The sequence below is a fragment of the Clarias gariepinus genome, chromosome 14 (assembly GCF_024256425.1).
Source record: "Clarias gariepinus isolate MV-2021 ecotype Netherlands chromosome 14, CGAR_prim_01v2, whole genome shotgun sequence".
In the NCBI taxonomy this organism is placed as follows: domain Eukaryota; kingdom Metazoa; phylum Chordata; class Actinopteri; order Siluriformes; family Clariidae; genus Clarias; species Clarias gariepinus.
The window spans coordinates 10,260,745-10,384,608 of NC_071113.1; the positions used below are offsets into that span (position 1 = coordinate 10,260,745).

The 123,864-nt window shown below is 39.9% G+C and overlaps 3 protein-coding genes across 3 annotated transcripts; 2 read left to right on the forward strand and 1 right to left on the reverse strand.

The window, feature by feature from the left end:
* Positions 1-8,838: 8,838 nt before the first annotated feature.
* Positions 8,839-10,829, reverse strand: LOC128541624 (galanin receptor 2a). Its single transcript, XM_053512129.1, has one exon. The coding sequence runs from the start codon at positions 10,483-10,485 to the stop codon at positions 9,196-9,198; it is 1,290 nt and encodes a 429-aa protein (XP_053368104.1). The 5' UTR covers positions 10,486-10,829; the 3' UTR covers positions 8,839-9,195.
* A 13,629-nt stretch (positions 10,830-24,458) lies between these two features.
* Positions 24,459-37,127, forward strand: tubgcp2 (tubulin, gamma complex associated protein 2). Its single transcript, XM_053512288.1, has 18 exons — positions 24,459-24,524; positions 24,653-24,816; positions 27,852-27,980; positions 28,189-28,365; positions 29,961-30,120; positions 30,610-30,817; positions 30,936-31,135; positions 31,690-31,879; positions 32,023-32,168; positions 32,253-32,433; positions 32,918-33,098; positions 33,315-33,484; positions 33,579-33,707; positions 34,478-34,598; positions 34,719-34,862; positions 35,171-35,299; positions 35,419-35,582; positions 35,835-37,127. Exons 2-18 carry the CDS (start codon positions 24,667-24,669, stop codon positions 35,908-35,910), a joined length of 2,655 nt encoding a protein of 884 aa, XP_053368263.1. The 5' UTR covers positions 24,459-24,524; positions 24,653-24,666; the 3' UTR covers positions 35,911-37,127.
* Positions 37,128-37,888: 761 nt separating this feature from the next.
* Positions 37,889-82,048, forward strand: LOC128541275 (myoferlin-like). Its single transcript, XM_053511624.1, has 48 exons — positions 37,889-37,976; positions 39,061-39,116; positions 39,868-39,959; positions 47,370-47,478; positions 47,643-47,736; positions 48,742-48,866; positions 49,052-49,180; positions 49,311-49,373; positions 49,787-49,837; positions 49,923-49,953; positions 50,059-50,174; positions 50,500-50,626; positions 51,845-51,948; positions 52,028-52,096; positions 52,191-52,234; positions 52,569-52,651; positions 54,612-54,736; positions 54,830-54,943; positions 55,033-55,210; positions 65,735-65,859; positions 65,991-66,100; positions 66,189-66,381; positions 66,532-66,687; positions 67,557-67,688; positions 67,797-67,960; positions 68,058-68,166; positions 68,788-68,847; positions 69,743-69,778; positions 69,934-70,092; positions 70,190-70,291; positions 70,462-70,623; positions 70,739-70,904; positions 71,013-71,083; positions 71,572-71,670; positions 72,133-72,261; positions 72,390-72,545; positions 72,668-72,759; positions 72,867-73,037; positions 73,702-73,850; positions 73,946-74,112; positions 74,683-74,771; positions 74,861-74,956; positions 76,464-76,605; positions 78,758-78,857; positions 78,959-79,140; positions 81,456-81,565; positions 81,650-81,797; positions 81,905-82,048. The coding sequence occupies exons 1-48, from the start codon at positions 37,889-37,891 to the stop codon at positions 81,941-81,943; spliced, it is 5,412 nt and encodes a 1,803-aa protein (XP_053367599.1). The 3' UTR covers positions 81,944-82,048.
* Positions 82,049-123,864: the final 41,816 nt, after the last annotated feature.

Sequence of the window (123,864 nt, forward strand, 5' to 3'; positions counted from 1 at the left end):
ACATAGCAGTTGCTTCGGACTAGGGTAAATCTGGACTCGTCAGATAACATGACCTTTTCCCATGGCTCTAATGTTCAATCTTTACGCTCCCTTGAAAAATGATTAATTTTTTTCTGATTAGTAAACAGATAATTTCCAGTGCAACTTCACCAAGTGTTTGAGTGATCTTTATTCATGATCTTTATCAACCACAATGTTTACGGTTCACAACTATCCTTAAAGGTATTAATAATTAGTCAGAGGGTTTTTAATTCAATTCCTTTTACTAAAAATTACAATACCAGTCAAAAGGTTGGACACAACTTTGGATTTTTATCAGAACTATAAAATAACACATATGGTCTTAGATAATTAAATAACAACAACAAAAATAACAGTCAGGTGTTATTTAAAGACAGGATAGTGAGATGTTTCTGAATAGTTTTTGTACAAATCACCAATTACTCATTTAACATGCTCATGCCAGCCCACTATGGGTGGATTTATTGTGGGGCAGTATGGGCTGGGCATGCCCACACTAACTTCTCCCAGGTCCCATATGGGGCAGCACATGCAGGGCCCACAGCTGTTTTGGCATTTGGGGCTGTTTTGAGGGTTTTCTGAGGGCGAGCCTAACCGTCAGCTGTTCTGGAATAGTTCTAGCAGACCCATCCTAATATCAACTGTTCAAAGGAGATTATTGTGTATTTTGGATGCATTCATTATTGTTTTACAATGTAGAAAGAAATAAAAATCAGGAAAGACCACTAAATTAGATACAGTATATATATATATATATATATATATGACTGGTACTGTGTTTTAGTTGTTTTCTTTGCTTTATACAGGCCAATAATTTGACCCTTTTAAAATCAAGACTTTAGTTTTAAACAGCCAGTGTATTTAAAATAGTTATTCTAAAAAAAAAAATTTTTTTTTAAAAACTGAATATAAAGTTTAAAGAAAATCTACGGAAATAATTTTTTCGAGCACACTGCAAATCTACCTTTCTTTAAACCAACCCAATCCTTTGATGAAACTGCATCACAAGTCGCCTTTTTAAAAGGATAAAGACTCGAACGGTTCTCTCCTGGCAGAGATCCAAAACTAATTTCGGACTTTCAGTAAGCTCTTTATCCTGATCGGGGTCATGGTGGATCCTGAGCCTTTTCCAGGAATGCTGGGAGTGAGGCGAGTAAACACCCTGGATAGAACACCTGTCCATCGCAGGGCACCAAACACATACACATTCACAAAGTCATTCACACCAAGGGGCTGCACCTCCTGGAACAGAAACAAAAAAAAACAGAGGAATACGTACAGAGGACATACAAAACTATACACAAGCTCAGATGCACTGCTTAAAATCGAATGTAAATAATTAACTCAGGAAGGGTTTTAAACTATATAGTTGAGAACCGTACCTAAGAATTAGACATGTGCTTAGAATGTCGACCTCTTCTTGGCCTTTTATTGATATAAAATTGAACAAATGCACTCTGGTACCATTGCTCACGGCATGGATTTTGATTTTAATAATTAATTTCTATGCATCAACTTTTGTGACAAGTTTCCCAACTAATTTACTTGGCAAATAGTCTGCTTCTGTCTACTCTCTAAAATACATGACCTTTTTTAGTCCGCTTAAAATCATGACTCTTACTATTCTTTAAATTTTGTGATCCTCGACAGATGTTTACATCTTGCTGGAAAGACTTTATGTATTTGGGTGGGTGAGTGTGTGTGTGTGTGTGTGAGTGTGTGTGTCAACTACAGAAAAATTACAGGAGGAGTTTAAGCTCTCTAGAGATGATGATTTATAGAATAGTCGAGACTGCAGGATTGTGTGCCAGTATGCTGAAAACCAAAAACCTCACACACACACACACACACACACACACACACACACACACACACACACACACACACACACACACACACACACACACACACAGATGATGTGCTATTTAAATATAATTACAATATTACAGAAAGATGATTTACTGAAATTTTTTAGTTCATCTTTTCTTTTTCCTAAACAATTGATCGGTAGTGTTTTCAAGTCAAAAAGTCAAAAATCAGGACATGCTGGACTAAATAGTTTTTTTAATCTTTTTTTTTTTTTTTTTTTAAATGCTTATTGTTGTGATTTATTTCTAAGACGAATACAATTGATTACATAAATATCCATCTATTTTTTACATTCAACTGTTTCAACAGCTTTCACTGAACCACCGAATTCTATCAAAATATATTACATATTTCTTTATGTTAATTAGTAAGTTCTGTCTATTTGAGAACTTTAAAAAGATTTGGCTTGTTGACAAAGTTCTAAGCTTTATAAGGATGCCATTGACTTACAGGGCTTTTGTAAAAGTCACTGGGTATTTTGTTGCATAACCTGCATATGAATAATATATATTCCTCAAAAATTAAATGAATAAAAAATTTAAAATGTTTAAATGACCCAGAACTATCCAAGAGAATAAATTGTAAAAGAAACAACGCTCAAAATTCCTGTTGGTACTCCGGGGCAACTAAACAGTTTTCTAAACCCTCTAGCTGCAAAGATACCCGAACTAGATGTAGATGTTCAGGAAGTGTGGAAGAGACTGCTTTGGAGAAAAATAACATGGTAAAAATAAATTAATGTAAATTATTAGTAATCATGGTTAACTCTAAATACTGTAGATTATTGTCTTGTTCTTGAGTCTGTGAAATATCAGTGTGTATGATATTGATATATTTAGAAGTAATAGGTTTCTGTTGTTTTGTTGACCCTATGTAAAAAACAACTGAAAGCAGCAAACAGAAAGCAATTTGCTTTGCTGATGGAAGCTCATGAGTCAAGATAAGGTGAAGTAACTATGATCACCATGAGATATCCCATATCCCACACATATCCCAACCAGACCACACGAGCCTCCATGCGATGAGATCTTCAATCAGAAGCGGGGCAGGTTCAAAGGGGCAGAGGTGGACTGCAAGTCTTTTCTTAGATTTTCCTTTTAAAATATTATATCCGATTTAGGAAATGAATCATTCTACCAACTTTACTGTAGGTCCGTCTTTAAAATGAGTTCTGAAATTAGAAACTGCCATTCTTTAGTGAAAATATGGAAATATATTCATTTTCATTTCCAGTATATCCTGCATTAATGCACTACTTTTTTAATGCCACTCATAATTATTAATTCTAAAAGGCATTATATTAAAAACTACATATCTTAAATGTCATGTCAAAACCCTATTAAAGCATGACTTTAAATATATAGTCACATAATGGACTTTGTTTTGATGACAAACATGTATACACTAAGAGTAACCATTGCATAATGGCTGGAATTTTATAGCTTGAAATCTTATGAAGTGCAAATCAATTCAATCTCAAGTATTAAAATATTACATATTACTATTGTAACCTGAGGACTCAATATCCTAGAGCTTTAGCATATTTATAATTATTTCTAATGTCGTTGCTAAGCCCTTCACTGAAAGCTTGCTCATTAGCTTGCACCTCAAGCAATCTTTTCTAATTATTTTATAAAAAATATTACATTGATTTAAACTGTGTTTAAACCACACTCATTTTTCTAACCATTGGAAAAATCCTGGTACTTAATGTAGAGGAGGGAATAAATATACAGTGCAGTCTGGAGGCGCTTGGAGAGAGAGATGCAAAATTTAGACTTTTGCATTTTACCAAAATAAAGTGAACAATTTAAAACTACAAAGTAAAATGGCTTTCAGTTCTCCTGCTGTGATAGGCTTTTAGCTTGTCTTCAGTCTTTCAGCAAGTAAAATGCTGTCCAGAGATAAGGGTAGGTAAGTGACTTGGTCAATCTAAAACAACTGCACTTTGTAACTTAAAAAAAACTCATTAGTCGCTATCTTTATGCCATAAAGTGAAATGCACTGGCATACCATGCTGCGTAATTTTGTTCCACAGATAAGGTATGTCAAGAGTGCCTTTATACATACTGTATGGTCAAAAGTTTTCTGTGCTTACTAAACATGGCATATCAGATTTAGTCCCTGTTATAACATCATCTATTCCTTTGGAAAAGCTTTCCACTAGATCTTGGAGCGTGACTTTGGGGATTTCTGCTCAAACAGTCACAAATTTTTTTTTGGTCTGCCCCACCTATACCATCTAACTAAAAACAGGCATGGCATTCCTTTCCATAAATTTTACTAATATTTAAGAGGTAAGGTTTATGTCTGCCGATAAATTTAAATTCAGCTCTAGTAAGTGTAATGGATCACTTTAACCTGGAACAAGTCTAAACTGCATAAGCAACATTAATGGATAGACACACATTATTTTGACGTACTGACATAGGACATGGCATGTAAAGCACATCAGCCAATCAGTCTTGCCAGTTTTCCCCCACTGGAATACTTTTTTCATCTAGGTATGGAGACATGTCTGGTGTAGGTAAGAAAAACAAGAGCTCACTTTAAGCTCTGTAGTGTTGAAATCTGGGATATTCTAAATGATCTTTAAAAGCATTCCTTGACAAGAAAAGAACAAAGCATGCTGTGTACACAGTGTTAAAGACTTAACCAGTACCATACAGTACATGAACAGCTGAAAAAAATCCAATCATTGCAACCAAAAACACAATGTGAAACAAAGATTGTTGCATATTTAACGTCCCTCATCATTAACTGGTTTAGTGATTGCTGCCAAGTAATCCAGTTTTAAATCACCATGGGGCAGGCAGAGTTTCACTTGAGCTCCAGGCCTATTTTTTCGCTAAATTCTTTTTAGCGTACTTTCAAACTCAAAAAATCTCAACTCAGTTTAAGTTTGTGTCTGTGTTTAAAAGAGAGAGATAGAGAAAGACAGATAGGAGAAAAAGAAAGCGAGAGCGTGCTTGCAAGCTCTGCCATGCTTATGCTGCTTAGTCTAAAATTCACACAGGACTGAGCCTCTTTCCGAGTGAGCAGTTATGATCCGAGATTTAAAGTTTCAAGACTAGTTAAACTCTATACCATACATACTTAATTACTTACACATTCTCTCTCTCTCTCTCTCTCTCTGTCTAGCTTATTGTTATATAGGAAAGTACAGTAGAAGCACAAAGAAACACATTCAAGTTACCAAAAAGTTATGTTTTTTTTTTTAAAGGTGTAGGAGTGGGGGGTGTAAGGTGACCTGTTGCCTCAAATTTGCATTACTAAATCTTATTGTTCTCCCCTTTATTTTGCAAAAGAGTGAACTATGACAGCTTTCGACTTTCTGTTTATCTACAGTACATCCTATAACTGTGCTTTGTTTAACAGTTATTCAGGACTTCCAGTAAAGAAGGGAGTGTAAATCATGAAATTGATAATACAAACACTTGCATTTAGGGTTATAGATAATTACTAAAAAAGTTTTCTTTAAATGAACTTATTACAATTATTTTCCTCTGGCTCAGATCTATCCAGAAGCAGGGCTGCAGTGAAGGCTAAATTTACATAAATGGCGTTTACACATCTTTTAAATTTCTGAAACTTGTATTTATCCATCTCTGAATAGTGTTAATGCAAATTTATTGGCTTGGACAATACACTTTCGCACAGGGCGTTCAGGGGCGTTCATTTAAAGCTACCGACACTAAAATGATGCATTTAAAAATGACTAGATAAATAAAGAGAAGTAAAATCAGATCAGAATTCATGATCTGACCTATATTTCAGCATGTTTTGGAGACCTCCAAGACTTACAGTATATTAACCATAAATGGACTATAATTAGTGAGCTTTAAAGTAGAATTGCAAATAAAAAAAATCTGAACATAATTTAATACATTTCTAACACATTTCATTTACATTCTATAGACAAATTGTCAGAGATCAAGGTATAGCATTCAGTAGTATGAATAAAAAATGGTATGTGTTTTTCTATTTTCTTTTCCTTTTTGGAGAGAAATTCTGTTGTTCTGTTGTATTTTGTGAATAATGCATACCCATAACTTTTATTCAGTTACATATGTCATAATTCCTTTACCATTTGCTCATCAGTCTAATCTTTCCATCTCTTTTATGGAAAGGTATCTCCTGCCCATAGATCACGTTTGACAGTGACAGAGAACAGAGACAGACAGAGAATCAACAGTGTGTCTCCATGTGACTCTGGTACCCTTTTACCTTTTAATTTCACCTCGTAATTTTCTCATGATCTGTAATTTTCCATGGCATATTGGAGGCAGGCACACTTTCTGAATTGCAGGATTGACAGAGATGGAAGGGAGAGAAAAGTGCTGCTGATGTACAACAGTGGACGATTTATTTGTACTGAGGGACTCACATTTCTGCCACAGAGGAATTGGCGGGCAGCAGCATTAAACCACAGATCACGACTGACGTGTCTTCAGCAGCACCGTTAATCCTTGTCTTTGCCACCATCTCCTCTGCCAGCTGGCGTCAGGTTTTCTGACCATTTCACTCCATTTTTGCCAGCGACACTTATGCCAACTTCATGTTAACTGTCTACAGTACAGTGTGGTCAAAGCCATTTATTTTCTGAATTTTGGAAAAAAGATTTATTTTTCTGCAACAAAAGTGTTTAATGTTCGTGTTAATTTGACCAATAAGAGTTATAATAAGAGTAAATCTTATTGACCAATGTGATCAATGCAATCGATACGATCAAATAAACTATAAGGCAACTATAACCATTAAGCGAATTTTAATGAACAGTAGTCAGAACTGAGGCTCTATAACAGTGCTTTAACATTTAGAATCATTGTATAATTATTTTTTTTTTATTAATTAGCCATTTATCATAAAAATAAATGTTTTAAATGGCCACAAAGATCACTCACAAACAAACATTAATAATGCATGTGCTAATTACCGAACTTTCTAATCATTATTTATATTTATTATTGCTGTGGGTCATGGGTTGTTAATATAAAATAATGTTAGATTAAGAATCCTTGAAGCAAAAAAATAATTACCACCTCAGAAGGTGAAATACACCTTAATATGTACAGTTAGGTATTTGGATACCATAAGTATTTGGACAGCGCCACACGTTTCATAATTTTGCCTCTATACACAGTGAACTGGAAATTAAACAATCGAAATGTGATTGACATGTAGAATTTCAACCTTAATGGTTGCAAGATCTTCCTCATTTCTGCCCAGGCCAATGGGGTAGCTCAGTGGTTAAGGCATTGGACTACGGTTCGGAAGATCCCAGGTTCAAACCCCACAACCACCAAGTTGCCACTGCTGGGCCCTTGAGCAAGGCCCTCAACTGCTCGTATGTGTAATGAGATTAAAAAAATGTAAGTCGCTCTGGATAAGAGCGTCTGCTAAATGTAAATGCAATTACTTTTGTAGCTGCGAAAACATAGGGACTGGAAATGGCTGCAATTCTTAAATGGTTAATGCCATTATTAAACTCACTGATGTAAAAGCTGAAAGTCTACACTTCAGTGACCACTTAATTGCTTCATTTAAAATCCATTGTGGTGAGGTACAAACATATAGACAGTCAAGAACAATTCACTAAGAGAAGAAAAACGCCATAGCTGCTGTGGTAAAGTAGATATGAACCATATGACAGCGAAGACAGGAAGTCAGTGGCTTTTCATCTTAATAGAATAAAAAAGACAGCATCCTTAATGCTGTATGTTTTAAAATGTATTCGTATAAGGCATTCAGTTTTATTGGTTTCATTCTTTCTTTTGTTCATTTTATAATTTAAGCAATGTGTCCCTGAAATAATTAGAAGCCGCTTGACTTATACAAAGCATTTCACTTTACTGTACATGTTTACCTCTGCATCTACTGCTCAGAATAAAGCTAAAAGCAATTGTTTATGTTGGGTTTTTCTGTTTTTTTCTCTGTGAATAACTCATAATTGGAACAATCATAGAGAGCTTTGTGCACTACAATTATCTTGTTCTTTCTAATGGATTTTAACGAACATGGATAATGGATAATCACCAGCAGCCAGTATGAATTTAGATCAATACAGCTTAAATAACCTTTTTGGCAGCTGTATTCAAGCTAAAATAATTGCCGACTGAAAAGCTGCTTGTTACAGACAGAATATACTAGCCAGGAGCAATTTACAGCCATTTACCGTTGGTACACAGTTACATGTGTCTCACTACTCCATATCTAACATATATACATTTTAAAAAAATTTATACACTTCAGGAAAAGAAAAATAGTATGATGTATATTATATTAATATAATATGAATAATATTATATTGTTATCATAATATTATCATACAGTATATATCAATATACAGTATAACGTATAGCAATAAATTTAGTATTAAAACATTTATACAAATTTTTCTTTTCCTAAAGTTAGTATAATTTTTTCGCCTGACTCTGTATATATATGGGACGGGAATCACCAGCGATCACCCGATATGATACATCAGTGGCAATTTGATTTGTATTGCAATTCGGTCAGTATTATGATTTTATAAATATCCCAATTCAATATAAAAAAATCATATTTTTTTACAATTCTAAACAAATTATTAGCTTCTACCGCACAGGACACTCTGCCAATGTGTGAATAGTTTACCGCATACAGTATGCCTGTAGGAGCATAGAGTAACAAAACCTCAAATGCAAACTTTTTTGGAAATTTGTATTTAATATAATTAATATACACAGATTTTTTTTTTCTTACTTCTTTCTCTATTCCGCTGTTCTTTTTACGTGGTACCATGTTTTCAGTATTTACTGTCCTGTATGTTGTATTATTTGCACTTGAGTCACACTGTTGTTAATTTGCACTTTATTTATAGCAGTTCTGTGTGCCATTGTGTTGCAACAAGCTCCAACATTTTATTCGAATGTAAACAAGTTTTCAAGACAATAAAATCCACTTGACTTGATATGACCTCTTTACAAATGACCATGTGCATCAAAATATAACGTGATATGTTTTATATTAAGTCAAATGAACAGTAATGAGCTAGAGCTTCTACTGGCATTTTTAATAGCTTTTTAAAAAAAGGGTTCATCAAAAAATTACAACAGTCTATTTTTTCTGGAATTACGGTTTGTTAGAGCACTTGTTTGTACATTGCAGAAAAAAAAACACTGCAGTAACAGTTGAATAAATAATTCTGTGCAGCCGTATGCATACCTCAATGTTTTAGTGTTTATATACAGTAAATACAGTGCTGTTTAAGAGAAATTAATACTGTCATTGTTAATTGAGTACTGAAGACTGTGCATGTATCCATCAACCAAATCCAGTCTCACACACACTTATACCAGACATGCTTTTGCTTCTGTTTAATCTGGTACTGAAAATGTAGCAGCCTGTCCATCTCTGCTTTCCAGTGCTGTATTTTGTGGATGAGGCACAGGACTGAAGTTTGAATCCAGAGTCCATGGAGGATGACTGTCTCAGAGACACATTAAAAACTGAGGCCATCTTCTCTCTGTAACTCTTCCTAAACCTTTTTGCAGACCTGTACAGATCTCCCACAAAGCAGTAGCAAAGAGGATTGAGCGCTGAGTTAGTGAGGCCAAGCCACTGCGCAAAAGGTCGGCTCTGCAGCACCCAGCTGTGCTCAACGTGCCCAGAAACTTCTCTGTCCAGCATACCTGGCATATTGAAGTCAATCCAGATATCCAGTACATACAGGGGAAGCCAGGAGAGCGTAAAAAGCACCACCAGGGCTAGTACCATCTTGGCTATTTTTTTGCGTGACTTCAGCCGGACTTCTGACCGGATTGAGCTTGACAGGTCAGCTTTGCTAAATTGGTCATCTGCTCTCCAAAGCTTCCAGGTAGTGAGACAACATATGATGAGGTTGAAGAGGACCGGAAAGCAATAAAGGGTGCAGAAAAGTAAAAAATTGTAGCCCAAGCGCAGTCGTGCTTTAGACCAGGCCTCAACACACACGGTTAACACGTGTGAGCCGTCCATCGTCAAGGAAAGCATCTTGGTTTCATTCATGAAGACCAACGGAACACACAGGCCGGAGGACACGGTCCACACCATGGCTATCATCGCACCAATCTTCCTACCAGTAAAGAAAGATCGTGCACGTAGTGGGCTGTGAACATTGTAGTACCGGTTCAAGCTTATGACAGCCAGGCTCATGACACTCGCTGACACAGACACAGCCTGGACGAACGGCACGGCACGACACAACAAGTCCCCAAACACCCAAGCATTGTACACCTGGTGACCCAAGTTGACAGGCATGCACACACACACCACCATCATGTCACACACAGCCAAGTTTATCAGCAGCTTTCTGGTAGTGGAAGCACCAGCTAGTCTGTTCCTTCTTCGACCCAGGACCAAAAGTACCATGATGTTCCCCACAAATCCTGTCAGAAAGGAAACCAAATACATGACCATCAGCGCAATTGTGACAGGTTCGTGTCCTGCAAAAAGAAAGTCTGCAGCAAAGGGCACTGAATCATGAGGAATACTCCCATTGTGATCCTGTCCCAGGAAGGAAAAGTTAGTCGGGAGAAGGTGTCCAAATTTGGCATAAATGCTTGAAAAATTCATGTCTGTTTTTGGTCTAATCTGGTCATCGTCTTCTTAAGAGAAATTGTCCGAGAAAAAATCCAAGCTCGAAAAAAAAGAAGAAAAAAAGCCACAAAACATGCAGCAGATCAAATACAAAGAGATATATCCTTACATTACAATTAAGAACACACGATCATAACGTACCGTACACACGGAGCTCGAGCTGCGCCAACGGACAGAGCGCGCGCATTAATAAAATATATATATAAATATATAAGCGCACGGCGCCTCGCGCCTTTACTGATAAGACTCGCAAAGTTGATCAGTCCACACGTCCAATCTCCGCCTCCAAAGGGTTCAGACCCGAGGGAGAAGCAGGTGAGTGCACGCTGTCCTCAAACACCGCCGTCACGTAGGTGAGAAAAGTTGTCACGCACGCGGACCGCAGGCGTGCGCACGCGCTGACTAACCCCTCTGGCATCGTGTGGGCTGCACATCTGCGCGCGTGAAACCTCACGGTGATGTAATTCTCTGAAGTTCGTCTAAAACGAAATCCTGCATTCTTCACGCTTAAATATAATGTCCTTTAACGTTTTAGTGCCACGTGACCACACTCAGAATAAAGTTAGTTTATGAATGCTGGTGTCCTGTCGTCTTTTTTGGGGCATTTTTTATCATCATATTTTCAGAAGATAGAAAGATAGAAACATACACTGATCAGCCATAAAATTATGACCACCAGTAGGTCTCCCACTTTGCAACCAAAACAGCTATGCACTGTGTGTTCTGACACCATTCCAGCATTAACCTTTTCTTTAATTTGAGCTACAGTAGCTTGTCTATAGCTCTTCTACAATGGCCAGCCTTCGCCTGCAATGAGCATAAGTAAGCCTTGGCCACCAAGTGACCGTCTGACCAGCTGATAAAAATGGGCAATCATAAAGATTTGAGTCACTTTGACAAGTGCCAAGTTGTGATGGCTAGAGGACTGGATCAGAGCAAGTCCAAAACTGCAGGTCTTGTGGGACTGTCCTAGTCTGCAGTGGTGAGAACTTACTAAAAGTGATTCAAGGAATAAAACTGGTGAACTGGCCAATGTCATGTCATGGGTGGCCAAGGCTTATTGATGAGGAGCAAAGGCTGGCCTGTGCAGTCCGATCCAATAGAAGCATTAGTGTAGATCAAATTGAGGAAAGGGTTAATGCTGATTGTGAAAGAAAGATGTTAGAACACACAGTCTATCATTGTTATGGCGGCAAAGCAGTGGACCAACTTAATATTAAGCAGGTGGTCATAATGCTATGAATGATATGTATTTTATGTATATATGTATTTTGATAGTGTAAATTGGCTGAACAATTCCAGAATAATAAAATGATTGTAGATCATTCATGTCTGCTTTTGTCTAATCTGGTCATTGTCTTTTTAAGAAAAATCATCCAAGATAATATCCAAGCTCTAAAAAAAAAAAAAAAAAACATGCAGAAGATCAAATACAAAGAGATATTAACACCACACGTGGCAAGGAACACCCTGGTCAATTTAGGAACGCCAGTTAGCCTAATCTACAGATCTTTGGACTGTGGGAGAAAACCGGAGTCCCCTGGGAAACTCATCAAGCATAGTGTAAGGAGAACCCGCAAATTCCATGCAAACAGACCGAAGGTGGGAGTCGAACCTCGACGCAGTGAACACAAGCGACAGTGCTAATCACTAAACCAATGTGCAGAGCATCTCTAAAAAGGCAGATTTTGTATTTCAGAAAGTATGTAGTGGTTACTACTTATCAAAAATGTTCTAAAGAAGGAGAACCAGTGAACTGGCACAGAAAAGCCACTGTAGCATAAGTTGCTAAAAAAAAGAAAAGAAAAGAAAAAAGAACACTTGCTTTGATAGAAAGGTGTCAGAACACACAGTGCATATCACCTCACTATAGAACTTGTTAAAGCGCCCTTGCTGACCCGTGTCCTGGCCAAAAGTGTCTATTAGAACTGGTGACATGGTCTAGTGAATCATGTTTTCTTCTAGATTGCGTAGACAGCAGGGTGTGTGTCTGTCACTTAATTGGGAAACAATAACACCAGGATGCACTACGGGAAAAGAAAAATCAGTGATGATATTTGAAATGTTCTGATGAGAAACTTAAGGTCCTGGCATTCATGAGGAGGTTACTATGACACAAACCATCCGCCACACCACACTTTCATGGAAACATTATTCTCTATAATATAATTTATTGCTTATTAAGTGTGTATGCACAAAAACACTTTAGGTAGGTAATACAATTTGTTTGAACCATTTTGAAATAAAATTATTATGCTAGCCTATATAAGGTGAGGATGACAGTGACATAACAAAGTAATGTATTTGCAGTAATATGTGCATATCTGGGCAGAAAACCTGATTTTGAAAACCCCAACAGTCCAGCATAGAAATTTATCTTCCACCAACTGCATATAACCACTTATTTCCAGAAACACTGGACAGTTTCCACGCCACAGATGTTTATTTTCATCTTAAAGCAAGCTAAGCTGTCTCACTGTGGTATCTCATTTAGAATGGACTTTGTGCTTATATATGTATTTATATAGTATATTCTGTGTTTTCACCCTTTCTAGCCTCTTATCACTGAAACTGAAAAGTCTTTTTTTCAAGTTTGTAAAGGCACAAAGCACAAAATTATAATAAGAAGATTATGTCAAACAGTTGCCTGGGTCTGAGACATAAAAAGATAAGGCACTCAGGATGAAGACCGTCTGCTCAGGTCCTTTACAGAGAATTAAGAGAGCACAGAGCACCTGGTGTTTTTGACCCTTCAAACTTTAAAAGCCAACAGACTTGCTAGATAAAAGACACTTTAATTTGAATGAATTAAAAAGATCTGATACTGAACTTTAGCACTGTCGCCTTGCACCTCCAGGGTCCGGGTTCGGTTCCCGGCCAGGCTTGAATCCCGTCTCTGTGTGCATAGAGTTTGCATTGTTCTCTCCGTGCTTGCTGGGTTTCCTCCGGGTACTCCGGTTTTCTCCCACAGTCCAAAGACCTGCAGATTAGGCTAACTGGCGTTCCAAAATTGCCTGTAGTGTGTAAATTTGTGGGTTTATGTGTGTGTGCCATGCAATTGATTGGCACCCTGTCCAGGATGTACCCCGCCTCGTGCCCTAAGCCTCCTGGGATAGGCTCCAGGCCCCCTGCGACCCTGATAACAGAATAAAGCGGTATAGACGATGATTGAGTGAATGATACTGAACTTGCATGAAACAGGGTTGCATGAAATCTGGGTGCTTATCCCAGGAAACTTTGGACACAAGGCGGAGTACACCCTGGACAGGGTGCCAGTCCACCACAGAGCACAAATACACACACCCCATTGGTAATTTTTGGGCAACACTAGTAACCTTACCTTGTGTAGTATGCCCTTGGGGGGAACCTGACATACAACAACCAAGAGAACATGCAAACTCCAGGCACACAGACCAGAGACAGGAATTGAACCGTCGACCCTGGACGTGCGAGGCCACAGTGCTAACCCACAGTGCTAACCACTTACACTGCACTTACCAGCTTTGTTAAACCAACTAAACTTTCTAAGCATTTTCCCAGAAGTGCATTTATATTTCTGCAGTCTGAATATGTATATGAAGACATTCTAGCGACTCCTTCTCTTAATACTGATTTATGATTTTATGAAGACTGGAGATGAATTCAAACTTCATGTGCACTAAATTAATCTAGTCTAAAAGCAAAGTACATTTTATTTATCATTTAATTCTGTGAAATGAGGCAGAAAATTTAATTTAATGCACCAGGCACTCAAAGGAAAAAACAATTAGCATCTATCCAGTCCCACTGAACTCAGGATTTAGTGATATCCTTTTTAAAAAAAGAAGCAAAAGTGCATATTTTCAATGAATAACTTATTCGCTGAATACTTTTTTTTCGAATAAGTTTAAACAGTCTATTGGCTCTTGAAAACTGTTCAGCTTTCCCCATAATGATGGATGATAGGTTTTATATGTGAGTGACAACTTTTTTTTAAAGAGAAAAATCAATTTATTGTATATTCATTTTAAAATATTTCATATGTGACAGTAATATTTCCATTGGCTATTTTAATATACATATAAGGGATATCATTGCCCAAAATATATTTGGGGTATTTTGTATGAATTGTAACACATTGTTGTGTGTTTATGCAGAGTAATATAATTTACAATAATATATTTTTTTCATTTTCTTGAAGGGTGCAAATAACTCTGTAAAATAGCTTTTGAATACATTTCCAACTCGTTATCTATGTTTAAGTAAACTCTCTCTTATATAGATAATTCTCTCTTTTGTCCTACAGAGATCAAAATATTTATACAGCGTCTATCGGGAATGAAGATGGATCAGGAGCTATAAAGCACTTTCTTTTCTAAAGTGCGTCCGGAAAAGAAATCCTCAAGAAGGAAATTCCTTTAAGGGTAGAACTTAGGTTAACACAATAATACTTCAGTTATACGTTGTTCTAAATATTATTTTCACATAGGAAGTTTTAACATCTTGTGAACCTTTTTGCTGAACTAAAAGAAAAAAACCACTCTGTACAATTTACTGGACATGTATCCACATTGTTTCTCAGACTGATGACATTTTTGTTACTGATTCATGCATGTTTGAAGAGATCCAGCTGTTTAGCTTCTCATTCTCCAAATTTAGGCTTGTCACTGCTGTTGTACATGTAAGACTAGTCTTTTGTATGTTTAGTTAAATGGACACAGAAGTATACACTTAGAAATGAAGGACTGTGGTTGTACCATTGAGACAGTGTACATTTAAACTGACTATGACTTAGGTTTCAAAAAATGTGTCTTTTTTTTTTATAGTTTCTACTTTTTTTTAAGTTCTCACTTTTGCAATGAAAATTAAATCACTTGCTCCAGAGAACTAATCCGTGTGAATATTTTTAAATGACTCATTAGCATGGCCTTGAAAAAATCATTTGGTACTTACTTATTGTCCCATTAATTAAATACAGGCTGAAATTTCGCCACAGAAGACCATCCAATCCACACACAACTTAACACAAGTTTTATGCGGGTGCCCTTCCTGACTTAACCCTCCCATTTTATCGGGGCAGAGGTTCCTTGATGGATGAATGGATGTACAGTATATATATAGTATATGCCGAAATATTGGAGCAGCTTAAGTAGTGGCAGCGAGTTGATGCACATGCATCATGCATCATTCAAATTCATTAACAGGCCAGTAAGATTACAACACTGCTGATGTATTACCTGTTTATTGAGGCTCCAAACACGCCCCCCCAAAAAAGTCACAAATGTTTATTTATAACAACATACTCTGTACTAACATATAAACAAATGTTTTGGTTAATTTGCTGATTTTGTTAATTTCTCTTATATATATATATTCTTTTCCTAAAATTATCTAATATTACCGTGTTAAATCTCCCCTTGGATTTGATATTAATGACCTACAGTAAGTCTCACACACTCTCTCTCTTTATCTCTCCCCTCCCTTACCTTAAGCTAACATTTCCTGGTTCTTCTCCGAACACACATCTATACAGCTTCCACTCTTTGTTCTTTAGGATTTCACCAAACATGTTAAAATGGTTTATGTTCTTCGTAGTAAGAGATGTACATGACACCAGGCGTTTGGGCCAACATATAACAACTCTGTCTTTTGCTGTTACTAAATAGAGACTCCTTTTGCGCAGCACTGCGGACAGACACCCTCATCTATGAAACTTAAAAAATTTACAGAAACAATGATTGGATGTCGTGTTCATTTGTACTTCCTGTTTGTGTAGCAACTAATATAATCCAGTTCATTACAACCCATACCCCCCCGCCAACCCCATCCAACCATCCTGGAGCACTTGCAATGTAGCAAATGTTTTTTTGTGTGTCATTTCTCTTTTTGGATATGCATTGGCTTTACTATGTGTTTTATTTACATTTTTTTTTGTAATTGAGGCAATATCCTTTTTGCATGTGCATTGATTTTACTTTTTGCGTATACTTTGTTCTGGAGTGCATTTAATTTTTTTATATAGACTTTGTCTCTAGGGGCCAACACAGAATTGAGACTAAACAGCTGTATGACCATAAGAAAAACTATGGTGTTAGTTAGGCTAGGGAGCATAAAGATTGGACATTGGAGCAATAGAAATAGGTCATGTGGTCTGATTCAGTTTAGACTGACCCAATTCCAGAGTGGTAGGCGCACCAGGGTAAAAAAGGGAGCACATGAAGCAATGCACTCAACATGCATAGTACCCACTGTACAGGCCTTTGTAATCTGGGGTTGCTTTAGTTGGTCAGGTCTAGGTGCAGGAACGTTATGTGGCCATAAAATGAAGTCACCTGATGACCTGAATGTACTGAACAAGCAGGGTATCACATCTACTGAGTTTGTCTTTCCTGATGGCACAGGCATATTCCAAGATTTGTTTTAAGATCTGAGGAATTATTTTCACACATGAATTGGCCACCATTTGCACACCGTAACCAGGCAGTGTAATTGATAAACAAAAAAGGAGGCTCATTGCTACTATGGCAAAATGAAAAGGATGAAGAAGTCTTCAGAAAACCTTGAAATGTACTGTACAGTATGTTATATTGTACAAACATCAGCTAGTTTAAAGCATCTTCTTTCTCCGGAGGCTTTGCAGACAATAATGCAGGTTTTACTACATCCCTCCTCTTTATACTGTATATCTCTGAGGAGCCCCTGGCCTACACATTTTTGTGTTTTCCTGCTCTGCCAAACCTTTTTCTACTGAGAAAAGATTTGTAATTGGCTGATTAGGTAAATCAAGTGTGCTGGGAGCAGAGTAAACACTACAATGTTCAGGGAAAGGGGTCCTCCAGGATCAGGGTTGGGAGTATACTATGGTTCGGACATGTACACATAAAATACTCCATAGTATGACCCTAATTGCTACTGAACTTAGAAACTAATGATGAATGTAAGAGCTGCTTCATTATTGTTCTACACATGAAAAAAATGAAAGATATTTGGTGCATACATAAATCTTAGAGATGAAAACAATATAGATCAAACATAATTCATCAAAAAAAGTCGCTCCCTGAAATTTTGTTTTTGAACATAATTTCTTACAGTTCATCATGTTCCAGGAAAATACCTCACACCAGCCTTTGTAATTGTAACAGGAAGTGTATGAGGAAGGAAGCATTAAATAACCTAGTACGAACAGGTTCAAGATCTATGAAAGCAAAACATTGCACACCATCTGTTATGTAAAAATGTTCACAAAAATATTACATTTACAAGAATAAATGCTTTCAAAGTGTATGATATTAGGCTTTGGTTTGCCACAGTAGAAAGCATAAAAATTGGGGTTAGGAGCAATGAAAAAAGATGAATGCAATTTATACCGCATCACAGTTGAATGTTCAAATATACTGTACATGCTTAAAAGATGTTTATATAAATGTGTTTGTCTTAATATTTTATTGCTTACATTTCAATGTCTTATTCACAGGCACTTATACAGTGGATGAACCACATAAGCCTAATCATAAACAAAATAGCTGTGATTGTATTTACTCTGTAAACATTTGTTTACTATTCATGAAAGCAGTCTGGTGTGTCGCCACTTTTAGATACTCGCAATGCTTTGAAAGTTTCCCAACTCAGAAAAATCTTCCAGTTAGAGCAGTTTAAGCTTTTATTTAAAACGACAAGTTATTTTTTTAGAGAGGAAAATGGGTCATCAAAAAAGTCAACAAATTGTGGTGTCCCGGCACCAACAAGATGGTGATCTCATCACTAAGACCATTTCCATGGAGCCAAGCCACATCATTCATCATTAATACTGGCACACACCATGTGAGAGCACAACAGGAAAGAGTTTTGAGTGGCACATCACAAAAAAATTTCCACTCCTTAAATGAAGATTAGCCTGAATGCTTAATTTAGGATTTATTTTTTTTTTTTTCAAAATGAGCCAAAGTGCTAGTAGATTAAAGGCAAAAAGGATAGGTTTAATAAGTTTTAAAGAAAATGAAAATATCTTTTTACCAGGATAAATTTATATTATCTGTATATAACAAAACTATAAAGCGACTTCAGATAGAACCCATTCTTTATTACTAAATGATAATTTTTTTTTTTCTGTTAAAGAACCTCACATTCTAAATGCCATGTACTTACTAATTATGCCCACAAGCACTATTTACGCTGCAACCTTCAGGGGCGTTTTCTATTTCAAATACATTAATAGCAGTGGGTACTGTATGTACAAGTGTGAGAGAGAACCGGACCACACAGAGGAAACACAGCGATAAGATCTGACCTTACAACCCTAAAGGTCTGAGGCATCAATGCAAAACTTTTATCCATTATACTACCCTCAATTAATTCACTGATTAATTTATTTATTCTTAGTTTTATTGCTTTATTTATTCATATAAATCAGAGTCTTGGAGTGACATACTCAGATCCTGCCCAAGCCCACATTAATACTTCTATGAGAACCCTAAGGGCTGTAATATAAAACTATGAAGTTCGAAATGTATTTAATATATTCTATTGATTAACAGCAATAACCATCTCTGAAAAAAGTTTAAAAGAAAATGAAATGACCATTCTACCAGCAAGAAAGACACATATGAGATGAAATAAAATTAATTTATCATTAAATTATTTAGGGGGTTTATCAGTGGAATGATTGTTGGAAGAATATTATGAAGAATATATTAATTGTATATTAATTGTTGGAATGATTGATGGAAGAATATTATGGTACCATAACATGCATACATGTGGTTATACCAGTGGTTATCATCACTATCTTCTATCCTATCTTCTATCCTGGTGACCCAAGTTCAAATCTTGACAATATGTCACAAGTATCTATGACAATGTTTTTACAATTCTAGTGATAAATTAATTAGTTGTGTGGTTTACAAATGTCAAATTCCACAAAATTCAATGCTCTTTTTTGTACTTTAAGTAGCAGTCTCAAAGACGTAACATGATGTAGTAAAATGGTGGAAGCTAATTAGTGAAACTTGAAACTACGTGTAGAACCAGAACAAGATAAAATAATACATTTCAGTAACTAAAGGTTCCATAAACACCTGCACCGGGTGAATCATCCTACTTCAGCTTTCATCACTTTTTCAATGATTAAGGAAGATCATACATCTGGGAGCAGCATGACCATTATTGATAAAACAGGGAACTTAATCTAATTGGCACTTAGGTGTACATTTTGCAGACACAACTTTATATAACTAAATTATAAACCGACTTCAGATTCTTCGTCTTTATTATTATAGGGGTTATTATAATGTGATACTTAGTATGGAACTTAGTATGGCCTAAAAGGCCCTCTAGTGGCCATGGCCCCTGGGAAACTACACGTATGAACCAGTAAACAATACAGTTTGCAATAGTTAATTGTAACAAAAAGGAAAAAGTTATAATTTATTTCTAATCTGGGTAAAAATAAATATACTATCTCTTATCTACTTCTCTCTGTCTCACTCCCATTGGGATTGTACGTAATTTATTTATTCAAACTTTGTGTAAAGCACACATACAGAAATATAGCTGGTTAATCCCATGAATAAAGTGTTAATTCATTCTGATCAGCTTATTTATTAAAATGATATAAATTTGGCCATATCTAGAGTATGTGTAACAGTTTCAAAAGCAAAATGTAAACAATACACAGATATTTACAAAAAAAAAAAAAAAGAAGCACTTGGAGTTGTGTTAATTTACAGTAATTTACCAACCGAGCTGTGGGTTTAAATATGATGGACCACCTACTGTATATATTTACTCAAAGAAGCCTCATACAGTATGTGCATTACATCTGATTGTAAAATATTTTTTTGGCCATATACACACAGGCATAGTGTCCTTCCGATTTCCTCCCTAATGATCCTGCAACAAAGAACAAACACCCACACAGTTTTATTCAGTTTAGAATAATTTAATTAACAACAAAAAATATTTATTACAAAGTGATTAATTCTGAAGTTAACTAAAACCTATAACTTCCTGAAAAACCAGAGTAAATGCTTCTAATGCGACTAATTTATTTGGCCAAGTTGTGTGCCAAGAGTGTTGATATTTAATATTTTTAATAAATTCAAATAGAAATAAAAAATTCAAATCAAATTCAAATTCAATGATTCCAATATTAGTATGTTATAAATATAGCAATTATAGTCTCACTCTACTTACATTTAAACCATTAAATTGCTACTTTGGTTTGTCACTCTGCGTGATGATCTGTGAGGAATATTTCTTTCGACAGAGAAAAATAAACACTGTAGGTCCATATATTTTTTTATATTAAAAAATGAATGGACCTAGAGTACTTTGTCTGGAATGTTTTTCATATAGACCTTTTATTAGTAGAACTGTTATATGAAAAATAATATCAGACTGCGACCTTAGAATACCTACTAAAAAGCTTGTTACTAGCATGGACTATAAAATATGTACAGTTCAAACCACAAACTGTGACAATTATTTAATGCAGGTACAATTTTTTGTGGAGTATAAGTCAAGTCAGACCAGGATTTTTTATTTAATTTCTTATAAGTGAATGCATAAAACCAATTGACATTTACAGAAGAAATCAAGCATATATCATAGAATGTGTGTGCAACTGATTTCAGTGCACCACAAGGAGTCTATTCCCTATAGAAGTATATTCCCCCTTCGGATCTGATCTCATAAGGACCCTTTCTGGAATCTATTCGACAGAATGGCATGGAGAGCATTATTCTTTGTATCTGATTACAGGGAGAACAGAACTCATCTTCTTGTATTGTACTTTTAGACAATTTCTGTTAGAGTCTGTGTAGATGATCTCTTTAGAGGGGTCACATGGGATCTGGATTGAGTCAGTGACATGACACTTCATTCTTTTCCTGATGACTGTGAGTTATTAATTTGGGAATGAAGTGTTCTCTGGTAGCAGCTGGAAAGAGATATTATAATGTATTCTATTCACAGCGTGGCGTTGACAAGCTTCACATTCAGAGAACCAACAAAGCTTATAATCACTCAAAAAACTTCACACCTGTTTTTTGTGAATTTCCCCAGTGGCACATGAAATGTAAGAAGAATGGTCTGTATTAATTTTTAGGATTTCAACCATCATCATTTCGATTAATTAGTGTCTCTAAAACACACACTGGATTCCAGTTATTTCAAGGTCAGATAACCCGATGTTAAAATGCCTTGAGATCTGATATTATTTATGACTGATGAAGCATGATTAGAATTGCAAGTTTATATCTCACAGTAAGCGTAGTAGCATACCAAGTACAAGCTCAAAGAACAGTATTTAATTACACCACATTCAACTAATCACCAATAACACCTTACTCTGGTACACCTCTGGTAATAATCAGATTTCTGTGAGTCTGCTGTCAGGCCTCTAAGAAGTATACAACTGAATTGTCATTGTATACCGCCAGGTTGAAATTTTAGACAAAAAATAAATGTGAAGTTTAAAGGTGCACTAGGTAAAATATGTCCAGTTTGTGTCTAAAGTTTAAATAGGTGGTGTTCACACTGTCCTGAGTCCCAGAAGCTTCAGTGGTTTAGCTAGAAACGGAAGTTAGCAGTAACAAGGATAGTCACGCATATTATAGCATTATAGCATAAATAAACAACATGATGCTGATCATGACTTCTTAAATGGTTAAGTTTTACTTTGCTGCCCTTTTTTTATTATTTTTATTATTCTTTTAAGGATAAGTCCTTATGACAATTTAGCTCTAGTATTAGGACTATTAGCATTATGGCATTATTAGCATTACCACTATAAATCATTCAGCTGCCTAAAATCAGGTTATAACATTAAAATATGCTAAGCCTGGCACATACTTATTTAAAAAGAAATGTGTTATTGCATAATTCTAATATTGTATTTACCAATACTATATATAAGTTGTTCTTTTTGTTACAATTAAGTAATATTTGGATTTATAGATTTGAACTAGAAGGCCTTTGGTGATCTTTTATTTCAATTAGACCATTTCCTGTCACACAACATGATACAACATGAGCCAATGAAGAATGTCATAGAAGTGAAATTTGGAAATTTTATTGGTGTGTGCAACTAAATTGATAATTAATGAATGGACAGTTATGTCCTAATTGGTTTTAACTAGACATAGATAAATGGATGAAAAATTACCCCATATTCTGTATATGTCCATAAACACACATGAAGTAGGCTGAAAAGTGATGTTAGAAGTAAAGAGAGAATGGAATTTCTAATATAGTTAATTTCCATTATGCATCTAAATAAAAATTAACTTCAAACTAAAATGAGCTGAAAAAAAAAATCCAACTTGCTTTCACTGCTGGCCATTGAACTGTTGTGTAAAGTCTTGGACATGGACAATTTGGTCAATCCAGTTTGTGAGGTGAATGGACAATTTGGGAATGCCAATCAACCAAATCTGCATGTCTTTGGAATGTTGCAGGCAACCGGAGTACCTGGAGGAAATCCACCAAACACCAGGAGAACATGCAAACTCCACTCACACAAACTGAAATCTGGAGGTGCAAAGTGACAGTGCTAACAACTTTGCCACCGTGCCGCCCATCAGTTTAGTTTGGAAAGACTTAACAAAACATACTTGGGGTGATCTGCACAAACTTCAGCTCTTCAGGACAGGTCAGCACAGAAACACAGACGTTTCAAATGATAAAGTAATCCTCTGTGAGCATGAATCAGCTCAGCTGCTGTTGTTTTCATGTACTTCTGGTAGATAAATTACCATCCCAAATATATCATCACCAATTTGTAGGCTTTAACCGAATATGTGTCAAACCGATAAAGAACAGAGAATCATTAATCTTAATGCAAGTCATTGCTGCTAATAATTTAATCATGCTTCTTTTTCTCTGTTGTTTAGTTTTGAGAAGGAAATGTAATTAATTCACTGTCATTTATAAAGAAGATTATATATAGATAACAGAAAATACATTGGTGGCTCAGTGGTAGGTTTTTCACCTGCCATGTGGAAGCCACTGGCTGCAGTGTCAGTCCCAAGCCTGGATAAAATGGTAGGGTTATGTCAGGAAGGGCATCCTGTGCAAAGTTGTTGTGTGAATCAAATGGATTGCTGTGGTGACTCCTTGACGGGAGCCACTAAAAGACTAACAACAATAACACTGTCCCCTTGCACTCCAGGGCCCAGGTTTAATTCCCACTTCAGAGTCTGTGTGCATGGAGTTTGCTCTCCCTGTGCTTGGTGTGTTTCCTCCGGGTACTCTGGTTAATTGGCGTTCCCAAATTGCCCATATTGTGTAAATGAATGTGTGTATATGTGTTTCCATAGATTGGCACCCCATCTTGGGTGTACACCACCTTGTGCCCTAAGTCTCCTTGGATAGGCTCCCAGACGATGACTGATGTGAGATGAGATGATGGGTTTTAGATTTTCTGGTTATGTAGTGTAATATTTTATTTCATTATGGCTTTTTTTCCAAATGCAATATATAAAATAAAGGATTAAAGCTTAAAACTGTCATTTTCATTTCCTCAAAATATGTTTCATTTTAATTTCTCATCAGAAAAAATATTTTTGCATTCAAATGACTTTTATTTTGTAACACCGGTTGTTTTTGGCGGGTCCAAAAAAAAACAGTTTGTTTTTTACTTTACATAAGAGAGAAATGTGCTAAAAATATTTTTAACTAGTGTTTTAAGGGTAACTTCAGGGAGCTTCTGAAATTAGCTGTAACTTTTGCTAAAAATGACTGAATATTATTAGTAGTGTTGGTGGTTGGCAGCCATTAAACGTTGCCGGGTTACGGTTCATTCCAAACGCATACATCATCGACACGTAGGGCACTAGTTAGGGTGTAGACGCTGGGCTTGCGAAGTGCACATACGTAGGGAGCAGCAAGCTGTTCACATGCAGCCTTCAGTAACGTTCGAACTAGCTAGCGGGGCAATACTGGGACGATAATATTACCTTTGTAGGCTACTGTAGCTTGCTAATGTAAATATATTAATAATTTAAATTTATTTTTTGGGGAAAATTTTTTCGGGTTTGGTGAGTTATTTTAACCTGTAGTTAAGGTTTAGTGATGATTAATGTGTTTGTTAGACTATCTAGAGACTTAGAGCAATAGATATGATGGTAAATGATAAAATTGTGTATGTTTATGTCACTGCATGAAGGATAAGCTGAAGCCATGAGCGAGTTCAGGATACACCACGATGTGAACGAGTTGCTCAGTCTCCTTCATGTCAGAGGAGGCGATGGAGCCGAGGTTTACATCGACTTACTGCAGAAGAACAGGACTTCCTATGTTACCACCACAGTGTCGGCACACAGTTCTAAGGTAGGCACTATGCATCAATTCACACTTCAAAGAACCTCATGTCAAAAATGCAACTTGAACTGCTTGCATGATCAGTTATTATTTTTTTCACTAAGCTTTACCCTGATCAGAGTCTAAATGGATCCTGGGAACACTGGGTGCCAAGTGGGAATAAACTCATTATGGGTCTTTAGGCTATCTCAGGGCACCATGTAACACAAAATCTTTTACATTACATTTTTGAGTAAATTAGATAAATTTGGGTAATTAAACCAAGTCTCCTATGGATGTTTTTGGGATGTTAGTGTAAGCTAGAGAACCTGGAGTCAACACACACAAACACACACAGGTTGCCAAAACTTGGTTATGGTGCTAAAAAGTGTCTCACCTATGTGTTATGTCATAACTTCTTTGAATTCAAATCTTTTAACAATCTTAATTTTGCTGACACACTGGATCCACCTCAGTTTGCAAACCGCCCGAACCACTCTATGGATGATGCCATCTCTCATCACTCATCTCACATCACTCACTTACCTGGACACTCGCAAGGGGAATTATGTTAAAATGCTTTGTCGACTATAGCTCAGCATTTAATACCATAATTCCCTTCACACTCACCAGCAAGCTTTGCACCTGGCACTCAGCTCATCTCTGTGTGGGTGGATCTCTAACTTCCTAACTGGCAGACCACAGGCAGTAAGGATGGGCAGATATGTTTTAGCCTTACCCACTCTCAGCACTGGAGCCCCCCAGGGTTGTGGTCTGAGCCCCCTGCTGTACTCTTTGTACACCTATGACTGTGTAGCTACTACTAACTCCACCAACATCATTAAGTTTGCTGACGACACTGTTGTGGTGGGCCTAATCTCTGACAACGACGAGACGGTCTACCTGGAGGAGGTTGGAAATCTGGAGAACTGGTGCCAGAGGAACAATCTCCTCCTGAACGTCAGGAAGACAAACGAGTTGATGGTGGACTTTAGTACTAAGCAGGAAAGGAACTACCAGACCCCCGCCATCAACAAGAGCCCAGTAGAGAGAGTAGACAGCTTCCGATACCTCAGTGTTCACATCACGCAGGACCTGTCATGGTCCTGTCACATCAACACCGTGGTGAAAAAGGCCCAGCAGCATTTCTACTACCTTAAACTTTAGACTGCCCTCAAATGTGCTTAGTAACTTCTACTCCTGCACCATAGAGAGCATCCTGACGGCAAACATCTCAGACTGGTTCGGGAACAGCACCATGCAGGACAGGCGACCCCTACAGAGGGTGGTTTGATCAGCTGAACACATCATCTGCACCAAGCTCCCTGACCTTCAATCGATTGTGCTGGACCACAGCCAGGAAGATAGTGAAGGACCTCAGCCACCCCAACAATGGACTGTTCTCTCTGTTTAGGTCAGGAAAGCGCTCCTGCTCCCTGAAGGCCAACACTGAGAGACTGAGAAGGAGCTTTTTCCCGCAGGCTATACGAGCTTTCAAACACAACAGCACATAGGACTTAACACTTACATGCTTGCACATTTTGCACATTTCAAGACTGCAAACTTTTACTTTTTACTAGGACACACAAACGTATGGAACATTTGCACATTTTTGCACACTGGGAATTTAAACTGCAATCTTGCACATTATCTTGCTAAAAACTCAACAGGGTTCTACACTGCACTACATTACATTTCTATTCTGTTTTATTTTACTATATATATATATCTTTTTTTATTATATATCCTTTAATTTCTTTATATTTCTATCTTATTCTACTATTATTTTTATTCTTATTGCTTGTATATTATGTAAATTGTGTAAATTATGTAAAAAAAAAAAAATTTTTTTAATCTCTTATTCGCACTTAATCTTTCTTTTGAACCTTCTTTTGTAATATAGAGGTCAACAGCAGTCATATAAGCATTTCACTTCATATCATCATACTATATCATATCATGACTGTATGTGACATTAAAATTTTAATAATTGTTGTTCAGATGAAATTTGGCCAATTTCCTGTAGATTTTACATGAAAAAACATAAACCTGAAAATAGTGTATTATTTTAAAATGCTAATTTTTTAAGATTTTGCAACATGAATTTGACATGGTTAAAGACTTGATTACATTTTTTTTTTATTTTGCATGGCATGCTTTAATTTAAGCAAGTATTTTTACAGGTCATATGCTTCTAGAAGCTTACACCAATTTAAGTATTTATATGTGAATAATTAGCATTTTAAATTATTATTGATTGATGTGAGATAGTATAACGTTGAAAAATGGCTAAAGTTAGCAAACTTGAAATTTTTAGGGAAGCAAGACACTGGTTACTTTCATGTTGCATAAACTTTAGAAGTAGCTTCTTGGCCACATACACTTTCTGTATTATATATAAAAATAAAGAAATCAGCACCAATACTGTGTTTTTGATGAGGGAGAATCTGTGAAATGCTACCAATCCAGCCCATTAACCTGAAGCCAAAATCAGACCAGGGACCCTGGAGCTACCAGCTCTTTTAGTTTAAGCGTACTCCTCCATGTTTGTCTATTTTTATTTGCTCTTTTACAACGCTAGCAAAACAGCACAGTGGCATAGTGGTTAGCTCTGTGGCCCGCATCTCCATGGTCGGCGTTTAATTTCGAGAGAATTTTGTGTTTTGCTTGCACCTAACCAGTGTGCTGTTAACGCCATCATGAACATTATGGTAAATCAACGATTAGTCAAGCAAAGTCAAGTTCTAAAGTTCCTGAAATCGACGTTCTCACGAAATAGTGCTTTTGGTTTTTTAGGCATCGATAGCGAAACGTGATGAACTAAAAAGTTGCCATGTAACTGCACTAGCTGTGTCTCTGTGTGACGCAGCGTGGCAAACAACCACTAAATTCTCAGCTGCACTGCTTCAACCAACAAATTAGCACCACACTTGCTTTAATCAACAATATTTCAGTAACAACCTAATCATGGAATTGTACTTTAAGGCTTAAGAGTATGTGATCTGACTCTGAAGATCGTTTATCTCTGCACTATTTTATTTATTTATTTATTTATTTTTAAACAGGTGAAGATTGCAGAACACTCGAAAACACCTGAGGACTTTTTAAAAAAGTATGAAGAGCTCAAATCCAAAAATGCACGCAACTTGGATCCTTTGGTGTATCTTCTTTCAAAGCTTACAGAAGATAAAGAGGTATGTTTGAGGGCTGATTTAGTTAAATATGTTTATGATGGAGTCTTGTAATCACAACTTGTTGGTAATTTGTTTGTTTTATTTATTATTATTATATTTTTAAAAGATTTTGTTAACAATTTATATAGACTTAGCAAATAATTAGCTTATACTGTTGCTGTGCTGCCTGTCAATGTGTGAATAGTTTCCATCTGTTGTTTTTTCATAGACACTGAAATTTCTGCAGCAAAATGCTAAAGAGCGATCAGAGATGTCAGCGAATGCGACATCGAGCAGCACAACCTCCTTTAATATTCCCCCAGCCAGTAGCAAGATGTCCATGCTGGAGCTGGAGGAACTGCGCAAAAAGCTCGGGAATGTCACAGCCAGCGCCAACATTCCACAGGTGTCGCCTTATTTATTAAACAAACTGGAGTTTTCTGATAAATTGAAAAAAGTGTTCATCCTTAATCACTGTAATATCTGTAGTCCTAAATTAAGCTTATGTCAAAAATCAGTTACTGAGTGCATTGTGATTTTCAACACACGATTTCCAAATGGTATTGTGGAAAATAATCTACAGTCATTGAGGTTATAGTTTGTTCAGAAGGGATTTGCCTCGGTAGGGAGCTTTATAATACAGTGCCTGCGCTCTTCATCCCATTCTGAAGATAGTATAAAGGTTGACTTTGAGGATCCAATCCCACAAATTGGTTTAGATTACAAAAATTTTGAAAAGCACTAGAGACATCACTTCAACACATTCAACTGAAGGTTGAAAACTTTTTGGCATTTTTCTTTTTTATCGATAATTTTTATTGATAATATTGAAAATTTCTGATACTGATCTGGGCGTTGTTGGACATTAGTTTCCAAAGACTATGGCCACATGTCACCCTGCCCATAGCTGTGGTGATTTTAGCACTAGTTGTAGTTATGGTCTGGTCTTAGAGTTTACCTCCTTGCTTCCTTTGTTAATGCTTTTTTAAATAAAACCTGTAGTCCAGGTAATACTAAAACTTCTGTTGGCATCACTGTCTTATCAGCCATCAAGGCTTCTGTCTCCCCAGTCACTGCTGTACAAGTATAAATATGTTACATCAGTTAATTTGTAACGGCGTGCGAGCAGATATGGATGCCCCACTTGTGATTTACTCAAAAGAAGAGCAGCATGCAGTGATTAGTTTTTTGTGGACTGAGGGTGTACCTGGTGCCGAAACAACTCACTGAAGAGCATAAACAGAAGCATTTTGATATTTGCAAAAAGACCTGAAGCCTAAACTTTGAATTAAACGCACAGGGACTGCTATCCGAGGGTGTTGTGATCTTGCATGATAATACACATCTGCACACTTCTACCCACACTATCCACACTCTGCAAAAACTTAATTTTGAGGTGTTAAAACTTCCTATAGTCCTGATCTCTCCATCGGACTTTCACATGTTTAGTCCCTGCAGCCCTACGAGTACGAAGATTCTCCTGTGTAGTGAAAGGTAGATGGCGGTGTATTCGTGGCTTGCAGCTCACCCTACAATATTTTTAAATGAGGGAATAAAAAAAGCTTGTTGACGAGCAAATGTAATGAAAAGCGAGGAGATTATGTAAGGAAAAAAATATATATATATTTATATATGTGTATATGTATTATTAATTATTATATATATTTGTCTTTTCTAAAAGGTAATTCACATAAATTCTACAGTGGAAGTGTGGATAATTTTTGACTTTGTAACAAGCATTACCTTTTTTAATTACAGTTTTAACCAGATCTATACTATACGACCAAAGTTCCTAATGATCAGGTATCTGCAATGTTTAGCTATATAAAGTACGTAACCTGATGTAAGGATATAACATAACCCCTGCCAGCCAGTCAGGCATGCCCAAGTGCTACGATCATCCTATGACTTGATAAATCAAATCTGTTTCGTTGAGTTTCTAAGGATTGCAGTTAGAATGATACAGAAATTAAATATTCTTGTTTGCATGTCTGTGCTCAGTCTGCTGAAGTCACCCGCAAGCTGCTAAGAGACAGACACAACAAGAAGAACCCCACACAGCCTATTCCTGTCTTCCCAAACTGGGTGTATGACAGACCAGCGCTGATTGGTGATTTTATCCCTAGCACTGCACCAATGGGGGAACCAGTTGTGGCTATTGGTAAGTATTGTGATATCAAGTAGTTATCTTGTTTAGTAGTGTAAACAGAAATCTTTGAGCATCCATGTTGAGTTTTTGCAGCAAAGGATACAAATTCTGATCGGACACATATACGCTGATATTCAACACTAAATGCAAGATCTTTTGCATTTGTTTCACAAGAAATTTTAATTACTGCACAAGCCAGAATGCTTATACTGTAACTCGTTAGAAAGATCACATAACCCTTAATTTTAATCTTTTCGTATTCAATAGGACCAGAAAATCTATTTTTAGATTTTTTTCATCTTTTCCCAACAGCATTGTGTAACTAATCTATATTGATTAATCTTTTGCTGAGTACAAAAAAAACACAGATGGAAAAAATTGAAAAAGAGAGGGTCTTGAAAAAAAACGATCAACACTGCAAATATTGACACACTGGATAAACTTAATGTGTCAATAAAAGCCACATCGTTCCCCCCTTTTTTAAAATTTGGGTGCTTCCAGGTACAATGCCGCTGACGGTGCAGGAGCAAGCTTTGGTCGAGGACCTGCTGTACGTACTGATTGGTGTGGATGGGAGAGACATCACAGCACAGCCTGTGCTCGGCAGACAGAGTCGCTCTTTTATAGTAGACCCCTCTCTGGACATGTCGATTAAGGAGCTTGTGAACAGGATATTACCGGTGGCGTCCTGTTACTCCACCGTCACACGGTCAGTGATGTTATTCACCTTATTCATGAAGCAGTTTCGGTTATAAAGTTTTGGTATTATTATTTTAACTCTTTTAATATGCATTGTGTCTGATTTGTTGCTTTGGCTGCCCCTGCAGCTTCACAGAGGAGAAGTGTTCATTTGAGTATGGTCAGGTGAACCACGCGCTCACTGCTGCCATGAGAACTCTGATGAAGGAGTATCTTATTCTAGTGACACAGCTAGAGCATCTTCACAGGCAAGGCATGCTCTCCCTACAGAAGCTCTGGTTCTACATCCAGCCCACCATGCGCACCATTGAGGTTCTGGCCTCCATTGGTAAGGATGTGGTTGCATTGATTTGTATTATAGTATGAAATGTATTTTGCATTTCACTGAAGGTTTTTCTAAAATCTCAGTATAAAGATTTCAAATCTTAAGATTCAAATATGCCATTTGCTACTCATCAATAAGGCATTTTATTCTTTACAGAATTTTTTAAGTTTAATAGAAGAAGAAAAAATTATTATGGCATTGTATTCTCTGAAGAGAACTTTATTGCTATACTTAAGATGCAGTTGTCACTGTCTTCTAGGTCTTTTTGCCCACTCAGCAAGGTTCCCCTGTAATTAATTAGTTCGTATTATGATATCATACTGTACACTGAATGCTAAATATATTGAGTTTTTCGGCATATGCCCAGGTCCAACACATTTAGTTGTCATGTGACTAAATGCCTAGATTAGATTTAAAGCACGATAGCCTCACTGTTTGGTTTGCATTAGATCAATGGTGTATAATACTTTTGATAATTCTGTATTGTGTAATGCTTGTGTCTGATATAACCAGAGAGTCAGCTAAGAGCTATGTTTCTTGTCATGTGTTTTGTGCAGCCACCTCAGTAGACAAAGGAGACTGCATGGGAGGCTCTACATTAAGTCTGCTTCATGATCGCACCTTCAACTACACTGGAGACAGCCAAGCCCAAGAGCTGTGCCTCTATCTCACCAAAGCAGCCAGTGTCCCGTACTTTGAGATCCTAGAGAAGTGGATCTACAGGGGAATCATCAAAGATCCATACGGGTACAGGAATTAAAACAACAGTCAACACTGATTACTTTATTTCTGAGCTTACAGCTTTATTTGGATTACTTGGATATACAGTGATAGATCACACTTAAACAAGCATTTGAATGAGTACTAATTCAGATATATTACTTTCAAAGTGAGTTTATGGTCGAGGAGCACGAGCTTCAAAAAGAAAAGATCCAGGAAGACTATAATGACAAGTACTGGGATCAGAGATACACCATTGTGCAGCACAAAATCCCATCATTTCTTCAAAAAATGGCGGATAAAATATTAAGTACTGGTGAGAATTACATTACAGTCATGTTAAGGAACTGGTACCTGAGACGTTTATCTGTTCATTATAAGAATTGTCTTCTTCGCTCAGGGAAGTACCTGAACGTTGTGAGGGAGTGTGGGCGAGACGTGACCTGTCCAGATGCAAAGGAGGTTCTGTACACTTTAAAAGAGAGAGCGTATGTGGAACAAATTGAAAAAGCATACAACTATGCCAGTAAGGTTCTCCTGGACTTTCTTATGGAGGAGAAGGAGCTGGTGTCACGGCTAAGGTAAATGTCCTGCATGGCGATGAGTTTGAAATACTGTGATTTTGTTTTCTAGACAGCAAACGTTATATTGTAAATATGTTCCAGACATTTAAGAAAAAACAAATGTATGTAAGAAAAATGACAGGAATTATTTTATTTATTTAATAATTTAATCAATTTAATTTAATTTAAAGTAAATACACCAGGGTCTCTGTTATGGGAACATGATCAACTCCAGGGCGAATATTTCCCTTATTGGTAAGCATGCCTTACCGTGCTGTATTCCTCATAAATTAAAAAATTAGCAAACTGTATATATACAATGGAAAAAAATCTGAGAATTTTGTGTTGAAGGGGTAGTTTGCCAAATCTATAGCGTTCTGTCAACTTGAGACTGGAAACATTTCAACAGACCAAAATAGTTCCATTAAAAATATTAAAGTTTAGCCCAAGTTGTACAAATGTACAAAATTAGCAATTGTTTTTGTTGGTGCATGTGTTTTAGGTCGATTAAGCACTACTTTTTGATGGACAAGGGAGACTTCTTTGTTCACTTCATGGACCTCACAGAAGAGGAGCTAAAGAAACCTGTTGATGACATCATCCCTTCTCGCTTAGAGGCACTGCTTGAGCTGGCTCTCAGAACAAGCACAGCCAACACAGACCCCTTCAAAGATGATCTAAAGGTCTGTTATTTAAGCATATTTATCGCTGCCTAAAGCTCTGCCTAAACCCAATTAAGTAATTTAATATTGCCTGCAGTAAGATTAATTGTTAGGCATCAACATGACTGCAGGGTTTTTATACATCATGGAAACAGTGTCAGTTTAATGGGGCAATTTCGAACCTGCACGTAGAAATAATAGGTTAAAATGTTCATAAGTTTTCCTGTTGTTTTCCAGATCGACCTGATGCCCCATGATGTCATTACTCAGCTACTGCGCGTCCTGGCCATCGAAACCAAGCAAGAAAAAGCCATCAACGCTGACCCCACAGAGGTGTCCCTGAGTGGCCTCGAGGCTTTCTCTTTCGACTACATCGTGAAATGGCCGCTGTCGCTCATAATCAACAGGTAAACAAATAGACGTCTGATGTGTGATATGCAGTCTTGTGGTGTTTATGACTCGAATCAGGAAGGAAAATCATCACTTTATTTGTTCTTGTAGGAAAGCGCTGACACGATATCAGATGCTCTTCAGACACATGTTTTATTGCAAGCATGTTGAAAGGCTGCTCTCAAATGTTTGGATCAGCAACAAGTCGGCCAAGCAGTACTCCCTGCACACTGCTAAATGGTGAGAATAAAACTAGCTGACTTTGTCTTTTGATATTGTGTAAAGGCTGGGCACTGGGTCCATTCTAGTTCTTGTTTTATTGAAAATTGGCATTAAGCATACACTGATCAGCCATAATGTTACAATGCTCTGTAAAACATTATGACCACAGTAGTTTCTCTTGGTGCGGCCTGGACAGATTTGGGCCCTCTTGGTTGGGATCTGCATAGTTTTGGTGGCTCTCTGCTACCTCTCGGACGGGCAAGCCTTTGTGTAAGCATTCTATGCCCATGATCCTGCCACCTGTTTACTGGTATATAATAAATAATCAATTAATTGATGTGCTTATGTTGTGTGGTGGTAACGTTATGGCTGTTTGATGCATCTCCATATAACATTTTTTAAATATTGTGTGCAGAGGCATACTGTATACATGACGTATACATTTACACAGATACATTATTATCCACAAACGCATACTTCCACACTTACATGTATACATACATCATCTATCAAATATTTAAGCCTAAATTAATTCTTCATCAAGTGTTTTTCAGAGATGTAAAATTTGTGACAAACGTGACACTGCTTTGACTCAGCAATGCAGCTTGTTTGTCCACAATCAGTATTGTTGTTGGTTTAAAAAAAAAAAAAAAGAAAAAGTATGAGATGTTCTTTCCAAATACAACAATAATATACAGATTATTTGATGCCTATTAGTGGTTGTGGTTTTAAGCTTATTAAGTAGGTTTATGACATTTGTTTGTCTTTTTCCTCTTTTCTAACTCTAGGTTTGCTGGTGCGTTTGCTCTCAGGCAGCGCATGCTAAACTTTGTACAGAACATCCAGTACTACATGATGTTTGAGGTCATGGAGCCCACGTGGCACATCATGGAGAACAACCTGAAATCGGTTACAAGAACACATTCCAATCAGTTTTTATATTTAGAAGTGCACAAGTAAAAGTTTATTTTGGAACATACTCCAGAGATTAAATGAAACTGTATTTATTTTCCTTCTTTGTCTTCTCAGGCATCCAATATTGACGATGTTCTTTGCCATCACACCAGTTTTTTGGATAACTGTTTAAAAGACTGCATGCTGACCAACCCTGAACTGCTGAGGATTTTTTCCAAGCTCATGTCTGTGTGTGTCATGTACACCAACTGCATGCAGGTTCAGATGATTCAGTCATTTACTTTCAATTTACATAACTTGTTAATAGAATCTATGCTGTTGAGTTTTGAGAAAAACGCTTTAAGACTTTACTGACAGGAAACATGAATTTAGCCTGGACAAATCTGTGTCTGTTTAAATGACTTCCTGTATTTCTCTGAACAGAGATTTCCTCATTAGTAGTCATGTTTGATCCAACACTCTATTGTGATTCAGTCCTTGGTAGAAAGACACAGCTGAGTGCAGTTTGTGTCCTTTGTGATGTCTGACTCCAGGCTTAAAGACCAAACAATTCCTTCCTGTTCTAGCGATTTACCCAGAGCATGAGGATGGACAGTGAGATAAACCGATTAAGTCTGGAGCACGGCACCATGGAGGGTCCTCCGACACAGAGCGAGCGCACCGAGGAGGCGGAGAAGAAACGTTTGGCCTCCAAGGTATTTTTGTTTTAATACTCTGTGTAGTCCTATCTTTTAGGTTTCTTTAATTGGATTGGTTTAAATATTGTAATTGTTTATAGTTTTAGGATTTAATGTTTCTTTCTGTGCGTTTGCAGTTTTTAGCTGAGCATGTTGATTTCCTGCAGTCAGATTCAGGATTTGAAGGCACCATCAGTAAGTTTGACAGTAACTTCAGCACGCTACTGTTGGACCTATTGGACAAGCTGAGCATTTACAGCACTAATGACTGTGAGCACAGCATGATCAACATAATCTACAGGTAAGACAGTCCTCAAAAACTCAGAAACGAAAGGTTTAGATGAAGAATCAGGCTAGTGCTTTTTTTTAACTTGTGGTAACAGTTCAGGAAAGCATGTAGTTTTAAGAACTATGTGTAGTAAATAGAAAAAAGATATATATAAGTAAAAAAAATTGGACTGTGTAAAGGGTTTTCCCAGGCCACTGCACAAATTACACAGTTTGCAGAAATTGCAGAAACAGTGCAAACAAAGTGTTCTTTGCTTTCCGGCAGGCTCGACTTTAACGGATTCTACACCGAGCGTCTGGAGCGGATGGCGATCGAGAGGGGTCAGAAGGCTGCCACGTAGCACTCTCTTATATGAGGACCTTCGTAACGTCCACATCAAACAGCAATAAGAAGCTTAATGGCATGTTCTGCTCCGTACAATTATGTTTAATATGAATGCGCTGTTCTCGTTACATTACCTAAAAATCTACTCAGAGAATTGCTGTACAGTTATATAACAGCTCAGTTACGACTGAGTACTTTGTTGTCTTTATTCTTCCATGGGACATGTAGCAGTGTTGTGTTGAAATATAAGCAATTCCATAAGAAATGTTGGATTCTAACTAAATGAACAGTTTTTGTGGTGTTTTTGTCCTCATTTGTTTTTGGGTTTTTTCTCTTTTTTTTAAACTGCAAGCCCAATAAATGCCAGTGTTATAAAGTGCACATTAACATCATCAGATGCTTGTGGATTATCCAATCATGACATCTACTCACTTGCTAATGCTCCACAGAATTATTGCTAGAATTATTGAACAGTTATCAAAGTTTAAAATCCAGATTACTTTAACCATCACATTTATGCAAAACACATTACTTACATTATTAAGATAAGACCTGTTTTCTATAACAGAATAGGTTTACAGCATAAAAACACTAATGCACTACATGATGTCATCAGACAGACTGAGTTCAGGTTCTTGTGCAGAACACTTCTTCCACCATGACTACCAGCAGTAGTCATGTCTTTTTGGAGCTCGCTTCATCATGCTGGAACAGGTTTGTGCTTTTGAGTTTTAGTCAAATTAAATCCCTCAGCATACATACAGTATACATCATATACAAATTGCATGCTTCCATTTTGTGCCAACCATTTGGTGAATGTTCACATATTTGATGATGTGTTCACAAACTATTGATCATATAGTGTATTAATCTAATAGGCATGTCTATTAGGTACACCATAGTATGGAGAATGTAAAAAATGCAACAAGCATAAATGGCCTTCAAATCTTCATGATATAATGTACTGCCTGGTTTAAGTGAAAAATCTGTAGTATTACTGTACATATTAATACTGTTTAGTTAGAAGAGCATCAACAAGGAAAAGAGATTATTTAAAGAATTGAGTACTGATGGTAAATGACAGCTCTCTGTGCTTTAAACAAATTATTTGTATATTACTTTCTCTTACCTTTAAAAATGGTAATGATTAAACAGTAATGTGCAAAAGTATTACAGCAAATAACTGATGTTGAGCAAATATTTGTTTTACATAAAAAATAAACAGTAAACAAATGAAAAAAAATACATGGTGTTACGATCCAATTATTTGAAAAAAATAGTCTCAGATACAGTTTATGCTTAAGTCTTATAAGAAAATTAGCTGCCTACTTTTACTGAACATCCTGCAGAACCAGCCACAGTTCCCCAGAAACCTTTTTTTTTTCTTTTCTTGAACTGTAAAGTGGTATTTTACATAATATGCTGCTTTTTATGTTTGGAAATCAGAAATGCTTTTTGTACTGACTAAATAATGAAGTCATAAAGTCATATAAGAAAGTGTGTATTAAAAAAACAGGATGCTTACAAATTTCGCATAGTATTGTGCACCTAAGTTATTTTTTTTTAATGAGTAAGACGTACAGGACTGATCCAAAGTTGTATTTACACTGAGCACATTGTACTGTATGTGAGAGAAAAAGAAGTTGATGATGCTCTCCACTAGAAAGTCTCGTCTTTTTTTTTTTTTTTTAGTTTTGTTTAACTTTCTTTGTTTAAACTTTGTTATATATACGTATAGCTCAAATATAAATAAAACAACGCTGTGCTATTATTATTATTTATTGATCAGATATTTTCCTCAGATTGATTATTAGGGCAGTTATGCTGAATGTGTGTAAATCCACACCCTCCTCCCAGTGTCCAGCCCTTCTGCTCATGAGCATTGACTTCACTGAGGAAACAAGACTGAGCACTCCAGGCAAACAGGCATAATAACAGGATAAAAGTTTTATCATCATTATTATTATTATTATTCTTTTTGACGTGCATCAGTCATGTTGCGTGTTGTGGTTGAGTCTGCTTCAGGTCTTCCTAAAAAGAAACTTGGCAGTCCGGGCCCCATCACATCTGTGGTGTTTAAAGGTAAATGTTGAGACCGAAAAGACTTGTTTGTATGTGTGTGGCACTATTTTATGTGGGAAATGCACAAAAAGCTTTCATGTGACATGTTTGATTCTTTTGTAAAACATTTACACAGAGAGTATTTAAGTGTAGAATGTATTCACAGGAATGACTGGATTACGGTTTATTACAGACTCCTGATGGCCTGCAGGTAGAATGCAGTTACACAGTCTGCTGTTTAATTAAATAAAGTTACTGTTAAACAGCTAAAGTTAACTTTCTCTGTGTGCCTTAATCTTACAGAGCCAAATTTAATTTTAGTAAATTTTAATCCAACTCCTAACAAGTTACACCTACTTTTTGTCTGCTTAAAGGGCATTTTATAGAGCTGAAAATTTAATGGACATCTAGGCTCAAATGAACTGGATTTAATTTAATTGCTTAAAGTGAACTTGTAATACTGTATTAAATCTTCAATACAGTCTGTCTGTGGCTACTCTACTATTAAAGGTCACCCATAGAATTAAACGCTTAACTTCATTGTCTATATCGCTTTATCCTGTATCCAGGGTGGCGGGGGGCCTGAAAACCTATTTTGGGAATAAAGGAGCAGCAAACATGAAATTCCAGTTTTTAGTGTATCATTGTTGTGGGATTTAGGAACTGCAAGACCAGAGGGAATATAGACTTGAGAACTGCAAAGTTTATCGAAACAATAGTAGAGATGTTGCTCTGAGGTTTAAATGAATGTACCAATGTGTACCAATGTGCATGGTGTATGTGTGTGCATGATGGACTTGTATCCCATCCTCATGCATAAGGACTGTGCTGGCAAATCCAGTGATTCAGAAATTTTTGTTTTTTGTTTTGCTATATACAGTGGTTATTAGTATAATAGAATGGTACTGTTTCCCCATTAAAACTGTATGTAGGTTTTCTATTCTACTATAAACCTGATTCTCTTTATAATCCGAAATGTGAGTTTCTTACACATTTTGCACTTTTGCGTTAACAGAAATATTTAAATACAAAATTACCTGCATGGACATATTTTAAATAACAGTTCACTCAACATTATTATTTTTTATTTATTTATTTATTTTAGGTAAAACAAAGAAAACTCGGGCCATCAACAGTAAACTTGATCCTGACTGGAATGAGGTAAGACTGCAATGAGGCCTACTTATAAAATGTAAGATCTTCTTTCTAGGCATTCATATTTTCTAATACGAGGAGTGTTCAAGTCAAACCAGGACTTGATTGTCCAGAATAACAGAACACAGTTAAGAGAGTAAAAACTCCAGTTATTTCTCTATATAATCGTCTGGTACACTAATGCACTTACCCCAGGATTTCATTAGTGCTTGGATATCATGTAGGTAGAAGGTTTTCTCAGTATACCGGAGCCATGAGAGAACTCTGGCAGAGAGTGCTGAAGCATTAACTTTGTGGAAGAAATTGTAAATAAGATCATTTAACCACTTGGTGAAGTAGTATGGTAAATAATCAACAGTAAAAAAAAACAGCTTTGTTTAAAAGTAAAAGTAAGACAATTTCTATATGCACATTTTGATGAGATTAAATGAAGTCAGCTGAAGACTGAATGTACAAAAGGACCACAGTATCACATTAGTGGAGTTTTACTTCCCTGATGGCACAGCCACATTCCAGGAGGCAAAATTGTGAAAGAGTGGTTTTGGAAACATGAGGAATCATTTTTACACATGAACTGAACACCACCTTGTATGCTGTAATAAAAAATAAAGTTGACTGAATAAAATGTTAAAGTGCACAGCTTCTTTTTGGCCAGGAAGTGTATATTTCCTGCTTAACACAGAACAGTTAAATTCAGAACAGTTCTTCCTATGTAGACAAACACAATCCATCAGACTGAACTGCTCCTTTTTTTCAGACACTTAAATTTGACCTAAAGGGTTCCTCTCTTGATTCCTCATCCTTCATTGATGTGATTGTAAAAGACTTTGAGGCTCTTGGAAAAGACAAGTAAGTTTGTTATTCGCTAAAACATATGTAGTGGGCACATTTATATTTTGTTTTGTAGCTAGTTTACATTTTTTTCATTATAAATCAGTTTCATTGCTATTTTAATTTATAATAATGCAATAGACGGCCAGTCAGATGACTAAAATATATAAATTTTTATACATAATTTATATAATTTTTATATAAAATGTTTATGGTCATATAGATTTTTATTCAAACTTAGAAGAATTATATTAGAGCCATGATATGAATTGATGCATCTATTTACTTTTATCATAAAAAGTACAGACAAATTGTAGGTAAAAGAATTATTACTATTTTATACATATACTGATCTGTATATGGGCTTAAAAATCTGATTCTGATCCTTCATTATTATCGTTTGCAAACTAACACTAAGCTTATGCCAGATTCTAAAGGCAGTCTAAAGTCACTAAATCAAGCTGTACTGTACTGTAGCAGAATTAGTGATAATATTGCTTTCAGAAGAGAAATCATATTATGTCATCAAAGCCTGAGATTCACACCCGAAACAGCTGCACTATTGCTACTTTTGTCTCCTAAGAGTTTTTTTATTATTGTGCTATTATATAATTTGGGTTTGCTATTATTGCATTGAATTATGTATAACAAATAAAGAGACATATTTGCTGTGTCCAGTAGTGATGGGAAATTCAGCTCATTTTACCGACTCGGATCTTTGAGGCTCGTTCAGCAAAAAGAACAAATCTTTTTTTGAGTCATTTTACATTTTTTTTTTATTTAGCAAAATGTAGTTAAAATGTTACGTGTTACTTCCCTAACATCTACTATTTACTCAAACGTTGATCATACAACAAACAAAACAAAAATATAGAAAAGATTAATTAATTATTTACCTGGGTCTTTAGTCTACGATTAGCACACATCACCTCGGCCTAAGAAAAACAATTATTATATTATATTATTATATCAGCAAACTCAAAATTGGAATAAACATTAACAAACTATATAAGTACTTTGTAATTGTAGGCTTGGATTATTTTTATCATATAGTTTGTTTACTGCTACTAAGAACTGTGAAAGGATATAAAACATAATATAAAACAAAAGAGAGGAAGAGCTGTCACATGATAAACTTGGGAAACCTGAAACAAATAAATTAATTTCTTGTACAAAACCTATGATATTCCACATGAGTGACTGAACAAATCATTCCCTGAGATGACTTGTTCTTCCCGAGTCACACTTAAGATTTGTTTATTATAAACGACCCATCACTAATGTTCAGTATTTTCACTATACTGTATACACCAATGAGCCACAGCATGAATACATTAACATTGATTATCAATTATATACTAGTATAGTAGTATAGTAAACTGGTGATGGGATCATAGGGATAAAAGACTAATGCATGCCTGTGGGGACAAAAAGCCAGCCCGTCCAGTCCAATTCTACAGAAATGCCAGGTCCAATCCAATCCTGCAAAAAAAAACTACACAAATTACCAAAAAAAAAGTCAATGCTGACCACAATAGCAGCACACCCAGCAAGGCCCGGCAGGCAGACCTGGCTTTCAAATTCCACTGATCTCAATGCGGTCGAGCATCAGTGAGATCCCACCCTACAACGCGAAGCACCCAAAGGATCCGCCGCTAATGTCCCGGTGCCAGACACCCCAGCACATCCCCAGAGGTCTTGTGGTGTTATGCCCAAAGGGTCAGAACTGCTCAGTCTACACAAGAGAAACCTGCACAATACAGGGCTTAATGTTTTACGATGTAATGTTAAGGCGTATTGGTGTTATTTGTTCTTATTTTTGGTTTGATTGTTCTTTGAGTTTGTTCTAGCTTTACATCGATCAATTTTCATTTATTGCGCGCTGTGTGTGTATGTATGTATGTATGTATGTATGTATGTATGAAGTATACTTTAACCAAGTACAGTGTCTTGCAAAAGTATTTATACAGTACCAGTATTTGCTATACTGTAGCTACAAATGCAGTTTATTGGTATTTTTTTGTGATAGACCTATACAAAATAATTGTAAAGGGAAAGAAAAATGATAAATTGTTTTTTTAATCACTTTTTTATTTTTTTTTTTTATTTTTTTTTTACAAATAAATATCTGAAAAAAAATTGGATTTAGGTCTAATGACTAGCTATTCTCGTGGTAGCTCTGGCTGTACGTTTATGGTTGTTCTCCTGCTAAAAGGTGAACCTCTACCCCAGTCTGAAGTCTTTTGCAGACTCTAATTGTCAGGCTCGGGCCTTGAACCCGGATCTCTGGTGTGGTGGCTGAAGAGTTTACCACTGAGCCACAAGGGTGATAGGTTTGAAAGCACTCAAAGCAGAAGTCTCAGGTAGAGAAGATTTATTTGAAAAAAGGCAAAAGATTTAAACAGGCAGTTAATAATCAACAAAGGTTCTTCTTACTTAGAGGAATTAATAAAAATAAACAAAAACAAATCCTTAAACAAAAGCTTCCACAAGGGTAGAAAACAGCCAGGGAATAAACAGTCGAAAACTTACAGCAGGGAACTCTGAATAGTTACGGAAGGTTCAGCAGGAGACACAGGGCAGGGACTCAAAAACCGAGTGAATAAGAGGGGAGAAAATGAACAGCTTAAGTACACTGGGGGGAAAACGAGACACAGGTGATCTAAAAAACTAATGAGGAAACACAAGGAACTAAAGAACTAAAGATAAGGGGAACACAAATGACCTCTAGAGGCCTGGGGAAAAACTACAGGAGGAACGAAAGGCTGACACTAATAAGTTTTCTTCCAAGATTGCCGTGTATCTGGCTCCATCCATCAACTCTAACCTTTTAACTTTTAAATGTGTAATTTTTCTTTTACGTCACAATTATGTGCCACTTTCTGTTGGCCTATCACACCAAAATCCTAATACAATACATTTGTTTGTGGTTGTAATGTAAAAAAATGTGTTAAACCTTTTGCAAGGCACTGTAGTATGGTGTTCATGTTCATTGTTCAAGTTCATGCAAAACGTTTTCAAGTTTGCAATTATGAGACTTTTTTTTTTTTTTTTTTTTTAGAAAGAGAGACAACACTGTCTGGTTGTAACAGACTAGTGAAGCTTCCCATATTTTAATAATGTAACTCATTGCCGTCGCAGTTAACTGAGTCAGGTCTCCGAACAGAAGGCGCTCTCAGAGTCTGTAGCTAACGTGTGTCTCAGCAGCTCTTCCTACATAACCAAACATTTCAATCTTTCATGCAACTGTAACTGTTTTCATGCTAAAACCTCATTCAGTTATGCTAATTAACAAATCATGAAATGCAGCCTGCTGTCACGGGAAAACAATCAGTGATTGGGTAGTGTGAAGTATTCTCTTGTGAACATATCCAAAAAGGTTTCATTCCTGTCATAGCATAGTAAATTAGCAGATGGGTATCCTTTAAAGAATATGTAATTTTTAATCAGTTTAATGCTGTGGAATGTCCAAGAAACTATTTCTTGTTATTCCTCAGTCTTTTCCTTTCTTATTACCAAAAATCCAACTGGCCCCACAAAAAAGGTTAATGACTGTTACAAAAGTTTGACACTGGAATATACACACACATTTTACTTTATTGAACAACAGGTTTGTTATTAGGCCTAGATTATGTGAAGCATCTGCCGTACAGTTACTATAGTCATCATTTTATTATTTACATTATTTGTTGTATAGATGACATTATTGTGGGAGCTGGTGTTACAGAAATTATCACCTTTTTAAATATCTGAATCGAAACTTACAGGAACAATATTACATAAAAAGTACATTACTACAGTGTACTGTTTTAGATGGTTTTTATGCTTAAATCATTAGGTCACTATGTGGTTTAACAAACAAAAAACACTTCTCTAAAACTGGTCAGGTACAGGTTACTGCACTAAAAATGAAAGCCAAAAAATGTTCAAAAATGAGAGTCAAAAAAAGTGCTTCAGGAAGCCTGGAGAACTATTCCTTAAGACTAGATTAAAAATACAAGAATGTCTGGCTGTTCTGAAGCAAAATTTGCAATTTGGCAAAACAAATAACTAGGAACTGCCTCGGGATCAGAAACTGAATCATAAGCGTGCGACCAGGAAACAAGATCAAAAGGATTGATCTAAAGTGTTTTTGTTTAAGGTTGCATTCAAGCCTTTTGCACACATTGACATTATTGTTGGGTGGATTACACACTGGAACTGTAGCAAACTACTGTATATACTTCTCCTTTGTTTTTATATAAAAATAGCATATATAAAGTGGTCAAGTGCAAGATTGTTTATCTATGTGGTTATGCTTGTATTGATGATCAATCTTAATATAACAGTTGAAAACCCTGACTTAGGGAATATCTTTTGGAAGAAGTACAGTTTTGGAGACTTGTAAAATCTCTGCAATGGCAATAAAGCTATTAGCAGTTTACTAATACTACTTTTTTTTTTTTTCATTTTATTCCTTTTTATTTTGTTTGTCCTTTACTTGGACATAATGCATTGAATTTTGTCCTTGAGGTAGTATATTGTATTGTGATGTTTGTATTCCAAGAACAAACAAATATGTAACTATTTTCCAAGAGCAAAACCATGTAAAAATAATGTAATATTAACGTTACTACACTAGCGTAACATTTGTTACTGTCGCTTTACAAACCAACACGTGAATATGAAGTACAAGAAATATTAGCCAAAGCAAAACTAACAATATATTTAACTGTGTGCTCAAGACAGATTATCATCTTAATATCCACATGTTAAGCATAAGTCAGTGTTTGTATAGTGTCTGAAGCACATTATGCAAATAATATTCAATTGCAAACATGATTTAAATAAATTATTAACAGTAAAAACTGGTCAAACTTTAAAATTCTTGTGAGTTAATAAGTTGGGAGTTGGATGTAGCCTAGATGTTTCAGGTAAATGAGTGTTTGCATTGGGAGGAGGTTTCCTATTTGGCTGTCACAAAGCATGCAATGTTTTTTTTTTTATCATTATTATTTGGAAGTCAGGCTTCTGTAAAACTTTCTTTGTTTTCCTTGGCATCGGTCTCCAGAGATTTCAGCTGAATGTGAGGCATTTCCCCTACATCATACTGTACATCATTAACACACAGCACTTTGGCTCGAACATGGTCTGGTCTAAACAGGCAGCAGTGCTGTCCCAAATAATGATTATCAGTCGGGTGAAAAAAAATTAATTTAAGAAACAATGAATGTTTTTTTTTTTGTATACTGAATAAAATTTTTTATTTGTAGTTGCAAAAGTAAAAATGTAGCACTGGTCAGGTGTTCTAAGTAGTCTCTTTCTCTGGTACTTTAACCCTTAATCAGGCAGAGAACCATTTGGCAATTTAGAAATGCTAGTATCAGTACCTCAAGAAAAACAAATCTTTGCAAAAAATATGTATTTTTGTATTTTGTATCAAGTTTTTTGGCCAAGTACAGTATGCTAACACACAAGAAAGTTTATTCCGCCTGTTGGTGACTCTCAAAAGTACATACATACATAATGACGCTGTGCATCTTGTTTATAAACAAAAAGACTATCCACAGGAAGTGCACAACATACAATCAAGAACTCACTTACTTATCATCTACACCGCTTTATCCTGTACAGTATATAGGGTCGCAGGAGTCTATCCCAGGAGACTTAGAGATTATTAGGATATACAACCCAACACAGACCACACATACATACACTCATGTTCGTTTACACACTACTGGCAATTTTGCAACAACAATTAGTCTAATCTGCATGTCCATCGACTGTGGGAGGAAACTGACCAAGCACAGGGAGAACATGCTAACTCTATTCACATAGACCAGAGGCGGGAATCAAACCCGGACCTTGGAGGCACCAGTGCTAACCACTACTCCACCATGCTGCTACATTCAATAACTATATAGATTAAATATAAACAAATATAATATTAAAAGGACCGCAAGACAATACATACAGAGTATGCAACAGATCAGCAATGTACATAAAGTGAGTGTGCATGGTAGTGCAAATAAGATTAGTCTGCATCATGTGATAAAGGAGTTTTTTTTTTTTTTTGGTTGGTTGGTTGGTTTTTTAATTAATGTTTGTACAATAAACAATATACAGTACAAGATGTGTGAGTAGTGCAAACAAAACTAACACACTACCGTTCAAAAGTTTTAGAACAGTTGAAGTTTTCTACATTCTACAACAATACTGGGGATTTCAAAACTATAAAATAACACATATGGAATTAGGTAATTACGTAACAACAACAAAAACAACAGTTAGTTGTTATTTTCAGACACAGAGGTCAGCCTTTCTGTAATAGTTCTTGCAAGAACAGTATTGTCAAGTGCATTTGCAAAATCCGTCAAGCACCATAATAAAACCAGCTCTCATGAAGGCCATCCCAGAAGGGCGAGACCAAAACCTACCTCTGCCGCAGACGAGAAGTTCATTTAGAGTTATCAGCCTAAAAAATGACCAATTAATAGCACCTCAGATTAGAGGCGTTATGAAGTCTTTACAGAGCATAAGTAGCAGACACATCTCAATATCAACTGTTCAAAGAAGATTAATGCATTTTTTGGACGCCTTCAGCATGTAGAAAGAAATAAAAATCAGGACCCATCATGGAGAAACTTTCGAACGGTATATGTCACATATGGGGATAAAGTGATGACTTACTGTTCTTCCAATATGATATTTGTAGATGTAAAGTAAGTGTGTGGTGTAAGAAAAAAGCATGTTGGTGCTTTTATACAGCAGCTGGCATATAAAGAAAGTTAACTGTTTATGAGGGTGAGTGCCAGGAGGAAAGAAACGGTTCCTCTGCCTGTCAGTTCTGTACAGGGTTCTGTAGAACCTGCCGGAAGGGAGGAAGCGAATAAGGTTGTTTCCAGGGTGTAGGTTAAATTTTAATGTGCATTTAACCTTCTCCATATTTAAAAAAAAAAATTCTATTTGCACTGTAAAATGACATACATTTAAATGTTCTCTCTCTCTCTCTCTCTCTCTCTCACACACACACACACACACACACACACAAATTAATAACTAAAAAATGTCTTGTAAAAGTTCTTGAAATGTAATTGTTTTAAAAACAAATTTAGTGAACGTCATACTCTCACTCATCGTCTATACCACTTTATCCTGTATTCAGGGTCGCGGGGATCTGGAGTCTATCCCAGGAGGCTTAGGGCACAAGGCTGGGTACACCCTGGACAGGGTGCCAGTCTATCGCGGGGCAAACATACAGACACACACACACTACAGGCAATTTGGGAATGCCAATTAGCCTAATCTACATGTATTTGGATTGTGGGAGTAAACCGGAGTACCCGGAGGAAACCCACCAAGCACGCAAGAACATGCAAACTCCATGCACACAGAGACGGGAATAGTCAACACAATCAGTGTGAAACTTGATTCAATCTTTTGTTACAGGTTTATTGGCTCTGCAAAAGTCAACTTAAAAGACCTAGCAAGTGGTAAAGTGAAGTCGCTCCCTTCAAAAGGTTTGCCTTTAGTTAATGAAAACGGGCAAAATATTGGAGTAAGTGCTTCAACTTCTTTGTTTTATTCTGTATTGCTAAAAAAAAACAAGATTTCCTTTTTTAGAAATACAAATTCATAAAGCACATGGGGGGGGGAGTTAAATTATTTTGTAAATAGGATCACTGTGTATCACCAATCTGAGGTCAATCTCTCTAACTGTAGGCCACAATCGATCTTCTAATTGGTTATGAGCCTCCAGCTAACACTCCTCCAAACCCAAATGATCAACCAGATGGCGGTGTGGCAGGAACCACCGGTATGTTTTTTATTATTACTTATTTCTGAATTAGTTTTTATCCTTAGCAACAAAAAAATAAGGATGGATCAGCAGGATGCTGGATGGCTTTTTTTTTCCCCAAAGCAGCTTTTCTTCTCTGTGGAATGCAGTTAAACTATTTTTTAAATGTTGCAGTGGTACTATCCATTCACTGGATCAAACCCGAAATCATATTCACTTAATTAATCATACTGACATATTGTTTACTAAGGTTTACAGTTTATGTAAAACGTGTAATATATTGCTTTAGAAGAAAGAATGAGATTGAAAGTGAAGCAATTTGTAGAAAACTGGTCAGAACTGTTAACAATTACTCCTATTTACACCATCAACTAAACAATGGTAAGCCAAAACTGTTGCTCCAAAGAAAGGTTTTAATAAATAGTGACACATTCTATCACTATTCTATTAATTAATTAATTGATTAGAATAGTTTTACAAAAGGTTATATGTAAACATTGGTCATTGGAAACTTTATTTAGACAAAGCACAAGGAATCTTATACACCGCAAAAATCACCAAGAAAAAAAAAAAGGTTACAATAAGGCATGGGTGCACACAATGAAGAAATCACCATGTGAACAGAAAGCCGGTGAACCAGTAATCGAGTCAGTGTAAATCAGATTGTGGTCACACTGCACACACACCACTGCCACAGTGAGTGTTACAGTACAGTACAATCACAGTTTAAATCTCCTGAACAAGTTTACTTTTTTTGTTTTAAGCCGATATTGTCGTGTTGGTATTTGTGTTAGTGTAAGGTTGGTAGTACATAATGTAAAATGCTAATGTAAAAGAATAGTTTTGTGCAAAAGTCTTGAACCAGGATTAAATAAATTATGTAGAAATAAGAGCCAAAAAAGTCCTTTTGGAGAACTATTCCTTCATTGGAAAGACAAGAAAGTCTGGCTCTTCTGAAGTAAATACAGAAATGAGGGGTGGCACAGGATTTGCGTTTATTTATGTGTTTGTGTTCTTGAACAGGTGCTGATGGAAATGAAGATGCCACTGATACAGGGGGTTTATCATCTCCCACTCAGCTGGATCAAAAATCTCTATCACGGACCAGAAAACAGAGGCCTTTATCTAACAAACCGCAGGACTTCCAGGTATAGTGGCTTCCATACCATGTCTAAGAAAGAAAGATCCTAGATCCTAAAGATCATAGATTCTTAAATAAGTACTTAATTTGGGTCAAATTTAGTTCCTTTTTTCCAATGGTGAAAAATGAGAGAACAAAGTAAACATTGACTTGTGCATTTGGAGGTAATCAGAATTTTCTTCCATGATTAAGATCCGGGTCCGGATCATCAAAGGTCGGCAGTTGCCTGGAAACAACATAAAGCCTGTTGTGAAAATACATGTTTGTGGAGAAACCCACAGGACTCGCATCAAAAGAGGAAATAACCCCTTCTTTGATGAGGTATTGATGAACTGTATATGCATGCATACTGACAGGATCAATGTTCTTAGCATGTGCAGAAACACTCAGGAAAAACTCTCCTTTTTGTCAGTATGGTGGATAAATCTGTACTTATTTTAACTTTTTGCAGATTTTCTTCTACAACGTCCACATGTTGCCATCAGAGCTTTTCAATCAACACGTCAGCATTCGGGTTAGTAAAAAACAATTCAGGTGGAAATGAGCTGACATGTTGGACGTTTAGTATATTGCTGTGCTGTCCTCCAAATCACTGTTATGTTTGCCATCTTTTAGCCAAAAACAAACTGGTTTAAGTGTCATCAATCGTCACATTTAGATTAATAGCTTCTTTAGTTGATATATGCACAAATTCTGCAATGCCAATGATTAAAAAATATTGTACTTTTTGGAACGAGATGTAATTTGTCATTCTAATTATTAAATCAGTTACTTAATATTTTAACTTCTTTCAATCTTTTGAGTATTTCATTGTCATTATAGTGTGTTCTATGTTGTCTCAAATTCATAAAAACTGAAGTGATACAGTATTTTTCTAAAGGAGCTGAAGCGATTTTTTATGTAACAATGTGTTCTCTCCTGCTACAGGTGTACAACTCCTCATCACTGAGGGCTGACAGTCTTATGGGAGAATTTAAGGTAAGGTTAAAAAGTGAGGTTAAAAAGTGAATTACCCTAAAGGTTTGTAATAATAATGTTTTTTTTAATGTCTTTAATGTTTCAGGTTGATGTTGGTTACATCTACGACGAACCTTGTACGTTTCTGAAATTCCGCACTGCAGCTTGATTCATGTATTACTGCTCATGTTCACTTTAACAAAACAATGATATTGTGTGTGTGTTTTTACTGTCGACTATAGCTCACTGTGTCATGAGGAAATGGCTGCTTTTAAACGTCCCAGATGACTCAAGCTTTGGCGCAAAGGGTTACCTGAAAGTCAGCATGTTCATCGTTGGGACCGGGGATGAGCCTCCGGTACTTATTTTGTCTAATCGTGTCCTCACTATTGTTTTATTCTTTTGAGACCTGAATATCCTCATCTAAGGACATGATGTTTTCTTCCAACTGCACTGTCTATAAGCATATCCTTATGCAATCTTAATATGAGGATCATTGGGAATGTTTTTCCCCATACCCTGTTTGAAAACATTGATTACGTTTATAGATCAATAATTGAATCTATTGAATTAAGAAAGATAACATACTGTAGGAGCACATGTACTGTAGATGCATACCAAGATGCTCAGTAGTCGTCCTGTTTGGAACAAAGTAGTGATAGTATTGATGTCTCACTGAACAGGTGGAGAAGAGGGACCCAGACAGCGATAACGATGACGTAGAAAGCAACCTTCTGCTGCCGGCTGGAATTGCACCGAGATGGGTTACGCTGCAGCTCAAAGTGTTTCGTGCTGAGGACCTCCCTCAAAGTAAGCTGGAATTTCTTATCATACAGTACCATAATCCACCAGTATTTATTTACATAATGCAATGCTGTCATTTCTCAAGGGTAAACAGTTATTGCATACCCAGATGATAAACATGCTTGAAGCTTAATATTACACCACCGTTTTGTTTATCCTTGTTTTATCATGGTAAGCAAGAAATATGTAGAAAAACATTGAGTCAATATACAGGCTGAAGATTTTTCCAAAATTGCACATCAGGAAATGTTTTACAAATTTTTTTTTAGCTTTGACCGACTATCATCTGACTATATAATATTCTTTTTTTTCTTTATTATGTAGAAAATTATTTACTCAGCCACCAATTGTACAAGTTCTCCCACTTAAAAAGATGAGAGAGTCCTGTAATTTGCTTCATAGGTATACCTCAACTATGAGAGACAAAATAAGAAAAAAAAAATTCAGAAAATCACGTTGTAAGATTTTTAAAGAATTTATTTGTAAATTATTTTGGAAAATAAGTATTTGGTCAATAACAAAATTTCATCTTAATACTTTGTTATATACTCTTTGTTGGCAATGACAGCGGTCAAACGTTTTCTGTAAGTCCTCACAAGGTTTTCACACAGTGGTTCTGGTATTTCGGCCCATTCCTCCATGCAGATCTTCTCTAGAGCAGTGATGTTTTGGGGCTGTCGCTGGGCAACATGGATTTTCAACTCCCTCCAAAGATTTTCTATTTGGTTGAGATCTGGAGACTGGCTAGGCCACTCCAGGATCATGAAATGCTTCTTACAAAGCCACTCCTTCCTTGCCCAGGCGTTGTGTTTGGGATCATTGTCATGCTGAAAGATGCAGACACATTTTATCTTCAATGCCCTTGCTGATAGAAGGAGATTTTCATTCAAAAACTCACCGTAGATGGCCCCATTAATTTTTTTCCTTTACACGGATCAGTCATCCTGGTCCCTTAGCAGGGATGTTGCTAATGTTTCCACCCCCATGCTTCATAGTAGGTATAGTCTTCTTTGGATGCAACTCAGCATTCTTTCCTTTCCCCATTCGTCCCTGGCGGTGCAGCGTGTTACTGATGGTAGCATTTGTTACTTTGGTCCCAGCTCTCTGCAGGTCATTCACTAGGTCCCGCTGTGTGGTTCTGGGATTTTTGCTGATATCTTGCTGTATACAGGAATTGAAACACAAGTCCTATCAACTTTTCAATAATTTTTCTTATACTTTCAGTGGATGACTCCATCGCTCAGTCTTTGAAAGAGGCTTTTGGAGGAAAAAGCAATAAAAAGAATCTAGTAGATCCATTCATCAAGGCCTGGTTTGCTGGAAAGAAGGTATAACATCTGAAATCTTATGCTCAAATGAGAAAACGTAAAATGATCCACTTAGTTTTGCTTTTTCTTTTCTTTATAGCTATGCACAAAAATAATTGAGCAGAATGCAAACCCTGAATGGAATCAGGTTCTTAATCTACAGGTTAAGGTAATAATGATGGGTGGCGTTGCATTTTCTTTATATGTAGAATAATTCTTGTTGCTTGTTTAATGTGAGTAAAAATATTGTTCCCCTTCTGTAGTTTCCATCTATGTGTGAACGGATTAAACTGACAACATTCGATTGGTACGTCTTTTTAACACATGCTTGTCTGGTCTCTTTGTAAAGGAAATAAGAAACTGAAGCACACTTGTAATGTTGTTTTGGGATTCTGTCACGAACTAAATACTCCAGGACTTTTGTAATGGGAGATTGTAAATGCTGGGTGGATCCCGGCAGACTGTATGAGTCAGTGTGGTGTTTTCACTCCCACAGTGCATTCCTCTGCTAAAGCCCACTTAGGGAACTGTGGAAAATCTGAGGAGATCCAATGCTGGGCTGTGACTGCCACGCATTTCGGCTCACGTGCTAGTTTGTTTTAACTGACGGTGTCTTTCAATCCCCTCCCCCCCTGTTTTAGGGATCGCCTCACAAGAAATGATGCCATAGGCACTACGTTCTTGAATCTGACCTCAATAGCATCATCTGGTGGTGAAGTTGAAGGTATGGCATTTAGGGTGGAGTATTAAATACATATCATTACATCTCAGTGGTACAGTATAATCCAGTATAATAAAATGAGTTGTTCTGGGGTTTCCTAGTGAAATGCCTTTCTTAATTTTTTTGTTCTGCTGCACTAGTGGAGGATCCAGAAAATGTTTTTCAGTGATATACAGGTTAAATAGGTTCAACTCCTTTCAGCTTTTCCATAGCACTGTGCATGCTGTTCACAACGAAGTCACACACTCCATTACTGCTTCTTTGCTTGCTCGTTTTGTATATTTAGATATGCCTATATAGTGTCAGCTATATAGCTAAAGTATTTTATAATTATAGTTGTTATCTAGATAACTATATAATATTATGTAATTTGCCATGAAGAATTAATTGAAGTTATATCATGTATTACTGGCTTTATTGACCAAGTTAGCATTAGTTCATGGGCTTGTATGTTTAAACCCTCTTTTGTCATAAAATGTTGCTTTTAAACATCCCATGTCCTGTTATGCATAAACGTAGGGTGAAAATATTGGTTATCCAGTTTTGTATTGTATGCAGTGGCGGAGCCAGGAAATTTTCTGTGGGGTGGCCAGGATGATTATGTGATCATTTTGGGGGTGGCATAAATTAGAACTATATTTAGGTCACCTACTGTAAACCACACACCTCCTTAAAAAAGAACATACAGGAAACAGTTGTTTTATTATAACCATTAGTTGTTTTATTTCAGTTATAAAAAAAAGTCTCCAAGTCAGGTGAGAGTCAAATCAAGTCAGTTACAATTACAAACTACTCTACAAAATGCATAAAAAACGTATTTACAATATGTAAACATATTTACATATAAAGCGTACTTACGAAAGTGAAATACTTGAGTGTAACTTTTTTATTTAAAAAAAATTAATTATGTCTGATGCCTTTCTCTTCATGTCTGCTGCTCTGATATGATACAGTGCACATCACCATCATTACAGCTAGTACTTGCAAAATTAACAAAAGCAAACAACAAAATTGACAGCCCAAGTTAACAAACTATAACATTCTTTTAACAAACTAACACATATTGTTTGATTTAACTTATTTGCAGGAGTTATCTATCACCAATAGATATGCTAGTCAATTATCATGTTACCAAAACTATCAACAAATTATTCAAAAAGTAGTCAGACTTTAGTTGGAACGACAAATGTGACATCATTTTATTTTTTTCTCTTTTTTTGCCTCATGTAGCTTACTAAACAGTTTAATTACGAATTCACCGAGGCATAAAGAAGTTAGAAAATGCTTATACTTTTACTATCTTTTCTTTTGTATTAGATTAATAGTGTTTAAACAAGATTACCTGTAATTATTTGTTGTTCCGTCGCATTTTCAAATTCCCGCCAGTGGTATTGGACTCCTCTCCGCTCCACTCCACTCATAGAAATATATCCGCTCCACCGGGCTCCACTCAATGACAGTAAAAGAACTCCACTCCACTGGCGGTACCAGGATGTGCGCACACAAAAGTGTCCGGCATTGCTGTGGCAGTACAAAAAAGGTTCCGCGTCGCGCGGGTGGTTGCATGGATGGCTGTGGTCAGACCAGGGGGGGCCAATAGGGTGGCCGGGGTTCGGCGGGGGGTGGCCACGGCCCCCCCCGGCCACCCCCTGCCTCCGCGCCTGATTGTATGCTATTACGTATTACCAATCTAGATACAAAATTCATAATCTCAAGGCAACATGCCCCACACAACTTACACACACATTTTTACCTTTTATAAACCCCTGGAATAGCTTTAGCATTAACAGCTTGCTTAAACTGTGCTATACCTACTATAACAGTGCATTCCTATATAACAAAGTCACCTGTTAAACGTCTGAGTCCACGCACCTGTCTCTGGAACGTAATAACTCGGTTAACCCTTTATCTCTTATCATTTTTAAAAAGCCGTGGGTAAATACCATTTCTGTCATTCTTACAGGAGAAATTGGGGAGTCTGGCGGTGGCTTTCTGCCTGCATTTGGCCCAAGCTACATTAACCTGTATGGCAGCTCAAGGAAGTTTACAAGTTTAATGGATCCTTATGAAGACCTTAACTTTGGAAAGGCACGTGTGAAGGCCATGTTATGAAAATCATTAAAGATTTCATCATCATTTTATTATATCTTATAATGTGATATTCTTAAATCTTTCTCAAAGGGGGAAGGGGCAGCCTACAGAGGACGCATTCTAATTGAGCTTTCCACTAAGCTTGAGGGAAAGCAGGAGAATGACTTAGAGGCCATATCAAATGATGACATTTTGGTTGCTGAGGTACTTACATCAGTTGAGCATTTGTGATACGCATAATCTCCAACCCGTTTGTTTTGCATGTCCTTTTTATTCATTAATATATTTTACAGAAATACCAGTGGAAGAGGAGGTACTGCCTATGTGCTGTGTTCCACAGTGCCACCATGATCCGAGACCCTGGAGAGCCTATTCAGTTTGAAGTTAGCATTGGCAACTATGGCAACACTCTGGACTCGACATGCAAACCTCTCGTTTCAACCACCCAATACAGCTGTGCCGTGTTTGATGGTAAAGACGATAAATAGATTTACTTACTTAAGAATCAGAACTGGTTTTGAGGGTGGATTCTGAATACAATAGACAAAAAATTATTAAATTACATGTTTAAGAGTATAATACTACTGTAACATGATTTGGGACATCAGCATACATGAGTATACTTAGGAGCATTATGTGGCATTAGAATCATTTTAATTTAAACCCTTGGTGTGTGTGAAAAAAATTTGCATGCTCTGGAACGATGATGGTTGTTTTAGGCTATGCTGAGAGCATATTGTGGAATTGGGTGAATTCCAAAGTGCAGTGAAACCTCGGATTGCGAGTAACGTGGTTTGCGAATGTTCCGCAAGATGATCACAACTGAGCCAACAGTTTTTCTATCTTTTGCTCTGCGGAATTGTGGGTAATTGTCTCTCCTGCTGGGTCTTAGTGCTTGTCTCTTACTGGTATAATTAACATCTGTGCACGCGTGTACTGTTTACTAACTCTGTGACCACGTGTGTGTGTTAAACATATTTTATTTTGTGTTTGAAAGCGCGTATACTGTTTGTTATAACACACGTGTGCGTACTGTAAAGTGCGTGTAAAGCAAAAGCAAGTCTTATTAGAAAAGTAAAAAATCCATTTTCTCCCTCTCTGTAGTTATGTGTGCGCGTGCGTGATTTGACACTGTGCCGGTTCACACACACGCTCTCTCTCTTACATAATGCACACACATAACATACACACAAAACGCACACACATAACAACAGGATGAGGGGCTGAAAGCAAGAGTCTACTCTTACTTTAGCTTCACACATATACACAAACACACACACAGTGCCTGCGCGCAAAAACGGAAACACTTATCTGTTATTTATTTATTTATTTTTTTTTTAAGGTAAAGTGCAGGTGAATTTGTTTCATTTTTACTTTATATTTTGTATAATTTTGTATATATTTTGTATAACAAAGATGCTCTATTGGGTTGAGATCTGGTGACTGTGGGGGCCATTTTAGTACAGTGAACTCATTGTCATGTTCAAGAAACCAATTTGAAATGATTCGAGCTTTGTGACATGGTGCATTATCCTGCTGGAAGTAGCCATCAGAGGATGGGTACATGGTGGTCATAAAGGGATGGACATGGTCAGAAGCAATACTCAGGTAGCCCGTGGCATGTAACTGATGCCCAATTGGCACTAAGGGGCCTAAAGTGTGCCAAGAAAACATCCCCCACATCATTACACCACCACCACCAGCCTGCACAGTGGTAACAAGGCATGGTAGATCCATGTTCTCATTCTGTTTACTCCAAATTCTGACTCTACCATTTGAATGTCTCAACAGAAATCGAGACTCATCAGACCAGGAAACATTTTTCCAGTCTTTAACTGTCCAATTTTGGTAAACTCATGCAAATTGTAGCCTCTTTTTCCTATTTGTAGTGGAGATGAGTGGTACCCGTTGGGGTCTTCTGCTGTTGTAGCCCATCCGCTTCAAGGTTGTGCGTGTTGTGGCTTCACAAATGCTTTGCTGCATACCTCGGTTGTAACGAGTGGTTATTTCAGTCAAAGTTGCTCTTCTATCAGCTTGAATCAGTCGGCCCATTTTCCTCTGACCTCTAGCATCAACAAAGAATTTTTGCCCACAGGACTGCTGCATACTGGATGTTTTTCCCTTTTTACACTATTCTTTTTAAACCCTAAAAACAACCATGCCATGCCCAAAATTGCTTAAATCACCTTTCTTTCCCATTCTGACATTCAGTTTGGAGTTCAGGAGATTGTCTTGACCAGGACCACACCCCTAAATGCATTGAAGCAACCGCCATGTGATTGGTTGTTTAGATAATTGCATTAATGAGAAATTGAACAGGTGTTCCTAATAATCCTTTAGGTTAGTGTATATATACAGTCATTCCAGAGCATCACATACACATTACAGGAACTCATCTGGGAGTTATTGGCCATTTAAGGAGTTCCTGGGAGGCCAGCGTTTCCGACATTAAGAAGGCAGTCCAATAATTGCTCTGGTGTACTTTCTACCTTGATGGTATTCAAGCACTAATGAAACACTGGGAAAAGTGCATTAGTGTAAAGAAGTATCATATAGGTAAAATAAAGGTAGTTTTTACTTTCATAACAGTATTTACAGTAGTTGATCAATTGGAATGGTTATTACCGTCGCGCAAAATAAATCAGTTGCATTTCAAAGTCATTGGTAAAATGGCCGCCAGGTGGCGCAAAGTGACATTTTCGCTCGTTGCCGTAAATACAACAATGACCGTTATACAGCGTATCTCTGTATCGGTTTATTGTTATTTAAGTTCTGGATTATTTCAGGTACTTTAAACACATTGTTGGGTTGCTCATGTTGGCTCATATAAGATGTAGTTTACAAATAAACACCTGGTTGGGTTATTTTGACCCAACAACTGGTTTATTCATTATTCTTTCTTTTCTCCAAATATCAGCCTGCAGAATGTTTGAAATATTACTGTTATTGTGTCACAGGTGTAGTTTTAAGAGTTGTTTAGGCAGGAATGCGTGTGTATACAGCTCAAAACCTCCATCAGTTATTAAAGATAGCGGCTATTTAGAAAACATGCCCAGTGATTTCTGAGCTTCAGGAAATCTCCCGGCCCTCTGCGCATAACACCGGGCCAACTCATGTCGGAAAGAATTTTTAAACGGTTTCTAAATGTGCGCTATTGTTTTTTTACTTATAATATTTGTTAAATTTAATTTAAATGAGGTTTGGGCTCAGGACTTTGATTCGGCATCGTGATTCTCCTCTTTAATTTACTCCATAGTTTTAATCAGCGCTCAGCCGCATGCATGGAGTTTTCCAGAGCGCACCGGCAGAAGTAGACTAATGATTATGAACGCGTCGGGAAAACAGCAAGCAGACTGACTCTGACCATTTAAAAAAAACGTTTGCGTTCATTTTCTGACGCGCTCAAGTTCACCAAAAACAATACAGAACAGCGCAGCTTACAACACTTACAAAATCACAACACTTACAAAATCACAACGTTTTTTCGTTATTGTGAGTGCGCTTAAATAAAAGTTGAGTCTTATAAAGGCATGTAGTCTTATATAGTTTTATTATATAGTTTTTGCACATTAATCTGACACAGTTTTTTCAGCCTGTCACGGTTTGCGCCCAAATCAATATCGCTCCTCGCTCACTAGTTAGGCGGCCTCCCCTTCAGACATGCAAAGCAGCGGGACCGCAAAATTACACATGACTGGTGAGCTATCGTTGCTATCGTTGCCCGGGCTTGCACCCCGCGCTATAAAATACTCGGGGTTTGTTGGGCTACAGTGGATTTTACTACGCGCTGTGTATGCAGCGCGCGTGCAACAACGCGGAAGTGCGGCATGCAAGCAGGGCAAATGGAACGCGCCCCGGGGACTTCAAAGGAGCGAGAGGTGGGAGGGGGGCGGTACGGCCATCCGCGGAGAGCAGAGTCAGCGCGAGCAGACGGATGGCCATTGCACTCACACCACGTAGTAAAATCCACAATAACCCAACAAACCCCAATCATCACCAGCCGTGCATTATTCCGTCATGTCATGTGGGCATTATAAGCTTTGTATTGAAAACTTCTAACTAAAAAGTGGCAGCTGGCACGCCTAAAAATAGACGCAGGTTATTTTTTAATAGTCTAAATAAAAACCCTCCGATTTAATTTTCTATAGTCTAAAAAGCGCTCAACCGCACGCATAGTTTTCCCGAGCGCGAGGAATTTTTTTGTGCTAAATAATGTTTATGCAGTATAAGAATTCCTATTAATCCTGGGTTGTTCTTTTAGTGTCACTATAGTGCTTTACAATGCCAGACAACATTCAAATACAAATGATTCACCCTCCCCAGGTGTGAATCGGCTGTTCTCACCTATACATTCAGGGGAACTGAAATGCACTTCTCCCCACTTTAAAAACCTCTTGAATCTGAGGCTGACTTTCAGTGATTTAAATTTGTGTAATTTTAATCTCCTGTATTCTAGATTCTAAAGTTGACATTGTTACCTTTTTAATCATTGGAATCAAAGAACTTGTTATTTTCCTTATGATAGCATAAATTGCATTGTTTTTAATCAGTCTATACACAATAATCTTCTTTGGTATTTTTTTTTTTTAAACAGGTATGGGGGCTATCTTGGTTCAATAATCTCCGTGCCTGGTTTAGGTTTAGTATTCAGTGCGCATCTGTTATATTACAACTATCATAACACTCAAATACCTTTTATTGGGGGTTAAGTGACTGATGTGCCTAACATTTTTCAGCTGAGCCTTTGTTTCACTGAAAACGACCGCGACACCCCTCTCTCTCTCACACACACACACACACACACACACAGAGCCGACCAAATCATTAGCACGTCCCTCCCCCAAACAGCACAGACATTTACTTTCTATTCATTTACTTACACCTGAACTGAGTTGTTTGAGTAACATGGGTCGAACCCGTTACAAATCATAACAGTCTACTGCATTTCATTCTTATAATAACGCTAAAACACAAGCGCGGCTGAAAGACCCACATCTGCTGACACAGTAGAACGTCCTAACACTATTTTAATTTTATGGTAATTTATTTCAGTTAATAAATCTACTATAAATTTAAAGAACACAAGAAATAAGATGACACAAATCCATACACGCTTTTTTTCTAATTACAAGTGATAAAATCAAAAGGCTCACTGTGTTAACATTTATTGTGCTTAAATTTGATCCTAATAAGATTTGATTTAATTTAAATTCTAGAACAGTGGCAGCTGGAACACCTAAAACAGATGCAGGATTATTTTTTTATAATCTAAATAAAAATGCTTTTTTAAACGTGGGCTATTGTTATTTACATGCAATATTTGTTAATTTAATTTAAATGGGGTTTGGTCTCCGGAATGTTGAGCATCAGGATCCTCTTCTTTACTTTCCTACGTAGAATCAGCGCTTAATCGCACGCATTAAGTTTTGTAAATTCGTTTAATGTTTAATAGTAAATAATGACCCCCGTTGCGCTGTACCACCGCTCGGAAAACCTTATGAAATACAAGTTTAGGACAATTATGATGATCTGCCACGGCGTGCGCGTGTGATGGGTGTACGCCCAAATCTACTATAACTACTCCCTCACTCCGTAGGCTCCCTGAATAGGCAGCAAAGGGACGGGTACGCCTATTTGTGCCGGCTGGCGATAATTAACGTTAATATGATCTCGGGCTTGCTCCGCATTATAAAAGCAAGGCGCGGAGGTTTGTCTGAGGTCTGGGAAGTACGTGATGTAATGGAGAATATAAAAAAAAGCATGTCAGTGGGGAGATGTGACGCGGCCCAGGGACTTTAAACAAGGACACTAGAATTCCGCCCTTTGATCTCCGCGCTGAGGACAGCGCGAGAAAGAGCTGCGCAAGCTCCCGCGGCACCTTCACTCCCGCACCGTGCCCGCCCTCGCAGCCCCGCTGCCGAAAAGGAAAAGTGTGGTTAGGTTTTTGCGTCAGCGAGAACTCGCGCCGGCCATCGACAGCGGGAGAAGCGCCGTCACGAGGGAGCGTGCAGGAGCGCTGCCTCCGCGTGCTCAGTTCTGCCACTCGCACCAACCCTCAGCATCAGCTGTGTGCCCGCATGCCAGTGTGGCACAGCCCCCGGAACTGCACATGCACAACCTTTATCCCATTCTTTCCTTTCTCCCTCCTTCAACACTTTCCTCACCCATTTTACCTAAATAAATTACCCTTTTCCCGTAAGACCTCGCCTCGTGTCCGTGCTTTATGGTGCCGCCCGTGCAACATGGGTCGAATCCGTTACAGATCATAACAGTCTACTGCATTTCATTCTTATAATAACGCACAAACACAAGCGGGGCTGAATGACCGACATCAGCTGACGCAGTAGAACGTCCTGACAATGTTATAATTTTTATGGTAATTTATTTTAGTTAATAAATCTACTATAAATTTAAAGAACACAAGATATAAGACGACACAAAACCCTACACGCGTCTTTTCTAATTACACGTGATAAAATTTAAAGGCTCACTGTGTTAACATTTATTTTGTTTAAATTTGATCCTAATAAGATTTAATTTAATTTAAAATCTACATGTCATTTTAGTTCTGTGATTATAAATTAGTTTAACCACAATGTTTTACTTGATTTTATCCGCTACTACGTGCAGTTCCAAAACTCTGTGTCTCATTAATCCAGCAGAGAATGAACTAAGGCATGAGGCGTCAGCTTGTAGTTACAGTATATAGCGCCACTCAAAGGTAAAAGCCAGCAAACGCACAAAGCCAAACGGTACCGCCGAGCGCGGCGACGGTAGGACCTACATTCCGATTGATTAACCACTGTAGTTGTTCTGAACGATCAAAAGTCCTGGTTGGTCTTATACAGTGGAACCTTGGATTACGAGCATAAAACAAAACACTCGTAAACCAAATTTATGGTGCATACACACATTAACGGAAAGATTATCTGAAAAATTAGCAAGGAACATCGCTAATGACACTCGCGCGAGCGCATACTAATGGAATAACTGCTGTGAAGTAAAAAAAAAAAAAACGAAAACAAATGAACCTGCACTTTACCTTTAAAAAGAATCGCGACAGAGCAGAGTTTTTGTGTAGAGCAGAGAGTGTGTGTCTGTATGTGCTGAGAGGAGGGGGGGGAGGAAGGGATTTAAAGGCGAGAGTGTGTGTGTAAAGGAGCATGGTGTCAGATTATGCGTGCACACACATAATGACTGCTGATACAGAGAGGGGAGGGAAAATGGATATTTAGCCTCAAAAGAGACTTGCTTTTACTTTATACCCCCGCACACGTGTGTTATAATAAACAGTACACGTGCGTTGTACACACACGCTTACCAACTCAAAATAAAATATGTTTTACGCGCACACACGTGGTCACAGTGTTATAGTCTGTATGTGTGTGAGAGTACGCACGCATGGATGTTGATTATACCAGTAAGAGACGAGCACTAAGACCCAGCAGGGGAAACGATTACCCACAATTCTGCAGCGCAAGAAAGAGAAAAAGCATTGGCTCACTTGTTTGGCGTTAAAATAAGAAGGGCATGCATGATACATGTTACTTAGTACTCGTAAACCAAGACTTGCTAATTTTTCAAGTCAAAATTTATTACAAATCTTTGCTTGTCATGTGGAACCCTCGCAAACCGCGTAACTCGCAATCTGAGGTTCCACTGTAACTGTCATTGTCGCAAAACAGCTTTAGACAAACAAAAGAATTATTTAAGTTAGTATGAAATATAAATGTGCATGAATCAAAATGGTCAGATAGTCCCTGATGCAGTGGCGGTTCTACACCGATTTGCTCCCCGGGCGAGACTCCCTCCTGGCGCCCCAAACCATCCAACCCCCGTCCCAACCCCCCCACTTCTCAAAAAAAATTACAAAACTTTACATTTTGTACACACCACACGTTTTATTGTAGTAATACTACATGTCGTTCCGTAACAGACCAATTTTTGCAAAAAATAAATAAACTACTCAGAACTTAAATGTACTTTGTACAAACAAATACACTGTGTTCCAAATTATTATGCAAATTGGATGTAAGTGTCATAAATATTAAATGTTTAGTTTTTAAATTAAACTTATGGATGGTATTGCATCTCAGGGCTCTTTGGATTACTGAAATAAATCTCAGACACCTGTGATAATTAGTTTGCCGGATGAGCCCAATTAAAGAAAAAGTACTGAAGAAGGTTGTTTCACATTATTAAGCAGGCCACAGGTTTCAAGCAATATGGAAAAGTAAAATGATCTCTCCGCTGCCGAAAAGCGTCAAATTGGACAAGGTATGAAAACATTAGATATTTCACGAAAACTCATCGTACTGTGAAGACATTCGTGGCTGATTCAGAGCACAGACAGGTTCGTGCAGATGAAGGCAGAATGAGGAAGGTTTCTGCCAGACAAATTCATCAGATTAAGAGAGCAGCTGCTGAAATGCCATTACAAAGCAGCAAACAGGTATTTGACTCGGAGACTCCTTTGGAGTCTCGTGAACCTCAAGGTGTAGGATTCTTTAGGGGCTTGCAGTTGTGCATAAACCTACTATTTGGCACCCTTAACCAATGCTCACAAGCAGAAACGGTTTCAGAGGGCCCAGGCATACATGAAGACTAATTTTCAAACAGTCTTGTTTACTGATGAATGTCGTGCAACCTTGGTTGGTCCAGATGAATAGAGTAGTGGATGGTTGGTGGACGGCCACCATGTCAACAAGGTGGTGCCAGAGTCATGTTTAGGGCCAGAATGATTGGGAGAGAGCTGGTAGGCCCCTGTAGGGTCCCTGAAGGTGTGAAAATGACCTCTGCAAAGTATATTGACTGACCACTTTCTTCCATGGTACAAAAAGAAGAACCGTGCCTTCCGTAGCAAAATCATCTTCATGCACGACAATGCACCATCTCATGCTGCAAAGAATACCTCTGTGTCATTGGCTGCTATGGGCATAAAAGATGAGAAACTCAACCCCATTAAGAACCTTTGGAGAATCCTCAAAAGTTCTATGGGGGTGGGAGGCGGTTTGATTCAAAACAGCAGCTCTGGAAGGCTATTTTGACATCCTGCAAAGAAATTCAAGCAGAAACTGTCTAAACACTCACAAGTTCATTGGATGCAAGAATTGTGAAGGTGATATCAAAGAAGGGATCCTATGTTAAGATGTAACATGCCCTGTTAGGATGTTTTTGATTGAAATGGTTTTTGATTTCAGTAAATATGACCTCCTAATGCTGCAAATTTAACAAAAGCCTATTTTCAGTTCTTTACAACTTATAAAATGTTTTAACGCTGTTCTGCATAATAATTTTGAACAGTGCGTTTTTAGTTTTTTATTTTTAAAATAAATATTATCATTAGGAGGGTTATTCAATAAAATTTAAATTATACCCTAAAAGTTGATGACTAGAAAATTATACCAACTGTTATTTGCATTTACTAATTACAGTATGAAAATCAGAAAAATATATAATTTGCGTAATAATTTGGAACGCAGTGTATTATTTAAAAAATATGTATTTTAAATTATTACGAATAATATACAAATAAAATATTGAATAAATATAGAATAAATCAAACTAAAGATTTATATATACTTAAATATATATACTTGCTCCTGTATCACACCATGATGTGCAATCTCATGGAGTTTCTGAGACATGGGAATTACTCGTGTCCAAATGATTCTTCCCCTTTTATCGAACCTGTTGTCGTGTCTGATTTATTATTTCTTTTATTATTTATTATATATTTACAGGAGCAAGTTTATATATTTACAGTATACTGTAAATATATTGTAAATATATTGGCTATAGCCAACATTAACATAAACAATGGAAATAAATAACTGCACTTGCAACAGTTTTGTTTCAAAGCATAATTTTGTGGTTAAATTTAATTAGATCCATGTTGTATACACTGCTAAAAAAACTATGGATCCCTGCCCTAAAATGATAGAAAATGTAATGGATGTAATGGTTATAATGGGAACTGTATTGGTTTTAATGGTGTATAACAATTATACCAAAAAAAAAATATATATATATATACAAAAAAAGTATGACAATGTCTACTGGTAAATGATGGATTCTATTGGAAAAGTGCCCAAAACACACTACAATAAGGAATTTCGTAATAGTTTCACTGGAAAAAAGTTAATGGTTTATAATGGTATTGAATAGAAACCATTAGAGTTTCTGTGATGGTTTGTATATTTGGCTTTTATTGTGTTTTTTTTTAGCAAGATAAGCATAGCAAGCATCAAACAGTAAGCAGGAAGGCTAATAATTAACCTAAGAGTTAACGTTATACAACTAATTAACATAATGACATGAATACCTTAATCATACAGAGAGAACATTGTTGCATACCTTTATCTTTTGCCCGTTTTTCCTCATCTTTTTTTTTTTTTTTCTAAATTGGGCACCTGACAGCTTTGGCCTTTTTTTCTCTATCGCAGTGTTTACTTTGTAATTGACGATTCGACAGTCAACAGATTTCCCCCAACGCTGTCACTTACGACCAGAAGTCAAGACTAAACCAATTCACCTCCACATCATAATCGTTTTTTATTACCTATTTTTAATAGCCATTACACACAATTAAATAAATAAAAAAATGTTATTGGGCTGTGTTTATAATATTTTGAATGAAATGTGCATTATTTGTAAAAAAGTCAGGTGTCATTGACATAAATTAATGTCCGCTACATTTAGAAGAGGTGAACTGTACTCTGCGACCACCCATCCACCCCAGTCAAAACAGGTCAATTGGGGTTGTTTTGAGTTACCTTGGGAGTATACTTTTGAACCAGTTTAGTTTCCAAGCAAAATAGGAAAATACAGTTAAATTATGTTAAATTGTGGTATAGTGAGAGCATATTGTATATTTGAAGAATACTGTGGAACCAGGGTATTCAGTGAACCAAGGTTTCGTAATATCCTGAGTATATCATAAAATAAGGTTGGCTTCTGCTTAATCTTTCTCTACATTCTGGCTTTATACTGTAGGTAATCAGTACTACTACTTGCCCTGGGCTGACACAAAACCTGTTGTTGCCATCATGTCATTTTGGGAAGATATCAGTCATCGCTTAGACGCTGTTAACATCATTCTCCACATTGCAAACCGTTTGGTATGTTTTAAGCATTGTTGAGAGATAACACTCATTTAAACAATTAACTGTGCACTTTCTACTAACTTCAGTCTCTCTAATTTGAGCTGAAATTGTAAACTGTTGTCCAACAACTTTTTTACCAATTTTAGCAAGACAACATCACTGATCTAAAAACAGAAATACTAGCCAAAGTCCCAGACAATAAACTGTATGAGATTCGGACCACGCTTTTAAGCCAACTCATGGAGGACATCAGCAGGTGAGGCTTTTTTTTTTATTTCTTCCCAAACGTTTTATATATGAAGGTTTTCCATCATTGTTCTAAAGTCCAAAATCAATCCCCTTAGCTTCAAACTCCCAGACCTGAAGGGTAAACCTAACCTCACAGCCCTGGACATCCAGATTAAGAAGCTCAGAGACAACACCTTGAAGAACATCCTGACTTCAGCTGAGCACTTGTTACAGATGGGCGCTAACATAACAGAGAGTTTGCCCACCATTGACGGCTGGCTGGACAGACTTAAACAACTAGCTGAGGAGGTGGATATTTTTCTCCACAGTCTGTTAAATGACTCTTTTACTTTCTTTTAAATTTAGCTTTACACACCTTCCTGTACTAGTGCTCTAACTGTTCACAACAAATTGTTTTTGCTGGACTGAGGACTCATTGATTTTATATGTTCTCTACAGCCCCAGAACAGCATGCCTGATGTTGTTATCTGGATGTTGAGGGGAAAGAAACGGGTGGCCTACAGTCGCATTCCAGCTCATCAAGTTCTATATTCGGAGCACAGCGAGGCAGCATGTGGCCAGTACTGTGGAAAAACTCAGACCATCTTTCTAAAGGTATCAATACAGTACAAGAGCTGTACTAAAAGTAATACAAAAGGTTTTAGAAAGTTCTCTGTTTGGTAACAGCATAAGAGTTTTTATACTGTGTATATGTTTGGCCAAATGCCTGGTGTCATGTACATCTGTTACTTCAAAGCACATAAATCATTTTAACATGTCCGGGTAAAATCGGTCAGAACAAAGAGTGTAAGTTGTATAGATGTGTAAGGTGAGACAGGGGAAGAGAGAAAAGGAGAAAATAAGCATTTGAGAGTTAACCTATTAATATCAGTTCCAAAAGGATGGTGGAATTGCATTTAAGATCATAAAACGCCAACATTTGCTGTTATAGTGTTCAGATTGCACATGCTGGTAGAGTAACTCTTTTTCTATACAATGTACCACTCAACATACTCTCCCCATCACAACTGAAGCATTTGCCCCATCGTTGAACCAATCTCTTGAATCCTCTTTGAAAAATTCAGGTGTGCACTGTTGTACGCGTTTTCATGTCAGTGATCGCAGTTGATGGTCTCTGAATAGATGGTTTGTCTTCAATGCTGGTTTCCCCTTCTTTAAACTTCATCTATCTGTGCACATTGCTCTTTTCAATGGTGTCATCTCTGTAAACATTCTGTAGCCTGCATCCCTCCTTCATGAAGAACCCAAATGATGAAAGAACAGGATGAAGAATAATTATGTCAATTTGAAAAAAAAAAAAAGGTTATGCCCTCTTTTGCATAATTTTTGATACGGCCATTGTATTGCAAAACTACAGTACTGCTAAACTAATAATGTTGAACATTTGTGTATTTTATGTAGTAGTGTAAATGGATGATGGCTAATAGCATCACTGTCTAAAGCTAACTTATTTTCTTTTGCAGTACCCAATGGATAAAAACAAGGGTTCCAAGATCCCTGTACAAATACGGGTGAATATGTGGCTGGGATTAGGCACAGTCAAAACAAAGTTCAATGTTTATGCCAAGGGAACATTTACTGTTTTTGCAGAACTGGTAAATCTATTTATATTTTAATGTATATTTCTATATTTCAAACAATTACACTTACTCTTTGTTAGGGCTACATGAAAAATTAAAAACACTTTTTTTCCCTTTTAATAGTATGAGAACCAGGCAAAAATGATAGGCAAGTGGGGTACTTCGGGTCTTTTGAATCGCCCAAAGTTCTCTGACGTAACCGGAAAAGTGAATCTAAAGCAGGAGTATTTTATGCCCCCTGTAGGCTGGCATTGGGAAGGTGACTGGTTTGTGGATCCTGAGAAAAGGTAGGTATATTAGTTTGATGGATAGCCCACTTTCAAAAAAGATTAATATTGACAAGTTACCATAGTAATTATAATCATATTGTGATATGTGTGACAGTTTGCTGACCGAGGCTGATGCAGGACACAGTGAGTTTGTGGAAGAAGTTTATGAGAATCAGACTCGTAATCCTGGAGGAGAGTGGACAGCAGCGCCGTATACAGATGTGGTACGAATATCAGAATATCATACTGTACAGGTTATAGTACCTTGCACTTTAACAAATTAAAATTTCAAATTCAAATTTTATTTGTCACATACACAGTCATACATAGTATGATATGCAGTAAAATGCTTAGACAACTGCCTGTGACCTTAAAATAAAAGACTATAAATAGGAAATAAATATAAAAAAGAAAATAGAAGGTAAATTTAACTAATAAAGAATATAATAAAATATAAAGTAAAATAAAATGACTGTACAGTAAAATATAAGAAAAATATATGAAAAATATAGAAAAATAAGAAAAACAGCTGTACAATATAGAAATATAGAATTTATGGATTTTGTTGTGGGAATTAAATTGAATATAAATGGAAATGTCCAGGGGGTGTGCAAATGTGCCTGAAAGTGTAATGATTTACATATCCACATATTTAAAGTGACTTGTGCATCAGGGAAACAGAATGTCCAGGGGGTGTGCAAATATGCTTGAAAGCATTAACAGTTTAATGCAGAGATATTTGAAGCTGTGCCGAATGCTTTAAAATAATTGTTTTGATGTAGAAATAACTACTAATTATGTGACAAATATTTTATGAGAATTCTGAGTTTCATACCTGCTTACAGAATGGAGAGAACGCTCGTTCCTCAGAGGAGATAGAGTGCCCTCGTGGATGGAAATGGATGGTAGAGTGGACCCTTGATAAAAAACGGGCAGTGGATGAGAGAGGTTAGCTTCCTTACACACTGTACTGTAGGCTACGTGACTTAGAAAAAAATTAATTATACTAGATTTGTCTGTACATGTGGGTTTTGGAATCAAATGCTAAATGTGAATATTTGGTTAAAGGTTGGGAATATGGCATTACCATTCCTCTTGATGATAAGCCTAAGTCATGGGTGGCAGCTGAGAAAACGTACCATGTCCATCGCCGTAGAAGAAAAATCCGACCACGTAAAAAGGTGGCTGCTGGTGCATTAGCTGCTGAGGTATGGTACATCAGCTTTCTAGTAAATCAGATGTAATTTAATCATAGTATTTGCCTGATAATAAATCCTTTTTGATGGAAAATTCTAGAAGAAAGATACAGGACATCCAGAAGGTTGGGAGTTTTCTTTTCTCATTGGATGGAAGTTCCATCAAAATGAGCGCTCCACTGATTTGTACCGTCGCCGCCGCTGGAGAAGGAAGATGGAACCTTCTGACAGCATTGGAGCGTCAGCCATCTTTGAACCAGAGGGGGCACTGGTAAGTAAAATTAACAAAGATGCCAGCACTAAATTACAGAGTAAAATAAATTTAAATTATTTATAATAAATATTTCATGGTTTAGGGTTTTGTATTTGATTTACTTTACAGGGAATTGATAAGGAAGCAAAAGCGGATGACAAGGGATCAAAATCAGATGCCAGTAACTTGTTTGGAGCCAATACACCTAATGTGTCATGTACTTTTGACCGTAAGTAAGATTTTGTTTACTCTGTTGTCACTTTTAATGTAAAAAAAAAATAATAATAATAAAAAGAAGAAGAAATGACTCACATACATCTTTTAAGAATTTTCAGTTTTCTGTTATTGCAGGATCTATATGCAGAGATATTTGACTGTGACCAAGTGGTTTGTCCTTTTTCACTTCCTAAGCTATTTTAACAAGTGTAAGGTAATCCAGAATTTAAACATTTTTAAAAGTTAAATAGGGTGAATACTTAATCAGCGGACGGTATTGTAAGATAAGTTCATGCATCCTTCAATATGAACATAATTTGCTCCAGGGCAAAGACGAGCTGTTGGGCAGAAGTAGCTGCCTGCCTTTAGTGAAACTGAACCCAGCCATGGATATATCTCCTAAGCTTCTCTGGTACCCCGTCATAAACAAGGAAGTGCCTGCTGGACAAATCCTGGTTTCCGCCGAACTCATTTTAAGGAACAAGGTACCAGTATCCAATCCCTGCTAAGGAAGTATAAACCATCCTGAATATATACTTAGTCTGTGTAGTTGTAATGTACTATTTCTATGATTTTCTTCAGGGAAATGAGACTAAACTTCCCCTTGTCCCACCAAAGAGAGGAGACATGCTGTTCATGGTGCCTCAGGGGGTTCGTCCTGTAGTGCAGCTCACTATGATAGAGGTAAACTATGATTTAAATCTTTTTGAACTTACATACAATATGCTACAATATTTATTTGATTTAAGTTAGGACTTTTGCAACCATATTTGAGTCTTTAGCATGTTTTGTTTGTGTTTTGTGAAAAACGTTGCAATTATTAGTTTTTAAATCACTTGATGTTGTTTGTGTAGATTCGGGCATGGGGATTGCGCAACATGAAGACCTACCAGTTGGCACCTGTGACCTCCCCGAGCTTGGTGGTGGAGTGTGGAGGCGAGCGGATTCAGTCAGCAGTCATCAGGAACATGAAAAAGAGCCCCAACTTCCCTGGAAGTGTTCTACAGTTGAAAGTGGTAAGATGTTATTTTTTGTGTGGATTTTTTTTTTTTTTTTTTTGAGAGAGAGAGCAAACACGTTTGTATGATAATGAAATACGACTCTGAAGCAATCTGTTACTTGATCCTGAAGCTTTTGCCCCAGGAGGAGATGTACACACCTCCAATTGTGCTGAAAGTTATTGATCATAGGACATTTGGGCGGAAGCCTGTAGTAGGTCAGTGCACTATTGACTCACTGGAAGAGTACAGATGTGACCCGTATAGCGCTGTGGCTGAAGTGGCTATGTCATCGAAAGGTATGATGATGTACTGTATATTTTAACCATCTAAAAGCGGTATTGTCTTTGTAGGACATTGTATTGTACAAGTGTTTTTTGAACTTATAGTATATATTTTTCTGGCAGTGGCTTTGATGGCAAGGACTTCCCAGGATCTGCGCATCAACATGGAGGAAAGGCCTCTTCTTGAAACACAGGTAAAGTATTTGGCATTAGACTCACTACTTAACCTAAATTATTTTAGGGCATCCATGTCTATGAGCATGTTTTTACTGTCAGCATTGTGACTTTCAGTTTATGCATGGCTTCTCATCAGTGTTGGCCCCATCTTTTACACTCCATGTATGTATGGTGTAAAAGATGTGAACAATAAGGAAATTCAATGTTTTTTTTTACTTGGTAACTGTAAAAACACTCCATAAGAATGTTAAATTACCTCATTTTTCCCCCAAATTTCAATGCTTTAATCATTTGGAAATTGGGAGCAATCACCACATCTATTTACTAGCACATTGCTGTACTTAGATTTTTGTCTCATTTAATGTTTAACATTTCTTCTTTTTCTGTTTTTTTAAAATAACCTGACAGCAAAAGAAGGTGATTTTTTTTTACACTTTATTTTTTTACTTATTAGGTACTATATTCCATAGTGCATGTTGATTATTTTTTTTACATTGTATTACAGGAGAAAGAGGAGATTGATTGGTGGAGTAAGTTTTATGCTTCAAATGGAGAACATGAGAAATGTGGCCCATACCTTGAGAAAGGATATGACACCCTTAAGGTAAGCTCTCTCTATTGGGATGAGAGGTACTTAGTGTTCCCACAGTAATCATGGCTCTACAGCCAATCAGGGATGTCTGTGAGCTCATGAAAGCAGAAGGAGCGGATAGCGCTGTCCTCTGAGTGTATTACGCGGACCCCAACAGTAAGCGAGCAGTTCGAAAAGATGGCGTCGACTGGCGACATGCGGTTCGGAGGAAACACGTGATAGTCTTACGCCCTCCCGACTGAGTGGTGGTAGTAGCTTAATGTAGAGCCCCCTAGTGATAGGGAAGAACTGGACACAACAAAATTAGGGGCAAAAAAAAAAAAAAAAGCAATCCTCTCAGACAGCGTGTAAAGGTGTTTCACATGCAGCTCAGATCATTATAAGCCTGTAGTTCCAAAACAATTAGTCCAAAAGCCTGTAGTCCAAAAACAAGCAGAGATAAAACATTTTTCTGTATATTGCATATTGTTACAGGTTTTCAACTGTGAACTTGAAAACATGACTGAATATAAGGGGTTGACTGATTTCTGTAACACTTTTAAACTCTTGCGCGGAAAGACAGACACCGGTGAGGACGATCCCTCTGTGGTCGGAGAATTTAAGGTAAAAACTTGCTGCATATAAAGGATAAAGGATGTTTGAATGGTGATAGAATACATTCTAGAGAAAATATCATTTACTTTTCTTAAATTCCTATATGTTTTTATTACCATTTGTTTATTTTTCTTTAGGGATCCTTCAAGCTCTACCCGCTCTCAGATGACCCGGCCGTACCCTTACCTCCACCGCAGTTTAGAGAACTTCCTGACAGTGGCCCTCAGGAGTGTATCGTCAGGATCTACGTGATCAGAGCAGTTGACCTGCAACCCAAAGACAACAATGGTTTAGTAAGCGTTTGGTCATGCTCCTTAACACCAAAATAAGCATTTCATCTAAATCACACCATTTTTTAAATCCATTTTTGTATGATGCACTCTTTTAAACATTGCTTAATGTGTTTTATATATAGTGTGATCCATACATTAAGATCGCACTAGGAAGGAAGACCATTGATGATAGAGACAATTACATACCGAATACTGTGAACCCAGTGTTTGGAAGGTAGTGTGTGTGTGTGTGTGTGTGTATGTGTTTAAGGATTAAAGTTATTCATGCATTTGTTCGTCATGTCATTATAGTTTACCACAATTACATTTTCTTATCGACAGAATGTTTGAGATGTCATGCTTCCTCCCACAAGAAAAAGATCTGACGATCTCCCTTTATGACTTTGATCTTCTTACTCGTGATGAGAAAGTAGGCGAGACAGTGATTGACCTGGAGAATCGGTTACTTTCTCGCTTCGGATCTTACTGTGGTCTGCCACAGACTTATTGCATGTAAGAAACAATATACACAGTCCTGTATGTTTTTTTGTTTGTTTGTTTGTTTGTTTTTTTCAAATTGGGCTGCGTAAATCTTTTTGACGAAATTAATAAAATCCAATATGAAAGTAGTTGGCAACTAATTTTATATTTGTTTTTTTTAAAGCACACTGTGGCATAAACTATGCCATTTAGCTTATAGTTAAAAAAATCTTGCAAAAAAAGGTACAAAGGTACAAAGGATTCCCTCAACCAAAAATAATACACAATGTGCATACGAGGCAAATACTGACTTACTGGCTTACAGATATTGCCTTTTGTTTTGAAATTAACTAGTCAATTTGAACATATCAGGGTTTAAAATAAAGATAGACCTGATATCAGTTTACAAAAAGTATATGAAACCAGTAAAAATGTATAGAATACCACGTTAAAAGCACTTGATGATATTCTGATACCATGCCTGCTAAATTGATTGTGCCTTGTTGAGAGTTCAGAGTTCTGTAATAACATCAATGGCATGATAGACTGAAGAAATGTATTTTATGTATTTAATATAATTTAAAATTAATCAAATGAATGAATTGATTTGAAACATATTTGGTAGCTTCACTGGGTATTAAATTAATCATCATGAATGAGTCTCTGACCTGCAGATATGTTATTTCTGAGAGAACAGATCTGGGCCAAATCAGTGGAGAGATCAGTGGAAGCCATCACAGATTCTTCAGCACCATGCACGTCTGAAGGGCGTGCCTCCTCCTAGATCTGAGGACAACGGGAACACCTTAAGTTTTAATGGCCGGGAATATCAGCTCTCTGACTTTGGTGACTTTGCAGGTTTTATTAACTGGTGTGCTAAACCAAAACTATTCAGTTCTCCAATTTAAATTAATTATTATTTTTTAAATATACATCTGTAGAGGCTAACAAAGAAATTCATCAACACCTGGGCCCAGCAAGTGAGCGGATCGCACTGCATGTTCTTAGAACACAAGGCCTCGTTCCAGAGCATGTGAAAACCAGAACACTTTACAGCACCTTCCAGCCCATGCTGCAACAAAAATGCAAAAATGCCCTTCCTGCACAGGTTTTCAATCTACGTATAATTAATGGTTATGTCATATTCTATACATCTAATCGTTTAACATTTTGCTACCGAAAAAACATTCATTATTTTATTATTTTGAAAAGGCATGTTTCTTAAACATTTGGTATTTGTTTATATGTATCTACAACATCTACAACAGTATCTACAAAATCTACAAAAAATTTCATTATGTACTATCCAATTAATACTTCATGGCTCCTCATATTGGTTCAAAATACATGAACATAACTCATAAAAAGCTAATATATTGACATTTACTAGTTCCACAAAATCCTTATAATCACTATAACATTTGTCATGTCCAAATACATATATTTAGATGTATATGTTGGCAAAGGCACACTGTAAAAAGTATTTTCCATTTTATGCGATGGTCATCTTAAAAAAAAAAAAAAAGTGGCCATTTTGAGTTGTTTTGAAAGAGTATGACCTAGGCAACAACCATGCTAATTTTGGTACTTGTATCACATAATAAATAATTTTTTTCAGTAATTTGCTCTATTATAACCCTTAAAATAAATACATTTATATTTGTGCTCTGTGTTGCAGGGAAGTCTTCAAATGTGGGTCGATGTTTTTCCCAAAAGTCTTGGACCTCCTGGACCTCCTTTTGATATTACCCCACGCAAGGCCAAAAAGTAAGTAAAAGTTCCTACTGTATATCTGACTCTTACCATTTCTTATAGGAAACAAAAAAACTAATCATTGTTTCATTCTTTTTCACCAGACATATGTTGCGTGTCATCATTTGGAACACCACTAATGTCATTTTGGATGAAACCAGCATCACTGGAGAGAAAATGAGTGACATATATGTAAAAGGGTACATACAGAAGCCTCAGCTTGTTTGATATATTATTTATCAATGTGTTGTACCCTTAAATAAGCACAAATAGTGAGGGGAGAAAGATGGAAAAAATGACTAGCACGCTGCTCTCACCGTCACTTGTTTAGATTTAATAAGGAAAAGTAGCGCGGGCTCCCCCTACTGGAGCCTCACAGTAAAATACATTACCAATGGATCAATGCATGATCAACACAACCAACATTTTAATACATTTTTAAAAATGACCTGTCACTGTACACATTTGTAAATAATCACAAATTACAAACAATGAAAACAGATCACTGCAGTCTCTGTGATCTAAGCAAAAAATTAACATGCATCAAAACAAAGAAATGTATAACTGCCACATTCTAGTATAACTACCACATTTTGTCTGTCACATACTTCCCCTCAAAGATAGATGTTGTTCCCAAAATCCCAACCATTGACCATTAGTACAAATAAGGAGTTAACTATGCAAACCACCTAAGCAACATTTCAGACAAACATTTATGCCACATCTGGGCTGGTACATTGTAATGTTACAGTCTTTAACTCTTTTTATACATTTCTCCCCTTTTGGGTAAGACTTCCAGTCCTTGAGTCCACTCTTAAGTTCATTTTTACCTACAATGTCCACCCCAAAACATTCAGTCCATGGCTGCCTTGTTAACACTCTTTATGCAGCCTGACCAAGCCATCCACATCCAGCCAGTAAAAAAGTCTAGTGACTTTAACAGTGAGCGCACACATTTCCCATGTCCATGGTGTTGCTGCAAGTGGTATGGTTGAAAAGTGTAAGTGCATGGCACATTAAAATATGTGCACCTTTGCAGTGTCAAGTTGTAGCACGCTGGTGAGCCAGGTCTGTTGTATGTGAACAATTTGGGCCGTCTGTGTTGCTGTCTAGGCCATTGACATTCTTCCTGACTGGGTACACTTGGCACAAGTGGCGGGCCAGAGTCCCCCTTGCAACTGTCCTCTCTCTAGTGAATGCTTTATCTGGTGAATGCTTTATACTTACTTCTTGTTCTTCCTCTGTGTCATCTGTCCTGATATCTTCAGGCTGCACACATTCAGGTTTAACAGGTGTACTAGCACCTGGAGTATTTACTGTCTCCAAGACTTGTTCGTTTTCCAAGTGAAAATTTATTTAAAATCTTTTCTCGACTTGCCGAACACTTGCAAACCGCGTTCATCACAATCCGAGGTTCCACTGTAGTTACTTTAAACAAACTTTTCTCAGTGATACTTGAATTTTAACAACCAAATTTAAAACAATGATCAGTCACTGTACACATTTGTAAATAATCAAAAATTACACACAATGAAAACAGAACACTGCAGTCTCTGTGATTGAAGCAAAGAATTAACATGCATCAAAACAAATAAATAAACAACTGCCACATTCAAGTATAACTACCACATTCTATCTGTCACAAATGTTTCTTCTGTTTTTTCTTTTTAACTTTTTTTTTTTTACGTGGCTGCATATAATTCCCAGGTGGATGGCAGGAAAAGAAGAGGATCAGCAAAAGACTGATGTTCATTACAGATCTCTTGATGGTGATGGAAATTTCAACTGGAGATTTGTCTTTGACTTTGATTACCTTCCTGCTGAGCAACTGTGTCTGGTTTCTAAAAAGGTAATGCAGCACCCTGAGAAAATATGGCAAGCAGACCACTTGTCAGTGTTGGACAAAGTACATAAATACTGTACTTTACCTGAGTACAAGTAGAAATACCATAGATAAAATATTACTTAATCAAAAGTAGAAGTCATCTATTTACAGTTCTATTTGATTAGCTGTACAAAAGTACTTCGAATTTACTGTAGTATCACATAGACTGAGCTCTATTAATTTACAGTAGTCTTTAAGTAAAAGTCTTTTTCTTTTTCAAAAACTGCTTCAAATACTACACACCATTGTGATTATTTAACGTAATACTATGTTGACATGTAGTCGAGTACAAAGTACATGTATTTTTGTAGGATGTAGTATTTACTTGGTTTTCTTCCACCTCTGTTTGTTGTACTATAAACGTGGTATAGTATAAAACTTAAGTGATTTATGTACTGTAATTATGGCTTTTTTTCCCTTGGTGGATTAGTGGCATTTCAGGGCCAGGAGCTCTTGTCTTTTATGCATAGCTGTATTATTAATCCATTAAGAAAAGAAGGGCCTTAGTAGGGGAGCTGACCAAAAACCCGATGGTCACTCTGTTCAATTCAATTCAATTCAATTTTATTTATATAGCGCTTTTAACAATGGTCATTGTCTCAAAGCAGCTTCACAAAAAATTTAAGAATTTTTTTTTTTTTTTTAGAAAATAAAATAAAATATTTGGAAGTGTGTATGTGTGAGAACAATGTGTCTAGATAATAATTAGATGAATGAATGATGAATGAAATGTCTCTGATGAGCAAGCCAAGGGTGACGGCGGCAAGGAAAAACTCCCTGAGATGGCAATAGGAAGAAACCTTGAGAGGAACCAGACTCAACAGGGAACCCATCCTCATCTGGGTGATAGATAGAAATAACATCATGTGTGTTGTGCAGGTGAAAGTTCAATATAGCAGAAGTTGTGTTGATTAACATGAAGTCCAGTTCAGCACAGGGAGTCAGTAGGTGCAGAGGGCAGATGGGGTCTGGATCACTGGAAGCACAGGAGCAGGATGGTAGCTCGAGCCATCATAAAGCAGAATCCAGCTGGAGCTGGTCCTGCTCTGGATGGAAACCTCGCAGGGTTGGCCTTTGTCTACTAAAGCTGGCACAATCTTCAGATGCCTCGGGATGGGAAGAAAAATACAGAAAAGATGGAGAGAATTAGCGTAGTTGCCTTTCAGGATAGGTGTACTGGAGTATGAGGTTATGGGATGAGTTACGCGTATGCCAGATTAAAGAGATGCGTCTTGAGTCTACTGTGACACTCTGTCACAGCAGAGTGGCCACAGAGTCTCATCAGACCTGAGAATTTTGTTTCTCATGGTCTGGGAGTCCTTCAGGCGCCTTTTGGCAAACTCCAGACGGGCTGCCATGTGCCTTTTACTAAGGAGTGGCTTGCGCCTGGCCACTTTACCATATGGGCCTAAACAGTGGATTACTGCAGAGATGGTTGTCCTTCTGGAAGGTTCTGCTCTCTCCACAGAGGACCTCTGAAACTCTGACAAAGTGACCATCAGGTTCTTGGTCACCTCCCTGCAGGCCTGCCAGCTTCGAACTTCTTCCACTTACAGGAGGGAGGCCACTGTGCTCATTGGGACCTTCAAAGCAGCAGAAAATTTTCTGTAACCCCTCCCCAGATTTGTGTCTCAAGACAATCCTGTCTCGGAGGTCTACAGGCAATTCCTTTGACTTCATGCTTGGTTAGTGCTCTGACATAAACTGTCAACTGTGGGACCTTATATAAACAGGTGTGTGCCTTTCCAAATCATGTCCAATCAACTGAATTTACCACAGGTTGACTCCAATTAAGCTGCAGAAACATCTCAAGGATGATCAGGGAAACAGGATGCACCTGAGCTCAATTTTGAGCTTTATGGCAAAGGCTGTAAATACTTATGTTTTCTGTGCTTTCTCAATTTTTAAAATTTGTAATAAATTTGCAAAAATCTCAAGTAAACTTTTTTCATGTTGTCATAATGGGGTGTTGTGTGTAGAATTCTGAGGAAAAAAAATATTTAATACATTTTAGAATGAGCCTGTGACATAACAAAATGTGGAAAAAGTGATGTGCTGTAAATACTTTCCGGATGCACTGTATATAAAAATGCTTGTACTTGTTTTCTCTTAACAGGACCACTTTTGGAGTCTTGACAAAACAGAATTCCGAATTCCACCTCAGCTGGTTATTCAGATATGGGACAATGATAAATTCTCCCTGGATGATCATCTTGGTAAGATATTACACCTATATCATATACTGTATACAGTATGTATCTGAAATTATCTTGCACATATTGTATGGTAGAGTGTGTTAATTTGCTGTGTTTACCAGGCACCGTTGAACTCAATCTGAACAACCTCATCTCCCCTGCTAAAATACCTAAGAATTGCAGCCTGCAAATGCTGGATAATGTGCCTAAAACAACTCATAAGTCCAAGTCTCTTTTCGCCCAGAAGACAGTCAAAGGATGGTGGCCCTGCTACATCGAAAAAGACGGAAAGAAGGAGCTCGGTGTATGCATAGCTTTACACAATACTAGTCATTTTGAGATTGATTCATGACCTGCATGAAAACAGGTATATCTGCACTAGGAAACTACTTTACCACTGCGCCACTCGGAGGCCCCATTGATTGTTTTTTTTTATTTTATTTTTTTAAAACACTTTCAAAACCCTAACATTGGGACATTACACAGCCATTACTTTTTATTTAGTGACTTGGTTGGTTATTGGAAAGGTATGTACTGTAGATAGACCCTATACCCTTAACTTATTTACTACAGCTGCATCCAAAATAATTTAATACTGTTAACAAAAATGAATAGGGTTGGTACATTAATTAAAATTTCAAGCCCTGGTCAACATAAAAACAGTGTTTTTAATAAAAACACTGTTTTACACCAGCAGCAACTTACAAATGAGGTCTCAATTTGAAAAGATGTAAAAAACATAAAACACCATAAATAAGTATTAATCATAGAAAAAAAATTAAACACCAACAAAAATGTTTTGTACTTTATAACTGTACGTTATGACTTTTAAATATGACCGTTAGATACGGTTGGTCAGGAAACTCCTGAAGTCAGATGCAGACGGGACACTTTCACTCACAAACTGCTGTGAAAAAATACAGAGATAGATATTTAATTAAAATTCATGATACTTAAATTAGCAAATGAAAAATATTTAAACTTTGTTTCTCTCGCTTCTCTTCACTCATGAGAACAGACCGAGCCAGAACCGAACCCCAGATTAAGCATGCGCATATAACCGTCTGTATTTTAAGTGTGATTAAAAATACAAGAAATAGCTTAAACCAAAATAACGTGACTAAATATCGCTAAACAACAGGTGACATTTATGTTCAGTATTTCGTTTCTATTTAGAAAGATGGGAATTAATTCCTGCTTACCTTTTCCACACGCCCGCCAAACGTTTGTCTTCTCAACACACTGCGTTCTCTTCTCGCGATATCTTTCGCGATGTTTGATCTGATATTTCCGGTTTTCATAGTGACAAGATCTCTTTGGTTTATCTCAACATGATTAAATCTAATACATGTTAAGTTGTTAAATTTTATGCAAATACAACATAATTTATTCATGTTCATCTCGGAAACATGAAATTATTATGTACAAAACATATTGTAGTGTTTTTACGCCGGGAAGAATGCTGGAGAGACGAGTGAGCTTATTTGCTGCCCAATGCAATGGCTGGGAGTACTTTATTTAGCACACAGCAGATATGGCATGAGCAGCACCTTCACTCAGGAGCCTACATCTAATTCAGCGTCAGCCTGAACTAGAGCACATTTCACACGTCACACACCTCAACACACACCACAGGGCCGAAGCCACTAACCAAAACACCTTTCCCCAATATGGTGAACACACCGACATCCCCGCAAGGCATGCTGGTCGTCAGCCGCCGCCCCGCCCACGCCACAATATATTACATTTTAGTACATGTAACAGGTAGCCAAGTTCAACAATTCAAATTATTAGAGGAACAAAAATAAGGGGACATGAAAATAATTACAATAACAATTTCTGATTACCCTTCATACACTTAGGGTCTGCATCTGCAAGTCATCTTTAATTCCTCCTGTATATATGTCATCACTGCCTGATCATAAAGTAAACGTATTCTGTGTGGAAAAAGAGTAGTTTCATTAATTACATTTACAATGATTATGTAAAACCCCATACATACTGTACCATGTAAAGAAACAACATTCTTACCCAGTTTGTGCATCGTATTGATGTGTGTTTTTTTTCTGAATTATGGAGGGCTCCTCCATAATTATAATATAGGCTGTTAAATAAGGTGGACACCTACAACAATGCAAGTAACAAAAAGTTATTGTGCATCCAAATACTTAGGCTAACTTGGCAATTTACTGCTGTATTGTTAGCTAACAAAGCCCATGCGCCTTCTTAGTTCTTTTATGCACATGGCTTGACTCTTCCTGTGATCTTCTCTCATCAAACAATCTCCCTACCCGGCTATGATAATAAGGACTCTTTCTGCTAGTCATTAACATTCAAAAGGGCCTTTACACCTCACAGCCATTACCTTTTACTGCTACTGTAGCTGTGAGGATTTTGAAAAACTTTCACAGATTCCCGTATACATCCACATACATGAGGTATCTGGCCGTTTCACAAAATTTTGCACACTACCTTTCCAAGCACTCTGCCTCATACATCTGGCACATAAAGATTAGCAATGATACCCATATTTGTCCGGATACAGCTCTTTTCATGCAGTGTAACTCTCATGTCATCAAAAATACGTTTTTAAAAAACGATTTTTCCCCCATTTTTTAGGGGAAAGTGGAAATGACATTGGAGATAGTCAATGAGACGGAGGCAGATGAAAGGCCAGCAGGAAAGGGCAGAAATGACCCCAACATGAATCCAAAGCTCAACGCACCCAAGTAATCACAAGCATCTATCACAAATTATTTCAATTTGAATATAATGCTGATATTTGATAACATATTATTTTTGGATTTATTTAGCCGACCTGAAACATCCTTCTTCTGGTTCATAAACCCATGCAAAACCTTGAAGTTCATTATATGGCGGAGGTTCAAGTGGCTTTTTATTGGCTTGATTATATTGCTGTTAGTTTTACTGTTCCTTGGAATCCTTTTGTATTCATTACCGGTAAGGACAAGACTAATTGGCACAATACTACACTGCTACAGTATACAGTATTATAGTGAATAGAACTTTTTATAATGCATTAATGATTTGTATTTTTGCTTTTTCAGAACTATATCTCAATGAAAATCGTGCAGCCAATTAGGTGATTTGGATATCTGCTGTGGAGACAGGCACTGGAGTAACATCCTGTAGGAGCACACATTTTGTATTAACTGATCTAAAGTATTTTATGATGCTATGCTAAAACACAGAGTTTTTATATGGGATTTTATATATATATATATATTCTTTTTTGCCCTTGCCCTAGAGATTGCATCAAACAAATAAACAACTGTTTTAATAGCAATATTATTTTTGCTTTGGCTTCCGGCTGTGGGTTGTGGGGTGGTCTTCGTGATTTGTCCGGCTCACCCCATGGCTGCTTTATCAGATTTGCATGTGGGAAGTTTGGAAGTCAGTTTGGGGCCTTGGGCTCTTTCCCTGCTGGGCCCTATGCATGATGGGCTGAGGTACACTGGGTGTTCAGGTTCCTTTCTGTTAAGGCCAGCATTGTTTTTTCTTTTAGGTAACTTGTGCAGCATTTGCTTTTTTGTGGGATCAGACCAGACCAGCGAGCCTATAATAATTTCATCAGTTTACTCAGTGTCAATGTGTTAAAGTTATATGATGTTAATGTTATTGCTTATTGGCGTGAACACTAAAACCTTTGGTAAACACTAAACCTTTAAACAGTATAATAAACAGTGATATGATTCGAGGTTTAACACAAGTGACTACAACTAGAAATGATAATTTTGCTCTTGTCTAATTGTGGGTTTTTTGTTTTTTTTGGGATAAATGACATGTTTACCATTTCTTATAACTCTGTATAAATAAAAAATATATATGCCCATCCAAACAGTATCAGTTTCACTCTTTATCTCCACTCCTGACCACTTGTCTACAATACTGTCAGTCATTTTAATATAATGTACATACAATTTTCTGAATTAAAAAGACATTATAAAGTAATTATTATTCTTTTTTTATTATTGTTAGATTTTAAAGAGAAAAGGCATACATTTTTTTATATTTATTAGTACACAGTATTTTCTTGATCAATTAGATAAATTTTTTGTACTATTAGGGTCAAGGGTTCGATTCCTGTCTCGGGATTTGTGTTTGTGGAGTTTGCATGTTCTCATTGTGCTTGGTAGGATTCTCTGGTACTCCGGTTTCCCCACACAGTCCAAAGTTCTTTTATGAAGTTATTTTGAAAGCTTTTAGTTGTGTCTCACTGCTCTAACTATTTACCACCAGCTAACTAATCAACTGACTTGCTAACTCACATACAGTATGATGATGGAATGGAAAGAAAAATAATAAATGACTATGACAAAATGTTAAAAGAATAAAAAATACACTAAACAAGATTTAAAACTATTAAGGATTAAGTAAATCAGGTTGGGGAAAACCTATAGACATCTCGTAGAAAATAATAATTTACTAAATAAATTATATGTCATTTTACATAGCAGAAGTTACTACAGTAACTACAGATTTGTATGTACCATTTTATGACCAGAGTCCCCAGTGTCTGTGCTTTTGGAAAAAGTCAGTAAGGTTTTTGTCATCTTTAAGATGGATGAGGTTCCGGGGTCTTGGTATCATGATAAGATTTGTTTTTTGACTTGTTAAAAAAGAAACTGGTGTGAGAATGACTGGGCACCTGACCTTCACAAACTACAGTATTGCCACTATATTGAAATCTTACTGTTGTAAGAATGTGTTTGTATGCCATAGTGTTCTCTAAAAATGTAAAACTTGTTGCAACTTGACAAAAAGTTGCTTCATAAAGGTTGGACTGGAAGAACATGAGTGTAAAACATGTTAAAAACTACAGTACATAAAGATCTGACCTCAACCCCACTGAACACCTTCGAAATGAAAAGTAACACTGAGTGAACAATCGGTGCCTGACTTCACTAGCATTCTTGTGGTTAAATGAACACAAATTCCCCAGGGATATGATCCAAAAGCTAGTCGAAATCCTTCTTAGAAGAATGCAGCTTACTTAAACAAACAAGCAGGACTTGCATCTGGAATCAAATGTTCAACAAGGACATAGAGGTGTGATAGTCAGGTGTGCACAAACTTCTGGTCATGTTGTATGTAACGTGATATAATAATTGATAACCGGAAACGGCATCTCTTGTGGATGTTCCATAACCTTAAGTGCTTTTCTGTTAAACGGAAAGGATTCGGTTCTAGTTTATGCTTTTTTGCATCACACCATCCTGTCTTGGGTTCCTATAACAGCAAGCAGAGTCATGTTTTATTCCTAGCTTACCCAGTGCCTTAAGATACACTATCTAAATCTTGTGTGGAACCAAGCCAACAGCACTGCTAAGGAAATTACACCAGCAGTATGAAAAAGTGAGGCCTGGGGCTGATTTCATTTTAGCCCAAACTATAACAAGTTAAGGGCAAGTTGCCAGGGAAGAGATGATGATGATGCTGTTTTTTAATTGATTTTTCTAGTATTTGCAAGAACAGTATTGTAAAGTGCTTTTGCAAAACTCATCAAGCACCATGATGAAACTGGCTCTCATGAAGAACATCTCAGAAAAGCAAGACCAAAAGGTAAGCCTCTGCTGCAGAGGAGTTCATTTAGAGTTAGCAGCCTCAGAAATCACCAATTAACAGTTCTTTACAGTTGATGAGTAGCAGATAGATCTTTACATAAACTGTTCAAAGGAGATTATTGCATGTTTTGGATGCCATGAAGTTTTGATAGATAGATAGATAGATAGATAGATAGATAGATAGATAGATAGATAGATAGATAGATAGATAGATAGATAGATAGATAGACAGACAGACAGACAGACAGACAGATAGATGTTTTCCAAATATTGAGGTTGAAACAAAACCACAACTTTGAACCACAGCAAAACATTTCTACATCTTCTGTGAAGAACATGCATGTACCTAGTCATCCATTTTTTTTTATTTTGCATACATAAGCTGACAGTCCACCATAATTCATTAGTGTTGATGTAATTGACAGAGGATAGAGAGTTTGACAGCCATCCCACCTACAGTATTTCTTTTCTTTTCTTTCCTGGACTTCTAGCTATAGATGGCGGTGGCATTACTGGGATTTGTGGTAAAAAAACAAACAAACTGGCTTGTTTAGTGTATGGGACCATATTGTTGCAATTTTTCGTTCATTCATCTGTCATGTTGGGTCACAATCCGTCGCATTTTGCCCTATTTCCCTACTTGAAAATCTGGTTTAAACAGCCTTTTCCATTGTTTTCTTTTGTGGTTTCTAAGGGAGATCTCATATTTATAACATACACTAAATTCCCAAAGATTTATGGACGTGACCATCACATTGAGCAGTCCATTCCAGATTTAGACCGCCTTTCCTTTTATAAAACCTCCATTCTTCTGGATAGCACTAAATTAAAATCAAATAAAAATTTTATTTGTCACATACACAGTCATAAACAGTACGATATGCAGTGTAATGCTTACACGACCGCCCGTGACCTCAAAAAAATTAACAAGAAATAATAACAAGAAATATAAAAATAGAAAAGAGGCAATAAATAAATAAATATCTTAACTATAAGAAAGCTAAACAATATATACAAGTTTTTAAGATATAAGAAATATAAACCTATTTGTACAGAGAAAAATGAATATAAATGCAAATAATATGTGGAATGAATGAAGTGTGCAATTGTCCTGAAGTGTGCAAGTGAGCATTGTTTGTGCAAATGTGCAATATGTGTGCAAGTGTGTGCAAATGTGCATTGTGTGTGCAAATGTGCTATGTCCATGATTGTTTGGTCTACAGTGCGTAGGGGTGTGTGCACCGATAAGTATCGCCTGTGGGAAGAAGCTCCTCCTTAGTCTCTCTGTGTTGGCCTTCCTGGAGTGGAAGCGCTTTACTGACCGCAACAGAGAGAACAGTCCATTGTTGGAATTGCTGAGGTCTTTCACACACATGACTAGGGCTCATTATCACTCATTGTCATCTATACTGCTCAATCCTGGATTTTGAGGGTGTGTTGGGGGCAGGGCTGTGTGTCTTGCACTCTATACCAGGAGACTTGGGGCACAAGGCGGAGTACTCCCTGCATGACCTGGGGTGCCAATCCATCACAGGGCAGACTCATTCCCACACTGTGGCCAATTTTGGGAATGACGGTTAGCCTAATCTGCATGTTGGAGGAAACCAAAGTACCCAGAGCAGGAGGAGAAGATGCAGGAATCGAACCAAGAACCTGGCTGTGCAAGGTGACAGTGCTAACCATAACACCACTATGGGAGCTGAGGGTAGATCTGAAGAATAAGCTCCAGGTTCCAGATGTTGTCCACACCACCTTAAGCCCTGACGCAGTCCTCTTCTCCATTGAAGGAAAGAAGATTATCCTAGTGGAGCTTACAGTGCCGTGGGAAGAGGGGTGGGAGGTGGCGTTTGAAAGGAAGCCTAAACGATATGAACACTTGGTGTGGAACTGCAGGGACAAAGGTTGTATCCAGTCGAGGTGGGATGTAGGGGCTTCCCAGACCAATCAGAATGGAAGCTGATTTTAGACATTGGATTGAGGGGAATTGAGAGAAAAAGGCAGTGCGAAGAATGGGGGAGGCAGCAAAAAGACCATCTGATTACCTAGACTCCATATTAACATCAATTAATATCAACTGTTTTGCTGAACTGCTTGCCACCTAACACACATATGAATGCAGATCAATTCCTGCTTTCGGTTTCACCCAAATGAGGATGAGTTCCCTGTTGAGTCCGGTTCCTCCCAAGGTTTCTTCCTATTGCCATCTTCCTTGCCACTGTTGCCCTCGGCTTGCTCATCAGGGACTATCTGACCATTTTGATTCATACACATTTACATTCCATACAAACTTAAATAATTCTTTTGATTGTGTAAAGTTGCTTTGCGACAATGACAATTGTTAAAAGCGCTATACAATTAAAATTTAATTGAATTAATGACACAACCTCCTGGCTAAAGGCTCTAGTCATTGCAAGATGAGAAACATCCAAGGATGTATGCCACTACTATCGTAATAAAGATATCAATTGATGATGTAATATAATATTTGATAGCAATGTGTGCAAGGGGGGCATTTTAGCATGTAGCACTTAATACAGTACGGAGTTCCGAGTGCTTACAAATCATGTGACTGCCATCTTTCAAACAGTTGTCTCATTAATACCGCTTAGTTTTATTAGTTTTGTTTTTTCAGTACAGTATGTCTGCACTGTGGTGTGTTTGGGTGTCTGTGCCTAATGCCCTCTATGTGTCTGTGTGTGTGTGTGTGTGTGTGTGTGTGTGTGTGTTTGTTTGGATTGACGCTAAAATGTGAAACATGATCCGCAGGTTATTCTGGAAGCGCGTGCCTGGCTCGCGTCTGTGTGCACACTTTGCGCTATTTAAAAGCCGGGGTAAGCTCTGTGCCTGAACTCGCTCCTCCTTACCATCCCCTTCTCCTGTATCTCCTCCTCCTCCCGCTGCTCCCGCTGCACACAGAGGCCAATTGGTGTTTTTGTTGGGAATCAGGTGCGAACAGAGCTACTAGTTTTCCCTCCCCTACATGGCTAAAAAGGGTTAGCATGTCGCAGACTGCGACGAGGCAGCTTCGCGCCGTAACCGGTATCAGGACTTCTTTGCCCGAGCTGAGCGTTTATTATTTTTTCAAAAAACAGAAATTTCATAAGAATCTGAGCAGCAAGGCTCATGGCACTGCAGTGATCCGAGCTGAACACAGCACACAAGGTAGGTGTTTGTGCCTAAGTGCATTGGTTTATCATCTTGAAGGTCTTTGTGCACTGGGAAGCTGATTAACAATCATCACTGGGTTGTTTTATTGCTATAAAAGACTACAATGAAAATTCAAACTCCCAGCTGGAATGATCTCGACCCATGGTTTAGTGTTGATTTTACATTTCTCAAACAATTCATTCTGTCATGGTATTCCAATGTCACTGTAAGGAATCATTTACTTGTGCTGCAACATTCTCTGTGCTTAGTTTTGGACATATTCTAGCCTTTGCTCTAAACAGATATCACAGTGATTTTAAAATGAATAAACAAAAAAAATCTTTAAATCATATTGTAGCAGTGTGAGTATAAGTTATAAGTTGTGTTAACTATAACTGCACAGTTTATATAAAAGGATAAAGCAAGGAGAGAAAGGGACAACTTTTGTGTGCGTGTCTGTGTGTGGGGGCGTGTGTAGGGGAACAAATGCATAAGAGGGAGAGAAAGAGAGACCGGAGAGTTTTCTGTGTGAATCAAGCCCGGTTCCGAGTGAGAGAGGCAGGTTATAGTTCTAATTCTGTTCGTTTTTGTTTTAGGATGACTGTGGCTGACAACAGTCTCATCTCATTTCATCTCCTATACCGCTTTATCCTGTATTCAGGGTCGCAGGGACCTGGAGCCTATCCTAGGAGACTTAGGGCACGAGGATGGACAGGGTGGCCAATCCAGGGTCGCAGGAACCTGGAGCCTATCCTAGGAGACTTAGGGCACGAGGATGGACAGGGTGCCAATCCATCACAGGGCAAACACACATATACACACACTTACACAAACACTACGGGCAATTTGGAAACGTCAGTTAACCTTACCTACATGCAGTTCTTTGGAATGTGGGAGGAAACCGGAGTACCCACCAAGCACGGGGAGAACATGAAAATTCCATGCACAGAGAGCTGGGAATCGAGCCTGCCCAGGAATCGAACCCGGACCCTGAAGGTGCAAGGCGACAGTGCTAACCACTACACCACCGTGCCTAGTGGTGTGGTTTCTATAGCAATAAGCACTACAACTGGTGTCAGAACTAAAGTAAACTTCCAGCGTGCTGTACGAAGCGCTAGCCACCTGCCAAATGTGCGGGAATGGAGCCAGCGGTGTACGTTAAAATGGAGGAGGTGAATAAATGAATATTCAGGCGCTGGGGCTACTCTTGTGTTATACTGGGGAGGGAACGCACTCGCCATGTGTGGATATTCTGAAAATGTGATGACAAGAGTGAACCGACAACCACCATAAACCGGCCACGTGTAGCAGGCTAGCCAATATAATGTGCCGCATGCGGAAAATCGCCCAAGAGCGTGGTCGTAATATCTGGTTTCGAGGGGTATCAAGATGGTGGGGCGCCCATGCTGTTTCCAGAGCAGAGTTAAACAAAGATAGCGGTGCCCATGCTGTTTCAGAGCAGAGGTAAGCAAAGATGGCGGCGCCCATGCGGTTGCCAGAGCAAAGCTAAACAAAGATGGCAGCACCCATGCTGTTTTAAGCACGGGGCAAACAAAGATGGCAGCGCACATGAGATGTCGGTCATTAAAACGACTAAGTATGCAGGAAAATCGGATTGGGAGGCTTTCCATGCCCTGTTTGAACTGTTAGCACTTGCAAATGACTGGTCAGAGGAACAGAAAGCTCTCCAGCTTGTTCTTTGTTTAACAGAGGATGCATGGTCTTACCCTCCTATTATTAGATCCCAGTAAGAGAACTAATTATGATGCATTAACAGGGGCGCTGAGGCGGCGATTTGGCCAACGCTTTCGCGCAAAACTCCTCAGGTCACAGTTTCATGGGCGTCAAAGGAGTGCAGAAGAATCGTGACGGGCGTTGACAAACGATCCTTGACAAGCATTCAAAATCATTGAACGGACATCCGCACATATGCCACCTTCAGTGCAGACAAAGCTAGCCCATGAGCAGTTCATCAGGACACTCTTTTCAACTGACTTTTTATACTCAGCTGGCCCGTCCTCGCACCTTGCCTGAGGCCTTGGAATATGCTCTGGGGAGAGAGATGGTTATGGAAGCAGCACAAAACAAAACGGGGAGAGACACAAACGCAGTGGTTAGGGAGATGGGGGGACACGGGGTTAAGACTGAGAGGCCAGCATGGGTAAAGGAGGTGACAGATGTTTTGGCCAAGTCGAAGGGAAACAACAGGGGGTCGCGGTAGACGGGACGCTGCATACCCCAAAATTGACGTCCTGTTCATCACTTTCACCACCGCCACTATGTGATGAAGACATGCAGATTACCTGTGGTGAGGGGCAGGAGGTTGTGGTGGTCGGACGGACTTCTATCTTCGAGGGCTTTTATGTACAGCTCTGGTAGATACGGGACCAACAATCACAGTGGTCCGCCCGGAGGTAGTGCCAGTGAACTAATTGCTCTGTGTGTGTGTGTGTGGTTTTGGCGGGGGGAGGGGTACTTCAGGCTTACTTGTCTGCGCAATGTTTGTGTTAAACCAACGGAGAAATGCAAAGAAAACGGAGAAACACACACACACACCTCTCATCCACAAACGCTTTAACTGTTGTCTTGTAAATCGTTGATTAAACCTATGAACACAGCTGTTCAGCATCAGTCCTAAACACAAGCGCGGGGTATGTTTTTGTCCTTAATTAAAAGACACCAATATGTTAATAATTTACACAATGATAACATGTTTATGTATAATGTTTATTTTGCGGGAAAAGGTAATAAGCAATATTTAAAATAAAACAAACCAGGAAGTAAGTGTTTCATACATTAAGGTGCTTTGTATAACCAAGTGCCCCAACAGACATAGCAACAGTGTGGAGAGTGTGTGTGCTGTGGGGGATTGGAAAGTGAACGAAGATAATCATTTACAAGACAAAAGACGTTCAGAGGTGTGTTATGCCCTAAAACGCCCCCCCGCCCCCCCCCGGATTGCCCCCCATTACGCAATCGTTATCTTCAAAGAAAAGCCACCGCCCCTTTTCATTCAAACGCGTTAGCGAGTGTTTTTCTTCCCCTCCGCTCGGTTTTGTGAACACAGTTGCGTTCAGTAACACGATGGAACCAATTACCTAAACAGCAGCAACAACAACCATTATGATCACACTTTGTTGAATTTATATTGCTTAAATATTTCGCAGCTCTGTCCTCTTTGCATTGCTACGTGTTTATTTACTTCCTTTTCGCATCGCACGTAATGCATTCTAAAATCGACACTATCAAACTTGGAAATGATATAATATACAATTAAACATCACGTTATTAAAAGTAACGAATTTGTCACTACTCTTCTCTCATGCAGCAAGGCTAAAAAGATAATAAAAATTACACCAAAGTGCTGCAGGTTTGGTGTCTGTGAGCTTTTCCTAATCAGAGTTAGACGGGGGGCATTTTGTGGCTGCTCCAGTTACACTCTACTTAGATATTACACAGAGGAGAGTTCACTTCTGTTCTCTTCATCCTAGCTTAATTTCATCTCATGAAATGATAGTAAGTTTTGTAAAGCCTGAGTTCATCTCCCCAGCCAGTGTTGTGTATGGGCAGGGTAGCATCGTGGCAGGATTGGTGTCATTTCTATTATCTTTTTAGCCGTGCTGCGTAAGAGAAGAGTAGTGACAAATTCATTACTTTCGTTACTAGACTATTTTGTCTGCAAGTGAAATACATCGATACGTTAATAATTTACACCACGATAACATTACTGCAGAAGGATCTAGAGACGTGACTTCGAGACGTTCACAGTATATTCGAACCGTAGACAGGGTTTATTTTGCAGAACATTACAAAACAGCCATGTCCAATAAAACAGTGCATCTTTAATAAGCCACATTGGTTTTGAGTCAGTAGTAAAATTAACGAAAGACTGAGAAGCCCCGTAATTTATAGCCTATATATATATATATTGTGGCGTGGGCGGGGCGGCGGCTGACGACCAGCATGCCTTGCGGGAATGTCGGTGTGTTCACCGTGATGGGGAAAGGTGTTTGGGTTAGTGGCTTCGGCCCTGTTGTGTGTGAGGAGGTGTGTGACGTGTGAAAAGTTCTCCAGTTCAGACTGATGCTGAATTGGATGTAGGCTCCTGAGTGAAGGTGCTGCTCATGCCTTATATGCTGTGTGCAAAATAAAGTACTCCCAGCCATTGCATTGGGCAGCAAATAAGCTCACTCGTCTCTCCAGCATTCCTTCCGGCGTAAAAACGCTACATTGGTGTCAGAAGTGGGATGGAGAGTAACGGGTTTGAGCGCACAATGGAGGATCTTCTGAAAATTCAAGTGGGCCGCCGAGTAGCGGAGCGACTACTCGCGCTGAAGAAGCGCTTTCCTGGAGGAGCTAGCGCGAGCACACCACGTCAACCAACGCGGAGCGGCAAGAGGAAAATCCCGGCCCTGGATCTCGGGGCGGAGGCTGGCGCTGCGCAAGCGCTGGAGCAAGATACAGCTCCGTGCGCCGTCAGCCGGCAAAGGGACCTGCCGCTGCGCGAGGTCGAGCGCGCTGAACCCATATCGGCGGTACATCACGGCGAAAGAGCCGAGCGACCGCCCGCAGCTCAGTGGCGCTCGGTAGGTGAACCTAGCCGGGGACAGGGCTACCCGTCGCGGCTAGGCAACGAGCAGCTTTCCGACGTTTCGCGGCGAGGCGACAGCGCGGGTGACCGTAAGGAGGCGCTGCGCGAGGTCGAGCACGCTGAGCCCATAATGGCGGCACATCACGGCGAAAGAGCCGAGCGACCGCCCGCAACTCAGTGGCGCTCGGTAGGTGAACCTAGCCGGGGACAGGGCTACATGTCGCGGCTAGGCCTCGACAGCGCTTCCGAGATTGCACGACGACGCCGGAGCCAGGGACCGCCGGACTACCGCTGCAACGTTTTCAGGCCTGAGGGACAGCCGGACTACCGCTTCAACGTTCTCAGGCCTGAGGGACACTGGTTGTGGAACTGTGAACCGCTCATCGCCAGGCAGAAGGGCCCCACCCAGCGCTCGCGGGCACCGCTGCGAGACTTTTGGGTGGGGGCACCTATGAGGCGAATGGGCGTGGACACTCACAGCCAGCTCGGCTCTCCGATGTCATCTACCGGGTGCGGTTGGCAGGGCAGGCACGGGTTTTGCTCCACCGGGACCGTCTTGCGCCTTGCCAGCCGCACGCCGGGGAAGCGTCGAACTCTGTGGAGGCCGCCAGCGCCGCCAGCGCCCACCGCCAGCGCCGACCGCCTCCACGCCTCCAAGGCAAAGTTCGTCATGGTGACCAGGGACGGTCACAGCTCGGGTGGGGGCAGTGTGGCGTGGGCGGGGCGGCGGCTGACGACCAGCATGCCTTGCGGGAATGTCGGTGTGTTCACCGTGATGGGGAAAGGTGTTTGGGTTAGTGGCTTCGGCCCTGTTGTGTGTGAGGAGGTGTGTGACGTGTGAAAAGTGCTCCAGTTCAGACTGATGCTGAATTGGATGTAGGCTCCTGAGTGAAGGTGCTGCTCATGCCTTATATGCTGTGTGCTAAATAAAGTACTCCCAGCCATTGCATTGGGCAGCAAATAAGCTCACTCGTCTCTCCAGCATTCCTTCCGGCGTAAAAACGCTACAATATATATATATATATATATATATATATTTTTTTTTTTTTAATGTTCAAATTAACGTTTCAGAGTAGCCTATGTAATTTGTCTTGTCATCTGTTTACAGCGTTGGCTGATTTTGTGATTGAGATCCATGGGTTACATTGAAATATTTTTATTATTAGTAGTAAGCCAGTCTTTAGTAACCTTGGACAAATCACAATATAAGCCCTCTCCCGCGCACGCGCTCTCTCTCTCTCTCTCTCTCTCTCTCTCACACACACACACACACACACACACACACACACACACACCAACAAATAAAACATAAAATCGAAACTATGGCAAAAATATATAAGCAGTGAAAATTACAGTAGTATCCTGTAGGTGATTCCTGTCCTGATAACAGGTGCTGACCCTCTGGAACTGTTTAGTTCTGTTACTATTGTGTTCAGGTGTGAATGTTTATGGGGATTTGATCTGTCTCTGCTGCCGCATCTATTCACCGTAGTGATAAGTGATTATTGTCCCATCAGATCTTTAATGGGGAAACGTTATGCTGGTTAAATGACTAAAGACATACTGATCCGTATGAACGGATATTTGTTTCAGATATTATGCGTTATTAATCGATTTGTTATGCCAATTTTTGACTATCAGCAAAAAAAAACATCAGCGAAAACATCAAAAATATAACGAAAACAAACTCAAGCAGAAGTTAAATTTTAAGCTTTACTTTGCAGCAAAATATTATCTACCAGTGTATTAAACGGAAATAGATAAAATACACCGTAATGTAAAATACTGTACATAGCCCGCATTTGTATTCCGTACCTACAACGACTGGTATAGATAAATTACAGATGTTACCGTGTCTTTGAGGATTATTAAGGATGTCGTGAAAAGTATTGCAATAAGTAGTTTTATTAATTAATTAATTTAATCATTAATTAAAAATAGCATAAGCATCCTGGATTGTGTATTGAGGGATTTAAATCTGTTTTATGAATCGTTTTTATCCCTCTTTTTTACCACATCATCTATTGATGAAACTATGTTTACGTAAGTTATGTTATATATATATTAAATATAGTAACCGGCTGCTTGGACACTGCAGTTAACTGAAGCAGTCAATGCTCCATCTGGCGGAATTATACAGCATTGCAACCATCTTTTTAGAAAGCGCGTGTGGGCGTTTATGGGACGGGCATCGTTAACTACGTCATCGCGGGGGATAACATTCCGTGCACGGATCGATCATGGTCCTGTCACGGTCCTGTCATGGACCTATCATGCTCCAAGCGGCTGTTTGACGTGGCTCCCACTGTAACTATATAAGTAAATACAAAAAACAACAACAAAACATAAGCCACCTAACCCAACTACAGTAACTAAACAGCAATTCTTTCACAGAAATTTCACTGTATTTGTCACGCTCTCAGCGCGCCGCGCTGATCAAAGACCGCCCCTGAACCGCCCCGCCGGCACACCGGTTTCTCATCTGGCGCTGATTTCTTCCCGCTTATAAGGAGGCATATTTTACAAATTGTTTGACCATTTGTTAGCATGAATGCAAGATTTGCAGTTTGATATTAACATTACATTAGCCTACTACTAACCTGCGGAAAGGCTGCTGTCATCATAATCATAATCGGCGGACTCCTTTTTGCTACGGTTGGTATGACTGTGGCTGGGGTCATCCACACCGATAGTGCCAGCTGTTGTCCGCAAGCTGTCGAACATGGTGCATCCCTCCGCTTTTAAGTTTATTCCGTGTTCCCTCAACTGTTTCATTAAATTTGACATGTTAGCCCCTTTAAACGCAACTACTGTAAAACATTACAATAACAACTACAGTCGCAGTGTTAAAATGCTTCCTTGTAAAATATACCCACACTTTCAACCATTTAGTTTTAGACATTTTAACGAAAATCGTTTAATTTGCCTGAAGCTAAGACAGCGGTAGACCACCTGCTGCCGTCAGAGCAAGTGTAACATTAGTTGCTGCCTTCACGCGCATCTCGGATGGTCTCATTTCCTGATGAATAATGGTGAACAGCAGCTGGTCCAACAGCGCGAGCGTTGTTCCTCTCACACGCTTCTGCACACCAAACCTGGAACTACTGTCCATCATGTGTAGTCCTTTTTATCTACCTCGGGAGTTTACAACGGTCATAATCAGCGCCGTTTATATTTCACCACAAGCGGACACGGACACTGCCTTATGCGAGGGGGCCAGGGGCGAAAGGACACTGGACCACTGCTATACAACTGTCAAGGATGGCTACAAGGCACAATCTCGTCCACCATTTGGTAAATCCGACCACGCCGCCATCTTCCTCATGCCAAAATACAAACAAAGGCTGAAACAGGAAGTTCCGGTTCAGAGGAAGGTCGCGCGCTGGACGGACCAATCGGTGGCCGCGTTACAGGACGCACTTGATGACGCAGACTGGGACATGTTCAGAAACAGCTCCGATGGTGACGTCAGCGTGTTTACCGAAGCAGTTGTGGGATTCATCGGGAAACTAGCGGATGATACCGTGGAAAAAAAGACTATTAAAACGTTTCCCAACCAGAAGCCGTGGGTGGATAAAACCATCCGCGACGCTCTGAGATCTCACACTGCTGCCTACAACACGGGACTCGCGTCGGGGGACATGGTACCGTAAAAGGCTGCGTCATACAGCGTTCGGAAGGCAGTGAAAAAGGCGAAGCAGCGCTACGGGAGGAAACTAGAGTCACAACTCCAACAGAGTGACTCTAGGAGCCTGTGGCAGGGATTAAGGACAATAACGGACTATAAAACACCAACAACCGGTATGACGAACGCGGACGTGACTCTGGCAGACGAGCTGAACACTTTCTATGCTCGCTTCGAGGCTGCAGCTAAAGACGCTAGCGATGCTAATGCTAGCAGCGCTAACGGCTGCAGACAGGAAGTCACTGCCAGCACCGGAAGCGCGTTCATCATCACCGAGCATGACGTGAGGAGAGCCTTCAGGAGAGTGAACACCAGGAAAGCAGCAGGACCAGACGGCATCTCAGGCCGTATTCTCAGGGCCTGTGCAGACCAGCTAGCACCTGTGTTCACTGTATCTCTTTATCTCAGTCAGTGATCCCCACATGCTTCAAAGAGTCCATTATTGTTCCTGTCCCAAAGAAACCACATCCTGCTTCTCTTAATGACTATCGCCCTGTAGCCCTCACTTCAGTAGTGATGAAGTGCTTTGAACGCCTGGTCAGAGACTTCATCATTTCTTCACTACCAGACACACTGGACCCGCTACAGTTTGCATACCGTCCAAACCGTTCCACGGACGATGCAATCTCACATCTCCTCCATACATCTCTCACTCACCTGGACACTCGGAGGGGGAATTCTGTGAAAATGCTCTTCATCGACTACAGCTCTGCATTTAATACCATAATTCCCTCCACACTTACCACCAAGCTGGAGCACCTGGGACTCAGCTCATCCATGTGTCAGTGGATCTCCAATTTTCTGACTGGCAGACCACAGGCAGTAAGGATGGGCGGACATGTCTCAGCCTCCATCACTCTTAGCACTGGAGCCCCCCAGCGTTGTGTCCCTGCTGTACTCTCTGTACACCTATGACTGCGTGGCCACTACCAACTCCACCACCGTCATCAAGTTTGCTGACGACACTGTCGTGGTGGGCCTGATCACCAACAACGATGAGACGGCCTACCTGGAGGAGGTTGGAAATCTGGAGAACTGGTGCCAGAGAAACAATCTCCTCCTGAACGTCAGCAAGACAAAGGAGCTGATAGTGGACTTCAGTACAAAGCAGGTGAGGAACTACCAGACCCCCATCATTAACAGGAGTCCAGTGGAGAGAGTGGACAGCTTCAGATACCTCGGTGTTCACATCACGCAGGACCTGGCATGGTCCTGTCACATCAACACCGTGGTAAAAAAGGCCAGGCAGCGTCTGTACCACCTCAGACGCTTGAGAGACTTTAGACTGCCCTCCAAGGTGCTCAGGAATTTCTACTTCTGCACCATAGAGAGCATTCTGACGGGAAACATCACGACCTGGTTCGGGAACAGCACCATGCAGGACAGACGAGCTCTACAGAGGGTGGTGCGATCAGCTGAGCGCATCATCCGCATCAAGCTCCCTGACCTGCACTCAATCTACACCAAGCGGTGCTGGACCAAGGCCAGGAAGGTTGTGAAGGACCTCAGCCACCCCAACAATGGACTGTTCACTTTGTTGCGGTCTGGGAAGCGATTCCGCTCCCTGAGGGCCAATACAGAGAGACTGAGGAGGAGCTTCTTCCCGCAGGCGATAAGGTCTCTCAACCACACCACTATGCAGAATTAACACAATATTTTCACAATTTTTACAATCAATTAATCTTAATACATACATGGACACTATGGACAACTCCACGCACATCTACACTACATGTTTACGTTTACATTCTGGACCATTGCACAAAGACATTTTAATAACCTTGGCACAAAGTCACTTTTTCTATGCATATTTGCACACCATTATATTTCTATTTGTACAGTACATTTCTATTTTCGTTTTTCTATTTTTAGTTCTATTTTTCCCAGTTACATTATATTTTATTTATTTTATTTGTTTAATTTAAATAGTATTTCTTTTATTCATATTTATTACTATTATAAGCTTTAATTCTCTTTTTAAGGTCACTGGCGGTCTTGTAAGCATTTCACTACATTTCGTACTGTGTATGACTGTGTATGTGACAAATAAAATTTGAATTTAAATTAGAATTTGATTTGTGCCTTTAATTTTTTTATCTAATTTAATAAACTTTTAATTTACAAAAATAAAATAGGCAGTAACATTACTGCAACAATGTTTTGGATTTATATTATTAAAGCTTTCCGAAGTTCTTAAGATTTTTCTAATTAAGAAAATAAAAAAAAATTTCCAATGATTTCTGACACCCGATGAATGCAGTATTAAAATTTTACTAGTGATCATGTGTGTTGATGAATCTGATGCTTATTACAATTGCGTCATTCAATCGACAGTTCGATCGATTCAATCAGCATTTAAGTACTGAAGCACCAAAATGAGGCACCGAAATTCGCGTTCTGTATCGGCCCGGTACATACCAGTTATATAGGTACCTGTGCCGTATTGACACCGATTTTCGGTACCCAACCCTAGGACAGTGGGGGGTGCCTGGTGGACACAAGTTGTGTTCAATGGCAGATATGTGAGAGTCAAATAAGGAAGGAACGGCTCAGAATAGCTACGGAGGGGAGGCCACGGGGAGCTCTGCTACTCAGAGATGCACTACATACCTGATTGTCACAATAAACAGCACGGACAGAAGAATGAACTGTCTGCACAAGTGGAGTATCAGTGATCTTAATGAGCAACAGCAGGGGCAATTGTGACAGCTATTAATGGAATTTCAGGAATGTTTTTCTTGCAATAAAAAAAAAAAAGCATAACCTAAGACTGCTTTTTGCACAGGTAAAAGGACTATGGTAGTTTAAAGTGCTCTGTTTTGGACTATGTAATGCTCCGGCTACATTCGAGCGCTTAATGGAGAGAGTGTTAGCTGGTGTTCCATGGACTAAATGCCTGTTTTTTTTTGGATGACATTCCAGCACATGGCAATTCATTTGATTCTGTTATGGCAGCGATGCAGAAAGTGTTAGTAAAGATCAGAAAGGCCGGGCTGAAATTACATCCAGACAAGTGTAGGCTAATGTGCAGTACGTTAACTTTCTTGGGGCACACTATGGGCAGTAAGGGAATTGGAACTGCGGAGGAGAAGGTGCTGGCAATAAAGGATTGGCCCATTCCCACAGATCAGAGGGGGTTAAAAAGCTTCGTGGGACTAGCCTCTTTTTACAGGAGATTTGTGCCTGGGTTTTCGGGCATTGCAGCCCTACTTCATACATACTACAGAAAAGCCAGCGATTCACCTGGACAGAGGACTGTGGAAAGGCCTTCCACAAGCTACAGCGGGCCCTGACAAAGGCATCCATTCTAACACCCCCTGACCCCCAACTACCCTTTGATGGACACTGAGGCGAGTGGGGAGGGGGTAGGTGCGGTCTTATCACAGGTACAGCCAGGGGGAGAGAGGGTTGTGGCTTATTACAGCAAGACCCTGAGCAAGGCTGACCCTTCACCATACGCATGGACCATGCCTCTCTGCAGTGGCTGATGGAGTGCCGGGAACCTGAGGGCCAGTTAGCCCGTTGGCTGGAGGAATTACAGTGCTATGAATTCACCATCACTCATCGTGCAGGGGAGCAACATGGTAATGCAGACAAACTCTCCTGACGGCCTTGTAGCATTGAGGGGTACCGATGTGACAGGAGGGAGGCTCGAGGACACAAGCTGGAGCTCAGGGCAGACTCTAAAGGCTGGGCGGAATGCAGAGCTGCAAGTAATAAACATTGCGCCGCTTGGGGCAAACCTTCTACTGGGGGAGCAAGAGAAGAGATGTGGAAGACTTTTGTAGGTGCTGCGACCTTTGTATGGCAGGTGAAGAGCCTCAGGGACAAACAAGGGCCCTGCTTCAGCAGGTTTCAGCGGGGGAACCCATGCAGCAAGTCGGCGTTGATGTGCTAGGTCTATTCCCACATACAGCTTGTGGTAATTGCTTCATACTTACTGCCATGGACTATTTCACTAACTGGCCTGAGGCCTATGCACTGCCAGGCCAGGAGGTCGAGACTGTTGTTAATGCCCTCATTGGGGAAATGTTTAGCCGGCTGGGACTCCCGAAGGCTATCCATAGTTACCAGCGAAGAATCAAAGGTATTCCCAACCATGTGTGAACAACTGGAAATCACCAAAACCCACACAACCCCCCTTCATCCACAGAGCAATATCTTGTTATATGATATGATTGTCCCTGATGAGCAAGCCTAGGACGACGGCGACAGTGGCAAGGAAAAACTCCCTGAGATGGTAATAGGAAGAAACCTTGAGAGGAACCAGACTCAACAGGGAACCCATCCTCATCTGGGTGAAAACAGATAGCAGGGATTGATAATAATAATATGCGAGACTGGAAGTTCAATATAAGAGGAGATGTGTAAGATTAAAGTCCAGTTTGTTCCTGGAGGCTCAGGTAGACTGTGAAAAATTTCAGTCCTGAACTATTGAGCGACTGAAGTCACAGGTCCTCAGACATTACCCCCTCCTCCACGACCTGCTCCTGAGGGTCGACCCCTCTGCCGTCGTGGAGGCCTACCTCGTCCCCTCGGCGCCAAAAGGTCTGGATGAGCTACTTTGCTAGTAGATTGGGGTCAAGGATGTCATCTTGAGGCACCCAGGATCTTTCTTCTGGACCGTATCCCTCCCAATCTACTAGATACTCCAGGAGACCACCACGGCAGCGGGAGTTCAGGATGTCTTGGACCTAATAGATGGTACCTTCGTCCATGATGATCGGAGGAGGAGGCATTTTTTTTGCGAAGGAAGCGGCCTGTCCATTTGTCTGCGGGTGAATATCCAGAGGACAGACTCATGGTCACACCAAGGAGTCGGAAGAAACCTCACCAGACTCTTGGTATGAATTGGGGACCACAATCAGAGACGATATCTTCCGGGATACCAAAGTAACGGAAAAATGTATTTCATTAGATGTGTGTAGTCGTGAAAGGTCATCAGCATCAGCTTTGGTGTTCTTTGTACCCGGAATGTAAGATATCTAAAAAAACAAATCGAGAGAAGAACATGGGCCATCTTGCCTGTCTCAGGTTGAGCCTCTTGGCCTCCCTCAGGTACTGCAGCTTCTTATAGTCTGTGAAAACCGGTGTGCTGCCCCCTCCATCCAGTGTCCCCACTCGTCGAGGGCCATTTTTTAAGTTTTAAGTTAAGCCTTTATTCGTCACACATACATTACTGCACAGTGAAATTCTTTATTCTTCGCATATCCCAGCTAATTGTTAGTAGGCAGGGGTCAGAGCGCAGGGTCAGCCATTTTTACGGCGCCCCTGGAGCAGACAGGGTTAAGGGCCTTGCTCAAGGGCCCAACAGTGGCAACCTAGCGGAGCTGGGGCTCGAACCGCCGATCTTCCGATCCGTAACTCAGAGCCTTAACACACTGAGCCACCACTGCCCACTGTTTTGATGGCTAACAACTGACAATCCCCGATGTCATAGTTTATTTGCGCTGTATTAAATTTCCTTGAAAAGAAGACGCATGGATGGAGCTTTGGTGGCTTCCCCCAGCGGCTGGGAGAGAATTGCCCTACTCTTGTTGTTAAGCAACCTCCACCACGAATGGGAGCTCAGGATTGGGATAAACAAGGATGGGTGCTGATATGAAGGAGTGTTTGAGTTGTTGGAAAGCAGAGGTGGCCTCTAATGAACTGGCGGTAATACTGTAATTCACAATGAACCTTCTATAAAAATTGGCAAATCCCAGAAATCGCTGTAGTTCTTTTATGGTTGTGGGTTCAGGCAAGGTGGAAATAGTGGATACCTTCTCCTTGTCCATCCGTACTGCTTTTTATTCTATGATGTATCCATGAAACTTGACAGATGTTTGGTGAAAGGTGCACTTTTCAGCTTTAAGAAAGAGTTTAAATCTCCCTAGACAGTGGAGTACTCTCGTGACATGTTGAACTGTGCTTAAACTCGGACTTGGAGAAGATGAGGATATCTTCAATGTAAACTATAACGAACTGATGGAGAAAGTCTCGGAGGATATCGTGCATGAAGTTCTTGAAGACGGCAGGGGTGTTGACAAGGCCATAGGGCATCACCAGATATTCGTAATGCCCTGTAGGACCACGTAACATTTGGTTACGAATGCCGTCTTTCACTTTTCTTCCTTTCTGATGCGGATTAGGTTGTATGCGCTTCGGAGATCCAGCATGGTGAAAAAAGTGGCCTCACGGAGAAACTCCATTGCTGCCAGGACCAAGGGTAATGGATACCGAAATTTCACTGTGGCCTTGTTAAGGGTTCAAAAAAATCTATACAGGGCTGCAGTCTGCCTTCCTTTTTTGCCATGGGAAAAAGACGGGTGGATGTAACCTTATTGGATTTCTCCTGGAAGTAGGTCGATAGCACAATCCCATGGTCGATGTGGTGGTAATTGTGTGTCCCTTCTTGAGCAGAAGACATCAGCGAAGGAGGAATATTGATGGGGGACTTCCACTGACTGTTTTTCTAAGGAACTTTAGACTGAGGTTGATTGTAGCTTTATAACATGGGGTTTTAACGGAAGACAGGGAAAACAGTTTGGGAAGCAGGTCTTGCCCCACTCGAAAACTTCTCCTGTAGCCCAAGAGAGGATAGGGTCATGCTTCACAAGACAAGGGCATCCTAAGATGACGTCGAAGGTGGATTCTTCTAAAACCAGAAATTTTATTTTCTCTTGATAAAATAAACCCACTTGAAGAGTGACTGGGCCTGAATATAGACTATAAACTAGACAGGAGTTTACCAGTTATGGATTGTATCTGGAATAGTTTTTCCGTCTGAGTGGTCTTGATCCTGAGGCATCTACACAACTCCCTGGCGATAAAGTTTTCGGCTGACCCAGAGTCGATAAGGGCAGCTACAGAGACAGTAACACGAGAAGCAGTAAGGTTCACACATGTAGTGAGGGGTTGTAATCTTTTAATATAAGAAGACATCGCACACACCACTTGACGAGGAGGACGAATGGGACATTCCAGCCTAAGGTGCCCTGCACAGCCACAGTACAAGCAAAGATTCTGGGTCAGCCATCTTTGTCTTTCTGCTAGTGAAATCCTACCCCTGTCCAGTTGCATGGGTTCCTCTTTGGATTTATTAGTCATCCAAAGAGAAGGGATGTAGGGTTTCTCGGGTCGGTGCGACAGGAAGAGATGCGTGCAGCACAACGGATAGAGAGTTGTATGAACTGTTTGATGCCGATGGAATCATCATGAGTTGCCAGCATAAGTAGCAGATTGGGGCACTGGGATTATGCCAGACGTCTCCAAGACCGCTTAGATAATGCCTGGAGTCAACTGCAGAATGCAGGAGTCAGACAAAAGAGGAATTATGACCTTCGTGCCAGAGAATTTTCTGTGCACATGTGGGTGTATGCCCCAACCCGGAGGAAGGGGCGATGCTCTAAATTGGATAGCTCCTGGTTGGGCCCGTGCTTAGTCTTGGAGCGACTGGAGGAAGTCGTCTACCGGGTACAGTTGCCCCCACATGGCCGCCAGGTAGTGGTGCATCATTACCGGCTTTCCCCCTACAAAGGCTCTGCAACTCCATTAGGAAGGAGTGGGGTAGGGCAGTGGTCCCCAACCTTTTTATCACAGCGGATCGGTTAACGCTATTAAATTTTTCTGCGTCCCCATGGAGGAGGGGGAGGTGAATGAATTGTCAGATAAGGCATCCACGTGATGGTGTGCCCGCTAATACTCACAAGCTCTACTTCTCTTTAGAACACCAGTAAGCCACTTTTGCGAGTCCTCATCACCAAAATGTGCTGCCAGCAGTGACTTCTTTTCTAAGTCTTTGCAGCGGCTCTCGTAATTTTTCAAAATACAAGGTTTTTTAAAATAAAATATCGTTCAGACTCAGATAATACATAAAACAAAAATATTTCATTATATATTGTGCGTCCCGATACCATTGCTTCCACGGACTGGTACCAGTCCACACCCCAGGGGCTGGAGAACACTGGGGTAGAGGATACACCCCGGGGTCCTGGAGCCAATGCTCAGGATGGGGAGGAAATAACCCTGAACTCGGACGATACAGATTGTGGTGGCCATGCTACTTTCATGCTGCCCGATACATCTACGGGGGAGGGGGATCCAGTAACGGCTACAAAGAGCAAAGTACAACCAAAGAGAAAGAGGAGAGCCCCTCCTCGGGATCAAAGACTTTAATAAGGGGCCGGGGGTAGTGTAGCAGTGTAAGTATAAGTCATAAGTTGTGTTAGCTATTACTGCACAGTTTATACAGTGGTTAATCAATCGGAATGTAGGTCCTACCGTCGCCGCGCTCGGCGGTACCGTTTGGCTTTGTGCGTTTGCTGGCTTTTACCGTTGAGTGGCGCTATATAACTACAGGCTGACGCCTCGTGCCTTAGTTCATTCTCTGCTGGATTAATGAGACACAGAGTTTTAAAACTGCACGTAGTAGCGGATAAAATCAAGTAAAACATTGTAGTAAAACAAATTTATAATCACAGAACTAAAATGACGATACAAATGTAGAATTTAAATTAAATTAAATCTTATTAGGATCAAATTTAAACAAAATAAATGTTAACACAGTGAGCCTTTAAATTTTATCACGTGTAATTAGAAAAGACGCGTGTAGGGTTTTGTGTCGTCTTATATCTTGTGTTCTTTAAATTTATAGTAGATTTATTAACTAAAATAAATGACCATAAAAATTAAAACATTGTCAGGACGTTCTACTGCGTCAGCTAATGTTGGTCATTCAGCCCCGCTTGTGTTTTTGCGTTTATTATAAGAATGAAATGCAGTAGACTGTTATGATCTGTAACGGATTCGACCCATGTTGCACGGGCGGCACCATAAAGCACGGACACGAGGCGAGGTCTTACGGGAAAAGGGTAATTTATTTAGGTAAAATGGGGAAGGAAAGTGTTGAAGGAGGGAGAAAGGAAAGAAAGGGATAAAGATTGTGCATGTGCAGTTCCAGGGGCTGTGCCACACTGGCATGCGGGCACACAGCTGACAATAAGTGTTGGTGCGCGGAGTGGCAGAACTGAGCACGCGGAGGCAGCGCTTCTCCCGCTGTCGATGGCCGGCGCGAGTCCTCGTTGACGTAAAAAAAACTTAACACAAACGTCCTCGCAGCCTTTTTCTCTTCGGCAGCGGGGCTGCGAGGGCGGGCACGGTGCGGGAGTGAAGGTGCCGCGGGAGCTCGCGCAGCTCTTTCTCGCGCTGTCCTCAGCGCGGAGATCAAAGGGCGGAATTCTAGTGTCCTTGTTTAAAGTGCCTGGCCGCGTCACATCTCCCCACTGACATACTTCTTTCATATTCTCCATTACATCACGTACTTCCCAGACCTAAGACAAACCTCCGCGCCTTGCTTTTATAATGCGGAGCAAGCCCGAGATCATATTAACGTTAATTATCGCCAGCCGGCACAAATAAGCGGCCCCGTCCCTTTGGTGCCTATTCAGGGAGCCTACGGAGTGAGGGAGTAGTTATAGTAGATTTGGGCGTACACCCATCACACGCGCACGCCGTGGCAGATCATCATAATTGTCCTAAACTTGTATTTCATAAGGTTTTCCGAGCGGTGGTACAGCGCAACGGGGGTCATTATTTACTATTAAACATTAAACAAATTTACAAAACTTTATACGTGCGATTAAGCGCTGATTCTACATAGGAAAGTAAAGAAGAGGATCCTGATGCTCAACATTCCGGAGACCAAACCCCATTTAAATTAAATTAACAAATATTGCATGTAAATAACAATAGCCCACGTTTAAAAAAGCATTTTTATGTAGATTATAAAAAAATAATCCTGCATCTGTTTTAGGTGTTCCAGCTGCCACTGTTCTAAAATTCAAATTAAATCAAATCTTATTAGGATCAAATTTAAGCACAATAAATGTGTGAGCCAGTGAGGCAGTGAGCCTTTTGATTTTATCACTTGTAATTAGAAAAAAAGCGTGTATGGATTTGTGTCATCTTATTTCTTGTGTTCTTTAAATTTATAGTAGATTTATTAACTGAAATAAATGACCATAAAATTAAAACAGTGTTAGGACGTTCTACTGCGTCAGCAGATGTCGGTCTTTCAGCCCCGCTTGTGTTTTTGCGTTATTATAAGAATGAAATGCAGTAGACTGTTATGATTTGTAACGGGTTCGACCCATGTTACTCAAACAACTCAGTTCAGGTGTAAGTAAATGGATAGGAAGTAAATGTCTGTGCTGTTTGGGGGAGGGACGTGCTAATGATTTGGTCGGCTCTGTGTGTGTGTGTGTGAGAGAGAGAGGGGTGTCGCGGTCGTTTTCAGTGAAACAAAGGCTCAGCTGAAAAATGTTAGGCACATCAGTCACTTAACCCCCAATAAAAGGTATTTGAGTGTTATGATAGTTGTAATATAACAGATGCGCACTGAATACTAAACCTAAACCAGGCACGGAGATTAATGAACCAAGATAGCCCCCATACCCATTTAATAATAATAATAATAATAATAATAATAATATTATTATTATTGTGTATAGACTGATTAAAAACAATGCAATTTATGCTATCATAAGGAAAATAAGTTCTTCCATTCCAATGATTAAAAAAGGTAACAATGTCAACTTTAGAATCTAGAATCCAGGAGATTAAATTTACACAAATTGAAATCACTGAAAGTCTCCAGAAGAGCCTCAGATTCAAGAGGTTTTTAAAGTGGGGAGAAATGCATTTCAGTTCCTCTGAATAGGTGAGAACAGCCGATTCACACCTGGGGAGGGTGAATCATTTGTATTTGAATGTTGTCTGGCATTGTAAAGCACTATAGTGACACTAAAAGAACAACCCAGGATTAATAGGAATTCTTATACTGCATAAACATTATTTAGCAAAAAAAACTTCCTCGCGCTCGGGAAAACTATGCGTGCGGTTGAGCGCTGGTTAGACTATAGGAAATTAAATCGGAGGGGTTTTATTTAGACTATTAACAAAATAAGGCGTGCCAGCTGCCACTTTTTAGTTAGAAGTTTTCAATACAAAGCTTATAATGCCCACATGACATGACGGAATAAGGCACGGCTGGTGATGATTGGGGTTTGTTGGGTTACAGTGGATTTTACTACGCGGTGTGAGTGCAATGGCCATCCGTCTGCTCGCGCTGACTCTGCTCTCCGCGGATGGCCGGACCGCCCCCCTCCCACCTCTCGCGCCTCTGAAGTTACTGGGGCGCGTTCTATTTGCCTTGCTTGCATGCCGCACTTCCGCGTTGTTGCACGCGCGCTGCATACACAGCGCGTAGTAAAATCCACTGTAGCCCAACAAACCCCGAGTATTTGATAGCGCGGGGTGCAAGCCCGGGCAACGATAGCAACGATAGCTCACCAGTCATGTGTAATTCTGCGGTCCCGCTGCTTCGCATGTCTGAAGGGGAGGACGCCTAACTAGTGAGCGAGGAGCGATATTGATTTGGGCGCACGCCGTGACAGGCTGAAAAAACTGTGTCAGATTAATGTGCAAAAACTATATAATAAAACTATATAAGACTACATGCCTTTATAAGAATTAACTTTTATTTAAGCGCACTCACAATAACGAAAAAACTTTGTGACTTTGTAAGTGTTGTGATTTTGTTAGTGTTGTAAGCTGCGCTGCTCTGTATTGTTTTTGGTGAACTTTCAGCGCGTCAGAAAATGAACTCAAACGTTTTTTTAAATGGTCAGAGTCAGTCTGCTTGCTGTTTTCCCGACGCGTTCATATTCATTAGTCTACTTCTGCCGGTGCGCTCTGGAAAACTCCATGCATGCGGCTGAGAAATCACTGGGCATGTTTTCTAAATAGCCGCTATCTTTAATAACTGATGGAGGTTTTGAGCTGTATACACACGCATTCCTGCCTAAACAACTCTTAAAACTACACCTGTAACACAATAAACAGTAATATTTCAAACATTCTGCAGGCTGATATTTGGAGAAAGGAAAGAATAATGAATAAACCAGTTGTTGGGTCAAAATAACCCAACCAGGTGTTCATTTGTAAACTACATCTCATATGAGCCAACATGAGCAACCCAACAATGTGTTTAAAGTACCTGAAATAATCCAGAACTTAAATAACAATAACAGATACAGAGATACGCTGTATAACGGTCACTGTTGTATTTACGGCAACGAGCGAAAATGTCACTTTGCGCCACCTGGCGGCCATTTTACGAATGACTTTGAAATGCAACTGATTTATTTTGGCTGCTGACGTTTTTACGCGGCGGTGAGCGCGACGGTAATAACCATTCCGATTGATCAACTACTGTATAAAAGGGTAGAGCAGAGAGAGAAAGGGACCACTCTTGTGTGTGTGTGGGCATGTGTATGGGGGAACGAATGCATGAGGGGGGAGAGTTTTCTGTGTGAGTCAAGCCCGGTTCCGAGTAAGAAAGGCAGGTTATAGTTCTGATTCTTTTCGTTTTGTTTTGCTGTGACTGTGGCCGACAACAGTCAAGTTAATAAAAACTTCATTGTCGTACTCGTGGTGTGGTTCCTATAGCTGTGAGCGCTACAATATGTTCCTGTTGGATAGAGATGGATTGTGTCTAGGTTATTAGTTGTCATAACTGGGTGGTAATGGCTGATGGTGTTGACGTGGGCATAAAAGGCAGGCATAGGCACAGAGGTTTTTTTTTTTTTACCAAAAAGAGTCTTTTAATGAGATAACACTTTCACATCATAACCGGCATTAGACGAGACACAAGCTTTATGATGACACAGGCTCTAATACCTGTTACACAGAAGATAAGCCCTATGGCGAAACACAGGCTTAAAGACAAAAACACAGGCTTTAATACCTGTTACACAGAAGATAAGCCCTATGTTGTGACACAGGCTTATTGACGACACACATGACATTATCCACAAACTAAGCATGAAGCTGAAGCAAGACAAAACAAGATTAGGGAGACTTAGCTAGAGACTCGAGGAGACTGGGCTAGAGACTTGGAGAGACTAGCAACATGGGGACTCGACAAGACTAGGGCTAAAGACGGGGACGAGAGACGGGACTACAAACTAGAGACAGGACTAGGGCTAAAGACATGGCAATCATAGCAACATAGCAATTAGCTACCCGTGGCAATTAGCTAAACATTGATTTAGCTAAACAGGTCTTTAGCTTAACATACAACGATCTACGCCTACCAGCTAGCCCAACATACAACGAGCTACGCCTACCAGCTAGCCCAACATACAACGAGCTACGCCTACCAGCTAGCCCAACATACAACGAGCTACGCCTACCAGCTAGCCCAACATACAACGAGCTACGCCTACCAGCTAGCCCAACATACAACGAGCTACGCCTACCAGCTAGCCCAACATACAACGAGCTACGCCTACCAGCTAGCTCAACATACAACGAGCTATGCCTACCAGCTAGCCCAACATACAAAGAGCTACACTTAATAGCTAAATGTACTATGTCCTAAACATAGAGGAAGCTAAACATACTATGTCCTAAACATAGAGAAAGCTAAACATACTATGTCCTAAACATAGAGGAAGCTAAACATACAGTACCAAAGCTAAACATCTAAGGGACTACAGCAACACTAGAGACGCAAACAGTACTTACAAAATTTGGGGCCTCATGTATCAATGCTGCGTACGCACAAAAACTTTGCTTACACCAGTTTTCACGCTCACGCCGGATTTACTAACAGTGAAATTAACGTGAGAGTGTGTGTTTTTCCACGCCAACTTCATGTCTGGCGTACGTGTATTTCTTGTGTGTGTTTTTTTTTTTATTTCCGTTGGCGACTCCTAGAGGCAATTATGTTAAATTGCACACTACAAAGTATCGCACCAACACGTGAAAAACATTGCTATTAGTTTATAATTGATAAAATGGGTTAATTGACACAATATTTTTCTATCAATTATGTGATTTAGAACATATAAAAGCATTTGCAAATGTATACAACTCTTAATCTATGGCAATGGCAGGTTTGGCCTTATTAGAGGACATTGTCAGTGGCCGAATCCGAAGGGAACGCGTTTTTAGGGATCACAGTGATTTTCTGGCCCACGATGATGACTGGCTTATTATCCATTTCAGATTTCCAAGAGCTATCCTCTTGGAGCTCTGTGCTGAGTTGGGTCCAAATTTGGAAAGAGAGACAGCGAGGAGCCATGCATTACCCATTCCCTTACAGGTGCTGACAACGCTTGGTTTTCTGGCAACTGGTTCTTTCCAAAGGGAACTGGCAGACCGCTCGGGGTTAAGCCAGTCGTCTTTGAGCCGTGCAATGCCAGCTGTATTGGACGGGATCATCCGCATGTCTAGCAGGTAGCCTATATAAGGTTTCCATACTGTACCATGCAGTTGACCAGCCAAACATTAAAGCGCAATTTGCATCGATCGCCTGTTTTCCTAATGTAATCAGAGCGATCCACTGCACGCACACTGCTATAAAGGCGCCATCTGAAGACAAATTTGCATACGTGAATCGGAAACATTTCCAATTAATAAATGTGCAAATAATATGTGTTGCTCAAATGCGCCTAACAAATATTGTGGCAAGGTGGCCTTCATCCTCACAAACAGCATGGTTGGGATGAGGCTCCAGGGTGGCAGGGTGCGCGATGGGTGGCTTCGTGGTGAGTGATGTATTTAAAAATATTATTTTAGCTAAGTTTTTTAATTTATTTTGTTATTATTTCTGAAGGACAAACTTACAAATAACACAGTTTTTCTCCGGTCTACCTTTGATAGGAGCACCTCCAATTCACATTCTGTGAAGGTTCTCTTCTTGCTTGTTTTTGCCATTACTTTTTCGTTTGGTTTTGCCAAAGTGGAGTCATTAACATATTTATACGGAGGAGGAGGCAGGGAGGGGTTTTGCGCTTGTGCAAGTGTGCTCAATTTCACGTTAATTCGGATGTACAAAGAGAATATGCGTGGGATTCCGCGTACGCAGTGTTTTATACATCAGATTTACAGCTTTTACAGCTTTGTCCGTATGCAATGTTTTAGTATAAATTCAATGTGAGTATTTGTACATGAGGCCCCAGGTGATACACACAAGACTGCACAAGACCGAATCAGCTCCACACAAATTTGAACACAAAAGACTAACACAACTGGCCTTGGGACATGCTTCTAGGTTATGGTACAACAAACTCAACAAATACAATATAAGACAAACCAAAATACAAAACAAAAGTGCCCACATAGATGACAGTAAATACTAACAAATAATGCTCAACCCAGTTTCCCAGACTAACCAGCTATTTATAGAAGAATTTAATGAGCTGCCTCGGTTCAGGTGAGCACCTGCATCACCTGACCGAGGTGCCTTCTGGGAAATCAAGTCTGCAAACAAAAACTACAAAAAACTAAACAGTACCCTCTAGTGGCGATTCCTTACATTAGGGCAGTGGTTCTCAAACATTTTCTGTCATTCCCCACTTAAGGCAGTGGGCGAATTTTCAAGCCCCACAAGTGGCATATTAACTTGACTGGGGTGTGTTGTCTCTAAGTGTCTTCCTAATTTGTTGGGTCTCATGCTGTCTGCTGCCAGCGGTTTAAGACACAAAACACACAAGGGTCTCTCCTCTGCCCCCACCATCTCCACCATGAATCCAAGTGCAACATAGGCTTCATCATGTTTTTCTTTCGGCTGGCTTTTTGGTTGAATAGGCAGAGGGTGCTGAATCATCTGCTTTTTTGAGGTCCATGTAACAAATGTATCCATTGACGTTATCATGCTCACTACACACTGTACGCTACTGACCCGGTGTTATGCTCTAAAATGCCCCCCCCCCACCATTGACAAACCCCTGCAAAATAAATATGCCATAAAATAATTATTTTGGGGGATTTGAATTAATCGTCTCGACGGCTGTCATGTGCCTAGGGTTAATTATAAAAGTAATAATATATTTGATAATAATAAACCTTTGAATGTCCTAATATAATATTTGATAGAGATTAAGTAGGGGGGCAATCCGTGGCAGGGGGGCATTTTAGCGCATAACACCTGTTTGTGACGGTGGTAAAGTTAGTTTGATATTCGCATCTCTGAATTCAATAGCTGCGTAAATAAACCCGCAAATAAGATACCCACATATATTTCCTCTCTACATTGTGTTTAAGCTACATCCGCCTTAAATTATACATGTTTAAAAGCATAAACACTATTATTCCCTACAGCGCAACGAATAATTTAGGGATCATCGCAAAATGCTGCACACTAACGAAAAGCGTACAACGATTCTGTCAAGAACTAACCGGAATGATCAGAAGACTTATGTCAGGGATGGAGGTCGGGACGAAAAGAACCCAATAGCAGACACAGACTTACTTCAAGGAACTTTATTTCGAGCTAGGGGTTAAATATATGGTGGCTGAGGCAGCGTAGTGTGTGTGTGTGTGTGTGTGTGCCTGAGAAAGTCAGCGCGCAGCAGCGCGGGCGGTATGTGTGTGTGTGTGTGTGTGTGTGTGTGTGTGTGTGAATTGGTGCGCCGCAGCAGGGGGGCGCACGTGCGTGTGTGTGTGTGTGTGTGTGTCTGAAAAAAGTCAGCGCGCAGCGGCGCGGGTGTGTGTGAGTACCGAATATTCCGAGGAGTAGGCTGTGGCATGACGAGGGTCAGGATGACGACGTCGGAAGTCCTCCGCGAACCCGGAAGCGCGCACGAACCTTACGCCGTCTCAGCGAGGTGCGCGGGTTGTGCGACTGAATTTCCGTGATGGTTTTGGCGTGCAGGCCTGTTCCCAGAACGGAGAGGGGCAGAGAGAATCGGCGTTGTTTAGCAGGTAAGGGTCGATAATCGGGTGGGTGGATTCAGTGGACATGAGACCAGGGGTCTTATCTGAGATACGTGGAAGGAAGGGTGTATCCGGCGCATGGTGGAAGGCAGATGGAGTCTGACGGTACAGGGGTAGATGATTCTGGTGATAATGAACGGGCCAATGAATCTGGGAGACAGTTTGCGTGAGGTTGTTTTGAGGGGAATGTAGTGGGAGGATAACATCACTCTTTGACCTCCACCTCCGCCTCCTGAGAAGGGAACAGAGGAGGTTGATACCCAAGGCAGCATTGAAAAGGGGAGAGACCAGTGGCTGATTTAGGTAAGGAGTTGTGGTCATACTCGATCCATGGTAGCAGCCGACTCCAGTGATGGGGGTCTTTGGATGTCATGCACCGAATAGCTGTTTCTAGGCCCTGATTAGCTCGCTCCGCCTGGCCGTTCGTCTGTGGATGATAGCCGGAGGATAAGCTAGGGGTGGCACCAATTAGCTTACAGAAGGCGGACCAAAACCGGGCAGTGAATTGGGGTCCTCGATCCGATGTGATGTGTGTTGGGAGTCCATGTAGCCGGAACAATTAAGAGTTCGGCGGTTTCTTTCGCTGTGGGGAGTCCAGATAGCGGAATGAATTGGGCCGCCTTGGAAAAGCGGTCGACCACCGTGAGGATGCAGGAGTTCCCTTCCGAGTCGGGGAGTCCTGTTACGAAGTCAAGGGCGATATGGGACCAGGGCCTGTGAGGAATCGGGAGCGGTCTAAGGAGGCCGGGTGGCTTTTTACTGGCCTTGCTCCTGACGCAATTGTCGCAGGCACTAACGAAGTGACGAATGTCCTTCCTCATAGTGGGCCACCAAAACCGTTGTTGAACCAGCGCCAAAGTCCGTGCCGCACCAGGATGGCAGGCCAGTCGTGAGCTATGTCCCCATTCCAGAACGTGGGGCCGTACTTCTGCCGGAACGAAAAGTCTGCCCTGTGGTGTCTCTGAAGGGCCAGGCTGCTGATGGAGTGCATTCCTGACCCACGATTCGATGTCTAGTAGTGCGGCACCCACAAGGCATTAAGGGTTCAGATGGTGGCTTCAGGCATCTGCTCATGGGCTGGACAGAACAGACGAGAGAGGGCGTCCGGTTTCGTGTTCTTAGACCCCGGGCGATAAGACAAGGAGAAGTTGAAACGGGAGAAGAACATGGACCACCTAGCTTGACGGGAGTTTAGGCGTTTGGCTGTCCGGAGATATTCCAAGTTCTTATGGTCCGTCCAGACCAGGAAGGGGATTTCGGTGCCCTCGAGCCAATGCCTCCACTCCTCCAGGGCGAGTTTAACCGCTAGTAGTTCCTGATCGCCAATACCGTAGTTTCTCTCCGTAGGAGAAAGCCAAAAAACAACACGGATGCAGTTTGCTATCTTTGGGCGACCGCTGTGATAGGACCGCTCCGGCGCCTGAGTCGGAGGCATCCACTTCAACCACGAACTGAAGAGAAGGGTCCGGCTGAAGTAGAACCGGGGCTGAGGTAAATCAAATTCAAATTCAAATTTTATTTGTCACATACACAAACATACACAGTACGAAATGTAGTGAAATGCATTATACAACTGCCATTGACCCTAGAAGAGAATTAAAGTTTACAAATAAGAAATAAATATGAATAAAAGAAATACGATAGAAATTAAAAAAAAATAATAATTAAACTAGGAAAAATAGAACTAAAAATAAAAATAGAAATGTGCTAGGAAAAAATAGAACTAAAAATAAAAATAGAAATATGATGTGCAAAAACAGAAATCTACTGTACAAATTGAAATATACTGTGCTGTGTGTGCAAATATGCATAAAACAAAGTGACTTTGTGCAGAGGTTATTAAAGTGTCTTTGTGCACTGGTCCAGGATGTAAACGTAAAACTGTAAAATGTAGTGTAGTTGTGAAGGTAGGTGTGCAAAGTTATTAAAGTGTCTTTGTGCAATGGTCCAGGATGTAAACGTACGACATTTAGTGTATATATGAAGGAAGGTGAGCATGTAATTGTCCATAGTGTTCATGGATGTAAGAAGATTGATAGATTTGATCAATTATGAAAAAGATGAAAAGATTGTTAGTTCTGCATAGTGGTGTGGTTGTGGTTGAGAGACCTTATCGCCTGCGGGAAGAAGCTCCTCCTCAGTCTCTCTGTGTTGGCCTTCAAGGAGCGGAATCGCTTCCCAGACCGCAACAGAGTAAACAGTCCGTTATTGGGGTGGCTGAGGTCCTTCACGATCTTCCTGGCCTTGGTCAAGCACCGCTTGCTGTAGATTGAGTGCAGGTCAGGGAGCTCGATGCGGATGATGTGCTCAGCTGATCGCACCACCCTCTGTAGAGCTCGTCTGTCCTGCATGGTGCTGTTCTCGAACCAGGTCGTGATATTTCCAGTCAGGATGCTCTCTATGGTGCAGGAGTAGAAATTCCTGAGCACCTTGGAGGGCAGTCTAAAGTCTCTCAAGCGTCTGAGGTGGTAGAGACGCTGCCGGGCCTTTTTTACCACAGTGTTGATGTGACAGGACCATGCCAGGTCCTGCGTGATGTGAACACCGAGGTATCTGAAGCTGTCCACTCTCTCCACTGGGCTCCTGTTGATGACGGGGGTCTGGTAGTTTCTCACCCGCTTTGTACTAAAGTCCACTATCAGCTCCTTTGTCTTACTGACGTTCAGGAGGAGATTGTTTCTCTGGCACCAGTTCTCCAGATTTCCAACCTCCTCCAGGTAGGCCGTCTCATCGTTGTTCGTGATCAGGCCCACCACAACAGTGTCGTCAGCAAACTTGATGATGGTGGTGGAGCTGGTAGTGGCCACGCAGTCGTGGGTGTACAGAGAGTACAGCAGGGGGCTCAGAACACAACGCTGGGGGGCTCCAGTGCTGAGAGTGAGGGAGGCTGAGACATGTCCGCCCATCCTTACTGCCTGTGGTCTGCCAGTCAGAAAATTGGAGATCCACTGACACATTGATGAGCTGAGTCCCAGGTGCTCCAGCTTGGTGGTAAGTGTGGAGGGAATTATGGTTTTAAATGCAGAACTGTAGTCGATGAAAAGCATTTTCACATAATTCCCCCTCCGAGTGTCCAGGTGAGTCAGAGATGTATGGAGGAGATGAGAGATTGCATCGTCCGTGGAACGGTTTGGACGATAAGCGAACTGTAGTGGGTCGAGTGTGTCTGGTAGTAAAGAGATGATGAAGTCTCTGACCAGGCGTTCAAAGCACTTCATCACTACTGAGGTGAGGGCTACAGGGCGATAATCATTGAGGGAAGCAGGATGAGGTTTCTTTGGGACAGGAACAATGATGGACTCTTTGAAGCATGTGGGGATCACCGACTGAGATAAAGAGATGTTGAATATCTCAGTGAACACAGGTGCTAGCTGGTCTGCGCAGGTTCTGAGAATACGGCCTGAGATGCCGTCTGGTCCTGCTGCTTTCCTGGTGTTTACTCTCTTGAAGGCTCTCCTCACGTCATGCTCTGAGATGATGAACGCGCTTCTGGTGCTGGCAGTGACTTCCTGTCTGCAGCCGTTAGCGCCGCTAGCATTAGCATCGCTAGCGTCTTTAGCTGCAGCCTCGAAGCGAGCATAGAAAGTGTTCAGCTCGTCTGCCAGAGACACGTCTGCGTTTATCATACCGGATGTTGGTGTTTTATAATCCGTTATTGTTCTTAATCCCTGCCACAGGCTCCTAGAGTCACTCTGTTGGAGTTGTGACTCTAGTTTCCTCCCGTAGCGGTGCTTCGCCTCTTTCACCGCCTTCCGGACGCTGTATGACGCAGCCTTGTACGGTTCCATGTCCCCCGTTGCGAGTCCCGTGTAGTAGGCAGCGGTGCGAGATCTCAGAGCGTCGCGGATGGTTTTATCCACCCACGGCTTCTGGTTGGGAAACGTTTTAATAGTCTTTTTTTCTACGGTATCGTCCGCTAGTTTCCCGATGAATCCCACAACCGCTTCCGTAAACACGCTGACGTCACCATCGAAGCTGTTTCTGAACATGTCCCAGTCTGCGTCATCGAGTGCGTCCTGTAACGCGGCCACCGATTGGCCCGTCCAGCACGCGACCTCCCTATGAACCAGAACTTCCTGTTTCAGCCATTGTTTGTATTTTGGCATGAGGAAGATGGCAGCGTGGTCGGATTTACCAAACGATGGACAAGATTGTGCCTTGTAGCCGCCCTTGACCGTTGTATAGCAGTGGTCCAGTGTCCTTTCGCCCCTGGTGGGGCAGGTGATGTGCTGATAAAAGTTCGGCGCTGCGCGTCCCGGTGTTGTGTTTGGTGCTGTGTAAGTGCCTCATGCAGCTCGCATAAGGCAGTGTCCGTGTCCGCTTGTGGTGGAATATAAACGGCGCTGATTATGACCGATGTAAACTCCCAAGGAAGGTAAAAAGGACGACACATGATGGACAGTAGTTCCAGATTTGGTGTGCAGGAGCGTGTGAGAGGAACAACGCTCGCGCTGTTGCACCAGCTGCTGTTCACCATTAAACACACGCCGCCTTCCCTTGACTTCCCCGAGTCTCGCGTCCTGTCCATGCGGTGAACCGAGAAGAACTCGGCCGGCTGGATGGCGTGGTCCGGCACCGCTGGGTTCAGCCATGTCTCGGTGAAGCAGAGGAGATTGCAGTCCCGAATGTCTCTCTGGAACTTTATCCTGGCCCTGAGGTCATCGAGCTTGTTTTCCAGTGACTGGACGTTGGCGAGCAGGATGCTAGGCAGAGGTGTGCGGTGTGCACGGGCTCTCAGCCTGTTCCTGACGCCGGCTCGTTTCCCTCGGGGCCGCCGCTTCGCGTCGCGTCCTTTGTTGGCCTTCAGGATCTCACTCGGCCAGCTCGGATCCGGAGTTAAAAACGTCTAATTGTGAGTACATTGTATACCAATAGAAACAAGAGTGCCTCTATCATAACTAATGTACCCCATGGTGGTAATTTTGCCGGTTTTAAAACGCTGTAAACTAACTTAAAGAACAAAAACAAAGAAAAGGTGGTCGGAGCAGTCGTGACGGCAGCCGACCTCACCGGCGCCATCTTGGTTAAATCGCCACTTCAACTCTAGGAAGGCCCTGGCCGCTTGCTCCGACCAGATGAACGGGCTCTTGGCTGAAGTCAGGGAGATGAGAGCGGCGGCCACTGTGCTATAGCCCTGAATGAATCGCCTATAGAAGTTGGCAAACCCCAGGAAACGCTGAAGCTCCTTGCGTGTTGTTGGAGTAGGCCAGTCGGTCACTGCCTTCAGCTTTGCGGGGTCCATCTGAATCCTAGAGGGAGCGACAATGAAACCCAGGAAGGAAACTGTGCTACTGTGGAACTCGCACTTCTCCGCCTTGACAAACAGTTGATTCTCAAGTAACCTCTGGAGTACCTGGCGGACGTGCATCTTATGTTCCTCCAAGGAGCGCGAGAAAATGAGAATATCGTCAAGATAAACGAAAGCAAAGATATTGATAAAATCCCTAAGGACATCATTAACTAGGGCTTGGAATACTGCTGGGGCATTGGCCAAACCAAACGGCATGACCAGGTATTCATAATGCCCCGACGGTGTGTTGAAGGCGGTCTCCCACTCTAATTCTAACCAGATGGTAAGCGCTGCGCAGGTCCAGTTTCGTGAAAAGTCGGGCCCCCTGCAGGAGGTCAAAAGCGGTGGACATCAAGGGCAGAGGATACCGGTTCTTGATGGTGATATCATTTAGTCCTCTGTAATCAATACAGGGGCGTAGGGTCCCGTCTTTCTTGGCCACAAAGAAAAACCCGGCGCCAGCAGGTGATGAGGATGGTCTGATGATGCCAGCGGCTAAGGCCTTAGAAATGTATTGGTCCATGGAGTTCCTCTCATTCTGTGAAAGTGAGAAGAGGCGACCCCAAGGTGGGGCTGTGCCAGGCAGGAGGTCGATGGCGCAGTCGTAGGGACGATGAGGGGGAAGAGAGACAGCACGGGACCTGCTGAAAACGGTCTTAAGGTCGACGTAATCAGGTGGAACCTTTGAGAGTTCAGGGATCTCCTTTGGGGCGCTTGGGGCTCCGGTGGGGCAGAGAGCAGATTTCAGGCAAGAGGCCAGGCAGAGAGGACTCTATTCGAGGATTGTATTGTTTCTCCAGTCTATGTGAGGGTTGTGGCGAACCACCCAAGGACGTCCGAACACCAGCTGGCACTGAGCCTTTTCCATGACCAGGAGTGAAATTTCTTCAGAGTGGTTTCCGGAGGCCCTTAGGTTAACCGGCACTGTGCGACAGGTGATCGGAGGGAGTAGTGTTCCATCGAGGGCGTGGACGGACAGTGGCGCACTCAGAGGAAGAGTGGAGATAAGTAGTTCCCTGACCTTCGTGGCGCAGATAATTTTCTGATCAGAGCCGGATTTGATGAGGGCATGAGCTATGTAGGGCTGGTTGTCTAGGAAGAGGGTGACAGGAAGAACTGGACAGCCTCTAGGCAACTGCTCTTGGGTGTGCCCCTCCAGTGTGCCTAGATTCACTGGGGGGGCCTGGCTTTTAAAGGACACTGCAGACGTAGGTGTCCGACCTGGCCACAATAGAGGCACGCCCCTGCCTGGATCCGGCGTTGTCGCTCCTCTAGCGAAATCCGGGTTCGTCCAACCTGCATGGGTTCGGCAGGGACGGCGGCTGGCATGGGAGGAGTGACTGCCCTGAGTCGTGAATCCACCCGGCCTGCGAGGTCCATCAGGTCATTCAATTCTTCAGGAAGCTGCTGGAAAGTCAGCTGGTCCTTGACCATCTCAGAAAGCCCATTCAGGAAGGTGTCATAAAGCGCCTGAGAGTCCCACTGAGCGGCGGCTGCCAGAGTCCGGAACTCAATGGCGTAGTCATAAGCAGATCGGGAGCCCTGACGAAGCTCCAGTAGTTGTCTGGTGGCCTCCCTTCCTACGTGGGAGCGATCGAATACTCTCTTCATTTCCTCAGTGAAACTGCTAAAGGTGATGCAGCAGGGATCGCCAGCGTCCCAGACGGCCATTCCCCACTCACGGGCTCTCTCCGTAAGAAGGGTGATGATGTACGCCACCTTGGATCGCTCAGTAGGAAAGGCAGAGGGCTGGAGTTCAAGCAGCAAGGAACACTGATAAAAATGACCGACAGTTGCCAGGGTCTCCATTGTAGGGTTGAGGATTGGGTAAGCGAGGCTCGTGCCGAGCTGGAGGTGTAAGCGTGGATGGGAGGACGGAGAACGCCTGCTGGAACTGATTTGACAGCTGAGACAGACTCTGAGATATCTGTTGGAGGCTTTGCTGTTGAGAGTTAATGAGAGCACCTTGTTGGGCAACAGTCTGGCGAAGCCTGGCCTCGGATCGGTTACTAGCCCGCAGCTGGGATTTGGTGCTAAGGCCCGGCCGGGGTCGAAAAGTGTCTGCTGGGTCTGCCATGGCCGCAGTATACTGTCAGGGATGGAGGTCGGGACGAAAAGAACCCAATAACAGACACAGACTTACTTCAAGAAACTTTATTTCGAGCTAGGGGTTGACTATATGGTGGCTGAGGCAGCGTAGTGTGTGTGTGTGTGTGTGTGTGTGTGCCTGAGAAAGTCAGCGCGCAGCAGCGCGGGCGGTATGTGTGTGTGTGTGTGTGTGTGTGTGAATTGGTGCGCCGCAGCGGGGGGGCGCACGTGCGTGTGTGTGTGTGTGTGTGTGTGTGTGTCTGAAAAAAGTCAGTGCGCAGCGGCCCGGGTGTGTGTGAGTACCGAATATTCCGAGGAGTAGGCTGTGGCGTGACGAGGGTCAGGGTGACGACGTCGGAAGTCCTCCGCGAACCTGGAAGCGCGCACGAACCTTACGCCGTCTCAGCGAGGTGCGCGGGTTGTGCGACTGAATTTTCGTGATGGTTTTGGCGTGCTGGCCTGTTCCCAGAACGGAGAGGGGCAGAGAGAATCGACGTTGTTTAGCAGGTAAGGGTCGATAATCCGAATCCAGCCACGAGAGCAAACAAATCGATAGGGGCGGGTGCGAGAATCAGAATCCTAATACAGGCAGGGTCAAACACGAGAATCAGTCCAAGAACAGGTGAGATGATCAAGGGGTGAGACAAGAAGAGAAGTCCAAAGGGCAGCGAGGTCGGCAACGGGTCAAAATCCAGCGAGAAAATATCAGAGAGAAAACGGGAGGCACACGAGCGAGATACTGCGGCACAGACTGGTGCGCTCTGCATGCTTTTAAAGCCTGGGGATGATGTTCTTAATTGAATACAGGTGTGTCGTGATTGAACGCTGGGTGCGCTGAAACTCTGGAATGGAGTTAGGATTGTGAGGCGCTTGGTGGCTGGGGCTGGCTTGTGACAACTTAGCACTTAGCGGTTAGCCCTTTGTAGCATGGCTGGTAAACCCAAACGCGGAAGCAAGCGAGTAGGCAGGATAACCACGCGATTTAGTCTAAGGACTCTAACGAAAGGGGAGCAAGGAAAAAACACAAATTTAACCCGCATCCTATAAACACACACTCGAATCAGAAAGTAGACCCAAGAAAAGTGAGTACTCACAAAATGGCAGACAGGCGATCTGAACCAACATCGGGCGAACTTAATGACTGAGTGATGTAAAGCGCCATCTTGTCTCCTTTTATGCTTCCTGTTTTGCGACTGTTCTACTTTCGGGTCCTAGTGCCGGTCGCAAAGCGGGTGTGTGTGACAGATATTGATCTTCCCTTCTGTTCAGCGCCTGAAGGATCAAAAAGCAACTTTGTTACCACACTGGAAACTAGAAATGCAGGACTAGTACTGCCTGATAAAATATAAATTTTTAACAAAAATACAGAAACATCAGCATACACATTGAAATAAATGGAATGAAATATATAATACCGAATGTTTCCTTATATTTTGTTCCTCTGGAATTAACATGCCGACGTTAAACCGTTATTGTTGCACTATGGTTCCACTTTTTCTCTGATGTTATTTTAATTTACTTGTATTAATGATCCATTTCTTTGTGTGTCATTATTTAGTTTCGAGTGTCCGATAAAGAAAATAAAGATTAAATAAATCAATTAGAGTAGGTACTTTCCTATTATTTTCCACTAATTCCCATACCGTTCATTGCGCCCCACCTGTCATGTCTGTATTCCCCACACTTTGAGAACCACGGCATTGGGGATAAAAAAAAACACCAAAAAAACTACTGTAGATGGTTTTATTCCCATGAAGTTTCTTTCGGAGTTGTACATTGTCAAAAGAGCTATGAAGGTAAAAACTGAAATAAATTGAATGACATTTTTTTTAAGATATTAGGTGTTCAAATCCAAATAAGCACAAGCGCAGCACAAGCAAATGGTTTTTATACATACATCACCTACAGTATCAAATATTGAAGTATAAATTAATTCTTCATCAAGTGTTTTTCAGAGGTGTAAAATTTATGACAAACGTGACATTGCTTTGACTCAGCAATGCATTTTGTTTGTCCACAATCAGTATTGTTGTAGGTTTAAAAAAAGGGAAAAAGTATAAGGGATGTTCTTTCCAAATACAACAATAATGTACAGATTATTTGATGCCTATTAGTGTTTGTGGTTTAAAGCTTATTAATGTAGGTTTATGACATTTGTTTGTCTTTTTTCTCGCTTCTAACTCTAGGTTTGCTGGTGTGTTTGCTCCCAGGCAGCGCATGCTAAACTTTGTACAGAACATCCAGTACATGTTCTACATGATGTTTGAGGTCATGGAGCCCACATGGCACATTATGGAGAACAACGTGAAATCGGTTACAAGAACACATTTCAATCAGTTTTTATATTTAGAAGTGCACAAGTAAAAGTTTATTCTGGAACATACTTCAGAGATTAAATGAAACTGTATTTATTTTTCCTCTTTGTCTTCTCAGGCATCCAATATTGACGATGTTCTTTGCCATTACACCAGTTTTTTGGATAATTGTTCAAAAGACTGCATGCTGACTAACCCTGAACTGCTGAGGATTTTTCCCAAGCTCATGTCTGTGTGCGTCATGTACACCAACTGCATGCAGGTTTAGATGATTCAGTCATTTACTTTACATTTACATGACTTGTTAATAGAATCTATGCTGTTGAGTTTCAAGAGAAACGCTTTGAGTCTTTACTGACAGGAAACATGAATTTACTCTGGACAAATCTGTGTCTGTTTAAATGACTTCCTGTATTTCTCTGAACAGAGAGTTCCACATTAGTAGTCATGTTTGATCCAACAATCACTCTATCGTAATTCAGTCTTTGATAGAAGCAATTTGATAAACCGATTAAGTCTGAAGCACGGCACCATGTAGGGTCCTCCAACACGGAGCGAGCGCACCAAGGAGGCGGAGAAGAAACGTTTGGCCTCCAAGGTATTGTAGTTTTAATGCTGTGTCCAGTCCGGTCTTTACGGTTTCTTTAAATGGATTGACCTAAATATTTTAATTGTTTATGGTTTTAGGATTTAGGATTTTAGCATGTTTCTTTCTTTCTTTAGCTAAGCATGTTGATTTCCTGCAGTCAGACTCGGGCTTTGAAGGCATCATCAGTAAGTTTGACAGTGACTTTAGCTACTGTTGGACCTGTTAGACATGTTGGACAAGCTAAGCATTTACAGCTATTGACTAATGACACTAATGACTGTGAGCACAGCATAATCAACATCATCTACAAGTAAGACAGTCCTCAAAAACTCAAAGATAAAAGGGTTAGATGAAAAATCAGGCTAGTGCGTTTTTACATTGTGGTAACAGTTTAGGCGTTTTGGAATACAAGCCCACTTCCGGAACTAATTATGCTCGTAATCCGAGGTTCCACTGTACTTTGTTGTCTTTATAATTCCATGGGAAATGTAGCAGTGTTGTGTTGGAATATAAGCAATTATATAAGAAATGTTGAATTCTAACTTAAAGAACAGTTTTTGTGGTGTTTTTGTCATTATTTGTTTGTTTTTTTCCCCCCTTTTTTAAACTCCAAGCCCAATAAATGCCAGGCATATTGCCATTTTGCACACCCCCTGGACATTTCTATTTATATACAACTTCTATTTATATACAACTTCATTCCCATACAAAAATTCCATAATTCTAAATTCTATTTTCATAGTTCTATATTCTATTTTCTATATTGTACAGCTAGGTTTTTCTTACTTTTCTTATATTTTTATCTATTGTATATTTTGTATTGTAATGTATGTGTATGTGTCACAGTCGGCCAGGTTCCGAACCAAGTCCCCCCGACAATGACCCCCCTTCTCTGGAATACTAATCAACGCCACCTAAGGTCAATAAAGACACACCCATAAATACACACATCGCACCACACTTAACGTCCGAGA

What these genes read in the sequence shown, in the direction of transcription:
- LOC128541624 (XM_053512129.1), bottom strand. Translation starts at nt 10,485, where the DNA reads ATGAATTTTTCAAGCATTTATGCCAAATTTGGACACCTTCTCCCGACT.
- tubgcp2 (XM_053512288.1), top strand. Translation starts at nt 24,667, where the DNA reads ATGAGCGAGTTCAGGATACACCACGATGTGAACGAGTTGCTCAGTCTC. An exon ending in CTGTCGCTCATAATCAACAG is followed by an intron (nt 33,485 to 33,578) that starts GTAAACAAATAG and finishes TTGTTCTTGTAG; the next exon opens with GAAAGCGCTGACACGATATC. An exon ending in TGGAGAACAACCTGAAATCG is followed by an intron (nt 34,599 to 34,718) that starts GTTACAAGAACA and finishes TTGTCTTCTCAG; the next exon opens with GCATCCAATATTGACGATGT.
- LOC128541275 (XM_053511624.1), top strand. Translation starts at nt 37,889, where the DNA reads ATGTTGCGTGTTGTGGTTGAGTCTGCTTCAGGTCTTCCTAAAAAGAAA. An exon ending in CGGTGTGGCAGGAACCACCG is followed by an intron (nt 47,737 to 48,741) that starts GTATGTTTTTTA and finishes GTTCTTGAACAG; the next exon opens with GTGCTGATGGAAATGAAGAT. An exon ending in CCAAAGCTCAACGCACCCAA is followed by an intron (nt 81,566 to 81,649) that starts GTAATCACAAGC and finishes GGATTTATTTAG; the next exon opens with CCGACCTGAAACATCCTTCT.